Below are 144,179 nucleotides of genomic sequence, written 5' to 3' on the forward strand. Positions count from 1 at the left end.
TTTATTAAAAACAATTTTTTTTAATAGCAACCATTCACACCAAAGAAGACAATGCGTCTTTTATTCTATTTCATTTTGAAAATGTTTCTCTTCCCATTTACTCTGAAATGTCCTATTTTCTTGCTGAAAAAGGCAAGCTTTCTTCGAGGGTTGTTTTGGCATCGCGTTATGTTATGTGCAGCGGCAGATCCGATATTTTGGTTTAGGGCTCATGAAAATTTTCCGGGTTGAAATTACAAAAATACGTCATCAAACAGTTAGTCTTAATACACCTGCTGTTGTTGAGCGAACTCGTGTGCAAATATGCTTCTAAAAAATCATTTAATTTTTTAACCCTGAAGGGAACCTCTAAAAAGATGGTTAGGAGCCGCGGTTGAGAACCACTGATATAGGCTAAGCATTTTTTTCCAAGCATGAGGATAAGCATGATAAACAAAACGTTGACCACCAAGCAAAATAAAAAAGCTGCATCCTCATCTTATCATTGCCGACATAGCGAGCTCCCTAAGATACATCAAGTCAGCTATGCCGATAAGACTTCAGTTAGAGGCTTTTAATCTAATCTCAATAAATACCATAAACTTTTTTTAGTATTTAGGACAGATGACTTGAATTGGGCTTAAGTCATGGGTTGAAATTAAGTGTTTTCGTTTCAACAGTTTTTATTAAAATTAGGGTATTTATCGTAATTTTTTCACGTAAAACAATAACCTTACAACATGTGTGTTTTTTGTTTTTAGTTAAATTAATTCTCATAAGCGGACAAGTTTACCGATTGTAATAGTTTATCGTTTTATTAGTATAAAGAATTAGCCTACTAATTTAATTTGCTGTATTATTGGCTTGACTGGGACTTGACTTGGACTTGTGTTATTTCAAATGACTTATTTACAACACAGTCCTCTACTCTGCGCCTTCTGGTATAAAATAAACTCAACAACCTCAAGGTGCACGCAGTAGTCGGCAATACATAATGAATAATGATGCCCAACACTTTCATAGCTAATCGAAGCAACAGTACATTCATTGTCATTTTGGCACGTTTAAATATGCTTGAATAAAGATTTTCTTTTACAAATTTCTTATGGGAAAGATTTTACAGTATTGAACAACGAATATATTCTTTAAATATATTGTATTTAAACAACGAATACTGGTACTGGTATCATATTATATTTCTTTTTTCATCCCATTTAGTATCCATCTCGTTAGTGCGAAATGAGTGAATAATTTCTATAATTTTTACTAATTATCAAGACTAATTAGTGAGTTTTATTAGGATCCATATAGTTATTGGCCACATCTTTACCAAACTTAAAACGCAAAATGTTCAACGATATTAGGAGGGCGTTCCACTCTACAACAGTAACTATATACATTATACAAGCAAAGCGTGCTAAGGTAGTATAGTTTTCAATTTTTTGTTGCTGAGGACAGTTAGGCTACTTCCGCGGCAGTATATTAAAAGGGTTTTGCAAGTCTGACAAACTAAACTATATCCTTGTCAAAACTTTTTAAATTTAGGCACTTTGGTGCTGTTGTAAGCCCTAATTAGTAAAATGTTGTGATGAATTAACCATATTCATATATCATCTATGATACGCAATCGAATATAGGCACATTTGGATTTCGGATGTAAGTTTTAGCATCATACAACGAAGGAAGTACATACACGGAGACAAACGTTAATACACCTATATTGGAAAACTGCACAAAGGTACTGGGTAATCGTGGCCTTGATTTACGTTAAACATTCCTTTAACTTTTCGTGACGAACTCGTTGGAATAGATATCGCCATAAAGGGATGGTTGGGTGTAGGATAACCAGGAAACCAATTCTTATACAGAGGATCTCCATTGCTGTTAAATACCAACCCTGACTAAAACAACAAAAACAAATTGATTTCAAACTAACCGTGTTGTACACAATAAACGTGTTGAACGCTTTCTCGCCATCTATGTGAATATATTTCAATTAAATTCTAGTTGCATATTTGCGCACTAGTTTGACCAGGAATAGGACATTACTTAAGGTCACTTGTATTAGGACGTCAAGGTATGACGTCATCTCTAAACAACTTCTTTATGCCCCTAAACAAATGTCATAGATGTGTCCCCTATCTGGGGTAGATCCAAGGGGCCGCGTGGCAGTGGCCACTAAAACTGTATTTTTTACCTATTTTAACTCTTTTTTTAGAACCTATATTTGTTGCTAGAATGTCTTAACCCATTTTTATAAAATTGTTTTAGTCCTAAATTCGCCGTACGTCCAATCGCAACATCGAAAATAAAATTTTGGGCAACTTAAACAACATAACGGCGTTTATTGCTTTGCGCGAATCGATTACATCGTTATATAGCTTTTGTATTGAACGTAAAACTTGTCCAATCTAAAACTTTGAACCTAATGAACGAACTATGTTGTGTTTATAAGGTTACTTTTTATGACGCCGCGTTTAGATGTAACCTTGTGACGTCGCGTTATGACCTAACTTTGTGACGTCATATTTGAAAAAACTGTCAGGCCCCCTCCCCCAAACAAAATTACCAGATCCGCGCCTGAGCCCTGCTAATATATTTGTTACGAATAAGGGATTATGCGTATTGTGCTAAACTCCATTGAGACTGCGTTATTTCTGGCAGGGTATTTGTTAACCGTTGTAAGCAGATATTGAAAACTTACCGTTCGGTTGTAGGATGATGCTACCCACAGTTCAACGAAGTTAAAATTGTTATCGGTGTAACCATTCCAGACTCGCTGGACATACTTAAACACAATATCATAAAGAACTTTAGTATCGAGATCTGCGAGTCGAGCGCCACGGTCGCTGCACATTGCTACCGCCTCAGGTTTATTTGTTCCTGGCCCAGATGTGTAGAGAAGCTGGATACACCGACCCTCGTACGCTATTCCGTTGCATATTCTGTTCTCTAAATATAGAATAACAGTGATATATTTTACATTTAATTATTGATCGAACAGATTAAAAAAATGGCGTCGTGGAAGGTTGACTCATATTGCAAATTTTAAATAAGCAACTACACTAGTAATTTTTAGTCAAAAAAGTGTGTGTTTTATTTTTGAGAATTTCGATTTCGAGTTTGGTTCGGGAGTGTGGGGGGGGCATGATTTTTATTCAGAGATGACGTCATAAGTTTGCATTATAACGTGACATTGCAAAGTTACGATAAAACGTGATGTCAAAATAAATACCTTTAAAAGGGAGTTTCATACAAAGCTAATTACACAAGTAGGCCTATATGTCATAAATTCTTGCAATGCGAAGAAACGCCAAGTTACCAACTTATTTTTTGGTGCAATTGGACGCACGGCACCTTTGGTCTAAATCTAAAACGATTTTACGTTACTTAATTGGTATGCCAGATTACCGTGTATTTTGGAATTGATTCTTTGATCGACGGCGTTCCAATCAATTGATGCCCTTTCTCCTTTGGGTCCTGTCGGGCCAACAATGCCCATTGGACCTGATTTTCCTGGAGGCCCACGTGCACCCAAAACAGGGGTATGGGAACTCGACACGAAAACGTCACTTACCGCCTTACAAACGAAATATCCGCTTTGTTGAGATTTGGCATGTTTGCTGCAAATGCTTAAAACAACATAAACGCAGCCGATAAAGTAACCTGACTTCATTCTTGACAAGCGTTAACAAAACTGCATTACAAACGCTAATAACTCGTGAAAATTGTGGGTCATTTATACATTCGAGAAACTTGTCATTTTTCGTGATGATATTTTGGGCGTTTCGATAAGACAAAGAGCTATTATATTTCAAAGAGCGAGACTTGTTGTTTAAAGGATTGAATTTCGACAACATAATAGAACGCATCAGTTTGAACAATGAAAGCCAGTGTCATTTTCTATTTTTAGACCTTGTGCTAAGCTCGGGCTTATCTTTAAATACAATAACTCGCTATGCAGATTGTACAATGCACCAGTATGTGCTTCTCTGATAACCCAAATTATCTGTTATTTATTTTCGTGAAAACTGTTAAAGTAGGCCTTATTGCGATGAATTTAGAAATTCTGATTTTCGAGCTTAATTGTAGTGGAAATTACTGCTTATTTGTCTGGATTATGTCGTTGATCTTAATACTATGGTACTGTATATACGAAAAACTTGAATTCCACATGTTTCCACAACAAGAATAAGTTTGGCCAAGGCCGGCCACTACAATAAGTTTACCCATCACTGCTTTACAGCTTTAAACTCATTATTCTATTTTTGATATTTTATAAGCATTAGTTTTTTCACAAGCAAATCTGTTTGTAATTTTAAGAATTGTTATAATATCTTGACTATTTACTGGTTCTGATAAATTTCTCCGTATCGTTTTAAGCCGTGGGTTCGATTAAATTAAACAAACTTCATACTTAAAAATGTTCCTTTTAGCAAGTAATCAGACTTTCATAAAAACCCGTAAGACCTAATTTATAGTGAAACACTTCATATTTGGCTAAATGGTATATAAATTGATTTATGTTAAAATAGTTAATTTTTTTAAAAGTTTTATGTTAACCTAGCATGTGAACTACTTATGTAAGCTCGTGTCCTAAATAATCGACAATAGGCTACATCCTGTTAAAAGAAATCTGTTTTAGATCACTATTTAGCAAAATATTTATTAGGTTTCTTCTTTTTAGGCTTAATCGAGTAGGGCTATATGTCGCATTACGCCACATAGCAAGCTTTGCTACACCCAGAGCACTTTGAAGCGCAAACCTCCAGTAATTACTGTTTGCTTTTTGGCAGTTGCACACGTCTTTGCGAGCACGTGCCTGTGGATCTGTTATACGTCGTCACCTATCTTATCGCCTTTTACTCGCGCTTGTGGTATTACGTGTTTTTTAATTGTTTTCATTTATACTCCGACCTGATGAAGCACGGTTGTGCGAAAGCTTGTCGATAATTCAATACAATTTGTCTTTATACAGCAGGGGTGGGCAACCTTTTTAACATAAGGGCCAGTTAGGAAATGTAATGCTGACAGGAAGGCCGCACATCAAATGAACACTAATTCATTTTTTCAGTTTTTACTAGAAAAAATTATGAGCTACTAGGCTGTAACTTCCGCAGTTTTGTCAGTGCTGTCTACTTGTGGATTCGAAAATACCTTTTCCTACCATTCCATGACGCCTTTCTCGTACCGATCGGCTCAGTACAATCAAATTAACTGCCTTAATTCAAAACCAGCTGTTAAACATAACATCTTAGTCAAATACGCGTAGCAAAAATCTGTTACACCTTGACTGTACCAGACAAGTGTAACTGTAGTTATTTTCTAAACGTTGTTTGCCTTCCAAAATTGCTACCAAACAAACTTCATCATCCGTTGCTTGCCTTTATTGTTACACACAAAACAATTTGGTCCATAATGTAAACCACCAATTTGTTTTGACTTGACACGAAAAAGCGAATTATGAAAATGCGTCGTAAAAGCCTAACGAGATATATCAGTATGTTTAGTGACATATGCAAATGGAATGAACATATAAGGCACAACAATCTTTAGTGACAGCTTATGGCGTGATGTTATCACAAAAGGCATTTGTTGTTGTTCTTTCACGGGGCACTTCCAAGCATCGTTCCATCTGAAAAAATAAGTTTAAATTTGGTTATGTTCAGAACTTTAGATGGAGCAGGATCAGGCGCCCTTGTATAGGCTGGTTGTTTAAACTATAAAAAATCAAACAATTTTAGGTTAACATTACCAACTTTACATTGTTTTAAGCTAAACATCCAACTTGGTGTCAGCGCACAAAGAAGCTAAATAGTAAATATTGGGCAACTTTAGCCGACTACTGCACAGTAAAATAATATTGGCATTTTTCTCCACGAAGCAAGTTTTGAAGTCCCCATTGGTAAATTAAAATTACTTTTGTTTGCGCTTGTAAAAGTCCAAATGTAAACTTTTACAGCAAACGAATGCCTAAATGCAGAGAACAAATTAACACCTAAAACATTCGGACAGCCTTAATAAACCGAATTTTTGTTGTGGCGCAGATTTCGTCGATTTGGGCAAAACACGAGCAATGGCCGACCTATATAGTAATATGGTGTCATGCAAGAAATTTAAAGTATTAAATGACTTTACATATCTAAATTCGCACCTGTTGACAGTATGTTGAAGAGCTCGTCGCGTACCACTGGCACCTGGCTGTCCAAACCAAAAAAGTTGGTCGCCGTGATTACGCGATTGCTAGTTGCCCCAGCGATGGTCTGCCAAGGAAAGACAAAAAATGGAATTGGTTTAAAGATTTCTTAAATTTTGTCACTCCTCCTAGGAGTCAGCGTTTAGTTTGTTGAAAAAACAGGATCGCTTGGTTTCAATCAGTGGTTTTCAATCTAGGGTCCATGAGAAAGTTTAAAGGGTTATCGCACAACATCGACCAATATTTTACAGGCTAACATTAGGTTATATTAGACAAGAGAATAATTTTCGTATTGAATTTTTTTTTTAATTAATCTTTTGGCAGTTTGTGTACACATAGTTTGTTGAAAACCACTGTAAATAAAGATTCATCAACCTAAAACGCTAAACAATATGTTAACACAACACTTAAACGGCCAATGTGTAACATGATAACCCAAGAGCCATACAAGGTGTAACCACATACATGGCTTATTAGCTTGTTGTTAGTTTTTTACAAGTACATATATTCCTTTAGCGTCATTGCCAAATTGGACGCACCACAGAACTATTTTGTTTTATTGCCCTTTAACACAGTCGAGCCGTGTATTAACAGTTCCCGACAAAAATCCGATGCACTTTCGCAAAATAGTAATTTGCGTTTAACACAAAAGATTACAAGATATGAATTAGAACGCCTTAAATAAATTTAAAAACGATTTGCACCTGAAGTTCCACAAGACTGAACCCTCGAACTCCGATGGCGATAAAAGTTACTCCGTCACTTTTTGCGGCGTCCACGCTTGTCTTGAGCAGATTAGAGTCGCTCGATCTAAGTGGGACATCGTAGGGATTAAAATACGCGTAAAGTGTAACTTAGAAGACAGTACACCGAAAAGCCATCGCAGACTCGCCGAATCTGTCGATCTATGATGCAAGCAGGGCAGGTCAGAAAAGCAAATCGCCTGCAATCAGGTTCGAACTCACGACCTCCGGTCATACCTGGACCGTCGCTCTACCAACTGAGCTACACAGGCTCAGAGAGGAGCGAGTCGAGAAATTACCATACGCCAATGCTTGCTACACTTTGTTAGTACAAGCAAATTCACAATGAAGGGGATCAACAGTACCGTATCAATCAATGAAAGACACACACACGCATGTGTTTTAATAACAACTGTGATCTAGCCCCCTCGGAAGCTGCTTTTTGACCAATGATAACGACCTTGATAACGACCTAAGTATCATGGTAGTACACCATCATAGTTACATTTGTCTAACAATGCTAAACTCAGTATGCCGGCAATTTTTCAATCTCGGCAAAAGTTACAACCAAGCTGACGCAGTTTAAGGTGACTGGTTGAAAGCTTATTAGCTGTCTTAGAGCAGTGTTTCTTAACCCTTTTTTATCTCATGGCGCACCTGTAATTTTCTAAAATGTTGTACCGCACCTGGTAAGCGAAGCGAACGCGAAATATATTTGGTATATAAGGTACTTCACCTGATTGCTGGCAAAAGTTTATCACTTATATGCCTATAACAGTCGCATATTTTTAAAGCACTGTGGAATTATTGACCTTAGTCGAATGAGAAGGTGAATTTATAAAATTCATGTTTTATGAAACTTTATTTTATGAAAAATGTATATTTTTTTATTTTCCTCACGTACAATAATTCTACATTTTTTGTATTTATTTGAAGGATAACTTTTAAAAGAATTTCCAAATCTATAGATCCTAGGACTGCGTATATGATTTTGGGTAGCGCAATTTTTAAAGGTAGTCAAAAAACAAACAAGCAAAAATGATTTAAACAAAATATTCTGCAGGACAAACAAAAAACTTGCACAAGTGCAAAACAAACAAACAAAAAAAAACACTTACCTTCCATCGGTTATAACGATGATGACCTTGCGCGTGCAAGGATTGGTGTATCGGGATGACGAGGGTAGATCGACTTGAATCGCCTTCTGAATGGCACGCGCTGTATAAGTTGTGAACCCTTGGTGTGCGATGCTGTCGGCCGCGGCCTGAGTGAAAAACGGTGACGGGTGGTTGACATATGGAATGAAATCGACCTACCAATGCCTTCTGGTGTTTATTACGCTAACTCGTACTGGTGAATAAAGTAGGCCCTAGTAGGGGATAATATATAACTAGATGTGATTGAGCTTTGTGCTTAAAAGTATATCAAAATACAGTACATAGTAAAATATTTAACTATAATAGATAAGCAGAGAAAAGTCTGGTCCCATGTATCACACATCGACTGAACAAACTAAAATTAGACTACTTTTTCGCACACCGGCCCACATTAATACCCTTTAAATATAGTGTTACGTATGTTGGTTTTACACAATATGTTTTTTTACAGTTTTAAAACAACATTTTATGCAGCCTTTAAATATCTTGTTTAGTGTTTTTGTTGGAAGCAGAACAAATTTATTTATTCATTTCAGCTCATAAGAAATATCTTTTGACAACTCGCTATTGACTTACGTTAAACTGTTGTTGAGTCTTGTATTGTCCGAGTACAATTTCAGTTCTCAGGTACTTTTGATCCGTGATAGCCCTTCAAGCGATTTGTTTAAATAAATGTCAATTAGGATTTTGTACAGCTTATGATATAAGAAAGTAGCCTAAACCAAAAGTTTGTTTTTAAGAAGCAACGTTTAATATACGAGTTAATATTTTCCCAAAGACATTAATGGAAGTATAAAACAATCTCCTTTCATTTAAAGTCTGCTTGGTAATCGTTATATTCTCTTACTTTGTTTTAGAGTAATGCGAGTATTGGATCACTCCCACTTGGTTTTTGTTTAGGTCAATGTTATTCACGACCTTCTTCACAAAATCTAACATCTTTCGGAAGTCCGTGTGTCTAATCGATCCTGACCCATCCAGAAGGAACAAGAGATCCATGTTGTAGGTAAAACATCCTGAGAGAGTGAAAAATAGTGAAAATCTTAAAAGTAATTTTTAATGTTTTACTGTTTATCGAATTTGAAACTAACGTAATTAAAAACCCCTGTTGAAAGAGCTATTTAAATCTAATTTTACGCCAAGTATATATTGTAGCTTAGGTATATAGTCATGTTTCACTCTTCAGAAGTCATGCCAACGTAAATATTTCGGCAGCATTCATAATAAAACAACTCACCATTGGCATCAGTTGTGGAAGAAGGCAGTGTTGATGTCATAGCTGAAATAAAAGAGTATATTAAGTTTAACACACATAGTTATGACCTACTGTAATTATTATTTATGTAACGTTTCATCTCGATTAGCATAAAGACTCACGTGGTTTCGTAGGCATTCTTTCAATGGACGCCAGTGCTGCAAAACATATTTAGGTTTCTTACAATACTTTATCGAGAATTTAATTGATGACATTTTAGTTTAGGATGATTCATATTTTACAGTAATAATAAAAGCTTGGACACTTGTTTGGGCCATCAAAATTTAATCTGCTAGTAAAAATATACGTGGTGAAGCCAAATACAAGACAACGCAAACAAGAAATTGACACACGTTATCTACTCTACAGTATATACCGTACGAAATAGACCTATACAAAGATAACAGTGCAAGATCGACTACCACAAAAGAGTTTCCAGAAATTTAAACGGCAACAACGTTTCCAAAGTGCAGCAGCAAGCCGGCATCGACAATGAAGCCAGACGGGCTAAATATCATTACTAACCAAGGCATTTTGGAAGATCAGAATACCGTCGGAGGAGCTTTGGGATTGAGTCCATCATTCTTTGGAGTTGGTCGTAGATACCCGACAACATCGGCAGATTCTGCCCGAGCTTGGTAAAGTCACATACTCCGGTGTACATACGAATCATCACACTGATAAGGGAGTCGTACGAACTATCACACGGAAAAACGAGAGAATGTCATGTAAGGTATATAACATAGACCTATACCAAGAAAAGAAGAGAGAATTTCATGTAAGGCATACAACATACATTAATACAACTTTCAAATCCGCATTTTTTACAATGGTCTATAAATCCGCAAACAAGCATTCGTTCACATCCTCTCGTTACCCGCTCACACTTTTTATTTATTTTTCGAATAGCTAGAGTGCTTTATTGAAAAAGAAATCCCGTTGGTTATGCTTTACTCGTATTTTACATACCCACAAAACTGCTCAGCGCTGTTGGCGGTCAACATTGTTCTCATAAAGGTGACGGCCTCTTGCATTCCACCATTTAACTTGCGGATGTTGCAAATCGGATTCTCCTGGCCGGTCATTGCGCCAAGTCCTTGGGTTGCGTTGTCCAGCAGCTCGTCGATGAAGCTACTGTTGCTTCCCACACAGAAGGTTTCGAAGGTCGGGTTTGTGAGGCTGGTCATGTTCAAGATGGAATCCGACATCAACTGCACAAAACACAGCGTTAGAAATGGGCCAAGTGTTGCAATCCTCTAAAATAGGGCTAGCAAACTAAATATACATTATTCTATATCAGCGGTTTCCCAACTTTCTAAAATTTTTGCCCGGTGGACCCTTTGCAATTATTTTTATGTTTTGCGGCCGTCTATATATTAAAGTGCCAATTGACCCATGTTTCTTGTAGTACACTAGTGTAGTCACGAATTTTTCTAATGTAACAAGTTTGTAACTAATGCGGACGATTTTCTGATAGCAGGTAGTACAGCATAATAGATGCTTTTTGGTGTCACAAGGGGCATCATAAAACACGCTATATGATCGAATAATAAAGCATAACCAAATACAATAACAATGTTGAAATATAGACTCATGTTTAAAACATTTGCTAGAGCCTAATGTTGAAAATCTTAAAGACAAATTCTCATTGCGGACGCTCTGAAACTGCTGTATGGACCCCAGTTGGTCAGCGGACCCCAGTTTGGGAACCGCTGTTCTATATTGTACTCCAGCTTAGCCTAGGTACATACTTGAACATGTTTGATATTACGTTGACGCCTGCTACAAAATATACCTGTTCCACGATTGGAAGTTAGTATTGGAATTAGCTGGTTTCCAAGGGAGGGTGTGCCTAATTTAGGGGTTAGTAAACTGGGGGGTGTGAAGGGTTGAGAAGGGGGGCACGAAGAAGTCAATGAAAAATAATGTTTTCATTTAATTTATACAAAGTTTTGCTGACACGAATATTTTTTTAAGTATTTTTTAATTTGTGACTGACATACGTGATTTTAATTATATCACTTAATCTATTCATCTCAGTGATATTAATCTTGTTTTGCCGTTTCTTATGCTCAGTTACAGTCACCTGAATAGTGAATATGGCAGAATACTTACTATACACACTGTAGTACAGTGTTGTCAATGACATTACACCGGACCATCCTCACAAACTACATTTTTTCTACTTTCAGTGGATAAATGCACTTTCGTTCGCGTTTCGCTTAACTTTTTTCACATTTGGGTACGGTTTTCCTCGTTTAAAAGAAATTATTTTTAGCTTTAAGGGCCGAGCACACCTGGCATATAGGGATGTACGATAAATTGGGAAAAAGTTTCGTAATCCTATACGATACAAAATTATTAAAGTAAAGCAGCGTTACGAAGTTTGTAGTTACCTCCCGTTGTTAACTAATTATCTTTATTAAATGTACCTTTCAAGGTGGGAGCGCTACATTGGATCACAAAACATGGCTAAAGTTCTTATGTTATTTCAGTTTTGGATTAGCAGCGATACCACCCTGGTAGCGGACAGGTACAGATAGTATTACTTGGAATTATTTATGGACTTAGATCCGATATCATCGAATATCGCAAGTATAGGTGTTATAGATCATAATTTCATAATTACATTGTCAAACTAACGTTTTGTTAAATAAAACAATAGGGTGTTTTGACAGTTTTTTTATTTAAGCGCTTAGCACTGTCTATAGTGTCTATGCAAATATTTCCATTTATCTAAAACACTGATCATTATGGCTACCATACATATTTAATAGGAGGGCGCGAGCTTTGATAAATTGTGTCAAGGTGGACGCGGCCCAAAATATTTAGGAATCCCTGATCTACTGCGTCACGCACATTTTTAAATTGACCGTTTTTCCAATTTAAACCAAATAAACGCATTTCTTTCGATTAGTCTGGATTTAACATGCATATTGTTGGACGAGAACAATAGTTGTTTTTAATCTTAATGAAGTAACTCACTGCTGAGAAGAAAGTAACTCACGGCTGGTTACACAGTGTAAAAAGTTACTAACCTTTCCAACGCTTTCAAATCCTGGCGTACCCTCACCAATAGTAGGTTTATTGCCGGTCGAACAGCGATGGACAACCTCGCGTATACAATGTTGATAGTAATCCATGTTGGTTCTGCAAGGGCATTGTACACTAACAGGTTAAAACGTAAAACTTAAAATTCCGCTATCATAAACCGGCAGAAAAATAGATTTAAATTTGCTAATATTTACTAAGGTATGTCATCTGATATTTATAAACTAAAAATAAGATTTAATTAAATGACAGATGTACTCGTTAAGTACAAGCACTTAACACTTTGGTCGCCACGAATACCAATAGAAGCCGGTTAGTAAATAAGAGCTTTTACTATATTTTTTGTCTCACGTTAAATACTAATACCAAAACTGTTACTCTTTTGTCAAAGCAAGTTCATTGAACTGCGTCTTGTGTAAAGTAAAAACACGCAGCACACATACAACAAGATAAGAAATTAGGCCCGCTTAATAGAATGTTATCTCACCTGCATTCGCCGACATCGCTGTAGGGATAGTCGTTGAAGAAAAGTGTTGAACAAATCCAGCTCTTCTCGTAATACTCCCGGAAAGAACATCCGGGAAATAGAGGTACATCGTCCCTTGAAGTCTTATGTTTCGCTGCAACAAAATACTGGCAGTGTTTTTATGGACCCCATAATATTAAACATCGCCCTAAGATCTTTAAACTGTTTAATGTTACATGATTTTTTTACTTAAATGTTTACTGAAATAGAAAACAAATCAGATGGATTGATATGATTTTCGTGGCTACGGACAAGCAACTGCAACTTAACAATTAAATTACAACATCATACTTTATTTGGCTCCATGGCTTTATTCAACCATATAGACCTAATAAAAACTGGAGTGCATAACCTAAAATGGCGCAAGAGCCGCAATATGGAAGTACCTTTTTCGTGGGCCCAATACTAACGTAACCCAACAGCCTAAAAATTTAACTTCCAAAGAAGGTTCTACCACAATCTTATCTTATGATCATGCACAACAGAAAGTTTTTATTTATTTTACATCCTGGTAATAAACCGAATATGTTATTAGTCTACATGGTGGGCCAGAGCAGTTACAACCACCGGTTACAACACCAGACATTGACAAAAAGCGCTATGAAATGCTGACTGCCCTTGTCAGTAAAGATTTTTTAGGAAAGTCATACAGGCGGTTGTATATAGAAACTAGCCACCTAGTCAAGTAAAATACTTGTAAGTTAATAGTGTGTGACTTTCTGGTTGATTCTCACGACATTTTAATTCTTATTGTGCTAAAGTCGCAAAACCACTTTTGTCTACATTTTGCTGAAACGTTGTCAATAACAAAAACATTATACTTTTAGTGGTGAAAAAAATAATTATTTGAAAAACTGGTGTGCTCATAGTGGGGTTCACACCAGGTCCCTAATTTACGAAGTTGCGGTTCTGCATGGGGCGCATTACAAATGGCATGTTGTGCAGACCTGATCTATTTCTTGGAGAACGGAACGAAACTGAAATGTGATTAAAACGGTTAATTCAAACAATTTGTGTCATATGTACAAAATTGCACTAAACAATGTTTCGGGTGTATTAAATAAAAATGGTATTCTAAAAATGCTTTAACAGATAGACAAATTTAAAAAGAAGTTTACCAAAAAAACACACAAAAACGTCGAAAAAAATTTGCTTACATGTAAGAGTGGTCGTTAGGGTGGTTGCTGGGGTGGCTATTGGAGCACCTTCTCCTTCTGAACTCACTGGACGTTAAAATAAAAAATTAACTGGTTCTCAATTAATATTATTAAAAGTATAAGATATAATTATCAAAACTAAGATACATAGATATTTTAGATTTTTGAATCCCAAAACTAGGACGCAGCACAAAGTTTACAAAGAAAGTTATATTGTTTGTTCCAGGATGCAGCGAAGGACCGCAAGGTAGCCTACATCCAGTCAACTGCACCCTGCACTAAATAAATGAAATCTCGCGGTAAAAACACAATTTTAATAATTTAACTAAAATATCACCGACAGAAATTTTAAATGTGAATTTCTATTTCTATGTGACAATTACCATGTATACTGTCTACGATACGACATGTTACAGTATTCCAAATACATGAGATGATTCCGAATGCACAACAATTGGGAATAAATGCAGACAAAACAGAAAAAAGATCACAGCTGATTATCGTTTAGGCCTTACCGACATTGGAGTACTGGTTGTTGCAATAATTTCCCTGGCAACATCGCACTTTGCAATTGTCGAAATTCAGCGGAACCCCGATTTGAGAGCTGTCGAAAGTGTTTTGTAGCATTTCACATGTCATGATATAACACACTGAGGTGGGAACACAGAGACCAGTCCACGCACCACCTGTGAAGAAAGTTATTGACCTATAGATAACTGGCTTCAAGTTCATTTCAGGTGGGGATCAAGGATTTTAAAGGAAGGGCGTGGCAACTTTTTTGTTTGCGTTTATTTGGTTTAAATTTTAAATTAACAAAACGAAGGAGGATTTGTTGACGGTTGAAAAAAAAAAGATGTTTGTGCATTTCGCGATAAATTATGGACTTTGCCAAGATAATATTGACAAACAGATTGTAAGAATCAAAGACTCTACAGCTATATGGTTAACAAGAAATCAGGTGAAAGTTCATACAAAGCGTAAAAAAAATAACAAAGCGTTTACTTTGTTTAACTTTCAAAAACTTTTAAACTTTCGTTTACCTTGGTAAAATGTATTCAGTTAATATTCAAGATGTAATGGCCATATTTCCAAAGATGTTATAGATTCGCGCAAAAGACATTAATAGGCTGGCCGGAATAGCATTTCGGAAAGAGTCGATTCAGCTAGTTGATCTTAATGTTTAAGGCTTCCAAAGTACACACGATGATTTTAGGTTAACAAGTTCGTCACAAACCAGGAGTTGCCAGCCTGGAGTTAACTATACCAATTGACTAACCGGCCTTGGTGCGAAATGATGCCTCGAAGCATGCGTTGCCATCGGAACAGGGAGGTCCTCTAATAGGTGACCCAAATATGGCACTCTCCTCCAAAACAATAGAGTACCCAGTATAACAGCTCCTTTCTGAAATGCACATCAATCAACTTTTATCTCTATGTAGTTGTAGGTGCATAACGGTATAAGTAATGCTATTTTTAACTTTTTGCGTTTTCCTAGAAACCTCAAGCACGCTAATGTAAAGCTTGCATATTTTACAGTATCGCACATACGGGAATAAATATTGCAGTTCCCCTTTAATAAGCACTTTTGGAGGATACCGAAATTTAAAACCCCAATACAGTCATGATATATATTCTGAGTGTGACTATCATAACAATCCAATCAATGTATCGGATTATACCGATTACACCTCGATTGTCAGTTTAAAATACGTGTCGTAATAAGGGAGTGTAAATTAGAAAAAACGTTAAAATGATTAAGGATAGCTTAAAAAAGAAGTAACAACCTGTTGCTTATTTATAGAACTTGAGCGACACTAAGAATTTACAACAGTATAACCATTATTAAGATATACAAACCAATAATTTGTAACAAAATCGGCGTAATAAAAAATTAGACTGAAAAGCATTGAAATACTTTTGTAAAACTCCAAACAACGTACTTTAATATAATTCTAGCGCAAATAAAAATTTCAAAATTTTTATCTTAATTTATACAACGTAGTCTAAATTGATGGGTCGATTTTATAACTATTTATAATTATTTCGCTGTTTAAGACAAAATCATATGTAAATCTTTGGCTTATATTAAAAATTTCCTACCTGATGTAGGGTTGCCACCTACTCCAGGGGATTCCACTCCCACCTCTGTTGGACTCACCGCATCTGCAAAACAACAACAAACCGGTTTCCATACAGATTCAAATAAACCCTTGGTTTTCATAAACTGACCAGTGCTTTTTAAGAGTTCATTTGTCACTATATTCGATTTGAGCGGGAGTGTAACAAATGTGAATATAAAACATGTAACAAAAACGGATATCGCTTACGGTGGGCTCTGCAAAGTAGCAGAAATTAAACGAATTATACAATTTTGAAAAGTACTAATGTTGGGAACCTAAATCCCTTGTTTTTCCTAACCACAAATACAAGTTGCCATTCTAAATGGCTGGGAACAAATTTCACTGATCAAAACCAGCGATTCGTAAAATAACTTATATTTTCACAACAAATGTAAAAGTGTATAGAGTTTAAAAAAGGGCAATCATAAATATCAAACATATCTTAACGAACAATGAAAAACAACGTGTTCCATGCGTTACTGATGATTCTTCATGGGACAAGTGGTAGGAGCGGTTCTAATCTAACAAACAGCACACTTACCTAAATCCTCATAGCGATTGTTGCACATATCCTCATCGCAGCAGCGCACTTTGCAGCCTGTGAAGTTGAGGGGGGCCGAGGTCGGGGGTGTACTGAAGATGCTCGGCAGCGTATTACATGTCATTATCGAGCACGTCTCCTTTGGCATGCACTGCGCTGTCCAAGCGGGACCTGTGACGCAAATGGGAAACGGGACAGTAGTTTATAAACTTTAATTTTTTCGTTTTGCTTTACGGAAGTGCTGCCAATCTATCGTGTCACAATGAGAATAGACGCCGCAGAGAACGGACACCTGCTAAAGGCCTACGGGTATTAACTAACAGGGTTTCAAGCTATGTTCGTTAACAATATTTTACATACAAAATTTCCGATTAATTTTTCTAATGGTAACACTATATCTGAATGAGAAAACATGTGATATTTCCTGGTAATATGGACGGTATGACATGATTCAGAGACTTACATTATACCCTAATATTTAAACAGACTAACGTATTCTCATACAATCAATCACGAAACAATTTCTTTTAAACACTAAAACAGATCAACACATTTACAAAGCGTTTAGATCAGTGCTTTTCAACCTTCACAATTTCCATCCGCACTTTTTTATTTCGGAAAATTTCCATCCGCACGAAACAAGCTCAGTAAGTTTGCAACCTTTAGTTTTATTTGTTAAATAACAATGAAGGGGTTTGTGTATTAAAACCGTGAGTCTTAACCGATATAAAATAGAAAGCTTAAGCTGCAATGAACCACTGAGAGACTATATTACTGTACCTGTAACGCATAAGTGGGCGCACCAGCTTATTTGATAACTGTATTACACATAATAAAAAATAATAATATGCACCATTTTCATCCGCACGACGTTTGTTATTCGCATTACAATTGTTTTCATCCGCACAAGTGTGTACCATCCCACGGGTTGGAAAGCAATGGTTTAGATCATTCATACTTTCTTACATTAATTGATACAGGACGACGCTTTTCTGATTTAGCCAATACGTAACGAAATTTCGTACTAGGTTAAGAGTCAATTATGTTTTCCACGTAGTTCCAAATAACACAAACTTTTGTTATTATAAACTTTTGTTGACACAAGTTTTCATATATTTACCTGCATTTGTTGCAAATGAAGCTTCGAAGCAGCGTTCACCAACATTGCAAGGACCACCTGCGCTTCGAGAACCTTCTCTAAGGCCATCAGACCCGACGATGGCTTCAAAACCATTGTGGCAATACCTGGGTTCTTCCAGCGTAGTATTCATGGGTACTGCAAAATTTAAAAACATGTAATATTATGTTATGCATCTTTAAGGATGCATCATACTTTTCGACGAACTTAATAGGGTTTATAACGAAGATTTTGATATCAATTGTGTTGAGCGTGTTGTTCAAACATAGATGCAGGAGATGAATAAGCCGTCCAAAACTATACGCAGTTGTAAAACTTACCGATATTTTGAAACTGGTTGTTGCAGTAGTTGTCCTGGCAACATCGAAGCTTACAATTATCAAAGTTGAGCTCTACGTTGAACTGGGAACTGTCGAGCGTGCTTTGCAGAAGATCACAGGTCATAAAATTGCATATCGAGGCGGGAATGCAACTACCGACCCACGCATCACCTGAAGTACAAAATGCACCGGTATTTTAACGTGCTGTTAAATTTTAACGTGCTCACTCGCTAACTTCTTTCAATAATGTTAACAAGCTATTTTTTTAAACGATGTAACACCTGTGTCAAAATTGGTGTCAAATGCACGCCGCAAATGACGGCAATGATCCGGCAACTAAAACAGTCAAGCGTAACCTTATAGACGAACTTTTTGGAATATTCCACTTAGAACATAGTCCGCGGGTTTATTTATTGCATAACGCTGGGCTCAGGTAACAAGCAAAGTTAGTTGGATTTTTTCGCAAAATTAATTTTATTCGTTTAAAAATGTTTTTCCTTGAACAACCGACCTGCAGTGGTGGAAAATGAAGCCTCGAAGCATCGTTCGCCAGTGGAACAGGGTGGACTCCTATTAAAACCTCCTTCTATGGCGTTTTGTCCAACTGTGACGATTGTACCATTGTAGCACCGCAGACCCGAACCCGAACTTGAAATCGAACCACCTCCGTCAATGTAAGTCGCATTGGTCGGAATGGAATAATCTAAAACAGTGAGGCAACTTACTATGCTAAATGGGTTTCACAAATAAATGTCGTGCCGTTTGGTTAAACATTATTCCCAACAAACAAACTTGAAATGGTTTATTTTTTTAAAGTTCAGTATACTTTTCGGAAATGTGTTCATCAAAGGATAATAATGTTAACCTCTATAGACTTACTGTTTGCACTTTCGACCGACGACTGAGTTGATATCAACGTAGAATTTGAGGCTAAAGAATTTAACAACAATTTTGTTAAAAATGCAATGGTTGGTTAAGATCAATTGATAAGGATGGGTTCTGAAATTGTTTTGGAATGATTGAAATTCGTAAAATTTATTGAATGAATTAAGTATGGTTGTGACAAGCAGTCGGCAAAGTAAATGGTAAATCCTCGGTGAAATGTAGCTAAAATGTGTGTTCTAGCTATATTGCAAATTTTAAGATTTTGCATTTTCCTAATTTACAAATTTACCGGCTTTCTGCACCTAGGCCAGTATTATAATGTTGGTTTTAAAAAACGACGCTAGACAAGTAGGCGCCCAATTAAACAGAAGGCAAACTTACCGAGTTTCTTATAGCGGTCGTTGCACATGTCCGTATCGCAGCAGCGCACCTTGCAGTCGGCGAAGTTAAAGGGCGCTTGGCTGTAGACTCTCGACAACATATCGCATGTCATTATCGAACACGTGGACATTGGCATGCAGCTTGCAAACCAACCTGATCCAAGGAAAACGTATAGCAATGTTAATTAAAGTACAAAGCTTAGTAAACCCAAATTCGGTTTGTTTAGATGTTATAATGAGATAAATATATTTCACTTATAAAAGCATAATCAGTATCTAAAATATAACACAATATAAGTCCTAATAAAAACTTTAACCAGCTGTTCTAGGCAAGTGGTACTCTACGCAAGCCGCAACTGCTGCAACTAAATTACGACGCAGTCAGTAAAATGACGTAACAACTGATAACACAGCATTTTTTATCTGTGTTATCAGTTGAATTAGTTTAAAATTTGCCTAAATAAAAAAGTCATAAAAGGTTAAAAAATGCCTCACTATAACGTGTTTACGTAATAGATAGAAATCTTAAGTAAAATCTCCAGGTTACCTGGATTGTTGTTAAGCGATACTTCAAAACACTGTTCACCCAGGTTGCAAACTGTGGTGCCTTGAGAAGCTACACTGAGGCTGTCGACTCCGGGAATCACTGGAATATTCATGTGACAGGATCTTGGCTTCTCCACCGTGGTTTCGTTAATCGGCGTCGACAGTTCTAAGCAAGTAAACATTTCTGAATGGATTGTTTAACGCAGAATTTCAGAACGATTAGCCCAACTTTGGGCTTCCACATTTGTTATGGTCACCTAAAATTATACTTTATTCTATGTGACTTAATGAAAGTGGTTCATTTGTTTAACACAGTGGTTCCTAACCTTTTGTTGTCGCGACCCCTTTGCCATTTTGTAAAAACTTACGCGACCTCCATTTCGTTTTCCATTGATAGCAAACAAGAGTGAACGTGAATAAAAAACACGACTGGTTCACTAAAGCAAGACGGACACAGACTTTTACTCCTTACAATGCTATTTATTGTTTTTTTTTTGTTTCTTGTAAATTTTTTGTTCGACAAACAGTACACGGCGACACTCTGACAATCTGTTGCGACCCCCCTGTGGGTCGCTGCCTGGGCTGGGAACCACTGGTTTAACACTTGCATAAGCTTACAAAGTTTAAAGATCGCAAAGCGTTTATAATTGCAATAATTGTGAATAGTTGAGTGACAAAACATGTACTTCTTATACAGCCATACATAGCATTCTAAGATGTGAAATTCTGTTCGCTTTATTGTAGTGCCTTGGTATATCAAAATGTGACCCACAATTCCATGTATAGCGATGCATATCAAGCAGGCTGCCCAAGCAAACATGTACCTTGCTTGAATCGCAATGCAAACCCGCGCTTCGTAAGAGTAGAGTCGGAGGTGAACCTAAGATAGAGCGAATCTCCAGTCGAAACAATCATTCCAGTTGATTTCACCTCCTTAATAAACGTTCCGTCGTCTGGACTTGCGCCGTCGTAAGCCTACAATACACAGAACCGCCGCTAAATTGAGTAATGTTACTTTTTCGAAACGACAAAAGTAAATCAGAGTGAAAGAGACTCTAACTGCGAAGGTATATATATAAATACAGCTGTAAAACAAAAACATATTTCCTGTGCCGCTTGTAATATCAGCATAGTGCGCTGTTATGAGCAAGTCGTTTTTAAAAAGAATTAAAGTTCAGGTTATCAACTTAAAATTTAAATTATCAAAATTGGTGATCTTTTTCGATCCTGTGTCACATTTCGATTAACACACAATAAAAAATGCCACATTTTAAATAAAAAATTCAATAAAAATTTTTCCGTGTAAAAGTGGATGGAAAACTGAAATTACCAAAACAAATTTAAAATAACATGCAAATCTGACTCTTGCCAATTGCCTAAGTCAAAGTCAAGTTATTATTTTTTACCCAAAAGAAGAGGTAAATTGACGTCATATAAAAAACAATTAAGTGCATTTAGTGCAGTCTTTGCCCTTTTTAGTTGTTACAAGACCGGCGTTATGTTACGTTACGCAAACAGATATTATACGCTTTTTAAAAGGTTTACATTGTGTTAGAAGTAGGAAGGTATCGGATCGGAACCTGTATCGGATTCAAAGTGGTCGGTACTTAAACTCTTCTGGTATCGGTGCAAGCCTGCTATAATTATTGTAGGAATTTTGGCCATTATTTGTTAACAAACGCAGCGGTTCTACCATGAAATATAAATTCATCAAAAATTGAAGGTTAATAACTGGAGGTAACGGAGCTTGTAACGTAAAAAGGCAACCTAACGCTAAGGCTGATTTTGGTCCAATAATTAATCTTACCTATGAAAATGTTTTAATTTATGTAGTTGTCTTGTTTGTGCACAGCAATGACGTCATTTAATATCGGAACGCATCGCGATATTTTTATCCAAAATATCAGGTATCGCTATAGGCTTTAAATGCTAAGTCTGACATCTCTATTTTCTTATAAGGGGTATGCAGAACTTTTCCATCGCGAAACGCGACCGAACGCCTACGTAACCAAGGAGGCACCAACCGTGAGTTTGTCGCAGCATAATTCGAGATCGAGGCTATCGACCAAAATCTTGATGGTACCGATCGGGTAACGAGCCTTGATGAGCCAATCGCACTGAGCTTTGGTCGGGTAGTTCAAAGGATAGTTGGGACTGGTAAGATTCTGCCATTCGTCGATGGCAGTTGTTGTGAAGCCGCAACTATCCACCGGAACTTCGTATTCTATAGGCGACAATTATATTAGGTACACACGTTAAACGCATTAGGTGTAAAATAACGTCCAAATGCATACTGTTAGGATGAAAATAGCTTAACATCTAAACAAAAGGTATCTTGTGCATATACACTACAGGCATTTTTGCAAATCTTTGTAGGCCAATTTTGTTATAATTATTTTACATTTTAATAGGCTGCAAATTAAACCTTGGTGTAGCTAATTATTTTTGCAAAGGTGTTTATTAGTGATTACAGACTTGTAACAGAATTAACGTTAAATTATTTTTCGCGATGAAAAAACATGCACAAACCTGTGATAGCCTGCACGAATCCCGTGAAACCCTTTTTCTCAACACCCGAATCCGAAATGAAGTTTATAGTCAACTGCCCGTCGGTCGACCGATAAATCGTCTCCGTGTCATCCGACATAGTTTTTACGGTGGCGATCATTCGTTGGTCTACCCCGTCGTAAATCTAGATAACATGATACGGAGTTAAGTTGTTTTTTTTTCAATCAAACAATATCTCACATTTTGGTTTAGCACTTTGTTACGTAAGTAAGTGTGAATAAATCTACTTTCGCATACTTTTTTCGAACTGCAAAACGTGGGAAATAAATTACAGTAAACAAACATGGATGATAGGCCGTAGTCCAGTAGTTCTTAACCCTTTTTCTTTCGTGGCCCATTTACGTTGCAAAAAAATTCTGTGGCCCAATATATTTTTATGAAAGAAGAAACTGTAAAATAGGTTTTGAACAAAACACAGCAGAACTAATTTCAAAACAGATTATTTATTCGACCGTGCATTAATGAGACACTTGCGGCTGAACAATAACTTTACATTCCTTTTTAATTCCTCCTCAAGCCATTATTGTTGTAGAATTAAATACAGTGACACAAATGAAACTCAATCTAGTTTTTTTAAAGTAGTCTGTGGCCCTCCGCAAATGTTCTTATGGCCAACCAGTGAGCCGTGGCCTATACAACTAGATGGCGTATACATTAGGTGAAACGTGATTTAACTTGAAAATTTACCTTGAGGTAATCGCAGCACAATTCCAGGTCGATGCTGGTGAGGTTGAAAATGACTTGTTGGGGGTAGGGAGCGATCAAAGTCCAGCTACAGTTACTATCGGAGGGATAATTCGCGGGATACAATGGGGAGGACAGCACGACTGGATCACTTCCGATCTGATTATTGTAGCCGCAGGGAAGCGGTCCTGAACCTGGACGAAATATCAACAAGCTAATGCAGCACAGCTTCCTACGAACGTTTTGTTGGTGTGCCAAGCGGTTCACCTAACATTCTTTTTAATTCCTTTAAAATGCTCGAGGTATGGAAATATCCAAAGTCACCCCTTTGGTTGTATAGCAAATTATAGTTTTCACTTTATACCATTATTTGTATTCATTTATAGCTATATTTTTGCATTTTTTGAGACGGTTTGAGCCCTCGCAAGTATATTGTCAAATTCCTTTTCAAATGATTCATTTTAGATTATGCTAAACAGTTTAACAGGAAATATAAAATTCAATTCTGTATGAAAATTTACCAGGTGTTTCAGGTTTTGGAGAGAGAGTTGTAGTTGTGGTGGTAGAACTACTCGGTGGTGGGATAGGTTCTGAAAAAAGTTGTGATAGTCAACAGACGAAGTACTTTTTGTTTAAACGTTTAATTTGATTGTCGCTGGTCGGTAATATATTGTAGGATTAGGTAAAAATATGATTTGCCTTTTCCAAACGGTAATGAAGTTCTTGTATAACTTAACAACTATGGTCGTTTTTTACATATTTAAATCAAATGACTGCGGACTCTTAATTTTTTTTACTGGTCACCAAAGCTTTTTAGTACTCTTTAGAATGGATCCACGCAATTAAAAACAATTACCGAGATAAAAAGAGCCGTAGAAACCGCCATATTGTATTCCCAGGTCAGACTTAAATGTAAGTTCGACCATTATCTCTGGTATGTCGACTTGGGTTGGCCCAATGTCACCTTTAAGCCTTCGCAGTTCGTTGCCGTTGCTTGTAAACTAAAAAACAAAAAATAAATATTGATAAAATATATTGGCGTGATATCGCTGCTATACGGTAAAAGTCAATCAAAAGCTAAACACAATTTTTTTTTCTATGTTAAATTGAACTATAAATGCCAATATTTCGAAGAATATTCGATTTTTTTAGTGCTCCATGCGTCACGGATCTTTTTAATTTAAGTTTAACAATAAAATAAATTTATTTGCACTATGTTTGATTGAACTTCATTGTTTTATGACGTAAATTAGTGACGTCATTATAAAGGTTTTCATGTCCCCCCCCCCCCCCCAAAAAAAAAACAAATATCCTGCAGTCGCCCTTGTTGTTTTAGTGACCTTTAATAGCTCTTAACGTATTTGGGCCAAGACAAAAAAACGTTTGTCGGTGATGTCAGTCTTAAACAAACATAGGCAATTTTTTTAGAAACAAGGAAGACACGGCATCCCTGTTAAAACTTGGCCTTTTTTTATACTAAGTGTGCAGAAAAGTGCGGCAAACTAAATGACAAACGAGCTAATAAAGAATGTGTGCTGCGAGTGTAAACGAAACATAGGTAACCATGTGTTTAAAAATCAAAAATACAACGCACGGCCAAGTAGTCGCAGCACCGTTCCGTGTTGAACCTCGTGAAATTGAATCTTAGATTGAAGCCGGGGCGTCCCAATATCGTCCAAGCGCACTGAAACATTGACGGGTAATTTCCTGGGTAACCCGGCGATGTGATGGGGCGGGGAATAACCTCAGCCTGCGCGGTTTCCCCGCAAGACAACGGCGCTGAGAAACAATCATTACATTTTTAAATAAATGAGTAAGAACAGATATACCCATAAAAATGCCTCTGTTATACGGGGCTGTAAGGAAAAGAAACTATAACCAAAGGTGTTGAATCGGGTTAGGATTTACATTATTTCCAAATTTTATATTTTAAAAAAAAGTTTAAACCAAACACTAAACAAATTTATTTTTACCTCTAGGTGATGATGCTGTAGTTGTAGCAGCTGAAAACAAGCAAATCATTTTAACACATTCATTATAGCTTAAATACTAATAATTCCAATAGCAAATTTTTAGCGTAAGTTTTATTTGGTTAATATATCGCCTCTAACGATAGCTATTTGGTGGGGTTAAGATTTAACATTTTCACAAAAATTTAGAAATGTTTTCAAAACACGTTTAAAACCGAAAGTAAAAAAATAAAATTACCTCGAGGTGATGATGCTGTAGTAGCTAAAAACAAGAAAATGAGGTAAGCACGCCTAATTTTGCCAATTATGTCGCATAAAAATATCAAGTTACTATAAGTTTTATTTCAGTAATTTAAAAAAAATACAATGTACGAGAAAGACTAGTTAATGTTATTGCAAGAAACCCCCATTGATAATGGGGTAACACAAGTACAAGTACCACAGCGAACATGATGGGATTATTGGTGAATAATGAATCAAATCGGGTTTATGCCAATTGCCCTTTCAGAATAATAACTGGACGGCAAATAATATCCATAAATTAAAAAAGTTTGCCCTTATATTAACGGACCGCTTTTAAATAAATTACACATAAAGGCCTAGCCTCAAATCATCAAATAAACATTTAAGTAGTAAATATCGTATAAGCGAGAGGTTGCATATACAAAAATAAAGCAAAATGACAACTTATTTAGAAAATCACGGCTGTTATATCTCTATAGTCTTAAACCCTTGGTGGCAATCAAGTTTGCTACAATAGTATAACTGTGATCTTATCAGGCTTACCTTGTGATTTGGAGATGGAAGGATCTCTTTCTGCAAAATTAAGTGTTTATTGAAATTGTGCATATAACGAAATTCTTATCACAAGCTCTGTATGTCCAATACTTAAAAATCGTGATATTTTAGGTAAACATGTAAAACACGCATCGCGCTCATAAAAATGTATAAACATAATTAATTAATTATATAGTTTAGTTCAGTTAAAGTCTATATTAGGCAAACTTACCCAACTTAAAACTTCCAAAGAAACCTTTCTTCTGCAAACTTCCATCAGACTTAAAGTGCAATCGGATTTTAGTTAAGTTGGTTTGGAAAGTAGCTGGTGAGTGATCTCCCATAAAGCGCCTTACTTCTATTCCGTTTTGGTTTGTGAACTGTAATATATATTATTTTGTTAAATAAAACTTTCAACGATTACAAAAAAACAATAGTAGTATTACTGAAACAAAACTGATGACAGCAAAATGGCTTACGGATAAACGTAATTTACATCAATGAAATAAGTAGTTGAATAACAAAAAACGACCGTACCCTTAAATAATCACAGCACGCCTCTGTTTCAAATGTAGTAAAGTTGAAAACAATGGTGAAACCCTCTCTGCCCATTATTATCCACCGACAGTCCAAGGAGTTGGCGTATCTCTCCGGCCAATCGGGCGAGGAAAGTAATGTTGGCGTAAACGCGGCTTGTACAACGCTGTCACAAGCTGGCACTGATACATAGAAGAAAGGTAACTTAACATTGCCTTATTATTGATAACATCGCCTTATTAAGTTTGTTTTACTATTAATTTTTAACTAAGAGTGCTTAAAGAGTGGACAATGTTATAACTCGACAAAAACGGTCCAGGGATGTCCGATACTTTGAATGTCAGTCCGCAATTCATATACTACGTTTTTTGGAAAATAGTCAAATAATATTTTTTGATGACGTCATGACTGAGGCAAATTCTAAAAAATAAACCATGAGAAATTAATCTTTTTAGGTCCGATAATATAACGACATTCCCAGTTCAGCCTAATACTTCATTTAATTAACCATTGTTGAATACCTGTTGGTCCTACAGTGGTCGTCCTTGGAGCATCAGCTGAAAAACACGCAAATGAAAAAGGTGTTACCTAGAGTCGGTTGGATGTATCCAAAGACAGCATATTAAACTGTACAAAGTAATTCTAAAAATTTGCCGTGACACGTTTTTAAAAACAAACTTCGTGGCAGCAAATGAAAGTCGCCAAAGCTAAGATTACTTTATTGACAGTTGGACACCTTAAAGTTCTACCAACCTTTTGATTTCTATTTTTGATGTACACATAAGCAGCAATATTGCAAATGAAAAACATACTTTTATCGTGACACTTTTAGATAGCAAAACAGTTTTAAAGCAAGAAAAAAATTTCACAACATAAATAATATAATATTATAAGATGTATGTCTTCAGCACAAATCTGTACTACTTACAAATTGAGTAAGCAATTCGAAATCCACTTCTTTCCTCTGAACCGTCACTGACAAAGTTAAGCCGAACGTTAGACGATAAAGAGATATAGACTTTGTTTGTCACGCTATTTCCAGAAATCGCTCTTTGTTGTAGCCCATTATCGTAGATCTATACCGTAAAAAAGAGAATGATGACAGAGCGGCGTTCAGTGGTTTGCTACAAAAGGTAATGAATTTATTTCACGGTAATAAAAAATCGGAAAAACAGTTCTACCCAGTGTTGTAATAACTGAAGTAGTACTTAGTCACTCTTAAGTGTACTATAGTCACTGTTTTTAAATTTAGTCACTGTTTTTTTTAATTTGTTTAGTTTTGACTTGGACTTAAGTCATTGAGTCAAATTACTTTGGATAAGTGATTTATATTTTCATTTTACATTTCATGATAAAATTGATCTATTTATCTCAATTTTTGCACGTAAAATTATTGAGTGCAACATTTTAGTTGATTTATTGCTCATATCGAACAAGTTTAAACAATTTTAATGTTTTCTAGTTTTATTTTTTATATCAGTGATTTGACTTAGAGTTGACTTTCTCCAAGTATGACTTTACTGGGACGACTTGATTTGACAACTAACGACTTGGATTAGGACTTGACTTGTTTTTTAAAGACTTGTACTTAAGTTGATTCACAATAGACTTGACTGGGACTTAGGTCATTTCAAAATGACTCGTTTACAACACTGGTTTTAACACTAAAAAAAATGCCAAGGCTATTTTATTCGTTCTTCCACTCCTGAATCGCTTAATACCAAAACTGTATTAAAATCTGTGAAACAGAGCAGTATTTGATGAACGAAGCTTACATTTAAAAAGTCGCAGCAAGATTCTGTGTCGAAGGCGAGGATTTCGATTCTAATAGAGAGAACGTCTGAGGGCGCTCTTATGTCATAAGTGCAATCGGATCTTGGGTTGTAAAAGTGAGGATAATTGGGCGATTGAAGGTACTTCACAACATTTGCAGCCAGCAAAACTTTATTGCAGTCGTCGCCTGTAAAACGCAAAGCAAGTTTAATTGTGTCCTTATATTAGTCAATCGTCATAAGGTACACACCTTGGTTCACAAGTATTTACGACAATTAAGCCTTAAAAATACGAACTTCAATCATGCATATTAAACTTTGACATAAGAAACATATATTTAAATTATTTTGTATACTTGTCGTGGCACTTACTGGCAATTGGAGGCTCAGCGTTTGTAGTTACGTCGATATCTGCATCAGTTGAGAAAAAATGTTATGGGTAAGTCCAAAAAAACAAGATCAGCAAATAACAACCAAAAATTATTTTAAACAATGTTTAAATAGATTAATACTATAAGTATAATACCATACAATTTATACTTTGTTTTGACCCTGAATGTTTTAGTTATTTTATTTCGCCTATTTACAGTGGAATATTGTGGCATATGGACGAAGATACACTATTTGCTACAATATGTTAAATTATATATATATATATATATATGTTAAATTATATATATATATATATATGTTAAATAATTTCGCTTGCAAACAAAACAAGTAAATTGTACGCCGAATCCTTATTGGCACTGCTTACCAGCGGTGGTTGTGGGTTGTGGACTCATAGTGACATTGCCTTCTACGGCCTCGTTACTGACTGCAAAAAATGTATCTCCAATTAGTCGCTATAAAAGATAAACATGATAAGCCTATATCCCTGTAGAGTCGAACTTAATAATAAACCTGCTAAGCCTATACTTTTGGCTTAAAGTTTAAACATTGGATTTATTGGCGCTGCATTATAATCACCGCCTAACAACGGTCGTTGGAATTTGTGCACGACTATAGCAAACATTTTTTACATTTTCTTTTCAGCCTATGCCAACTTTCACCAAGTAGCTCAAAAACATATAATTTTTATATACATATAATAATTTGCTATATTTTATCTCCCTGTTGCGCACTTCTTGTTCGGAATCCAGTGATTAACCCTTTGGCTATTTTTGGCTGCAAAAAGAAACTTTTAGTGTCACGAACAATCCCTACAATATTGCTCAATCTTATTTAGTTTATCAACAATCCACTGAAATGGATCAATACATTTAGGCGATGATTTGTCGAAAATCTAGTTTAGAAGTGTTTGTTTTGTTTTAAGGTATGATGATTCTACTAACGTTATGTTAAACAGTCAAGACATAAAACGATTGGTACTATAGGCTGTGATATAGAGCACTGCTTAAGACTCTTGACAGCCACATCGACACATGGGCACAATACAATATGGTCGTACCTAAAGAAACATTATTTTGATGTAATATCTGATATTTTTGGATATCACATGGCGCCAGGATTAAACGGCAAAAACAAACATATTGTCATTTACTTCGTTTGACATTAAAATTATTGCTTAAGATGTCAGTTGGATAGGATAATACCTCGTATACATATACATATATAAATATTGGATCTTGCAAACAAAGTACAAAGTTCAAACCAGAATAAAACTTCATAGATTTCTTACTTAGGACAAAATACGCTGCAAAGCCACGGCCAGTTATAAACGTGTCCGTGGTGAAAGTTATGGTAAGATGACGATCCGTCGATATGAAAGTTAAATTGGAGGTTATTACGCCAGAGATTGTCGCCAAAAGCGGAAAGTTAGTACTGTGACCGTCGAATATCTGCAATAAAGAATATAATATGAAAGTTTAAAGATAAATTTTAGGAATATTTTGCAAATTGACATTAAAGTTTTCCATTATATGACAAAAAAATTGGTTTGTTATCGTGCTGGAACACTAAACAGAAAAACAAGTTTACAAATGTGTTTATTACGTTCTTTTGCGACTGATGCTTCTAATATTACTAATTTTAGTGTTGTATGTCATTACTCGCCTTTCTTTGTTTAATTGAAGTATGTTAAACAATTTAATACACAAAAATCTGAACTTCAGAAGTGATATGCTTTTGTGTTCGATCTCGAATACTTTTGTTACAGATAATAATTCATAAACTGAAAGAATACCCAAGACGGCGGAAGTGTGAAAGGCCTTCATAGGTAAGGGCCCACAAAGTCTTATTTAAAATCTAAGCTCCGACGGGCAAATATAACAAGCTGACTGTAAAATCGCCATTAGGTCACTTTACTACTAGTTATCTTCAAAAAAACATCCCCCAAATAAGACTTACTCGCAGCCGGTCGCAACAACTTTCCGAAGAACCGCTGTAAACTGTTAATTGAACTTGGTAGCCTCGCATGGAGCGAACTGTCCAACTACATCTGCGGTTCGAAGGGTAATTTAATGGGTAGCCTGGAGTAGTTAGACGACGAAGGTTGAACGATGCGTCGCTATTAAAGCCACAATCTGAAAAGCATATATAAATATTAAGTAGGAATAATTGATACCATATATGCAGATGGCAGATAGTGAAGATTAGTAGTGAATGTATGATTGTATGTGCTTGTACATTCGGTTTTACAAAAGCATTTTCCGAAAAAAAAAATTATTATAACTTTAAAACAACATTATTGTATATTTTAAATGACATAAAATTAGTCTTACCTGCAACCGCCGGGGTTTCAGTAGTGCTAGTAACATTTTCTGTTAAAAAAATCAAAAATGTTATTGTAAGATCAAGTGCTTTGAGGCACATTGTTTTAAAAACTTTTAAGGCCTCCCAAACATAATTAGGGAAACATAAACAACGGTCAGTTGCATCGTCAAACGGAGAATCTGACCATTGCAAAAGCTGTCTTTGTAACAGCAAGCAGTTTTTTATTGTTTTAAATTTCTGATTTAAATTACTATTTTTTTTTAAATAACTTACGTGTCGTCGCTGAGTTTACAACTTCCATTGAGGGTACTAAAAAAGAGAATAATAATAAAAAGAATAGCAAATGAAAGCCGTTGTATTTATTAAAATAATTTTTTAATCCATTTAATAATGCACGTTTAAAAGTTAATTATCTTTAGTAGTTATTTTCCTGTGTGTAGATTAAGGTACATTACGTGAAACTTTTTATATTTTAGGGTCTAGACTCTAGACTGTGACCGTATTTAACCTAACAACAGACACGCAATCACTTAAGTAGCACCGATCTTATTAAAATGAGACGGCACTAGTTTAGGACAGTAAACTCAATCTCTATGTCAGGCTAACAAAGCCGCATGAAACAAACGTTGCACCGAAGGCTTAACATATTAGTAGGCGAAAAAGACCAGTTTCATCATGTCATGCTCGGGTAATTATTATTTAACAAATTGGCAAACCGTGTTACCAGGGTTTTTTTAAGGTTTGGTTTGGGTGACAGCTAAGTAATTTTAAGAGACCACAAGTGTTTCATTTAAATACCAAAAAGTTGCAAGTCCAAAATTTGGGAAACCGCTGGAGAAATTTGGAAAATTTCCAAAAACACCTTAAAAAAACACTGCGTGTTACCCATATCGCCCCTGAATATAACATATAATGGTTGGAGCAACCTTATTTAAAGTAATACAGCGTCGTATTTTAAAAACGACATTGCGTCCAGATTTATAAATATCTTATCCTAAAATGGCAATAAACAAAACAGACTGTTTTCAAAGTTTTGTTTATGTGTATATCCCTATGCGTATTGCTTAAAAGCAGATATGGGATTCAACACCTCATTTAAAAGTAATATTTTGCTCACAAAGTCAAAAATTAGGCTTAGAATATAAAAAAGTTGAAAGTTGTCTTACTTAGGACGAAATACGCTGCAAACCCGGGGCCAGAGACAAATGTGTCCGTGGTGAAAGTTATTGTAAGATGACGATCCGTCGAAATAAATGTTCGATTGGAGTTTATTTCGCCAGATAGGGTTGCCAAAAGCGGAAAGTTAGTACTGTGACCGTCGAAGATCTGCGAAGAAGAAATAACCAGAACGATTTAAATGTCTTGCAGAAATCGAATAAGAATTTTTTTAAATAAGAGCGTAAAGCTCTGGTATTTAAGGTGGGATGTAGTTTAACAATAGTTTGAAACCATTTCCCTATATCAGACATTTTGCCGGTGTTAGGTTAATAAACTAGTTATCTTAAGGGAGAACTAAAATAAAACATCAAGGTTTAACAATATCGATACTTTTATTACTATTTTAAAGTAGGGTTGAGCATTTGACCAGTCAAATAATCGTCAAATAGGTCAAATATTGGTCAAATACTATACAGTATACATACTATCAAAATGCAATTGAAGTTGAAAATCAAACCTGATTTTAGCTTTAAATAAATATATGAACGTTTTGGCTCAAGTACAATGGTTTGTAAAACAAAACAATCATTTTTTGACTATCAATAATAACTTTTGCAAAACCATGCTCATTTTGCAAGCAATACTATAGCAGTATTGTAGCAATTTTACCATTACTATAACCACCAAGTTAAGCCAACACGCTGATTAACGAAATTTAACAACAAGTTAATGCATAAGTTAAAAATATTTTTACTCCTCGTCACAACTTTTTTCACTATCGGAATTTTCTAAATCATCCCCAGGGTCCTCTGGAGACAAGGGATTTGGTTCTTTTAAATTTTAAGTAGCGCAAGATTGTGGTATACCCTAACTAGTGTTTCCTTTTATGACAAACTCGATTTATCATATACATGCATTTATTCTAAACAAAATAAATCTACTTTGCTATTACATAAACTTTGTTATTACCACAGAACATGTGTTTGCATCAGGTAAACCCTACCATTTTATATTTGAATTCTTTAAAACAGTTACAATTAAGATTATTAAAAACGCAAATTACAAAACAACCCTTAAAATATTTACAACATTTGAATCCAATATGAGTATTTGACCGGTTAAATAAAGTGCGGTCAATTGACAGGCTTGCCAACCCTATTTTAAAGTGCTGTATTTTATTACTTGCTTTAACAAGTTGTTTAATTGTGTTAGCTTTGGAAATTGAGGCACATTTACGACATTAAATAAAAACCTGAAATTAATAATTTGGTACGTGCCAATACGATCCTATTTAAAACGAAAGCCTTAACAAGTCAATGTGGTAAGGTGGCTGTAGTGTATAGCCACTCAGTCACACCAAACTGGTTCTCAAAAAACACAATAATAGTTTTCAGACTTACTCGTAGCCGGTCGCAACAACTTTCCGAAGAACCATTGTAAACCGTTAATTGAACTTGGTAGCCTCGCATGGAGCGAACTGTCCAACTACATCTGCGGTTCGAGGGGTAATTTAATGGGTAGCCTGGAGTAGTTAGAAGACGAGGGTTGAACGATGCGTCCGTATTAAAGCCACAATGATCTACAAAAGGAGTAGTTGTATAATAGTTTGAAAATAAAATATTATTTTTGGGGAATAATAGTTTGAAAATAAAATTATATATAGATGCTGCGTATAGTAAAGTCTAGTTGTGCTGTTTTGTATATTTACGACATACTAATAACATTTTGTATTATAAAAAAAGTAGAAATAATTGAAAAAATGCAGTGTTCAGAAAACAAACCTATTTATTTTAATACAACATTCTTAATGTTTGTAATATTGGGAAGCTCGTCTTACCTAGAGCAGCCACTGGGGTTTCAGCAGTGTTAGTCACGCTATCTGTTGAATAAATGAAAAATGTTATTGTCAGATTAAGTTGTTTTTCATTTTGGGCGTGCACTTGTCTTTATAAAGTAATTTTCATGGCTGCCCCAAAATAAATAGCGAAACATAAACAAAGGTCAATTGATCTGACCACTGAAGCAGCTTTCTTTGTAAGGGCAAGCATAACTTTTATTAATCTGCTTATAATTAATATTAAAAAAAAAAAAACTTACCTGTGGACGTTGAGGTTACAACTTCACTCGGGCGTACTAAAAAAGAGGTAGTAAATTAAAGGATAGCAGTATGTTAACGGTCTTGTGTTTATAGAATTAAAGTTGTTTAGACAATTTTTTGTGCATTTTTTAACGCCACGAGGTTAGGTTAAAATATTTCGACCAGCCCCAAAAGCATGCATATTAGGATGTTTGCTGTTAAATTTCATTGGTATTATCCGTAACGACTAACCGTGTCCAGGCACAGTTCTCACTTATCGAGAAAGTTACATATAGTTGAGGTGCCGTATGTAGTAAAATGTAGATTAGCTAGAATTTTATATTTTTATGATATTTGTTTGAGTTTTGGCTTTAATTGTCGTACCAGCAGATATAATCGCATTGAATCCTTTTCGCTGTACCGATGTGTCAGTGAAAAAGATCATAGCTAGATTGTTAGAGGAAGAATAAAGAATGACCGGAGGCTTTTTATTGTCGGTTAATTCTCCCTTCAGTTGGGAGATTCGTCGGTGGCTTTCCTCACGGCGCTCTGGCGAGTTGTAAAGCTGTTGCAACAACACCGAGATTAATACATTAAAACCATTTTTTTCGTAACTAGCAGTAAGAAGTAAAGAAAAATTATTTTTTAAGAATCCAGTATAACAAAAGAAACAAATTGTTTGTAGACGTATCGTTTCCCAATTTTATTCATCAAAAATAGCTCATTTACGCAAATTTGTGGTACGTAGGTAAAGCTTAAGGCAGAAGAAACATGCGGAAATCGTATAAAATCTATTTGGGAACCACTGGTATAGATTATTATCAATGGCGTAACACAACGTATTCGTAAGTTTTTATCGTGATGAAAGCATGACGTAAAAGCGCTGTGTTGAAGTCAATAGTGTCTTTATCGTTTTTTAAACCAAATCTTACCCTCATCCCATCACAGCAGGCCTCAGTCTCAAAGGTTTGAAACTCGATCTTGATAGCGTAACCAGGTGAGGTGGTTGCAACAAGCCAACAGTCCAAGCTGTTGTCATAATTCGACGGAAAGTTGTTCGACGTCACGGTAACATCTATCCCAGGAGTGACAACCAAGTCGTCGTCGACGCAAACTGCATGACGAAAGTTATCAGTAAAGATCAGTAGTTCGTACACCCGAAAAAGGTAATTTAATAATTTATTGTGATAATATTAGCAAGGACACGAGATAGGTTGTCAAAACTTTTACCTGCCACGTCAATGCCAATTGTATCGTCAACGTAGCCCTATATGACAGTTAAAATAACTTAACTGATTTTTATCAGGTATAAAATATATTGAATACTTACATGTCGCTACAGTTTGCGGTTTGGTGCCGTTCGAGTGTAAATCTGTGAGAATGAAGATAAGGAACAAATAATCAAAGCCTGTCTGAAACAGTTGTTCGGACAACTTTAAAAATCTCGACATATTAGTCTCAATAGTTATAATTCTTTTAGTTCGTTGTTTATGCAATATCGGTTCGGTGACATAAAACACTAAACTTGAGAATTAATTTGAATAAATAATATAAAATACCAAGCCCAGATCAAGAAATTCATTGTTCGAGTTCTCAATTATTTTGTTTCACTTTAACAAAACTAACTTAAACAGTTTTGTGCAATATTCCGTGTGTAAATCAAATTAAATTAACATCAATAAAAGTAGTAAACGTTTACAGTAAAAATTAAAAGGCACCAAGGTAAAAAGCCATTTTAACGGTTTCCAGTCCACTCATTGCGTACAATTAACAAAGTTTAAAAATTTGTGCAAACTCGCGACTCTTTACAACACTCAAAGATGGATATAAGCTTTATTTGGCAAGGATCCTGCCCCGGCTATAACACTATATCGAATCAACCAACCGACTGCTGTGTAGCGAAGCGAGAAGCCGGCGTATTGCACTGAGGAATCGGAAGTAAATTCAAGTTTCAGGAGATTGCTCTCGATGTTATCATACCGGGGACGAGGTCCCGAAGTCGGTATCAAGAGAACGTTCGGATCACTGGAGCCATTAGCTGGTTTGTAAATCTGAACGTATACATAAACGGCATAAACACTGAGCAGTGATAAGATTTTCGGGAAGTGAATTGTCTGTGCCATTTAAAAATACCACGCGCTTATTATCGAATTTCAACTTTCAAAACGATAGCTTATCGACCTCCATTACTTTAAAGTCTAAAGGTTTACAACAAAGGGAAAAAGTGATTTTGTAGATCAATAATTTAAGAAAAGCAATCTACATAGTAAGACAAAATACCACCAGTAAATATTCAAAATAATATTTGTGCCTTCAAGAAGAAAAACAGTCATTTTCCGACGATATTGCTCGTTCACTTAAATAATGTAAGAAAATCACTTTGTGCAAATATCGATAGCGTGAAAGCTCCGTTATTTAACACATTTTTGCGTACGAACGAACCTTTAGTTTGTCGCAGCAACCTTCGAACGCGAAAGTGGTAAACACGATGTCAATCTGGTACCCGGATGGCGCCCGAATCCACCAGGTGCACTTGGCGTTGTTCGGGTATTGTCCCTCGGAAAACCCGGGTGACGTCAGCGTATTAGACGTTCCAGCAATGGCGGTAAGGTTGACAATTCCACAGACACCTGTTGTGACTAAAAAAATGTTATGCTTTTAATGAGTTTAGAACGTAATTTACGGTACTCTACAGTAGCACGGAGATTCCTCATATAGGAATTTGCATTGTGCTCCGAGTATTGTTCCAATTTCGTTCCGCGGAAACATAGTTTGTTTCAAAACTGCTAATTTTGTTCCGGGTTTAATATTCTGAACAAAATTGTTCCAAAATTTTGTGAGACGGAACGATATTTTTGTTAATGTTTGAAGCTATAAATAAACATATCACGGTTACCTGTCAAGACAAGAACTTCAAAACTTTTAAAATATCGTTTCTAAAAACATCGATATATATCTTTTATCTTTTGCTTAAGGAGTAATAATTAATTATCATGAAACCCTATTTAATCATCCTCAATTACCTGCATAAAAACGTTGCATATTTAGGAATTTAATTAAAATGCTGACATTAACCATTATCACAATGGAGGAAAACAATGTAAAATACGACCGTTCGTTGGCACTTACCCGACTCCACTGTTGTTACGTCGGGTGTTGTTACGTCGGGCGTTTTTGAATCCGTAGCGGACGTAACAGTGCTGTACGTCACAGCGTTTGTTGACGTCATCGAATTGCTCGCTCTGGCGTCGTTGCACAGGTTCGTTTGGCAACAGGACATGTCGCAGGTCAATAAAACTATACCTGGAATCGTGTTCACTAAGCTGCTGCAGTTTTGCTGCTCACAGGCTTGGCTGGGAACGCACATTCCAACTGCCATGTTCACGTCCAAATTATCTGCACGTAATAAATTGACGTGTGTAATAACTAACAAGCAACTGCTTACAAACAGTTTGTGCTCTAACAGCTGTATGAGCGGTTTAAGAAGTTGCGCTTACTAAATAACCATGGAATTACTATTACGTTTAGAGAAATATTATGCTCGTCATTTCATAATTCATTACACAACATATTAGTTTTACCTTGAAAATTTTGTGTAGATCCGAAATATTTTTATCTGCATTCTTAAACATTGGTCCTTCAGGAAAAACTCTTATTCAGTTGGAAAAAAATATCCTAGCTTTACTTCAAACATGCCACTTGGTGATTAATAAGTAAACGGGCAGATATAACTTACTGCTTTCTCCCATAGGAATCATTGCTGTTGCGGTCAGTAGCAAACAGCTTTGTCCCGTACAGTCCACTCTTGATGTTGTGTTTTGTATAGGTGTACCACTTTTGTCAGAGACTACCTGCATGCTCCAGCAACTCAAGCCACCTGAAAGCAATATATATTGAATTTAGAAAAACGATGGAAGGAATGACACACATAATTGATTTTTTAAAGAGGAAATATTATGCAATGTAAAAGTTACAAATTAAAGTAAATCTTGCGACATTTTCAAGTTCTCTTTTAAACGTGGATTTTTTACAAATTTTATCGTGATTAAAAAAAAACAAAAACACAATTGATGGAAAGACAAACAAATCATTTTATTTTTTCAGTGTTTTTTCTAGGGTCATTACATCAAAAAGCGCTGGCTTATTAAAAATCTTTGTAAATGGCCGTACTTTGTCTAATTCTAAATAGGATAATCAGGTGGCAATATATAAAGACGTGCCTGTGGATTTATTTGACTTTATTATTCTTATTGCCTTCTACTCGCCCTTGTGTTCTACATCTTGTGCATTTTACTTGCCTTCATTTCTACTTTGACGTGATGAAGCACGGTTGTGCGTAAGAATCAATCAATTTGTCTTATATGGCCACCTGATTACCAGGTTTATTAAAAGGAAATGGCTCTATACACTGTTGTTTTTTTAAGTTCATAGGCTCTATCTATACACCATAAACGTGTCCTCTGGTCAAAAAGTCGATACGGTAAATGTGATCCACTGTGCCTGTTCACATAGCCTTTGGAGGGTTAAACTTACCACCAGCTGTTGTGGCACTTTCAGGATTTGTTGAAGTTGCGTCTATTGGAGTAGTTTGCACAAATTCTTAAACAGTAAACAAACATAATATTCACTGTTACTATGAAAAAAATATATATGTAGCACATTGTTATTCGGAAAAAGTTGTTTACAAGTTTAGGCCTACCGAATTTCTCAAAGCTCATAAAGAGGACAAAAGTACAATACAAATGAAGTAGATTTTATAATCTTGTTTTGGATAATTATGCGCATATACAGCGAAATTTACAGACAAAAATAAATACAAAGCAGGCAATTTTATTTGGCAAATTCACACCCTAAATAGTTCGTGTTTTCTTTATTTTTTGAATTGGAAAAATGACTATATCTCATGCTGTTGCTGGAAGGTGGTTTGAATTCAATTTGGCGCCATGCCAAATAGTGACATAAAGACACGATTCTGTTAAAACAAGTAAGCAAGCGCAAAAAATATAAATTAGTTTAATTTCCAGTGTTGAAGGACTATTCGTTATTATATGATAAAAAAGGTAGTCGACGTATGCCATGGTAGCCCTGCTTAAATTAGGACAAGCATAATATACCTTTAAGATAATACAATTGCACATCTACGTGGCCTTTACGGGTTTGAACTTACCATCAACTCTTGTTGTAGTTTCAGGATTTGTTGCACTTTGGGGTATTGGAGTTGTATTTTGTGGCATTTCTGCAAAAGTGAACCAACGTATTACACCGTAACAATATCTATAATAATTTATCAATGCTATGTTGTGAAGTTTAGCAATTTTTCTGACCGAACAAATGTTACCTAAAAAATAAGATAATAATTTATTAGCAAGTGAGAAGAGGGGTTATGCACTATTGGCAATTCTCATTTTTTATATCGTTTGTCAACGCGAGTGTTTCTTATACTGAGGCCCGTGATGAAGTTATAAGGTGTAATAAAGTTTTTTTTTTTTTGAACTTTCCTTGGTATAAAATATATGAGGTATTTCCTAGTTATTCCAACATGTGACAAAGTTTCAGAACTATTTTAGCCTCAGGCGTACTAAAAACAAATTACTGATATAATAAAACTGGTATATAGTCTATTTAAGATTTGACAATATACATAACATCCCACAGGGTTATTCATACTAAAATAAGCCAAAAAAATATCAGTAGAAAGGTGTTGATACATTTGGCTCTTGAAGGGTTACACACGATATTTTTTTTATTATAAGTTTACATTTTTACATATACTTTCGAAACTATTCATCACCAAATATATTAAAATAAAATTATGAAAATAAATAAAATATTTGTTGATCACGTTAATCTTAATAATACTTAAACATTACCAGCTGATACAATTCCTGTGAAACCAGCTCTGGATACAGAAGAGTCGGAGGTGAATCGGATCGACAAGTAGTTGCGAATGGACCTCTTCACGAGACCGCCCTGTGCACTTCTAGAATTTTGGAGATCACCGCGCATCCTTTCGATTTGTTTATCACTATCTATTAGTGTAGCATTGGTGTCATAGAGCTGGAAAACAAAGTATGTTTTAACGGTAAGTTTTACAGCTAACAAAGCTTGTATGACGTAGTAACTCCTAAATAATCGATTAGAATTGATACCAATGCTGGAATTAGCAATCATGGTATGGTTTGGGTTTTGGGTATAGGCAAAAGGTAGTTTTTGGCCAATTCAGGTCTTACACCAGCGGGTTTTGGTCTTATACCGATTTAGACCTTATTCCCCTATGTTGATCTTATTCTAAACTGTGTTTTATTCCGATGGGGATGTTATGATAATTCCGGTCTTATTACTGGAGTTCAAGTTTTACATAGCCAAACAACAAAAACGCACCAAAGAGCAAGAAAGCTATTCTTAGTTGCAATAATTGGCGTAATAAATCAATTCTCCGAAGTTGCAAACCAAGCCCGACTCCGATAACTTAAGTCAAGTTTGACCACCGAGTTCAGAGTCCGGCTGCCACTATACCACCGGTAGTCCTAATAGATAAACTAAAATATGGTGGATTTACAGCACTTCGCTCACAGGGGTGTCATATCACTTGTCCATCCACAATATACTCACGTAAATTCCGTCGCAGCAACTCTCCGTGTTGAAAGAGCTGAAGTTAAGTTGAATCTGGTAACCAGTTGGTGCAGTAAAGATAATCCAACAATGCGAGTTGGATGCGTAATTCGAGGGATAGTTTTGAGATCTCAATACGACATCTTGGCTAGGAGTGATGTGCACTGTTTGTTGATCGCTTTCGCAAACTGAACGAATCGTGTATTATATTATGTAATTTAGTACATAAATACACAAAGTGGACAATAAAACATTACCGTAAACAGACATGTTATTATCGACCATGCTAGGTAAAATAGTCAGTACAAAAAATCAGTGTATTTTTAACCCTTCATTTTTTAAGGTATATGAGTTTTCTTCTTTATTTAAAGACAATTGCAGATACATTTCTGAAATAATAGAGTATTTAATATATTTTACGATTAAACTCAAATGTTTGGATTAGTAAAACTACATTTTTTTTCGAAATACAGATTACTGCAAAATCAAAACTTGTGGCCGTCGTGGTTACTGCAAATAAAAACAAAATAAAAGAATATTGTTATGCATGTTTAATTCAACTCGTTCTGTAATTTTGTTTTTTGTTTCAATAAGCGCACGTTTATCATTAGGAAACGTTTTTGTAATCTCATAAACCTACAAGACGAATAACAATGAGCCAAACTAAAAAGCGTTTCAAAAATATAGGTTTCATTAAAGCAGGGGTTCCCAACCTGTGAGCCATGGGCCCCTAGGGGTAAACCAGCAATTAAGACATTGTCAGGGTAAAAACAAGCTCAACCATCACATTAACTAAATATGTAATAACTAATTAATGTACTATGATGTTTATATCCTTTTATCATTATAACTGTCCGCTACTGTACATTCAAAATTTTGGAAAAATCAGGGGGCCATTGATTTGTCAAATTTTTCAAAGGGGGGCCATGGTGTAAAAAACGCTGGGAACCCCTGCATTAAATAAAGCGTCATAATGTAGCAAAGCTTAAAGCAAAAATAGTCTAGCCGTTATACTACGTGTAGTAGATAAGGGAAATTGGTCCTACTAGTCGGTTTCTATAGCGTTTGCTGGTTAAACTTACCATCAACTGTTGGTGTTGGTGTAGTGTCAGGATTCGGCAAAGTTGTGGTTATCGGAGTTTTTTCTACAAAAGTAAAGTATAATTTTCCACCTTAACTATGTACAGTAATCGAATCATGTATATAAGTAGATTATTTATATTTAGGAAAAAAATATGTAACCTTAAGCTATGCCTACCATATTTCCAAATAGCTCAAATGGACAAAAACTACAAAACAAATGGAGTTTTACTTTTAAAGAATTTTTTTTTATCTTTTTCGATAAGTAGACGCAATACGCATATACAGCAAAAAGACATGTAAACTAGTAAAATTTATTAGGCAGATTCACATCCTGAATACTTATGATTCGTTCAACCTTTTAATAGGGAGATAAATAGGCATAATGATACGATCTCAAGAAAAAATAAAAAATGATTAGAATCGATGCAACTCAACTTTGTCTCATGCCGAAGAGTCACATAAAAACATAACTCTGTTAAAACAAGAAACCCCAATTTAAAAAACAGGACATTACCACATTTTCCAGTATTCTGGGAGGACCATTACATTTTTAGAAAAAACGAACAAGTTCTGTGAAAAGAGGATGAATTGTATGAGTATATTAGACATTTTTGTCTCAATGTGCCCGTTTTTTCATAGTAATTAAAACCATGGGGTAAAAACGTTATACTACTGTGGTATTCGATCAGCACTGTCACACCCTCGTATCCGACATTTTCTGATTATAAGGGAACAAAGATTAATTATTGTTTGGGATGGGATATTTAGATTTACTGTTACGTCATAACGTGACGTGAGAGAACAAATAATCGTAAAAAAATTATTCGGTGAGTGAACTAGTGAACAACTATGCAGCCGAAATCTAAATTAATCACATAAAACGCCCTCTGGTGCCTTATATTTGCTTTAGCAAATCCGTCGCAATAAAATAAGCCTTGAAAGTAAACCAGAGTCTAATTAAATTTTTCTTGTAACAAAAAATCTATGAGGTTCTTTTAATTATCTAATTTTTGGCAAAATTACTACACTATGTAAAAATGCTTCAGAACCATTCGCCGCACCCTTATTTAAACTGCTATAGCAAAACAGGTACATTGTCTACCCGTGAATTTAGCGTGTAAGTAACAACCCAAGAGGTTATTCATACACTAAAAAAAAAAAATATTACAACTGCTCTTGTAAAGTTGTTTTGTTATGTTTTTGTTCAATATATTTTTAGGTATTGTCTTGTATTATGAAAAAATATAAATATATAAAACAACTTCTCTTGTAAAGATACACACCAAAGTTTTGAAAATAAATATCGAGTTTTTTAATGTATATAAATATTGACGTATGATTTCGAAACACCATTCACCACTGTATAGCTTTAAAAATAAAAATATCAATAAATATAAAGAAATATTGTAAATAATGTCAGCCCAAACAACACTTAAAATATTACCTGCCGATGCAATTCCTGTAAAACCACGTCTGGATACAGAAGAATCAGAGGTGAATCGGACCGCTAAATAGTTGTGAGGGGACCTTCTTATGAGACCATTCTCTGCACTTCCAGCGTTTTGGAGATCACCGCGCATCCTTTCGATTTGGTAATTGCTATCTATTAGTGTGGTATTGGTGTCATAGAGCTGAAAAACAAAGTATGTTTTTAAGGGTAAGTTTAACAGTTAACCAAGGTTGGTCGACGGGTTACATCAGGGGTTCTTAAACTGGGGTACATGGACCCCTTGGGGGTCCGTGAACTAATCTTAAGGGGTCCATAAAGGCCAAATTGAAATATTAGTGTATATTTTAGGAAGCAATCAATTTTTAAGAAAATAGATTAATTAAAAATAGGGTCCGCGGTAAAAAAAGTTTATGAACCCCTGGGTTAGATATTTAGTATGGGTTAAAATTATTATATAGATAGGGGTGGGTTAGGGGCAGTGGTGGGATTCAGCCGGTTCGCACCGGTTCTATAGAACCGTCTCACGAAATTTATGAGATCAGCAAACCGGTTAGCACTACTGGTTACTGTCAATGGATTTTTGCAACTTATTTCATATTGTTTTTTTGAGATCCAAGCGGCTTACTAGTTTTTTTTAAAATGTGCAATGGTCAAGGTTGCACATAACAGTCATACATTTTGTTAATTTTTATAATTGTAGTAATTTTCCTTTTGTGATAGGTTGTCTGAAAATTTAATTGTTGCCTCATAAGTACAAGTCATGAGACGACTGCTGTTGTTATGTGTGGCTGTTAGCAGTGATTTGATTCAGCCTGTTCGCAGTTTGCTACATTCGCTGGAAGCTAGTTGCATCTTGTTCTTGCAACTACTTTAATTATTTCCCGGAAAATATGACTTTTTGTAACGGAAGCGGCTTAAATATATAACTTTTGTGATGGAACCGGCTGACAAAAAATTTGAATCCCATCAGTGGTTAGGGGGTAGGCAAAATATTGTTCATTTGTTTTACTGACAATTAAGGTCCTATCCTGACGGGTTTAGGTTTTATTAGGTGTAAGAGCTGTTTTGATTTTATTTCGAAGGGTGTTTTTTTTTATTCCGACAATTGTGTTATTCGGCTAAATTTTCCGATTACATCGTGTCCAGAGTCAGGCTCCGACCCTGCATCCTTTAGTCCTACGTTCACTAAAACATGGTGGATATGCAGTAATTCACTCAAGTGACTTATCTACCAACAATATACGTGGTTGGAAAATATTCCACCTTATGCTATTCCACCTTTACAGTTTCGAGTCCCGAGTACGATTTCGATTTCCTAATCATGGTTTGAGCATGACGATTCCTTTTACTCAAAAAGAATTAAATTACTGTTCTTAGGTGACCTAAATAAACCTAAGTGACAAAGTCATTGGCCTAAAACATTGCAACACTGTACAGTGCCCTTAAAATACTCACGTAAATTCCGTCGCAGCAACTCTCCGTGTTATAATAGCTGAAGTTGAGTTGAATCTGGTAACCAGTTGGTGCAATAAAGATAACCCAACAAATCGAGTACGGTTTGTAATTCGAGGGGTAGTTTTGAGATGTAAAAGTGACGTCACGGCCAGGTGTGATGTGCACTGTTTTCTCGTCGCCTCCGCAAACTGAACGAATTGGGATTTATGAAAATTTCGATACACTAATTCAGTGGTCTCCAACCTATGGGCCGCGACCCAATGTAAGGTCGCCTAAACCTATTTTTGGATCTTCATCACTCACTAATTTCTTCAGTTTTAGTGATCCCTTTGCGCTTGTGGTTCAAACGAGCGTGATAAGTATAATGGAAATGTTCAAAAAAATTAAAAAGTCGTGTTTCGTGTGTTAATTTAAAACTTTTTATTCCGGTTCACATGTGTAGCCAAAACTATATATGTTGAGCGTAACATTTAATCATAGGTTTAAAAATAATACAGTTTAAAAATTACTTATCGGAAAACAAACTATGGTTCCATGTAAATGATGATTTCATTTTATATGACATATGGGGTCAGTTAGTAAAGAGGTAGGAGACCTCTGCACTAAGTGGACATTAAAACATTATCTCAAACAATTAGGTGTTATTATTGGTCATGCAAAATGGTCAAAATAAGGCAATTTAATTTTAAGGAATTTCGAGTTACAGACTTCGTACAAAGTCAATTACCAAAACATTTCTAAATTAATTAAGAAGTATATCATACTGTTTATGCTTGAGCACAAACGTTTGGATGTGTTAAACAGTAGAAACTTCCAACATGCATGTAACCAACATCAATACTTACATGAAACCGTTGTGTTTACTGCAACTAAAAAAATACAAATTATTGTTATGATTGTTTACTTCAACCTGGTATGTAATGTATTTTCTGGTAAGCTTTGTAAAAAACGAGCTTAAGTTATTTTGGGGATTTGTCTTGTATTCTTAAAAAATCACAAATCCAATTATAAACTAATAAACATCTTAAAATGTAGATTTCTACGAAGCGCCGCATTTGAGCAACGGATAATTGGGTGTGGGTAATTTTCAGCACATTTGTCCACGGGAACTTTTTAATTTGACAAACAATCATATCAATTTTGTCAAAAAAAAAATAAATTCAAAGGATCTGAGCTTTAATAGTTTATTGTTCTTGTTAGATATAGATATAAGACAGAATTGGCCCAATGTGTCCTTCACATATATCCTTAGTGAGGTTGAACTTACTTTCAGCTGTGGTTGAGGCTTCAGGATTCGGTGAAATTGTGGCCATTGGAGTGGTTACATTTTGTGTCATTTCTAAAAAATAAACAAACATATTCCATAGTAACAATACCTATATTTATATATATTAATCCAAAACTATGTTGGTAAGCTGCAATAGGTGAATAATTTTAAAGTTTTTCTTGTTGGTTGCATTTAGAAAGTGATATTTTATAAAAAATCAAAACTTGTGGCCGTCGTGGTTACTGCAAATAAAAACAAAATAAAAGAATATTGTTATGCATGTTTAATTCAACTCGTTCTGTAATTTTGTTTTTTGTTTCAATAAGCGCACGTTTATCATTAGGAAACGTTTTTGTAATCTCATAAACCTACAAGACGAATAACAATGAGCCAAACTAAAAAGCGTTTCAAAAATATAGGTTTCATTAAAGCAGGGGTTCCCAACCTGTGAGCCATGGGCCCCTAGGGGTAAACCAGCAATTAAGACATTGTCAGGGTAAAAACAAGCTCAACCATCACATTAACTAAATATGTAATAACTAATTAATGTACTATGATGTTTATATCCTTTTATCATTATAACTGTCCGCTACTGTACATTCAAAATTTTGGAAAAATCAGGGGGCCATTGATTTGTCAAATTTTTCAAAGGGGGGCCATGGTGTAAAAAACGCTGGGAACCCCTGCATTAAATAAAGCGTCATAATGTAGCAAAGCTTAAAGCAAAAATAGTCTAGCCGTTATACTACGTGTAGTAGATAAGGGAAATTGGTCCTACTAGTCGGTTTCTATAGCGTTTGCTGGTTAAACTTACCATCAACTGTTGGTGTTGGTGTAGTGTCAGGATTCGGCAAAGTTGTGGTTATCGGAGTTTTTTCTACAAAAGTAAAGTATAATTTTCCACCTTAACTATGTACAGTAATCGAATCATGTATATAAGTAGATTATTTATATTTAGGAAAAAAATATGTAACCTTAAGCTATGCCTACCATATTTCCAAATAGCTCAAATGGACAAAAACTACAAAACAAATGGAGTTTTACTTTTAAAGAATTTTTTTTTATCTTTTTCGATAAGTAGACGCAATACGCATATACAGCAAAAAGACATGTAAACTAGTAAAATTTATTAGGCAGATTCACATCCTGAATACTTATGATTCGTTCAACCTTTTAATAGGGAGATAAATAGGCATAATGATACGATCTCAAGAAAAAATAAAAAATGATTAGAATCGATGCAACTCAACTTTGTCTCATGCCGAAGAGTCACATAAAAACATAACTCTGTTAAAACAAGAAACCCCAATTTAAAAAACAGGACATTACCACATTTTCCAGTATTCTGGGAGGACCATTACATTTTTAGAAAAAACGAACAAGTTCTGTGAAAAGAGGATGAATTGTATGAGTATATTAGACATTTTTGTCTCAATGTGCCCGTTTTTTCATAGTAATTAAAACCATGGGGTAAAAACGTTATACTACTGTGGTATTCGATCAGCACTGTCACACCCTCGTATCCGACATTTTCTGATTATAAGGGAACAAAGATTAATTATTGTTTGGGATGGGATATTTAGATTTACTGTTACGTCATAACGTGACGTGAGAGAACAAATAATCGTAAAAAAATTATTCGGTGAGTGAACTAGTGAACAACTATGCAGCCGAAATCTAAATTAATCACATAAAACGCCCTCTGGTGCCTTATATTTGCTTTAGCAAATCCGTCGCAATAAAATAAGCCTTGAAAGTAAACCAGAGTCTAATTAAATTTTTCTTGTAACAAAAAATCTATGAGGTTCTTTTAATTATCTAATTTTTGGCAAAATTACTACACTATGTAAAAATGCTTCAGAACCATTCGCCGCACCCTTATTTAAACTGCTATAGCAAAACAGGTACATTGTCTACCCGTGAATTTAGCGTGTAAGTAACAACCCAAGAGGTTATTCATACACTAAAAAAAAAAAATATTACAACTGCTCTTGTAAAGTTGTTTTGTTATGTTTTTGTTCAATATATTTTTAGGTATTGTCTTGTATTATGAAAAAATATAAATATATAAAACAACTTCTCTTGTAAAGATACACACCAAAGTTTTGAAAATAAATATCGAGTTTTTTAATGTATATAAATATTGACGTATGATTTCGAAACACCATTCACCACTGTATAGCTTTAAAAATAAAAATATCAATAAATATAAAGAAATATTGTAAATAATGTCAGCCCAAACAACACTTAAAATATTACCTGCCGATGCAATTCCTGTAAAACCACGTCTGGATACAGAAGAATCAGAGGTGAATCGGACCGCTAAATAGTTGTGAGGGGACCTTCTTATGAGACCATTCTCTGCACTTCCAGCGTTTTGGAGATCACCGCGCATCCTTTCGATTTGGTAATTGCTATCTATTAGTGTGGTATTGGTGTCATAGAGCTGAAAAACAAAGTATGTTTTTAAGGGTAAGTTTAACAGTTAACCAAGGTTGGTCGACGGGTTACATCAGGGGTTCTTAAACTGGGGTACATGGACCCCTTGGGGGTCCGTGAACTAATCTTAAGGGGTCCATAAAGGCCAAATTGAAATATTAGTGTATATTTTAGGAAGCAATCAATTTTTAAGAAAATAGATTAATTAAAAATAGGGTCCGCGGTAAAAAAAGTTTATGAACCCCTGGGTTAGATATTTAGTATGGGTTAAAATTATTATATAGATAGGGGTGGGTTAGGGGCAGTGGTGGGATTCAGCCGGTTCGCACCGGTTCTATAGAACCGTCTCACGAAATTTATGAGATCAGCAAACCGGTTAGCACTACTGGTTACTGTCAATGGATTTTTGCAACTTATTTCATATTGTTTTTTTGAGATCCAAGCGGCTTACTAGTTTTTTTTAAAATGTGCAATGGTCAAGGTTGCACATAACAGTCATACATTTTGTTAATTTTTATAATTGTAGTAATTTTCCTTTTGTGATAGGTTGTCTGAAAATTTAATTGTTGCCTCATAAGTACAAGTCATGAGACGACTGCTGTTGTTATGTGTGGCTGTTAGCAGTGATTTGATTCAGCCTGTTCGCAGTTTGCTACATTCGCTGGAAGCTAGTTGCATCTTGTTCTTGCAACTACTTTAATTATTTCCCGGAAAATATGACTTTTTGTAACGGAAGCGGCTTAAATATATAACTTTTGTGATGGAACCGGCTGACAAAAAATTTGAATCCCATCAGTGGTTAGGGGGTAGGCAAAATATTGTTCATTTGTTTTACTGACAATTAAGGTCCTATCCTGACGGGTTTAGGTTTTATTAGGTGTAAGAGCTGTTTTGATTTTATTTCGAAGGGTGTTTTTTTTTATTCCGACAATTGTGTTATTCGGCTAAATTTTCCGATTACATCGTGTCCAGAGTCAGGCTCCGACCCTGCATCCTTTAGTCCTACGTTCACTAAAACATGGTGGATATGCAGTAATTCACTCAAGTGACTTATCTACCAACAATATACGTGGTTGGAAAATATTCCACCTTATGCTATTCCACCTTTACAGTTTCGAGTCCCGAGTACGATTTCGATTTCCTAATCATGGTTTGAGCATGACGATTCCTTTTACTCAAAAAGAATTAAATTACTGTTCTTAGGTGACCTAAATAAACCTAAGTGACAAAGTCATTGGCCTAAAACATTGCAACACTGTACAGTGCCCTTAAAATACTCACGTAAATTCCGTCGCAGCAACTCTCCGTGTTATAATAGCTGAAGTTGAGTTGAATCTGGTAACCAGTTGGTGCAATAAAGATAACCCAACAAATCGAGTACGGTTTGTAATTCGAGGGGTAGTTTTGAGATGTAAAAGTGACGTCACGGCCAGGTGTGATGTGCACTGTTTTCTCGTCGCCTCCGCAAACTGAACGAATTGGGATTTATGAAAATTTCGATACACTAATTCAGTGGTCTCCAACCTATGGGCCGCGACCCAATGTAAGGTCGCCTAAACCTATTTTTGGATCTTCATCACTCACTAATTTCTTCAGTTTTAGTGATCCCTTTGCGCTTGTGGTTCAAACGAGCGTGATAAGTATAATGGAAATGTTCAAAAAAATTAAAAAGTCGTGTTTCGTGTGTTAATTTAAAACTTTTTATTCCGGTTCACATGTGTAGCCAAAACTATATATGTTGAGCGTAACATTTAATCATAGGTTTAAAAATAATACAGTTTAAAAATTACTTATCGGAAAACAAACTATGGTTCCATGTAAATGATGATTTCATTTTATATGACATATGGGGTCAGTTAGTAAAGAGGTAGGAGACCTCTGCACTAAGTGGACATTAAAACATTATCTCAAACAATTAGGTGTTATTATTGGTCATGCAAAATGGTCAAAATAAGGCAATTTAATTTTAAGGAATTTCGAGTTACAGACTTCGTACAAAGTCAATTACCAAAACATTTCTAAATTAATTAAGAAGTATATCATACTGTTTATGCTTGAGCACAAACGTTTGGATGTGTTAAACAGTAGAAACTTCCAACATGCATGTAACCAACATCAATACTTACATGAAACCGTTGTGTTTACTGCAACTAAAAAAATACAAATTATTGTTATGATTGTTTACTTCAACCTGGTATGTAATGTATTTTCTGGTAAGCTTTGTAAAAAACGAGCTTAAGTTATTTTGGGGATTTGTCTTGTATTCTTAAAAAATCACAAATCCAATTATAAACTAATAAACATCTTAAAATGTAGATTTCTACGAAGCGCCGCATTTGAGCAACGGATAATTGGGTGTGGGTAATTTTCAGCACATTTGTCCACGGGAACTTTTTAATTTGACAAACAATCATATCAATTTTGTCAAAAAAAAAATAAATTCAAAGGATCTGAGCTTTAATAGTTTATTGTTCTTGTTAGATATAGATATAAGACAGAATTGGCCCAATGTGTCCTTCACATATATCCTTAGTGAGGTTGAACTTACTTTCAGCTGTGGTTGAGGCTTCAGGATTCGGTGAAATTGTGGCCATTGGAGTGGTTACATTTTGTGTCATTTCTAAAAAATAAACAAACATATTCCATAGTAACAATACCTATATTTATATATATTAATCCAAAACTATGTTGGTAAGCTGCAATAGGTGAATAATTTTAAAGTTTTTCTTGTTGGTTGCATTTAGAAAGTGATATTTTATAACTGAAATAAATAAATTGTGTAAATACCATCACAGAACTTAACGCAACGTATTTCTAAAACTATATACAAAATGCTTTTAAAGAGAGATTAAGCAAATTGGGCTATTTACAAAGGGTTAGCATAAATGTCTTCTACCGGAATGGGTATATAGGACAAAGGATAGTCCAGCTATTGTATGAGTAAAAATATGGCTTATGACCCAAAATCAGCGTACATATAAATGGGGTCCGTTACAAAGTTTATAAAGTTTTACTAATATGCGACTGTTAAAGTAAACCTATATAAGCCAGAGCACAGCATTTTCGTTTTAAACATAGCATTTTGGTGTAGAGACGTAGCCTATAGTGGAAATGTATCAGAATACTGATTTAAATGTTAAAGTAATTATTGTGTTAGGAATTTTTTAATTTTTCTGTATTTTAAGGAAACAAAAAAGGTCAAACAAATCAAAAAGTTTAAGGTCACTGTCTTAAACGATAACAGCTCCGCCTAAAAATATATTACAACTTAGCTTTGTATCAAATCGTATATACACTCTATACATTCTACAATGTGAACATAAAACATAAGAGTCGGCAACCTGTCGAGAGAACTGCGTTAAATCCTGTAAGAACAGTCGAGCCATCTGATCTGAACCTCATGGCCAACACGTTTCTATTTGAAGTTACCAGGGTTGATCCTCTTGAGCCTTTTAATTGTTCAATTAAGAGCTGATTAGACTCGTCCTTGCTTTCTGAATCATAGAGCTGAAATAGAGCGTGTTATAAGGTAAACGCAAAACTTTGGTAAAGCTTTGTTAATATTAAGGAACCGCAACCGTGGTAACTTATCTGTTATTTAGACTACACAACGTTCAGAAATATGATGCGGCTTACCTGAAGTGTGTCACAACATTGCTCCGTGTCGAAAGCTGTAAAATTGGCTGAGATGAGGTAACCGGGTGTGGTGCGAACCACTGTCCAGCAAAGTTGGTTATTGGCGTAGTTTTCAGGAAAGTTTGGCGACGTAATTGTTGCAAGAGTTCCCGGTTGAATCTGTAGGACATCTATCTCGCAAACTGGCAAAAAAGTCGAAATTTATTTCGGAGAATTGGGATCTGTTTTGAAATACCATTTTTGCATATAAGATACGTTTTAAAAATAAAAATCATTTGACGACTTAAGTCAGCTGGTTTAAAAAAAAAACGCAGTGATAAACGAGTATGAAGGCATTCGGTCTTACACCGTAGTTTCAGAGATGGGATTTATCACTAGCCAACTGTGAGGGTCCAATCGGTCCGACCGAACACTGATTTGACGCCAACTTATTGGTGAAAAACAACTATATAGGTAGGACGAAAATCCGCAGACAGCGTGCCAACATTTTCTGAGGGAGTAATTTCGTTCGGATGAGTGCTAATTGTTAGACATTTCCCTTAACCTGATACTTGACTCGTGTGATTTTAACATAAATAAGATGTGTTACTTTACTGTTACTCTCTCATGGCAAAATGTTTAAGGGTATTTCAAAAATTTGATACTCGCTAACCTATAGGATTGATTTGAATGAAAAATATGTTTTTTTTTTACAAAACCACTGTATAAGAATTAAGTTGATGGGGTTTACTAATAAACGTAAATTGCAAAAAACAAATAAATATCAAGGTTAAAGTCTTATTTAGGTTTTTCTAATGTTTAAATCAGCTAGATAACCTATACCTTTATACAGTACTTTATTACGTCAAAAAAGTAAATAACATTAAAACTTACTGTTGTACTTCTCTGCGAAAGATGTGGCTGGAACTGAAATAAAATAAAGGCAATTAGACAAAATAAAAATGTTAGAAATATAATGCTTTTTAGTTGAGACACGTGGATTTGTAGAAGATGCATTGGGTACTTTGTAAGGTTACACACCATTCTTGCAATCGTTCAAACGCGTTTAAATGTTTTTTTAACCATATAGTACGACAGAATTAAAAAAAATGTGAATCAAATTCAGCTTAGTAGTTGGTTATTGAGAATGCCCTTTCTTAACGTTAACGCTTTAAAGTATATACTTTAAAGATTACCAGCAGATGCTGTTCCTGCGAAACCAGCTCTGGATACAGAAGAGTCGGATTTGAAGTGGACCGCCAAATAGTTGTGAAGAGACCTTTTTATGAGACTGCTCTCTGCACTTCCAGAGTTTTGAAGATCACCGCGGATTACTTCGATTTGTCTATAACGATCTATTGCTGAAGTATTGGTGTCATAAAGCTGGACAACAAAAAGTTTGTTTTGTTAACGACTTTTATTGATCATTTTGTACACTTTATTTTACTATTACAGTTCACCAAGGTTGGATAATAATGTTCAGTTAGGATAATAATGTTCAGGGCAAAACGTTTTGTCAAAACAATATAACAGTCAATGATTCATTATCAAAACGAAAATATGAAGAGTGAAAAATGAAAAAAACACTTTGTTAGACATATCATATATATTATCTATTTTTAAAGGTCCTTCACAAACATTCAACTCGTTATATTTTTTGTGCACATTGCATCATTACTAACGGTAATGCCGTCGCAGCAACTCTCCGTGTTGAATGAGCTGAAGTTAAGTTGAATCTGGTAACCGGTCGGTGCCAAAAACACAACCCAACAACTTGATTTGGAATCGTAATTCGAGGGATAGTTGTTTGTTCGAATTGCGACGGCACTTTCGGGGGTGATGCTTACTGTTTGATCCTGTATTTCGCAAACTAGACAAATGTATTAGAATGGTAATTTTATGCAGCTGGGAAAAGAAGAAGCTTAACTGTCAATAACATCTATATGATGAAATGAAACTCTCTAGTAAGTTGTCTATATACTGACGAGTTGGCATACATGTGATGTAGGAACGAAGTATTTCAACCTTTTTATTTATGTAAAACATTTTATAATATATTTAGGTATAAATTTGTGATTTTAAACTTACATGTCACAGTAGAAGAACCTGCAGAAAAAATGTATAAATAACATTTAAAAACTATCACAATTGTTATGCCTTTAATTTATACAAGTTAATACGTTGCTAGCATATTGTTATTATTCGGTTTCAGGTTATAAGGCAATAATTTATCACAATGTTTTTACGTCTCCAAATCGCAAAATGTATGGTAGACATGCAGAACAAGATTTAAAACTCACTTTCTGGTGAAGTTGACTGCAGTTCTGAAAAACATATTAGGTAACATGAGTCTCTTTAATATTTTAATCACAGATTTACCCCTTTCGCTGCATAATATATCTAACTAATCGCAAAGACAAACAATAACATTTTTTATTTAGCGATGTCCATAGTAATATTTTCGGGAAAAAATCTCCTTTTGACAAGCAATTTCAAGACAATTGTATTCTGCAAATCCAGGTAGTTTCTTACCGATGAAATTGGCTGTAAAACCATTTCCATTTAAGGAACCATCCGAGTGAAAGTGCAAATAAAAGTGCCCAGATGTGGAAACAAACACGAGGTTGCTTCTTACTCTTCCTCCCACACTTTGCATAAGGTTATCTGCCCTGGAGCTGTCATAAACCTGTAGAAAATTGTTTTACATACCGATGTGAATAGTTGGAATGTCATTAGGGCTACAATTTAACAAATTCGTTGGAAAATTACTAATGTGCACTAAGTGTTCCGCGAAACGGATCACCAGCGCTAATGTCTGGCATCACGAGAATTGGCCTACACAACAAACTTGACAAATCAGGGCGGGGTTACTTCGGTTGTATCTCACTCTACGTAACATGAGATTGCTAGTTTATTTCATTTAGGTTAAACGAGTTACTTTTTAACGGGTTTCAATTCGTTGGTTGCCTATTAGACCGCCCTAATTGTTCAATTTTAGTTTGGAGGACCATCAGGGCGACACGAAATGGTTTCTTTGTGAACAAAATATATTCATCGCCATTATCTTTGGAAAAACTACACATGTGTCCTTTTTTATTCCATTAATTAAAATATGTAACTGATCGTCACGTAATATACGTAAATGTCAACAGGAGGAATATAGGCCAACCCGAAACGAATAGGTTATCAATATTTTCTACTAACGGCTAAGAGGGGTTATCATTGGACTAACTTCTGTCGTCGAGTTTAACCATTGTACTAATTTATAACACTTTGTTTAGTTGGAGTATTGAATATCTAGTATACTTGCAGAATACTCGACATGCTCCTACGGGGCAGTAATTTTTTTGGTTAACCCTGAAATGGGGATTGCAATCTGCATCCTTTTGTGTTCAAGTTTTCGCTCGATAAGCTTGCCTTATAAGACATTTTCCACATAAAATCAAAATAACACCACGACGAATTAAAGTACTCTTGTGTTTTAAAAATAGATTTCGTCGCCAAAAGTAAGTGTGCGGCGCTCTTTAGTGCTATACAAATAGAAAAATTAATGAACGTTAGCAATCTTACCTTCAAATAATCGCAGCAGGACTCTGTGTACAAATGCGTGATGGTAAACCTTATCTGAGACCCCTCAGGGGCGGTAAGTTCCCAATAACAGTCACTATTGCTGGGGTAAGGTCGTGATCCGCCGGGATAGTTGAGCGGCTGTGATGTGTTGGTTGCCGCAGCCCGGAATCCACACGGAGCTGAAACAGTTAACAGATACTAAACCGAAAAGAATGCAATATATTTGATATTTTTGTCAGGCTACATTATAAAAAAATTATAAACATATCAATCTTTACGAAAATGTCCGAAAGTGAAACAAGGGGACGCCGTTGACGCTATAGTATATGAAGTAAAATCACTGTTAAAACCATCTTTCTAGTAAAGCTAGTTTATTGTTGGTAACTCAAAGCAATCTAAGGACGCAACCAGGCAAGTGCTCCAGGGTCGATAAAATGTCCTTTGTCGTTCGGTGTATATTGGGCGTTTTTATGTTTATTTGTGGCATAAGAATACAGTAAATTGTGTTTTACGTTATTTATGTTGCGTATCATGATACGTGGGCTTACAAGAAACCAAAAACATGGGCTTACAAGAAACCAAAATAATTCTGGCATAGGTCACACTGTCGCCTAAATTATGTCCATTGATGTTTTGGACCGCCGTAATTTATGTGTACAAGTAGTCTAGCTGGCCGATGTTGCAAACCCCTGGTTTGAACCAAATTTTGAATTTCTAAAACAACTTACCAAGTTGGGTAGTTGTGACTTGTGGAATAGTTGAAGTTGTTGGTTGTGGGGTGGTCGTATTTTGCATCATTTCTACATTGAAAAAAAAAGAACATAAAGGGATTACTTGTTTATCGCATGTTGAGGTTCACAACCATATATAGCGATAGTTTATTTTTTTAAAGAAAACTGATTTATGTTGTTATACAACCTAAATTACTGCGAACTACATTACTGCAATGTGAGCATACATTTATATTGCAGATAAACTTTCGTTTAAACACACATCGTGATATTAAATATAAATAACAAAAATTAAGCATTTTCGAGATCGAATAAAGTTTAGACATTATAGCAATGTGATAATTTTTCATATAACCAAAATTGACAAGCTTGTTTTATAACAGTAATGAGAATATTTGATTCGTAATAAATACTGCTGTTGGGAAAACAAAATATTTTTAGGGGAATACCTAGAGTCTGTCTTCGTTTTGTTACATACATCAGTGTTTTTCAACCAATAGGTCGCCGTTTGATTTGCTTGGGTTGGGTTACCGACTACAGTAGTGCGCCTGGTTAACTAATTAGGATTAATTCTGAAGGAGCATGATTTTTCTCCAACACAAGAAAATTGCCGAAGCATAAAGACGTGGCTCGTATAAATTAATTTAAACTTATCTTTGCCAATGTCTTATGTTTGGTTCGATTACAAAAATTGAGTGGAGACAACTGGGTCGCCGTTATAGTTAATCCTCGCTGATATAGTAAAGTTTTAAGGTCAGCTCCAAAAACACTGCATTATAGATTCACTTAGCAATCTACACATGTTTGAAGCTTTTTTCATGAAGATATTCCAACTATGAGGTAATAATGCTATATGTCAAACGTGGCGATTACAATTGTAGGCTGTTAATCTTTGATCTTATTTGTCTGATTAGGTATCTTGACCGGGGACCCAGAAAAGGTATCAATCGACCCATGCTGTAAATAGGGTATATAGGGGCGCATAAAAGCGGATCTAATAGCAGCGGTCATCATAGGATCATTAAAAGCACTATATTAAAAGTTAATTATTGTAGTATTCAATACAAATATTTTCGAGAGTGGATACGAACAGCATGGGAAGTTCAATACATGCTGGCACAGTACGCAGTTACTATAACAGACTAGTTACCTGTCGACAAAACCGCGCTAAATCCCTTGTAATTTGTTGATCCGTCTGACTTGAACTTTATTGTCATCACATTTCTATTGGATCTTACAAGTTCCGCACCTCTGTTGCCTTTTAATTGCTCAATGAGTAGTGGATTAGGATCATTCTTTGTATCCGTATCAAAAATCTAATACAAAAAATATTTGGACAATCAATAGAGATATCGATAAATAAACCGATCCGATATATTGATGGAAGCTGTACTTTTCAACATTGATAAGGGGGCAGTTGCTATTTGTTTCGCAAATCGTTTCACCTTGACAAACACAATTAGTTTTCTGCGGCGGTTATATCGCCTATATAGCTACTAACGAGCTATTTAGGCAAATGCTCGACTGTAAAGGTTACTTTCTCCCTATAGATGGCATATTACACTTATTTTATTTGCAAAAAAAATCCCTGTACTACGTTTCAACCATTTTGACACAAATACAAGTCAAAGACAATAAGCGGTAGGCTTTCAAATTGCATGCTGGGTTCTTAAAATATAACCAAAACAGTTAGCTCACTTGCAATGTGTCGCAACAGCTTTCGGTATAAAAAGCACTGAAATTGACCGATATGAGATAGCCAGGTTCGGTACGAACAGACATCCAACAAATGAGGTTATTGTCGTAATTCCGAGGATAATTTGGTGACGTCATTCGGGCTTCACTTCCTGGACTAAGCTCTACGGTTCCTCCACGGCAAACTGCAAGAAAAGCGAATTAAAAATAAACATATATTGCTGAGGAGTGCGAGAAGTTGTACAACAAAGCGCTCTTTCATATTATTTTAAATAAATGACTCATATCGGCGATATTAACTGAACCCCAATAGATTATTAACTGTTTTTAGGTTATTTCGCCGAGCCATACCTGAAGCTGAACTAAATAGGAAGAGTCAAAAAACTAATTATTGCTTGAAACTTACGGCTGTTTTGTAGTGTTACTACATCTTGTGATAAATGTCTTAACTCATTTTATTAACACGAAAAGCGCAAAAGCATTTTGTACTTACTGTTAAAATCCTCCGTAAAGTTTGGTGCCCGAACTGTAAAATAAATGGATAAATTAAAGCTGTAACACATCGAAAATTGAATATGACACAAAAGAAAGCAAGTAATATGAAGATAAAGTAAACAGAAATATTCTAGAATACTAAAAAAAAAACTTTTACATAAATTACTGTTTATAAAAGAAACATTTCGACGGTATGTAAGTTAATTATAGGCCTTTAAAAAGAATTTAATCTATAACTTACTAACCAGCAGAATGTATAACAAACTAACCAGCAGATACGATTCCAGTAAAGCCACGTCTGGAGACGCCACGGTCAGAAACAAAGCGCACCGATAAGTAATTGTAGGTTGATCTCCGCAGTAAACCGCCTCTTCCAGTGCCTTGAAGGTCACCACGAAGCGATGTAACTTGCTTGTTTGGTTCCCGAATTGTCAGGTTGGAGTCGTACATCTGATAACAAAAGTCAATTTGTTAAATATTCAAGACGGATTTTACGAAAACAAACATTTAAAATAGAAGAGTGTGTTTCTTTTTGGCTCTTTCAGTGTATATGTAGGAATCCGTATTGTTAGCACTGCCACAAGATTGCGTAAAGCCGTGAGTGTTTACTATAAAGCGTAATGATAGTCTTTTTAAATAAAGTCTAACCCAGACTGAACTATTTTTGCCTACCAGTTATCTATCTTCTTGTTGGTTAGGTTTGTTTTAGCACAGTGCAGTTATGGTTGGGCTTATTGATGTCCCATAAAATCGAATCAGAACCCATACCCGACATTCCAAGTGCTAGTGTGGGTACTGGATAATTCGAGCTAAGTAATTGTTTAACAGTTGAAATTACGGCCCAATAACCTAACAATATCAATTATTTAATTATTGTTTTCTTGTTGACCATAACACTGACGTGATTTGGTCACGGTTCGCCCTATATTTTGCTCATAGTATTTGATATCGTATTAGAAATAAAAAGTCAAGTAGCGGACATTCCAAGAATGTGGCTAACAAGTTATCATTTACGGACCCATGAAAGTTCTTTTTTCTATTAGGAAATAGATTGCCTGTTGGAAACACCTCTGCGCTATTTGTTAAACAAGGTTTGCAAAACTATAGCTTATAAATTCACAACGTTGTACAATAGGTGCAAAACTATAGCCAGAAGAGCTATACTGCTATAGTTCTACACCCAGCCACACGTACCTGTCGGAACCACACTTTGTTAATGCAGTTTATAGAGTGTGGAAAAATCCAGGGACACAAGAAAGATCCGTGCAAGTTAGAGGTGGCATGACGAATGATATAAACTAATGAGTATGCCGTTAAATTGCATAATTGTGTGTAAAAAGTGACTTGTTGACATTTCGATACGATTTAAACGCCAATGAGCCCCTGATACTATACTTACGGTAATTCCGTCGCAGCAACTCTCCGTGTTAAAGTAGCTGAAGTTGAGTTGGATCTGGTAACCTGTCGGTGCCGTAAACACAATCCAGCAATCCGAACTATGGCCGTAATCTCCTGGATAGTATTGCGATCGCAAAATCACGTCATCACCAGGAGTGACATTAAACCGCTGATCTCCTCTTAGGCAAACTGGAAGTAGAGTAACGCGAAATCATGGGATACATTTTGATGCTAACCTAAGAAATAGCATACGCCACGCGAAATGATGAAAATATTAAAACCAGTTTGTTTGAACCAATCGTTCTCAAACAATTGTAATAATATACCCACTATTCCGAGTTCCAAATCGGTTAAGTGGAGCTTATGGGTCATGTGCAAGTTTATGAAGGGCGAAGTTTATAAAAGCGTGGAAGGTGATATTAAGGCTTCATTACCCTTTTGGTGACGATTGTACTAACGTTATTAAAGTTGGTTTTCCAAATTAGTACCAAATTAACATTGGAAAAATATTTGATTTTGTATTTTCAATCTTTCCCAACATGGCCTATGTAAAAATAATATAACAAATTTATTGATAAAAACTTGCTGTAATCAAGGACAACAAAGTAGTTATCAAACACGAAATACTTTTTGAGGGATGTATGTTCATGGTCAAACTAAATAAGAAAATATAAAGTAAAAAACTTACATGTGGCCGTAGTTCGAACTGCAAAAATAAAATAGTCATTAAAACCCAATATAAGCACAAAAAATGGAAAATACAATTTTTTATGTTGGCTACTAACATCTTTTTTAAGATTAGTCAAAAATAATTGTGTTTTTTTTTTGTAAGCAAATTTATGTCGCCCAAAAGTTATTTGAAAAACTAAACAATTAACATCTTAATGGACTAACCTTTTTCGTCAGTAGTTGGCTTTACTTCTGAAAAAATATATATTGTGTTATATGTTGGACTTGTAGTAGAAAATCAAAATGTGTTTTATTCAGCCCAGGTTTCAGGCTTTTAGTATTGCAGTGTATTTAGTATAATTAAATCAAATTGACATTATACAGTTCCATATTCACTATAATTTATGGTAAAAAACTTCATCCAGTGTTGGTCCAGCTGTATTCTTCATTTCAATAAACGCGCCTTTTTACTATAGGACTACATCGGTGGTTCTTAACCGGGGGCGCCAAGCAATTCTTGGGGGGCGCGAGCTCTACTTCAACATATAACTTTTTGTAGTGAGTTTAATGGTTGGAAGCTGAAGAAATAGTTTAGGGTTTTGCAATTTGCGAGCTGCGCTACTAATTTCTTACAGTTTCTTGAAATTTACGCTATATACGTGCTACTTTCTAGATCCGATTTGGTCTTTGTTTAGTTAGAACAACATGGTGTTAGTTGTAAGTTGTGAACATGGGTTAGACACTTGGGTGAGTTGCGCACATGCGATTAAAGTTGTGCAACCCACTTCTACACCTTTACAAATACTATTTTTGCCAACTTGCCAAATATTTTCGCATTTTTAGATTTTTTTTCTGTTTTGTTGAAAGCCTACCATTGCATGTTTTCTGTCTATTAGAAATACGCGCATATCATCGAACGTAAAACGGTCATTTTCAAATTAGTATGAATAACTTATAGACAAACGGTAAAAAGTTATCCCCTTTATCCAACAACTTTTATACATATTTTAGTGATAACCATTTTTTTTGCTAAATTTATAAATTTTTTTTGGCAATATTACTGTTGTATTGTGTGTCGTTTCACCTTTTAAAACAAAAATTATGCAATGGTTAATCTTTGCGCTTCGGGCGAAATTACTACATTGTTTTAATACAGCCTTACAACTGTGAAGTCAATGCCCCCACAACATTTTTGTCAAAATCATCTTGAAATACTTCGGGTGCCAATGTGAAAAAACTTCTGAATTACAGTTTAGTCAATTCAGCCAAATAAACTCAAATTCTTTTTTGCTTCGCGCAACCAACAGTACATTTTAGTATTTTTATGTTGTCTCACTGGTATGTAATTAAAAAAATACCGAATTGCATTTCGTAGGGTGGCGCAAGGCATAGGAGAATGACCAAAGGAAGGAACGGTAAAAAAACAGGCAAGAACCACTGATATACACTATAAAAAATCCAGATATATCGCAATAAGACATTTATCTAATTTTTGCTGTTTCTTAATTTACATATTAACACGACATGACAAATAGATCAATAATCTTACAAACGAAAGCTGAAACAAATAAACAAAATTGTGACTTTGCAGTTCTCAGTTATCACCTATAAAATTCCCGGTAAAACCGTCCTTGTTTACACTGCTATCCGAGTAGAAATGGAGGTAAAGGCTCCCAGTTGTCGATTGATAAACATGATTTCTTGTTGGCGTGCCTCTTACTTTTTCAAGAAGGTTAGTTGCAGTGGAGCTGTCGTAAATCTATTTGACAAAACAAAATTTTCCAAAAACTAACGAAGCAGCAAATAAATCAACACAACAAAGCGATAAAAGTGCATTATGTGGTGTAACCATTTTTCTGCGTATATGCGCCCTCTTGAATCGCTTTAAAAAGTGACGGGTTTACTGTGTTGGTTACAACACAAAGTTGGAATACTTCAAGGAAACCGTAAAGGCCAGTTATTTACTTTTCACAGTTAACTATTATGTGGCTAAATGGTGTCCATCCGAGGTCTCTATGTTAAGAACTGTGCCAGAAAATAATTATGGAACTTGCCCGCGTAAATATAAACTTAAACGTATAATTCAGAAAAACTATTTAACCAAAGTTATATAAGCCTAGTTTGTATATGAATTGTTATTATTCTACAAAACATTCTCTCTATTTGAACCAAACCTACGTTTAAATAGTCGCAACAGGACTCAGTGTGCGCCTGTGTTAGGGTAAAACGAATCTGAGATCCTTCCGGAGCTGTAAGCATCCAATAGCAATTGCTATTGCTGGGGTAAGGTCGTGACCAGCCGGGATAGTTAAGCGGCTGCGATGTGTTAGTTGCCGTAGCCCGGAATCCGCACGGAGCTAAAACATGGTGTTCAACAGCAAAGCAATGATTTAAAATACTTACAAATAAAATAAGCAACTTCGTAAAACAAACCAAATACACAACCAAAAAATAACATTTGGTGTATTGCGTTTCTCCGTCTGCTGAAACCCAGATTTTAGTTGTTTAAAAGCACTAGATGCATACAAAATAGCTCGTGTTTAAACTTCCAAACATAAGGGGAACAAGCCTCACAAGCAAGTGTTTACGGTCCAAGCCATTTATATAGGTGTCCACAATGGAATCCAAATAAACCACTTTGACATAAAACTCATTGGTTTACGCCCACAGCAAACCAACAGAAGCTTCTTGATATAACACACTAATTGTGTATATACAAGGCAGGGCACATTGCTATGCATTGCACATTGTTATGCATGTTTACAACGTTTTGTTTATTATGCTACAACTCCAAATGGCAAACCTTGGTATGTAAAAATCCAGGACGTTTTTCAAATTTGCTAATAGATCGCCTTAAACCAGAGGTCGTCCAGCTGGATGAGTTTGGTTTAGAACGCATTTAATTTTAGTACACTTACCAAGTTGCTCTGAAGTGACCCCGGGAAAGGTTGAAGATTCCGTACTTGAAATGCTTTCTATATTGCGAACAAGAACATATAAACCATTACTTTAGACGAAGAAAGCTAAAATTGCTGAACAAACCCAAACCTCTTTCAGCCAATATCGTAAAACTCTTATTAAAAACTTTTACCATTATATAGAGATGACACACCAAACTCTATATCAGTGGTACAGCAGAGGCGGAACAATATATTTTATGGTTTAACTAAAAATGTATTTTGAAAATGTATCGCGCTCATTAACTCGATCTGAACCAAGCAATGTCATCAGGGTGGTATCCAAAAATCCAAAAAGGGGGGGGTGGGTGCTTCGAATTTTCAACGTAGGAAATTCCCCTATTTTTCGTCTGACGTCAATTAATTACGCCGTCATAAAATAGTGATTTGTAATGACGTCATTAATAGGAAAAAAGTAAACAGAAATCGCAATAAACGTCAAGCAAAAGCGACTTTTAGATGCTAATCAAACACGTGCGTCGACACTCTTGCCAGGCGCCAGTTGCGAACCCAATAAGTGTGCAATCGTTAACTTCAGGCAAAAAACTAAATTTTAATTGGGTCCCACACTAACCCCCCTGGATACGCCACCGAATGTCATGTGGCATGTTTTAAGATACGAGTTTTGCTTTTTCGGTAGGACTTACCAGGTTGAGCTGTAGTTATCTCAGTAGTTGTAGTTTGTGCTGGGGTGCTTGTATTTGACATCCTTTCTGCATTACGGACAAGAACAGACAAACCACATTAATTTTTGTCAACAAATAACCGCTGCTGTTAGAAGTTAAATTCAATATGCTATACGTACTTATGTGACAGCGCCTAAGAATCACAATTATCAAACTTGCACAGAGACTATAATAATTGTGTATTAAATATTTAGAACACATCTTGGTGGTTTCTTACATTTTGTTTAACCACGCAAAACCTGGGCGACGTTCGAAATGCTGCTGGATTTATTAAGTGAACCTGGTAAAAGTGTTAACGCACACACGTCGCACAGTTTCGAGGCAAATTTAAACTGTTCAGAGCATTAGCCCAAACAGTCAAACACCTTAGTCTTTTAACAAACATAACTACACATATAGACCTTGCAACAAAGCAGGGTTGGGCTTAAGCACTCGCCCGGAGCGATTTGCACTCGCATTGACACAAATCGCCCGCTCGCCAATGCGAGTGCAAATCGCTCCGGGCGAGTGCTGATTAACACCCACTCGCCCGACTGGCGAGTGGCTCAGACGAGAAATTTAATCAGTTGGTGTAGAACTTGCGTTAAGCGCCAATATTATGCGAACCATTACTTGAGCCAATTATTTCCTTAAACACCAAGGCGAAAATACATTCAACACTACACAAATAATAAGGTTAATGGAGGTCACGAAGGAAATTATAAGCAATTGCTGCAGTTCTTGGCAACAATAAGTGCGAATGCAAATGTCTTATATAATTTGTAAGCAGTGTTTTTTAAGATGTTTTGATGGACCGAAACGGTCCACTGAACACTACACGGTATTTAAAAACACTGCCTACTTGTGTAACTACAGCCGAGAATTAGCAATTACAGTGTGTAAGAATGTTGTTGCGATCTCTTAAGTTCATAGCGGTCAACCAAGCCAAAGCTTAAAAAATAACTGACTGTCTGTAAACATTTTATATGGCAATTATGTTAAGATATGAATCAAAACTATTGCGGACGCCCTTGGAAATCTGTAACGACCCTCTATAGGGCGTCGTGCAGCACAGAACCTCTGGTGCATGTGGTTGTTGTGCGAAAGAATGGTTTAGTTCGGTGAAACAAACGCCTTTTAAGCACAGAAAAAACACAATACAAAAAAACGAGAGCGATGTTGCTTTTAAAAAAAATGGAAAACAGGCAGGCTACTAAATTGTCAGTGCTATTTTTTTCACATAGATTGTGACAAATATTTCGGATAAAAAACGTTCTTAAGCGTAACCTGCTTTGTGAGTCCTTAATTTGTTCAACCAGGCATGGAAATAAACGACCAGGCTTTTATAAAACTAATGTTTACGTTTAAAAACCATAAGAAAGGTTAACGATACCCCAAGAAATGACCGCGCTATGACGTAAATGGGCAGACTGCGTGCCAACAAATTTGGCGAGTGTTATTTAGTCCGGGCGCGTGCTGATTGATAGCCGCTCGCCCGCCTGGCGAGTGTAAATTTTAGCTTAGGAACAACCCTGCAAAGCCTACCTAAAACTAAGAATCTAGTATCGTTTACGTAAAGAACTAAATATGCGATGGTTCTGTCATAAACTCAGCAATCGAAAACTCGAAAGTTTAATCTTGACAGAGGCTCTTAAGAATCGGACACAAATGAGCTTTTTAAAGTATGCTGTCGATGAAAGTGTTTTTTATTTGCTGCACAAATTGAAACGAAAAAAATATTTAACCCATGTAACGATATTAATAAATGATCGAAACAAACCAATATTATCATGGTATGTTTTAACATAAACATTATCAAGTAAACTTGATGCCGCAACTTGAATTGTTTTATTGGTTCACGTTCTTTTGTTATTAGTAAACAGTTGCGAATGACGTATGTACAACAGATGCCTTCGATTTTTTAATTGATGCATCATCAAGTTTTTTCAAAAATAATTATGACACAAGTTTGCCTCAATACAATATGTTCATGTGGTAGGTCCTTTGAGGCGTTGGCAACGCTGGAAATTGTTCTAGTTTCGGAGGTTATACACTCGCTTATTAATAAACCTTATAGTACTTATAGTATTATAGTACTTGATCGGGATTGCGTAAAGCCGGTTCAACGGACCATCGTGACTCGCATATTATTTTTATCGCAATTCAACTGATTGGCAGGGGGGTAAGATTTCGACTGGATGCGCTTTTTGCTGACAGACAATGCGAAACGGATGTCCTACGTTTCTCTAATTACAATCATGGCACCAGGAAATAAATATGGTAGAAGGTCATAACTTATACCAAGACAACTTTAGAATAATACTTTGCAAATATAACCAGTCTAAAGTAAAAGTTTTATGCGAAATATTTGTTTGTTAAAACTTGGAAATGCTCTATTTAGCCTTGGCAATGCCGGGTATTTCGTTTTAAAAAGGATAAACAGAAAACAATGTTGAATTTTACGGTTATATGTTAAAACTTAACAACAGGCTAATCACCTGTAGACAGAATCGCGTTGAATCCCTTTAGACTTCCCGATCCATCTGACTTGAACTTCATTGTCAGCACATTTCTGTTCGATTTTACCAGACTCGCTCTTCTGCCACCCTTTAATTGCTCTATTAGCAGAGGATTTGGATCGTTCTTGGTCGCCGCATCGAAAATCTAATATTGAATATCGATTATTATGAGATGCAACGAACGATGCCGATTTGATAGCAATGTAAGTTATGCTTTTAAACCATAATAGGCCAAAATTTCCCAAGCATTTATTTTGCTTGGCTTCGTAAAACAATAAGTTCTAGAAACTTATAAGTTTACATTTAAACAATAATTTCACTTTGGGTCACTTAAAATTATAACTACAAACCAGAATTGAAATGTGTCTCTTTTTTTAAAGGCTAAACGAAATAGAGTATACTTTAAGACTGACTGCATGCAGCTATGAGTAGAAACCTATTTTTGGCTTACCTGTAACGTGTCGCAACACTCCTCTGTAAGAAAGTCAGTGAAATTTACCGAGATACGATAACCAGGTTTGGTGCGAAATGAAATCCAACAATTGAGGCTATCGTCGTAGTGAAGAGGATAATTTGGCGACCTCATTAGGAATACGTTTCCCGGAATGAGCTCTATTGTTCCTCCACGACAAACTGCATGAAATTTATTGGTTTACTGGGGCCTACGGTCTCGTGTCTACAAGTAGTTCAGTGGTTCTTAACTATATAGTTTCATGTGGTTTCTTAAGGGGGCGCCAGACAATTCTCACTGAAAACTGCTCTAACTTTATGTGTAGTATGGTTACGTGTTACGCTTGTTGTTAATTCTCCCTTCATGCTTTACAATAAAGTTGCACGCATCTGTAGTTTGGTTTAATTTTCCGAATTACAAGGTTTTGAGCTACATATTTTTGAAGTTCTAAGTGTATTAGCTCTTTTAGATTATATTTGCCGCTTTCACGACCGATTTGTGCTGCGCTTGGTCAGAACAAATGAGTTACAGTTGACGGGGATCTAAGTTGCTCATAGGGGTTGTTCACCAGGTCATGGCTCTCAAGAAAACTACATTTTTGCAACTTAAAAAATGTCAACATTTTTCGCGAATCTTCCGTTTCACAGTTTTGTTTTGTTCTAATTTGCATCCTTATCTTAAGGTTAAGAACTGCTGCATAGTTCATGCAAGTTGCATGGCGAAAGAAAAAAAAATCCCTATTGCAGCGCCGCTTGGTATTAGGCCTGTTTATTTTTTTATTTACGGCTTTAAAATATGACAGCATATACTTACTGTTGAATACTTCCATGAAGTCTTTCGTCTTAGGAACTGCAAAATAAAATTTAATTAGGATATCCTTTATCAACTAATTAGATGTACATAAGATGTATTTTATTCTACTGTAATGTAATTGGTAGTTGTACACTAGCATAACCTTCAAAAATGTGAATGGTAGTTTTCCTCATTTTATTTGACAATGTGTGCATTATGTGTATAAATGTTATTCCAATCGCGTGTAGTTTTAGTATACAATTGGTTAATACCAACCAGCAGATACGATTCCAGTAAATCCACGGTTGGAAACACCATAGTTTGAGAAGAAGCGAATAGACAAGTAATTGTGAGTGGACCTCCTTAAAACACCGGCTCCTTCAATGCTGGTAAGGTCACCCCGTACCAATTCCATCAACTTATTTTGGTCCCTAACTGTCCGGTTGGAATCGTAAAGCTAAAACAAAAATTGAAAAATTGTTTACGTTAGTAATAGGAAATCAAGTTTCAATTAGTAATAAAAAGTAATTTACCAAAAATTTAAACAGTTGATTTATCGATTTTAGTGCTGCCTTAATTAGGTTGGCAAGACTAGCTATATATTGCAACGATGCTTATACTATTTAACAAGGTGCTTCAGCAATATAGGAAAATAAAGAAGCGAGCGGGGTCAAATAATTAAAGAAATCTGGACCTAAAACCTACTAATAAGGCAGAGATTGAATGTCTTTGTTACATTTTTAAAATAACAAACTGACTTATACGTTGGTACACACCGTAAATATGTTGCCACAGAGACATACTTTGTAATGTTGGTTAAAAAGAAATTGTCGGTGTGTTAACTAAACTGTAAAAATATAAGCCGAGTGACGGTTCGGCGTGTTTGTCATAGGGTTTTGCCTAACTTAAAAAGAACATTTGCAATGTATACGACAAACTATTTCGCTGTCAGTAAACACCAAAAGCAAGCCTAAAATTGTTTCATTTAAAAAAAAGAGAGATTCGTGTGCGGGTGTCATTAAAGTATGGGTGTCAAGTGTCAACGTTCGTAAACTGTCTAAAAGGTTTTCAAATTAAAGATTTTGGTCTGAAAAAGCATTTCGGACAGGTTTATTGCGATACATAATTTAAGACAAGGGTGGGGAATCTTCATAACGTTTAATATATATGATGCTGTGTAATACACTTTTAACAGAACTTTGACGCGGGACGCAGGTTTATCAATCCAGTCTTTAGCATATGGCGATTTTATTACGAGCTAAACTTGCTCTTCATCATATCACAAAATAATAGAAACATGTTTTATGGCACGAATAAATATTGGGTATTTTTTTAAATTTACTTCAACCATCCGCCACTAAAATCATACTTACGGCGATTCCATCGCAACAGGTTTCCGTGTTAAAGTAGCTGAAGTTGAGTTGAATCTGGTAACCGGTTGGTGCCATAAACACAATCCAGCAATCCGAACCATATTCGTGATTCGTCGGATAGTTTTGCGATCGCAAAATGAGATCACGACCAGGAGTGACATTAAATCGCTGTTCCTCTCTTAGACAAACTGAAGTAAATTTTAATTAAGTGTCATATTTCTTCACAAATTCACGTCGCTGCTTACAGAGCCAGGAAAATTGATTAATCCACCCTATAGTTAAATAAACAATCGAGTAGAAACTGTTATATACCAGACATGTATATTGTATATACTTATAGGCAGCTTCTGGGCCGCTATGTCAAATCTATATGATTACGGCAACATTTTTGTTTCGTAGTCTCTTTGTAATACTGGATTCTGCGCATTGCGCTATTTTGTATTTGGTGTTTTTCTTTTGCGTGATTTACGTGTCATAAGCAGGGACAAAATAGACATTTTAAATACCACACGTACAAAGATGATTTTGCATGTTTTGTCAAGTGTTAAATCATGTTATTCGCGGTTACAATATTCACCAGTCCATAACAATGTTGAAGGTGCGTTTTTTTCTAATTGCAATTTGATGTCTTTGTTACCATAAAAAATGTTAACATTGGTAATGCCAGTTTTTTTAACTTTGTGCGCTATTATTAGTAACAGTTTCTTAATGAAGGCCATTTCCCATAAAACTTTTTTACAGTTTTATACACAGAGGACTTTTTGATGCATCTATAAATTAATTAGGCAGTATTTCGCAGTTGGGTAGCATTTGTTGTGGTTCAGGGCTTAACTAGTAAATTATGTATTTTTTTTAAATCGCAGAACGATCAGTTTAGAGTCCCACAAAGTTGATGTTGGTGTTTAAAGCATTTTTCTAGAAGATCTGGGATTGTAATGTCATGATCACAATTTTTAACAACTCGCAACATTAACCCTAAATGAAAAATAAAATAACAACTTACAGGTGACCGCTGTTGGATCTGCAGATAAAAAAACAATGATCATTAAGCTAAATATTAGTTTTTATTACCACTATGCATTTTAAATTTTCTTCTTACAAACCTATTTAGATTGAATGATAACATTCAATTGCTGTTTTAGGCAACTTTATATTAAATTAAAATATGTTGCAATTTTCACATTACAGCTTATTTAACTCACCTTCTTGTGGAGTAGTTGGTTTAACTTCTGCAGAAAATAAATACTAGGTTAAATGAAAGCCTTATAATTGCACAGCATTTTATTTAGCATTGGATTCTTGTAGCGCATTTAAGTAAAATTGATTGGTATCAAAATTTTATAATTTCTATTTTCGTTAAAAGTGTGGGAACTAAAACAAGCAGTTGATTAAGATCCCAAACTTCGTTTAAACAATAACGTTTTTTTAAATACATTTTAAAAGGTGAAAACACGCTTCAGCGATATTAGTATACCGAAAGCCATTGCAGACTCTTCACCGAAACTGTCGATCAATGATGCAAGCAGGTCAGCCTAGTTGCTTTTCTAGTCTGCCCTGCTTGCTTCATTGATCGACAGATTCGGTGAAGTTTCTGCAATGGTATCGGTATACTAATGATATGTAAGCCGTAATCGTTGGTCAAAAAGCAGCTTCAGAAGGGCTAGATTTCAGTTGTAAACACACGTATGTGTGTAATGTTTCATTCAGCGATATTACTGACAAAAGCATTTTTTAAATATATAAATCCAAACACGAGCGATTTCGACATTTCTTACCTATAAAACTTCCAATAAAACCGTCACTGTTCTCATAGGTGTCTGAGTGAAAATGCAGGTAAAGGCTTCCATTGGTCGACTGGTAAACGCGATTTCCCATCGGTGTTCCAGCAATTCGTTCAAGAAAGTTTGTGGCAGTGGAACTGTCGTAAATCTAATTCGAAAAACAGGATTAATAAATCATTAGCACGATAAGAACAAAACAATGCAAAAAAACTGCAAGACGTTCTGCATTTCTATCGTCGTGTTGATATTTTGTTAAGTGCTTCGTGGTCCCAAAAAATTGTCTCGCGGACCCCACTTTGAGAACCATGCCTTAACAGCTGATTCGCGTAATTATCAAAATAAAATTTGTCTAAAAAATCTATAGTTCATTGCAATATAGTATTGTTCAACAAAGCATTTGATTACTTTCTTCGTTTCTTCGCGTTGAAAAGTTTGCGTGCGCGTGTTCGCTAAGATATGAAATAGATGAAGTTTTGTTTTGGACTCCAATGTAACCGTGGAACATGGATAAAATCTGTCCTAAGCCTGCGTTGTTCGCCTTTGAGTCTGTTGTATAAAAGTGACCAATTGAATACATAGTTTGCTTGCTAAATTGAGACGCGTGGCGTGGCATAACTTTATACCGATCCAAATCAATGTCTTGTCAAACTCACCACAGTGATGTTAAATGTTAAATGGTTAAAAAGATTTTAAATGTAGAATCACTTGAAACGACATGTATAGGCTCTACGTTGATTTTAATTCAGAATCAGAAGCGCCGTGAACATACTGTGCGGTAAACAATGAAGTGCGTTTGGCACGGTGTGCACATGTAGCTCGACATAAAGAGGCATATTCTTATGGGAGTTTTCCGTTTGGCTTTTCATTGATTTTCAATTTGGTTTGCTAAATATCATTGTCCTTTGATTTCTTGGAGCTAATCTACCAGTCCCTTTACCCACTATGTTAAATTTTGCCTTTCTTCGCTTATTCTCTTTTAACGAGCATGAGGAATAACAGAACTACTTCTGTAAACTATATATGATTTACTCTGTGGATCTAGTATATAAGTTATGTTAATTAAAGACAAAACAGCAGACTAAATATTAAGCGTAGCACATTTTTTACAAATAAGCTAAATATTGTACCAGTATAGCTCGCGTTCACCGGTTAAAAACTACTGACTAAAGGTTAGCCATTCTACTATAGTTCCCCAACAAGAACATCCAAAAAAGCCTATACCAAATCTAATTTGGATTTCCATAATCCTAAACACATAATTTGTTATGTTCAAGCGAAACCTACTTTTAAATAATCGCAGCAGTAATCGGTGGACGCCTGTGCGATGGTTAAACGAATCTGCGAGCCTTCTGGGGCCGTAAGTAACCAGTAGCAATCACTCTTGCTGGGGTAAGGTTGTGACCAGCCGGGATAGTTGAGCGACTGCGATGTGTTGGTTGCCATAGCTCGAAATCCACACGGAGCTAAAAATTAAGTGATTTGTATCAAAGTTGGGTTCATTAGTATAATGCAGGTTAGATTAGTTACACCTAACCTAATTGTAAAATACTCAGTTCAAGTGGTTTATTAGGTTTCAAATTAAAATGAATATAGAATAAAAACATTATTTTTTTTCTTTAAACTTAATCGAGATAAAAATTGTAAAAAATACAAGATTTCAACAACAAACAAACAATAAAATGCAAAATAAATGAAGAAGGTAGCCCATTAAAAAATAATACAAACTACGCATATTCTTACAAACTCAGCAAAACGCTTTCTGTAGGGTCAGTTAATTAATCAGCTGATTACTGAAATATGGATGCATTTTAAATTGAGGGGGGGGGGGCGATGTGCTACAAAATTTATTGTAACAAACGAAGACGTATCATATTAATTCAGAACAATAGGCTATTAATTAAAGAGTCATGATATTACAGATAGATTTCAAAGTATAAATCTCTAAGAATTCAACAGCGGTTACAGATAAACACTTAAAATTTGTTCACCAATTGGTTGTGTGGTTGTCAATTCAGGAATCGGTGAAGTTGTAGCTTAGAAAGGACAATATTTATTGAAAAGCCTTGTTTCATTACTTTTTAGCTACACGTTTGTGTAATTTTATATCAGTAAAAGATGAATATAATTTTTTGCTCACCAGTTTGTTGTGTGGTTGTGACTTCAGGGACTGGTGAAGTTGTAGCTTCTGGAGTAGTCGAATTTTGCATTATTTCTACATACAAGACAAGAGCATGAAAATGAGAACCACCTAATTAACCGAAATACCCAGGTAACAAATTGCGTAATATAATATATATATAGGATTTTTTTTAATTTTTTCTCGCAAATTTACAAGCCTTGGAAACGGTTGAAGACCCAGCCACACGTTTGTCGTCGTTGTGTCTACCTAATTCTCAATTATTTCAACTATATCATTTATTCTTAGTTTTCTTGATTTCCTTTTATAACTTTCGATTAAACAATGTTGTCTGACAAATATCCGAAACTAGGGATGTACGATATTTCGTATTTTAATCCGATGCTAATAACGCGATTTCTAATGCTTTGATTATTATGCTTAAATAAACAAAATCGGTGTAATAGAAAGGTCAAAGGTAAAGTTTTCCAAGTTTGGAGTCAAGAGATTGGAAAACTGCGAATCGTCGACATGTTTCTGTTTGAATAGCGCTCCCAAATGAACTCTCGCCAACGTTTGTGCATTAACCCTACTAAATTAACAGATTGCTTGTTTTGTTGTTTCGCCCAAGTCGGTTTATTGAAAATAAGATGGCCACCAATATTTTGACGGAAAATAAATTTGATCGAAAACTGGCTAAAGAGAACACGATGGTCGACCTGAAACACGCATCATACGAATTTCCATTGGGAATGTGTGACATAGCAGCGGTTCTCAACCAGTGGGCCGTGGCTCACCGGTGGGACATGGAAGCTTTTTAGGTGGGCCACAGACAAATTTAAAAAAGCTAGATTTATTAAAGGATTTAGTTTCATTTGTGGCACTATACCTAGTTTTACAGGAATAATGGCTTGGAATGTAAATGAAACGTAAATTTATTGTTCAGAAGCAAGTATCTCACTAATGCACGTTTGAATAAATAATAATCTGTTTTGACATATGCTCCGCTTTTTTTGTTCAAACCTTTTTTATAGTTTTTTCTTTCATAAAAAATTTGTTGGGCCACGAAAGAAAAAAGGTTGAGAACCACTGCTCTATAGGCTACTATATTTTGAATCTCTAATGAAATACAATTAATGCTCGTCAACTTTTGTTCACTCAGTGTGTATTTATAAAGCCACCTGTTGACAGTACAGCGCTGAATCCAGAAAAAGTGTTCGATCCGTCCGACCAAAACCTCAACGCTAATACGTTTCTTTTGGAGTTGATTACAACAGGTTCCCTGTTGCCTTTTAATTGCTCGATTAAAAGCTGATTGGCTACAGATTTTCTCGTGGAATCGTATATCTGAAGAGTAGTATTAATTGTTAGATTTAAATGTTAGAGAAAGCGGTATGACAAACTGAAAGTGTTTTGAGAGGGTTGAGTAAAAAAGGGATCCGAAAAACACATAATATAAATCATCATTTTTCGAAAATAAAGCTTAAAAAGCATTGTTTTGCATTTTTTTAAACGAAATCAGTATGTAAAAACAGAGGTTGCCTGGGGTATAATATATTTAATAACATACTCTAAAATCGTGGAAAATGAGCTGCGGGCCAGAATAAATTGCATGGCGTACCGATCCAGCCCGCGGCCATAGTTTGCCCAGGTATGGTGTTGGGCATAGTTACACTCGATGAGTTCCATAAACAAACTGGCCGATTTATAATTATGTTTGCTAAAATTAATAAAGCAAAACCAAAGATTGTAGGTTTGTTCCAAATGGGAATTAGGAAGCAAGACAAATCCATACAGAATCATAACTACATTGTATTACTTGCGAGCCTACCTGCATGCTGTCGCAACATGACTCTGTAACAAAAGCTGTGAAATTGACGGAGATCAGGAAACCGGGTGTTGTACGAACAATTGTCCAGCAAACCAGATTGCTGTCGTAATTTCGAGGATAGTTGGGTGAGGTAATAGTGACTTGATTTCCCGGTTCAAGGTCAATGGTGTCATCCAAACAAACTGAACAAAAGTTTAAAAACATGATTTGTAACCAGGTGTGACTTGTACTATTGGAATATACCAAAACGGTCAAGGTATTATTCGTTGTGAAGTTTAGTCGTTGCCAATGATAAACGGCAAACAAACGCTTTTCCGTAAAAGAAAAAAATAAATATTTTTGAGTTACACTAGCACTTGTTTTCATACAGGATTTTGTTTATTTTTTAGATTTCGGTATTACTTCCTGAAGATTTAAAAAATGCTTGTAAAGTAAGTTACGTAAACGAAAGCAATGAAAAACTTACTGTTAAATTCGGTGGATGGAGTTGCCGGAACTAAAAGAAAAATAAAACAGTAAAAAATCAAGTATTCGATAGTATTTAGAGTAATACGTTCGATTAAATTATTTATTTAACAAAAAATTAAAAATCCGATTTAATTATTAAGATATCAAACTTCAACAGTGAAAAATACAAAATATTTTTATGTTAGAAACTACCAGCGGAGATAATTCCGGTAAATCCACGTTTCACGGTGGAACGGTCGGAGGTAAAGAGAAGCGACAAGTAGTTGTGACGTGATCTTTGGACCATGCCGCTCCCGGTACTTTCACTGTCTTGAAGATCGCCACGGAGATGCTGTAACAGTTTATCTTCGTTTCTTTGTGCGGCGGTCGTGTCGTAAAGCTGAAAAAGCAAAATCCTTATGTTAGCCTAACTCAGTGGTTCTCAACCTTTTATGGTTTGCGGCACCCCTCGGCAATATTAAGAGATTGCGGCACCCCTACAAGATTTTTCGTGGGTAAATCAATAAAACGTCACAATTAACGGAACTGGAACAACAAACGTCAACTCTGCACAACGTAGAAAGTTTTAATTGGATTTATTTCACACTAATCTTACACAAAAAGTTGTAGGAGTTGAGCAAAATTCAGATTAAAGATTATCAAATACCTTTTGTCAACCTTGGGCATTAGAATTGGCACACCGATTGAGAACCACTGGCCTAACTGTTATAAATATAAACTGTTATAAATGACCAAACTTTTTTCAACTGATCTGCGTTATTGCAAATCTTGAACTCAATTTTACAGATATAAATAAAAGCATGGAATTGTCCTCATGTTAGACTTACGTATAGTCCGTCGCAGCAGGACTCCGTTGCAAAATAGCTGAAGTTGAGTTGAATTTGGTAACCGACCGGCGCGGTCAACAAGATCCAGCATCTCTCCAAACTACCGTAATCCTGGGGGTAGTTGGAGGATTGCAAAGTAACGTCATTCCCGGGAGTAATGGCAACACTATCAACCCCGCAAACTGAAAGCAATTACAGGTGGTAAACGAAGATACCTTTAACTTGAAAATAAAATTCCGTTGTCAGTTTAAAATAAAGTTTTATTGTTTTGTAATTTACAGCGCTTTAGAACGCCCGTAGAGAACGTCTCTAGTTTAACTCAAAAATTAGGAAATTTAACTATATCGATAAATATAAGCAGTAATAAATTTAAAGCGCAATTAATTTGTCTCTTCTTACACAATAACACAGATAGTACACCACATTATATATACATATATAGAGCAGATAAGAAAACTATAACTAGGAAAGAATAAAACGTGCTTATACACGGTATATTACAAACATATTAAAAAACACTTACAAGTGGCTGTCGCACCTGTTGATAAAAATAACAAGTATTTAAAATCTTATATATATTAATTAAAAACCTTTTCAGTCATAAGTGCATAATGCGGGTATGAGTAATTTAATACGGGAATTCTTAAAATGAAGTTTAAGGCAAATAAACCACATAGTTTTGTTGGCTTTGAAGCTGGGTCGTTTAACCGTTTTTAGTGATCATTCAATGCGTACAAGTCAAAATGTTCAATTATTTGTTAGCAGCTTTGGCCAGTCTAGAATTGACAGACATCACCGTGGCCGGAAATGTTATTGTTGATTATTATAACATGATTAGATGATTGGTAACCAAACTAAGGTGAAACCAAAAAAAAGTTTTGAGAACCAATTACAAATTTACCATTGTTGCATCAGTATTGGTAGCCATCTGAAGCGACACTAAAGTCAGACGTGAAACCACCAAAGTTTTGTTACAATAAAATAATGACATTGGGAATTACTTTTATTAACTCACCAGTTGGTTGTGTGGTTGTAACTTCGGGAACCGACGAAGTTGCTACTGGAGTGGTTGTGTTTTGCATCACATCTATATAGACAACAATGACGTAAAAAACACGTATACTACTTTAAACTATCGTGTGTTGGCAACTTATAGGATCGACTTGTAACATTTTCCTTTATCAAACACGAGATATTATATTATCTGGTCAGGCCAAAATTGATGTTGAACAGTCGCAGGGTAATTCTTTATGAAACGCGAAAAACTTGGCAAATATTACAAAAACTTTAACCTGACATCAAATTAAACTATTTAAAATAATCACGGGTTATTACCGTTATTTGGTAAAGTGGCAAAAAACAGAAAAACAATTTTCGTTAAATTTTGTTTTAAGTAGACTTAACTATGGTATGCATACTTGACTTAACTATGGTATGCATACTTTTCCATTATGCAAAAAAGTCAACAATTTTAACACGCATTAAAAAATAGCCACCTGCCGACAGAACAGCGCTGAATCCAGAGTAAACGTTTGATCTGTCGGACCGGAACCTCATTGCTAACACGTTCCTATTGGATCTTATCAGGCGAGGTCCTCTGATGCCTTTCAATTCCACGATGAGCAGTTTATTAGGTTCGTTTTTGTGCGCGGAATCGTACACCTGAAACGGCACGCGGCAATTGTTGCATGCGAAACACGTTGTCCCGGATAAAACCAAATGACAGATATCGGGTAACAAGAATAACAAAAAAAGAAGAAAGAATTCGTTTATTCGTTTATGAGAAAAGATTCTTAAATTAATGGATTTGGTGCAATATTTTAGTATAACTAACCTGTAGGGCGTCACAACATGACTCTGTAAGAAAAGCTGTGAAATTGACCGATATCTGGTAACCTGGTGTGGTGCGAACAACCATCCAGCAATCGAGATTGCTGTCGTAATTTCGAGGATAGTTCGGTGATGTAAGTGTGACTTCTTTTCCCGGTTCAAGCTCGATAGTGTCGTCCAAACAAACTGGACGAGAGAGTTTAGGTTTTTTCTCGTTGAAACGAAACCTTTATTTATATCCAAGTATCCAAGTTACCTCCCCTTTATAATCCATCAACTTTATAAAAGGCCCAATTTACAAAAGAAATCGTACGTTATTTTTTAAATGATAAGTAATAAGTGGTAAAGTGGTATAAACAGTAAGGTATCCCATTGGAAGTATTTACAACACGAGTTGAATTTGTACTTATTTTTGTACTTCTTTTTATTGGCTTCCCATAGGGTGAAAGTAAAAACTTAGGAGACAAGAAAACAAGAGATGTAAACTCACAAGTAAGATCGGTGATTGGAGTTGCCGCAACTGAAACAAAGGTATATATATCTTTAGTCAAATACTGTTTTTGCGAATTTACTTACTGAAAAGATTGCAGGATTTTAAAGTATTTAGTATAAGCGCTAGAAATTTGCTTCGCAGCAAATAGACCTATATGTTAACACCAACCAGCGGATAAGATCCCGGTAAATCCACGTTTCGTGACAGAACTGTCTGAGCTGAAAAGAAGCGACCAATAGTTGTGACGTGATCTCTTGACGAGGCCGCTGTCGGAGCTTTGATTGTTTTGAAGTTCGCCTCGAAGCGTCTCTATAAGCTGGAGACTGTTTTTGCTGGCGACGTTGGAATCATAAAGCTGAAACGAAATAATTATTTACTTACACGTTTGATAAAAACAATTAACTTGACGCTTAAAATTGAACAGATCTTCGTCTAAACCAGAGTTCTTATATATTTTTAGCTTGTACCCTTTGAGCTTTCATGAAACTTTCTCGTACCCTGTGTCTATAATCGTCGACAGAAATAAATAAAATTGTAATAACACAAATTAAACGCAGTGTAATTATAACTTACGTGTTGAACGCCTGCATTCAAAAAAGTCTTGTAAGTTCAACAATATTTACAACACACAAACATTCAGTCAATAATAAAGGCATTTTTGTTGTTGCTTTTCGTAAATTACGCATTCTTTACACATATGCCTAAATACAGCATAATTTCACACTGCATGTCGTAACCCCTAGTTTGGTGCTTCATACCCCAAGGGGTGCATGTACCCCTGGTTAAAACCACCTGGTCTACATTCTACTGCGTATTTACGCTTCTATAATGCCTTCAATATTTCAACTTTAACCTAAGCCACAAAAATCGTAACGATGCTCTACATATGTTTTCTTCGTGATAAAACTATTGTTATTAAAATTACATCCAATCCGTCGCAGCAGCCTTCCGTGTTAAAGTAGCTGAGGTCGAGTTGAATCTGGTAACCGACCGGCGCGGTCAACACGATCCAGCAACTCTCCGACGAACCATAATTGAGGGGAAAGTTGGGAGATTGTAAAGTCACGTTGCGTTGCGGCGTTATTCCAACTCTTTCAATCTGGCAAACTGAAGGCAAATCGTGGGTGATAAAATTACGTCACTGAAAAGTTAAAATAAATAAAATAAAATAACATAACACAACAAAAACCTTCCATTCAACTGAACAATTCTGGTTTTAAAAAGAGACACTTTTAATTAATTCAATTAGAAAATAATCGGTATTAAAAAATGATGTATTGGTCTAAATAAAAAGTAAGTGTTATCTTTATTATCCAAAAAATTATAAAAAAAACGCCCAAATAAACGGTGAATAACATACGTATATTCTTTACATTTGTGGTATCAATAATAATATGTATGAACTTACATGTGGCGGACGTAACTGTTAATAAAAAATAATATATAAATTAGTAAAATTAAAGAAATAAAATTACCCTTCTACTTTATAAAATTTTATTAAAAAAAATTTATATTAAAATTTATATTTCATATTTACTTTATATTAAAGAATTTTTTTCTACTAATTTCAAAGTTGTTTATGGTATCAAATAGTTTTTGTACGTTAAGTGAAAAAAGATTACAAATGTTTAAATTATAGTTCGCAACATGCATTAGTCAACAAACTCACCTTTCAAAGTCGTATTCGAATTTATTTCTAGAAAATATTATTTAAAATGTTTTAAAAAATTTGATGCGTTTAAAACACAGAAGCCAAGAGACAAACTTTGAATGAAATTTATGTATCTTTGTTTGCCAACTGTATGCTATTGTTGCTGTCAGAAGCCTTGGCCGTTACAATATACCCCAAGTCGGACGATTGCGATAATCATAAATGCTTTCTTTTATTGTTAAAATTGCGAGCGTCATGTGGTAAACGGCGTTCTTAACTACAACAAAAAATGAAAATACCATAAATTATAATTTACAAATAAGGCAATGTAATTTTGACCTGTGTTAAAACTTTACTGTATCCCACATGACAACAATTTAGGGACCGAATCGACATGACAACAATTAATACCAGCGACAAACTCTGTAAAGGTTGTTTTCGAACAAAACAAAACTATCAATCAAAAATATCTCACCGATAAATTTTCCCTTGAAACCTTTCTTAGTAACTGAACCATCTGAATGAAAGTGAAGGTAAAGTCGTCCACCAGACGATTGGAATCTCCGTGTACTACTTATTGTTCCCGCGAGTTTTGTAATAAGGTTCTCCGCCTCGAAACTGTCGTAAATCTATTTCAACAAAAATACAATTCTGACAGCTCAGAGAAACGGAGGTAAAAGCAATATGTTTGGGCTTATTGGGTAAAGCTTGTAGAAAGACGTTGACGAAACAATTTTACAAGTCACACTTGGGTTAAAGCTGTGTGAGCGTTTCAAATAAACCTTTATGAAATTAATTTTTCCTATAAAGCGAGGAAATTCTACGGATAAAAAAATATATTGCTACTAGGAAAAGTCGTGTACTTTTAAGAGTAGCACTTTCACTAAACAATTAATCCTGAAAATTAAATCGGATTGCAGCACCTGGAGAAAAATGGTATGAAGTTTACCACCAAATGTAAAATTAATATAACAGTAAAGATTGAATGTTGAAAAAAGATAGTATGTTGACAAAAAGTTGATGAAGTATTAACCAAAAATAATTTAGTTAGTATTCAAGTTATTAGAGTTTAAACCAGAGCTCCAAATCGGGTGCCGTTTCTTTAAGATTAAAGGCCTTCTATGTTGGGTACCAAAAAGGTTTAGAACCACTAGAGAGGCAAAGTAGAAACAGTTGGTTTGGCAACTGAATATTTATAAATCAAGCATCTTAGTAGAAAGAAAATTGGTTTGTTCGATAGAATACTTCTACCTTTAAATAGTCGCAGCATGACTCAGTATCGAACTCATCAATTAAAAAGCGAACTTGAGAGCCCTCTGGTGCAACAAGCTCCCAGTAACAATCACTGTTACTAGGGTAATATCCTGAACCTTCTGGAAAACTGAGCGGCTGCAAAGTGTTGGTGGCGTTAGCCCGGAATCCACAAGAACCTGAAATAATACGCTCAAATTCGTCAAATATCCAATTACTAAGCTTATCGAATATCATGATAAAGCTATAAGATGTACTTCATATTTTGCATGCTTGAAAGAAAAATGCCAAAACTGAATCCAGCTGCTTTTATTCTTACCTTTTGTCGTGGCTGCAAAACAAAACAAACAAAATATATTAACAAACACTAAAAATGGAAAATAGAAACAGACAAAAACACATCTTGGATTATATTGAAATATTTATTTCACAGATTTTACCAAGAATATAAATCAGGTAATCCAACCGTTTGACCTAACCAGTTTAGGCTCGGTGAGAGTTTAAGAATTTTTTTTCAAAATCCAGTATAGTTCAGGTTTCGGTTCGGATCAATTTAAAAGTTAACGGTTCGACCAAAGTTATATTCAAAACTGGCGCAAAGTTCCGGTTCAGGTTCAATACAAATATCGTAAACTAAAAAATGCTGACAGACTACCCACGCCTATTCTAGGTCATAAAAGTTAAAATTTAAAGGCTGTAAAATTCTAAAAGAGGCAGTTACTTATAAAAACGCTGAACATTAAAAATGCGCCGTTATTTTAAAAAAAGTAAATATTTTGCTTCCGCTTTTTGACCAGTTCGAGTTCGATTAAGGTTTAAGGGACCCAAAAATATTAGGTTCACTTCCAGTTAGATACCTTAATTTTTTTATACGTTCGGGTTTGGCGTAAAATTAGCAAAAGCCGTATAAAACTCCAGTTCGGGTTCGGTTCGACTCCCTGATATTAACACCCATACTTTTGTAACAAAAAACAAGACATCAAAATATCTTTTTTATAACTTTATATCCATTAATGCAGACAGTTTAAAGGGTGTAAAGCTCACTTGTCGGAATTGGTGTGGTAGTGGAGGCAGTTGTGGACGTTGGCTCCGGACCATAAGCTGGATAATAAAGTGAGAGTTAAATCGAACGAATGCCGATATCATAAGGTAGATTAAGTTTTTACCTATAAACGTTGCATTGAAGCCGGCATAGGAACCGGAAAAGTCGGAATAAAAACGAAGACGAAGGTGACCTTGGGTGGATACGATTGTCATATTGTGAATCTCACCAGCTAAACGCGCGATATCCGATGACGACACGTTGGAATCAAACTGCAAAATGCGCCAAATGGTTTTAGTTAACACGCAGCTCTGGTGTAGTTTTATTCCTCACCGCAGGCAAAAGTATTATGTTTTGAATTTAGACTACATCTTACTGAAACGCGAGTATATTGTTTGCTCAACTGAATATGGTAATTTTATAACTACTTTAATTTAGTAAATCAATTTCAATGTTCGGGATCTAGAAAAAGCCATTTTTAAGATTATTTTCTTGACATTAGTAAAGGATAACAGTATTAGTAAAGGATATCTGACTTGTTTTTCTGGTATTACATTGTAGAATTAAGTCATTATTACAACCTTATGCTAGAATAGTGTTGCTTACGTGCATACCCTTGGACTTATTACTGTAATTGATATGTATTATTGTTTCATATTGGGAATCTCCAATAATGCTCAAAATGTGGGGTATCGGTATAGGAATAAAATGTCAAGTATTAGACGTCCCTATTTCATACCAGTAGATAGTCGCAACATGATTCCATTTGCAGATAAGGAACAAAAACGCGAACTTGCTTTCCAGGGGGAGCGCTGATCACCCATTCACAGTTAAAGCTGACTGGGTAATTGTTCGGATAGCCTGGTGAAGTTATCACCTGTGGCTGTTCAGTAGCCACTTTGTCAAATCCGCACGTGGCTAAAACGTAACGAGAAATAAGATTTTTATATACGAAAAAATAACTTTTTATTGTAAGGAATTGGAGAAGCCAAGATTCGAAAAGTATTAGGTTAAATGTCAAGTTAACATGCAAAATTTAATACAATTTTAATACACAACTTACATGTCGTTGTTGCTGCAAATAAAAACAAAAATATTTAGTTCATAAAAATCTTTACAACTCTATATTGCCTAGCCTATATTGTTATTTATCTTAAATCTCAAATGTTTCTCAAATTTTGAAAACGTTTCTCCGAATTTAAAATCCACCGAAAACTATTTTAAATTTATGTTGTATTTTGTCTTTTTATAACACATCGTTGATTTCGTTTGCTTAAGTTACCAATTATTGCAGGATTCCACAAAGGTACTATAACTGTATAATAAAGTCAAAATATTTTTCGCCCGATTTGGCGAAAGCGAATTTCAATTTAATATCAACCCTGAATCCCTGATACGTAACAACATGTTTGGTTAAATGTTGAATTAAATTTGATAGGAGTTAGGACAATATAGCGTTTGTGCAACGGTTATGGTATTTTTAATCGTCGGTACAACGCCAGTAGTCCAAGTGGAAGCGACATGGTAGGCTATTAAAACGTAAAAGGTAAAAATCGTATTCAACCTGGAAAATGCCAGTTTTTTCGCCTAACGTGTATAAAAACTTGCACAAGCGTGTGCAAAGAGTAAAACCTATTGTATCCTTTTTGTGAGCAACTTTTTATGTGTACAGTACAGCTATATGTGGTTAACCAAGTAAGAAATTCGACTTTTGGTTTAAGGCCGGATGGCTTCCCCTGCATTAGTTTATCTCAATTAATTTTCATAGCTAAAAATACATTTTTTAAAGTATTCTTTTACAAATGGATTGTCCAATAAAAAATATACAAACTCACTTGATGCAGGTGTGGTTGTAGATGGTGGCGCAACAAACGCTAGAATATGCAAAAAAAATTCTTTGACATAGTTTCATTTATGATCACCATATGACATACTAATCACTTAAAACAAATTTGTGGGTTTCTATTGTCGTTCACACGACCGGTTGAGTTGTGCCAAATATTGGGTGAGTAAGCAGAACTTTTCTTACCACTGTATGATGCATTAAATCCCGACCTAACAATTGAAGCGTCCGAGTGAAAAAGAAGTCTTATGTAGCCAATGGTGGATTCAACTGTTCGGTCAAATACGGTGCCTTTCAGTGTGATGATCGGGATTGAGGATGCATTGGAATCAATCTAAATTAAAAACAAAACAAAAGTTGAAAACTAGAAAACAACTCATCCACGGCGGTTTGCGAATGTTTCTAACTGTGTGTGTCGAGGTTAACATTTTTTTCCAAATAACACTTACAAATGGCGGCTACTATCGCTATAAAACGATATTCTATGGTTTACCAGTATTTGCATATAACATGGTTAAATGCACATTATACAGATATAGAATGTGAACTTTCGCTTGAGCAAGTAATTGCTCCCAAATAAATATCAAGTGAGGTTCGGCTTTTAAGGCCCAAATCAAAATTTTATAATGAACAATTTGACATACTGTATGTATAGGGATTTGATTACCAGAATATTGTTAAGTCAAATTATTACAAGAATTATATACGAACCTGCAAGTAGTCGCAGCATTCTTCCGTATTCAAAGAATGTACAACAAGGCGAACTTGCATTCCGGGCGGGGCCGTGATTATTGCTTCGCAATCCAAGTTGCTTGGGTATGCACTCGGGAACCCAGGGGAGTTGATCACCTTAGGTTCGCTTGATGCAACCGCTTCAATTTGGCACTCAGGATTAGGGTTCTCATCTTTATAAAAAATAAATTGATTTTACTAGATATAAATAAAATGTAGTTTTAACGGGCAGTGAACGTGTATTTAAACAAATTTGGTTTGCATTCAGGCGGTTTTATTCATAAATAAATTACTTTTTATTTGCTTTGTACAGAGGATTTTGTTTTACTTTTAACCACCTACACTTCTTTTGCGGGCCGACTAACTTTTTTACCTAACATTTTGTTTGTTATACTTCCTTTGAAAAACTGCTTGCAATAAGTTGTTTGTAGCATTAAAATAAATAAATCACACACAAAACAGCAAATGCACAGTGTAATATATGTAGAGTAGACTTTATTCGAAAGTTATACATATACTTCTACGTTCCATAGGAAATATGCAAACTTAAAACTTTACACTTTTCGAAACAGAATAATTTTTTGCGTGTGCAAACAGTTTGCAGCTTAAAACAAAACTTACTTGTAGGCGCTGTAGTAGTTTGGATCGGTGGCGAATCAACGGCTGCAAAGCATAAAAATAAATGTTTGTAAGAAGTCCGCAAATGGAAAATTCGAATAGGTGCCATAATAAAATGCAAAATCGTAAAAAAAATGTGTTATCATGTTTTATAAAAAAACTCTGTTGCAATAACAACTTGAAGTTAAGGTCTATTTTAAACTGCATATGAGGAGTAGCTATAATTGGCATCCAATTTTAAAACAGTGTACCACATTGTTAGCATTTGTTTTATAAAGAGCAATGTCCAAAATCAATGAACTATTAAAAAGACGCTGGTTAAGCCAATTAACTAATAATGCCCGTGGATGCTCTACATGTAAACAGCACGTGTATTAATCTTGGAAATAGGTTACCAGACATCCATAAAGTCGCAAACGTTCTGGGCAGCAATTATCGTAATAAGCTTTTACTCACCAAAATACCGGGCCGTGAAACCTTGTTTAGTGACGGAGGAATCAGAAATAAATGAAAGATACAGGAAGCCACTTGTAGACTGGATAGTTCGATTCATGATATTACCCTGAAAGCGACCGACCGAATACGCTATCGACGAAGAACTACTGTCGAACACCTAATAAACAAATACACAAGGCTACATGTCTTTTTAACTTAAAACGCAAACAATTGTCGCCCTGGTGTGTTGTTTCACATTTTCCGAGGCCGTGGTACAATGTTTCGTATTTAAGTTAAAATACGAGAATAAAATGCTTACATATTGTATTATACCCACACATTTGTTAAATTGTAGTAATTAAAATATAAAAAATGCTCACAATTATGATACACTTCGGCGCAAAACCAATAAAAGGCTGGAGCAATCGTATTTTAATTATATATATAAAAGAGAAACCAATGTTGCACCCATTGCAAGCCAACAGTTGGAAGCAAATATAGTTTGTTAAAATATATTTACCCTAAGTGGATTGGCCCCGAAAAAGCTCGCAAGTAATGTGACTTTTATATATTGTAGATTGGGAATTTAGAATTATTTCGAAGTAGCACAGGAAAACGCGTGTTACATGCAGCAAAGTACTGATAAGTGTGATCAATCATGTTGCCTAATAAGCATAAACGAGATTATCACGTCGGTTATTCGTAAACACACCAAGATTGTGTTTTTCTCCAAAGTTTAGAGCTTTGCCACACGTCGCTATAAATCAAACCAGACACACATCATTCAACGATCATAAAATTATATTACTACGGTTAGTTTTAGCACTGCTTTTAGCATGCTGTTGTTAGGTGTTGTTTGATTTATTTTGTTAGTTTTGTTGCCCTTCGAGTCTGACACGATCAATTAAATAAAAGTTAGTGAAATTTCTATCGCTGGGTGTACATCACTCTAATATTATACAATTTCATTACTAAGGTTGGTGTTAGCATAACTTTTAGCATGATGTTGTTAGGTGTTTTTGTTTTATCTTGTTAGTTTTGTTCCCTTTAAGTCCGACACGATCAAATAAATCAAAGTAAGTAAAATTTCTTTCGTTGGGTGCAGTGCATGTTTAGAAAACCATATTCGAAGGCGTGCCAAAAAAGTTAGCGGTACACTGATGTAGAAAAATAAATCTATCTTCCTCAATTAACGTCATCCGATTTTATGTTCGACATAGTCAAAAAGCTCTAGAACAAAAACGTTTTTCTGTTCCATTAGTTTTATCGAAAACTATTTGTCCTGATTTCCGACCTCTAAATAGTCGCAGCATGATTCCGTGTTTAAACGGTCGATCACCAGGCGAACTTGCATCCCAGGTGGAGCAATCAGCCTCCAAAAGCATGAAGATTCGGAAGGATAGTTGTTGGGATACCCGAGAGAAGTAATCGGGTTGGGATTCAGGGATGCTGAAACATCTTGACCGCAAGATGGTGCTATAGTGAAAAAAAATTAATGTTGTAAGTACGTAAACATGATCTTCAAAAAAAAAGTAAACATGGTCTTCTTAATGACACCGGCGGCAGTGCAGGTTTGCCTTGGAAAAGCATATATCGAAACATGTACAAATCAACAATCGAAAACAAACTAACAAGCTTCCCAGATTAAGTTTAACTTGGGCGCAATTATCACAATTGATTCCCTTTATTTGAGTGCACCACGACGAATCGTGCAAAACATTTGTAAAGTGTGTCCTTTTATGTGCAAGGTATGTCATTTATCGATGGAAATATGCCGAAAGTTCCCCCAATATGTTACGCTTTTTCGCAATGTTATCCTCCGTTCGAACTTCTGAGAAATATTCGGCTATAAAAAGAAGTATGGCGATACACAAAAGTAAATGGTCGTTACCGGCCTAAAAGCTTTCTTATTGTAATTTGTTTTTCTTGTGCCCTTTTCGTCATTTCATTCATTAATAATAGTGGCGATATTGTAGTTGATGAGATTTATCTGAGGAGCGGTTATTGTTAGTATACCCCGCCCGGTTCGCACAGCTTTCGCGGCAATATTTAATCGGTTATCGAAAAAAAAATAACCGAAAAGAAAATAATTCTTTAAAAGAACAGAAAAAAAGTCTCATTTTAAACAAAAACAACAAAAAACATGCTATAATTTCACAATTTTTCGCCTAAAAATTAGTTATCAACTTTTGTTTTTTGCGGAATTAAAAAAAAAAAATTGAAAAACATTAAGATTAGAAACTTTTTATACCCGTTGTATTGTACAAGCATTCTTTTAAAGCAGGCCTGCACAACGTACAGCATGCGGCCCGCGATTTTTCGGCAAAATGTTTATATTTTAAATAAATGCGGACCTTGTTTTTCACTGCGTGAAGTGACTGTTGGCGTACAATAGTTTAGTTAAAGATCAATTCAGGGGTTGGCAAACTTTTTACGCAAAGACGCATTTTTTTTTAGTAGTTCAACAAAGAGTCGCCGAGAGGAGAGTTGATTAGCGTGTGTATAATTTTTACGTGGATTAGTCGGTTTTGGTGGCTTTTGAAAACCATGGTCACCAAAAGAGGAAGGGGGGCACCAGAAGAGAGTAATTCAAGACAGAGATCCCCTAAGCTACATTTTGGCCAACTTTACTCTGTAAATACAATTTTTTTTATCTTTTTTGGTTTGTTTTTACTATGTTTTGTACGTGCAATTTCTATAAAATCAGACCACAAATTCCGTTATTCGAGCAATGCGAATTTATTTTGTGTGCTTAATACGCCACCTTTTGAAGTCTAAAGTTTTGCCAGTAAATAACAATTAAACGCATTTTTAGCAGTTCGCGCAAATATAGATATTTTTCGCTCGAGAACAACAGGTGTTTTTAAGAATAGTTGTTTAATGACATCATGTTATGACGTCGCTTTGTACCGTCTTTTAAAAAATGTCAATTAACTTCAGTATGAGGCCTTTGTAACTTATCTGTTTGTTGCGGTGCTTCACATTTTGAGTTGTGTAAGCCTGTTCTAAACAATTCGACGCTTATAAAAATCCAGAAACAATAGTAATGTTTCAGCAAAAAAGATCATAATGTCGTCCATCATTAAGTTGAACAACATAAAATATTCCATACTGATAACTAAAATATCAACTTGCATAAAAATTGCTAATATATTCATTCTGAAAAGTACCAGTACCACCCGACTCAAACTTACATGTTACGACTGTACTTGGCTGCGACGTTGTTGTAACTAAACAATAAAAGAGTTCGTAAAATTATAGTTAACAGTAAAAATTAGCAATGTTTTTATTATCTTTGTTAGTTTTGGTTTTGAATTCCTAGGTTTTGGTCGTATTACAAATAGAGCAATCTTCTGTAATAAGAATGGATTGTTTTTTCAATTCATTTATACCTGAACGATTTTTTTAAAATATATATTTGAAGAAACGTATACACAGCTGGAAACACCATAGCCAAGATATTAGGATTAAACTGCAGTCAATCAGTGCTTTATGACGCTGCCACGGATGTTATTTCAAATATAGAGTTTTGTGAAAACAAAAATTACCCCAATGGGAAACATATACCTACGGCCGGGAAACTATGTTTTACGCAACCTTTAACAAAATATTAACATGAAAAACTTACCTCTCGTCGATGCTGAAAAACAAAAACAAGAGTAATTTTATTATAAGACAAAACCATTTTGGCCTTTTATATTTTCGAATGACGTGTTTCCACGCCAAATAACGTTAACAGAAAAAGCTTAATACACGTGCAATCGTACATGCGTTTATGAATTGGTCGGTAGCACTAAAACAAAAAATATCGAAAACCTTCTATTTACGTTTTGCAGAAAAGAAAGTTCAAGACGTTATTGCCTGTGTTACTACTATTTAAAATTTAAATTATACATTCAAGGGATTTTGAACGAGTTAAAGTAGCAGTTTTGCGATTCCGCATCTTTGTAAATTTTATTTTCATGAGAAACTGTTAAATGTAATTCAAAACTATTTTAAATTTTAAAACTATATCTTCAATGCAATATTAAAATACCCGTTTCATGTAATAACAGAACAAAAATTTGCAGCTTAAATAGATAGCTGAAACGAAGGATACGAAGCTACACGACTTAAAGAGTTACCTACCAATAGCTGTAAAATTGAGTTGGAAGGCGCCGTAAGAAAATGGCGAATCGCTGGTGAAGTTCAAAACTATGGCATTTACTCGACTGATGATTTGAGTACCAGGTGATAAAGACCCAGAAAGTACTTCCCTTGCTCCTTCACTTGCGTCACCAATAGGGTGCACCTGTGTATAAAGATAACAATGGGCAATAAACTAAAGTGACGAGGGGTCAACAACTTACATATGCGTTCATTCGTGTACATATGTGAGAAGCTGTGAATATGTTATGTAATTTGTTGTTTCATAAACTTGTTTCAAAACCAGCCCTTTACTGAAGAGGGATTTTCCATGGATCTTTAAAAGAGCAAATATTTAAGCACACTTGGGTCGTTTGCTGGATATTTTATTATTAATCGCATTAGTTATTGCTTTGTTCAGTTCAGTGCATCATTGTAATGCCCAATTCTTTCATGTAGGACAGAATATTTATCATGGAAAGGCCGGAGGCTAATGGTTGCTTAAAAATACAGGATTATGTACTTAAATTAAAGAATGGCAGATGAGCAGCGTCGTGGCCCACACAAACTCTAAGCTTTACATGCAACAAGACTCCACAAAATTCAACGAACAATATTTTGCTCTTTGTGCGAATCGATTGCAATGTTTAGTGCAACTATTACGTTTTACTAAAACTAAATTTACTAATTTGCTCACCATTATTAACTAACAAAATGCTTCTTTACAGACTTTCAAGACGAATACACGACGAGCATGTATAGCAGTAATTTTACAGCGTTAGGCCCTAATGTTGTAAAGCAGCGTTTAAAACTTATCAACGCCCGAGCTACATCGGACGTATTTAAACAACCACCTATGACTTTAGGAAGTAAATAGTGAGGTCAATGGTTACTAATTAGTTGAAATAAATAGAAAAGAAGAGGTTTGTAAACTTAACATCAGTGGCCTGAATAGCGGATAAAGAGTTACATCGGGATGGCGACTAGATTTAGCATGAATTTCTAATACCATGTAATCGTTTTAACAATAAAATAGACAGTTTTCCGTTTTTAAATCGTAAATACAAAAATTATTGCGTTCACGTTAAATTATAAGTTCCATATTTTTCATATAGATCAGTTCTCTAATTTGTCGTTTGTCAAAGCCCTGGAAATCCATTTTGTATTTCGCCAAACCATAGTCCAAAAAATGCACAATTGGCACCATGCAACATAAGCGTGTCATCAGCAAATCGGAAACGATTCGTTTAATTGCTGGTCGAACCAGGGCACGTAACTAGCCGGCGTAAGGAAGCAATAGTAACTGAATTACAATTAGCCGCAAACCGATTGCACAAAGCAACGGACAAGGGGAATTTTGAAAGGACATTGTCGAAAGCTTGCACTTACTTATAAAACGTAAGCGTGACTCACAGAAGCCGAATTGGTGGGATGTGCAAAGCTTGCAAATGCTCCGCAAACCTGGACGGTGGGAATTTTGCAAGGACATTGTCGAAAGCTTGCACTTATTTATAAAACGTAAGCGTGACTCACAGAAGCCGAAATGGTGAGATGTGCAAAGCTTGCAAATGCTTCGCAAACCTGGACGTTATGCCGTAAAGAAAAAAAGCTTTAGTTTAAAGCAAATCGCTGTGCAAAGCTGCATAGAGGGGAATATTAAATTAACACAAGTTCTGGGTTTAAATCTTTTTAAAGAAATATCGACTATTTTGTAGCATTACCAAGACTCTGTGGCTTTAACAAGTAAAAAGGTGCAGTGAACATAAGTATTATCAGAAACCGGTCTAAGTCAAAAGGAATTGGAATTACGCAAGTTGTTCGACCATAGGTTTAACCCAGTGGTTCTTAACCTTTATTTTTTTTCTCCCCCCTTTGATAATTTTCCTATGCCTTGCGCCCCCCTACGAAAATCAACTCGGCGTTTTCAATTAAATTTCACTGAAACAACTTGAAAATAGTGAATTTGATGATGGTCGTGCGAAGCGCTAAAAAATCGAGTTTTATTAGTTGAATTGGCGCTAAACTGTAATTTAAGGAGGCTTTTCGCATTGGGCACACACCAAATTGCTCGTGCTATACACATTGATTTTTATCGAGCTGATTTTGACAAACGTGTTGTGAGGGCATTTACTCCACAGTTGAAAGGCTGTGATGTCGAGCGCAAATAAAAATGTCAAGCGCAAAAATTAAACACTGCGCTATCGTGTTTCGCGGAGCGCGAACATTTTTTGCAGTTTTAACGTTAAACTTGGCAAAACAGAGTTTGTACAGCGCTTCTACAACCCAAACGAAACCATTGGATTATTCGAATCATTGCAAAAAATTAAATATTAACTAAGAGCTTGCGGCCCGCTAAGAATTGCATGGGGGAGCGCCCGCCCGGTTAAGAACCGCTGGTTTAACCTATGTCACATTTAAGAATATTATTTTAAAAATGATCAATTTCCAAATTCTATCAATTGTTATGTACGCATTTAAAAACATTTTATTATAGTTCCGGTCGCTGTCCATAATATTATGCCAGAAATAATTACTTTTCAACAACCAATTAAAAAAAAAATTATTTGCCAATAAATATATATAATATATAAATTGTGCTCGATACCCAGGAAATGTAAATTATCTCGAGTATTAATTGTGGTGTTTTTCATTGTTCTAGTTCAGTGGTTCCCAAACTGTGGGCCATGGCCCAGTACTAGGCCACCAAGACATTTCCAATGGGCCACAGAGCCATTTAAACTGATTCTACTGTTTTGTTATAATGTGGATATTATGCGCTTTGTTTAAATAAAAATAGTTTTTTAGCAACAAAGGTCGTTGTATCCTAACAAAGGGTTTTAGCTAATGTGTTGGAGATAGCAGATCTTGTAAATATGAAGTCCAGGCAGCGTAACCGTCTTGAGGTTGAGCAAAATATGCACTGTGCTCTGTCATCAGCAGAGCTAAGAATTCCGAATCTTGTAGCCAAATTTCAGGAGCATGTATTTCATAAAAAATAAATTGATAGAAACCATTTCGCCTGTTTTTGAGTTGAATTTACATAGAAAATGTTTGTGTCTAAATTTAGAGCACGTGGAGACCCACGAATCGCTATTAAATGGACATTTGGGCCACGGACATTTTTAGGACCACTTACCACTACACGGCCACAGCACTTTTCGGTTCGAAACGACTCTACAGTAAGCTGAATCACGTGAGAAGGAGGCGCAAAGATGGTCCACCTGCATGCTACCCTGGTAGAGTAATTACGTGGCCAGTGGGGTGACGTCAGTGATTGCGTCACGCCGACCATGGCATCTCGTCTAAGGGGGCCACATCCGTCATCAGCCGTATAGACACTGGCTACCGTAGGCTCTTCCCCTGATCCCATTGTTTCTAGGATAAGAAAAACGACATGATTTAGAATTGTGAGTTGGACAGCCCTTCATAAGGTTCAGTGAACACTGAAATGCTTCATATTGGAATGAGGTAATGTAGCCGAAATGACTTTCCGCGAAATGAAACTTATCCGTTAATGAAGTTTGAGTTGTTAAACTGGGCACTTCTTAGGTTTGCATCAGACAAATCACGTCCCTGACGATCATTTTGGTTTGCAAAAAACTAGATCGATTCCAACACAGAAACTGCGCCGTTATGGTGTGGGATAAATAAATGTACTTCTTAAGATAGTTTCGATATAAGTAAGGCATGCGGTAGACGTACACAAATATCGTTATCAGCTTACCGACAAAAGCACCGGACGACTCTTTAACTTGTCCAGTCGTGAAATCAACAACGGCTGTGGAAAGTTGCGACATGACGGTGGTCATTTTAGCTACGGTTGTACTGCTGGTTGTATCGGAAGCGGTTGTACTGCTGGTCGTTGAGGCAGCAGTGCTGGGCGTGGTTATTTCATGGATACTTGCGGTTGTCGAAGCCTCTCCTAACCTGGATCCGTCGTTACACAAATCGGTGTAACAGCAGGACATCAAGCATTTCTCCAATGTCATGGACTGGCTGATAGAGCCCATTGAGCCAGACGACTTAAGTCTGTCGCAAGTCATCCCATCACAGGAGGCGGTCGGAATGCACATGCCCATCTTCATCGAGCCGCGGGCAGCTGGTAAATGCCAAACAATTATCTTAATAAGTCTGGTAAAGTATTCTTCTAATTTTTATTCTTCTATATTAATACTATTTTTTTCATATTTGTTGTCAACTAACGGGCAGACAAGTTCGAGTTTCTAAATTGGCAATAAAAACCGCCGTAACGCCTCCTTTATTTTTTTTTTTCGAACAGTAACATTTTTATATCATGTGAAAGCTGGTAAAACCAATGGAACGTCGTTTCAATATAAACCAAATGAGCATCAGTATCAGGTCGATAGTTGTTTTGCCTTGTTAAGGGGCGTCGGGATTGCTATAGTCATTTAAAAGATGTGGCGTCACAAATAAGTAAGATTAATAAAACTGCTGTTATCGGATGAAAGGCCAGTCTATTAAACTCCTTGAACGTGTGAAACGTGCAGCTATTAGTTCGGGAGTATCGATTATATCACATTTTTGATTCGTTTTTAGGCGACAACCCATTTAACATTGGAATTTAAAATCTACTTGCAAAAATTACGGGTCACGATATTTACATAACTTTTTTTTGAATTTTCACCAGCCCTACACAGTCCCGTCCTCGTATCCATGGACAATCTACGACTACAATGGTGCCTCGCTATTAGTGATAAAGACGTGTTCCGAATGGTGAGGCTGGAATCTAAACAACGTTTCCAGATGACTTTAGATATTGATAGAAGACTTTTATGGTTCAAGAGTAGACATGTCGTGTTCATAACTGGGGGCTTAGGCCCTAAGCTTAACAAGATAGGCATTCAGATAGACATGCAATTTATTTTGTTTTGCGGTTATGGACAGATTGTTGATTTTGAAGCAGAGTTAACTCTTAGAGACTTACCTATAGAGCCGAGAGAGGTGATTGTGTCCGATACCATTTGAAGGCAACTTGAATCGCCAAGGCAGTTCACTTGAGTTTTATTGTCCACGGCAACCATTCCAAACACCTCAACTCGCATAATCTGGTAGCACTGAAGTGCTGCCAAAAAGTAACATTTTTTATTGGCCCTAAAAGCATTATTGGCTTCCACTAGTTTTTGTTCAAGTCTAAGCTATTAGACCAAGGCCTTGCGGAACTTTATTTTTTTATTTTTTATTTATTTAGCTTCATCAAGACCCACCCTAGCAAGTTATCTGGAATTTCAGAATACAAACAGTATTTGGCTTATTTAACTACTCGCAATAATAACAGACAAAGGGGTATTCTAAACCATTGTTGCCTAATACCACAATTTGTTTAACCTATGTGTGGTAATTTGTTGAAACTAAACGATAAAAGTGACTATTAAGTCCCAGATAACTGCTTTTAAATGGTTAATTGTTACCCACAAAAATGTTGTTCCGCAAGTAAAGCGTTGGGAAGGTCTAAAATACACAACTACATATTATCACAGCACGATTATTTCGCTAATATTAACTGTTTCTAAGGAGCCTTGAAAGAAAAGAGCAAATTTTGTGCAATGACATCTTTTAAAATACGGAGTTCCTTATGTTCAAAAACGGTATGTTGTTATAAAAGTGTTTTTTATGTAACACAACATAAGAGGTATTCTTTCTAAATAACTGTTACGTGAACGTTTTAGTAAATAAAAGCAATATTTTAGCGACAATGCAATGTTCTTACCATCGGTTGGCAAGAGAAACCATGATGCCGCCACAAGCAGGCAGCACACACTTCGTAACTTCATATCGAATTGTCAGTATCCTATTTAAAAACTAGTAAAAGAAAGAAAAATAATTTTAGAAGTAAAGTATCTTGACCCTGGCTGCAAGTTTAACAACCGCCCAATATTCGTCTCGTATAATGAACAACTGCGCTGAAGTGCAGTATATACAGTTTGAATAACTTCGTCTAGAAAACAACAGGTGTAGAGCTAAGCGAGCAATCATTGTTGTGTCGGACCTTAAAATTTCAATTTTACAGTAAACTTTCGGCGTTTTTCTCGTGTCCCCCAAAACGCTACTACAACAAAGAAAAAAGGCAATAGGGTATTTTACAGCCTTCAGGGCTTTCATACTAAGAAAGGATCGTCCAAAAACCGCGTGGGCGTATCACGAACCAGAAAAAAACTTGTAAATTGTTTTCACTTTTGTTGATAATGGGTACTCTTATTCCTTGCGACGTGGGTTAAAATGAACTTAGTTAAAATAATGCGCTTAGACTTAAGTTTTATTTGCTGCCGAAATGGGAAAAAAGGCAATACGATAGCAGCAACTGTATTTTTAACTGGTTTGTAGATTAGCGTGTCCGCTGTGTAACACCCGGCGTGTTTCAATGCTTTTAATCTCAAATAACAGACGAATTGCTCAGTGATCAATGCTCACCATATGCAAGTCGACCAATTTTCAAATTATTTAGTTATATTTGTGCTACTGATAAACGTTGGCAAATATTAAGGTAATATTTTGGCCCGTTATTCCCAGATTGGTTATACATACGAACTAGCAAAAAAATCAACAATGAATTGCATACATTGGATTGCTCAACATGACAAAACATGATTAATAACCACGATTGGAGTCCATCGCACGGAAGCGAAACTCTTGCACTTTGCTGCTTAGCACGGCATCTTGCTAGCTGCGCGAGGAACAGGAAAAGTCAAAAGGTGAGGTGGAAAATTGCTTTTCAGAATAAAGCATATGTCATTTGCTGCAGCTTGCGTTTGTAGGGCGCCGTTTTTCTTTCATTTCCTGTCTTCGAAAAGTCACGCGTGATACGGCGGAATTTCGACAGGTTTCGTGCCAAAAGCGCAGAAGGGAAAGATTTGTTAATACGTAGTATTGCACAACGTTGAAACAAAAATTGCCGGCATAAGCTGCTACTTAAATCAGCGTCTGTAACCACGTGAATGGATAGAAAGATCCGCCCAGGGGATACATCGGGATTTTAGACTTGGTTAATTTGGCGACAGAAGTTGCCTCTGTTTTAATTCGATGGCCTTACCACATCTTTTACTGAAATGTCACAGACACTAACGCAGTAAACACACGCCCACGTGCACATGTGGCTCTACCTTAAATTATACTTGTTCGACATTCGACGTATTCTAAAAGTGCTGGTCATTTAGCCTTAGGCCAATTTCGCTTTGAGCAATGCATTGTCAGTTAAAGTTCAATTGAGGTGCAAACTCATTTCAAAACCGGTTGTTGTCGGCATATATTGCCTATAAAAGTGGATAAAGTAGCACGATGGATAACATTTCGTCAACCATCCGCCTTACGGCCTAATCAATTTGGGCGGGATAAGCGGTGGGGACATAGAAGTAAGGAGTAAAATTGTGCTATTGCAATTTCGTATAAAAGCGTTTTTTTGTCTCTGTAATATGTTGAGAAATAACTTCCTTGTTTTAGGTTTCACACTTTTTTCCGGGGACCTTACCAATATTAAAAACAGCACAAGCGTTAAATACAAATATTGACATTTTCAATTCCATTTGTTATGTTCTATAGTACTTTCGCTTTAATATTAATTACTGTACAACAATAGCAAACCTGGGAAGTTTTCACAAGCGTTGTAAAGTAGTTGATACGTTTGACATGTAATACTTTTAACTCACATTTCAACAAGGGCACATCTAACTTATTGTCACGCTAGTTGACTTGCCCAGGCATGCTAACGCCGCTCGTATAACTAAAATCCTTTAAAAAACCTATTATTTACACGCAAACTAGATTGACTTGGACTCCTCTCGTTGGTACATACTAGGGCGAACCCCTGCTGTCTTGCTTTCCCTCGCAAAATCTGTCTCTGGAGACTTGCAAAGTTCGAAGCGATTATCGCCCACGACATAAAACTCTTATCCTCACGGCAGACGCAAAATGCAGAGACAAAGCACAAGAGTTGCATTGTAGTTAAGCTACCGGCACTTTTGACTTTAATTGTGGACTGATCCTCGCTAACAACAACAATAAGACGGGTCGCCGGTTTAAAGTTCGCTTCGCCCTGCAGCCAACGCTCTTCGGCGCCAAATCAGCGCCTTTGATGGCAGAAACTTGGCCAGAAAATGGCTGCAGGTTGCCGGTCGTCAACAAACGTGGCCCGGTTTTCGTGCGCGCGCGTGAAGCGTTGATTGCCTTTCCGATAAACAAACACACGTGTAGAAACAATGTCCAACGAAAATAGTTGCGTAAACCAAAAAAAAGAGATGGGTCGGTATAAGATGAAACATGTAAAAGCGGGTTTATGTTTGTAACACAAAGCTATTCAGATTGCGGTTTAAACAATAAAATAACTGATAAAACCCAACAAATCACGTAGTTTGAACAGACCAGCATAAACCATTGGCTTCAAACTGACATGCCGCGGCATCGCGAAGTCTAATTCTCAAGGGTTCCAAGAGTTATCGTGGTTTCTTTGGGATTTAAAGTTTCATAAGTTTAATGGTGAAAATAACGGCCAAATAGACGTTAAAAGCGACATGCTTTATTTTCAAACGTTTCGCCAAATTCTCATGCCATTATCAGTGATATGAAGGCCACATCGGTTGCACCCGTTTATACACACTTTGGTCGCACCAAGGAATGATAAGAATGATAAAAAAGTGCGAAACAAGCGTCGCAAAAAGATAGATAAAACGGTGCGCAGCAAAAACGAGGAGCGAGTTGTAAGCCACCTGCGCGTGTGCGTCTGACGAAACAGGTGCAGATCAACTGCGACATACAATACAATAATAAGCAAAGAAAAAAAGACACAATAGTAGGACAGTATGTCACATAAAAAATATGCAATAAGTTAATTAAGTATTGAACAAATACAGAGGAACCGACTTAGAATCAACGTTTAATTCCGGTTTATAGCGTTGAATAGAAATTGATTCCAATAACATTAGTCGATAGCGGTCCCTTGCTGTTCCAAGCACTTCCGGATCATTAAAGTCCACTACATGGTCTTTGTTGGCCTGAAGGTGTTGACACACCTCGGACGTTTCGCCTCGTTGGTGCTCATAAACTCGTGTTCCAAGGTTTCGCCTGGTTTCCCCAATGTAGGTTTTTCCACACGAACATTTCAGTCTGTAAACAACCGAAGATCGGTTGAGCAATCCCTGCATGTCTTTGCGCACAAACGCCTTCAAAAGCTTCTGTGTTCGGTGGAAAAGACGTACACGGACCTTCCCGTCTGTGACTTTAAGGATAAAACTGAAGAGTTCTTTCTGTATGCGATGGTTGATGTCGCCAAGGTATGGCAGTCTGATACAACTAAATTTGGTGCTGGAATCCAAATCTATAGACTTAGTTACATGGAGGTAGCGTCTGTTTATCACCGACCTAATACACCTGGATACGAACTTGGCCGGATACCCAAGTAGAAAGCCTTTGATGCGCATAAATTCCCTGTGCATTTTATTATAGTTACCCTCAATCCTGTATGCTCTATTTAGCAGCGAACAGGCAAGGTCGACTTTGTGTTGAAATGGTACAAAACTGGCCCATTTTGCATAAAGGCCTGTACACGTCGGCTTTCGGTATGCGGTTGTGGAGAAGTGGCCGCCTGAGCGATCTACCAACACATCCAGAAAGGGAATCCTTAGTTCTTGTTCAACTTCATTTTTGAATTTAATATTTCTGTGAATGTTGTTCATGTTGTTAAAAATATGTCGATTGAGTTTGGGTCGGAAAAGGTTGCGAAAATATCGTCGACATAGCGGCAAAGTACTTTCGGTCGATGCTGTTCCGGTGTTGCGTTGAGAGCTTTGTCAACCACATGGTTCATGATGACGTCTGCACATAACGGAGCAATTGGTGAACCCATCGCTACGCCATCAATCTGTTTGTACATTTGATTGTTGAACTGAAAGATGGTTGTTGAGGCAGTCCAAAGCAGTAGCTTCTTTAACCGACGACGGTTCAAACCACTTATGATTTTGGTTTCATCACAGAATATGGCGAAGTAGCTCAATGGTGAAGTTAACAGGTATGTTGGTAAAAATACTGTTTGCATCGAATGTGACCATTACAACATTGTTGAATGGGCTTTACTTGATCCTTGAAATAAACTCAAAAGAATCTTTTACTGTGGAGACATGTTCGCGCACTGATACTAGAATACGCGAAAGCCATTTAGCACAATCAATTGAAGCTGCCTGCCGAGCAGTGTTCCCTCTAAGAAAATTTCCTACTGCGCAAATATTTTTTGTAGTGCGCAAGAATATTTTTGTAGTGCGCAAGAATATATAAGGCTGCGTTGGCAGGGGCCCGCGACCGATCAATGTTTTTTTGTACTGTGCCGAGGCGTAAAAATTTTAAAGATGACGTCACGAAACACATATTCATAATTAATAAATTTGCATGTGCAACTGCAATCGAATTAAATATGTTCAAGGATACTGCAACAAAGCTATCGCGCGAAAAAAGAACCGATTATTTGGATTTAATTGACAAAATGTCCAATTAAAAAAAAATAGGATGCGTGATGCCTTTAGCGCACAATCAAGAATCACGAACTATTCGCTCATTTGAATTTGATAAGATGATTTTGTCAATTTGTGAGAGCCTTTATTGACCCCACAGCTGTATCTGCACAGAAGTCATGTAAAAACTGCAATTGTGTTAAAAATTTACGTCCACAAAAAATGCATTTCGGTTTCATAATCCCGAATATCGTCAAACACTCCACTGCTTTGTTCGGCACTGTTCTAAACTCATTTTTTTCTTTAAGCTTGATTTTCCTGAGTAGACATTTAATTCTACGCGAGATAAGAAAAACATACACAACATGGATAATGAAAACCAATTAGACAAGGTAATTTATTACGTCACAATCGTCAATGCGGTTTTGATTTGATACTTGCTTTTAGCTACAAACATCAAGAAAAAATGGCCAATGCGCAGTGTTGTAAACAAGTCATTTCAAATTGACTTAAGTCCCAGTCAAGTCATTTGTAAAACAACTTAAGTCCAAGTCAAGTGTTTTTTAATAAATAACAAGTCAAGTCCCAGTCCAAGTCATCAGTTGCGCAAGTCAAGTCATAATTAGAGCAAGTCAACTTCAAGTTATGTCCTTGTTAAAAAATAAAATTTTAAACTATTAAAATTTTTTAATTTCTATGATTATGAGCAATAACTGAACTAAAAAATAAGAAAAAATGCAACATATAGCAAGCAATTTATTTTATGTGCTAAAATTTGGATAAATAGCTCAATTTTATAAAAAATATACTTGAAAAAAAACGCTTCATTTTAACCCAAGTCATTTGTCCAAATGACTTAAGTCAAGTCAAGTCATTTGTCCGAAAGACTTAAGTCAAGTAAAGTCATTTTTCCCAAATGACTTAAGTCAAGTCAAGTCGTTTGAAAACAGTGACTTAAGTGCACTTAAGTCAAGTCATTGACTTAAGTCATTACAACACTGCCAATGCGAAATGCTCAAACTGTTGTGACAAAAAAGTAAAGAGATTTTAGTTTTAATTTGAGAATGATGTAAGTGCGCAAATTTTTGCGCAAATTGTCTGATTTTGCTGCGCCGAGTCAAGGATGGGTCGAAGTGGTACATTCTCTTTACGGATCTTGGGCAAGCAATAGAGTGTAGGTGTTCTGGCCGCCGTAGGTCGCATTTGGAGATAGTCATCTTCAGTAAGGGCACCTTTGGTTTTAAGGTAGCGCAGGCAATTTTGAAGTTTTGTCAGGTTGCTTGCGTTATCGTCCTTACTGCAATTAACGAATTCGCTGCCATCACTTAAAATGTCATTCATTTTGTTGACATATGCCGTGCGACCTAGAACAACCACGCCATTATCTTTATCGGGTTTCGTAATGATGATGTTTTGGTTGGTCGCTAGATTCCGAACACTGTTAAGCTCTTCTGGTGAGAGTGCAGCTGTGTGCTTTTTGCGTTGAATAAAGAAGGTTGAGACATATCAACTGTAGAGGTTCATTAACTTTTGCTTTAGTTGCACACATTGAAAGTGCGACAGGACTTGACGTAGGTCGTGATATAGATGTTCGAATTCGACTTGGATGTATAGTTGATGTTGATTTTGGTTGGAAAGTGTGCACAGTCAAGACCTTTGTTAAGAAGGCTGAGATCATATTGAGTGAGCGTGGTGTCCGATAGATTGCAAACTATATGCGGTTCGTTGCCTGTGGATTGTATGCCAATGCGTTCAAGTTTTTTATTCATGCGTTTTTCGACTCGTTGTTCGCCACTGAGCCTACTTTCACGCAGGAAGCGTCTTACGTAGAATGATGAAAGAAAACCAATGTCCTGGAGCAGTTCAGGCAAGCTTTCGTTGTATAACTGCTGACACGATCGTTGTTCCTTCTTGTGTGTAGATAACTCCCGGTTCAACAGTCGTTTTCTGAATTCAATAACGGTTATTTGCAAACGTCATCATGAACCATGTGGTTGACAAAGCTCTCAACGCAACACCGGAACAGCATCGACCGAAAGTACTTTGCCGCTATGTCGACGATATTTTCGCAACCTTTTCCGACCCAAACTCAATCGACATATTTTTAATAACATGAACAACATTCACAGAAACATCAAATTCAAAAATGAAGTTGAACAAGAACTAAGGATTCCCTTTCTGGATGTGTTGATAGATCGCTCAGGCGGCCACTTCTCCACCACCACATACCGAAAGCCGACGTGTACAGGCCTTTATGCGAAATGGGCCAGTTTTGTACCATTTCAACACAAAGTCGACCTTGCCTGTTCGCTGCTAAATAGAGCATACATGATTGAGGGTAACTATAATAACATGCACAGGGAATTTATGCGCATCAAAGGCTTTCTACTTGGGTATCCGGCCAAGTTCGTATCCAGGTGTATTAGGTCGGTGTTAAACAGACGCTACCTCCATGTAACTAAGTCTATAGATTTGGATTCCAGTACCAAATTTAGTTGTATCAGACTGCCATACCTTGGCGACATCAACCATCGCATACAGAAAGAACTCTTCAGTTTTATCCAGCCACAGACGGAAAGGTCCGTGTACGTCTTTTCCACCAAACACAGAAGCTTTTGAAGGCGTTTGTGCGCAAAGACATGCAGGGATTGCTCAACCGATCTTCGACTTTAATAACCCGGAAATGCTTGGAACAGCAAGGGACCGCTATCGACTAATGTTATTGGAATCAATTTCTATTCAACGCTATAAACCGGAATTAAACGTTGATTCTAAGTCGGTTCCTCTGTATTTGTTCAATACTTAATTAACTTATTGTGTATTTTTGATGTGACGTACTGTCCTACTATTGTGTCTTTGTTTCTTTGCTTGTTATTCTATTGTATGTCGCAGTTGATCTGCACCTGTTTCGTCAGACGCACACGCGCAGGTGGCTTACACCTCGCTCCTCGTTTTTGCTGCGCACCTTTTTATCTATCTTTTTGCGACGCTTGTTTCGCACTTTATTATCATTCTTATCATTCCTTGGTGCGACCAAAGTGTGTATAAACGGGTGCAACCGATGTGGCCTTCATATCACTGATGATGGCATGAGAATTTGGCGAAACGTTTGAAAATAAAGCATGTCGCTTTTAACGTCTATTTGGGCCGTTATTTTCACCATTAAACTTATGAACAGATCCGTATATAGTGTTTTAAAGTTTTATATTTTCGTAAGCTTCTTGATATTTATTTGTTTGCGATAGGTGTGCAATAAAACAATCTCCTGTATTGTTCACAGGTGATGTGTGTTGGTCCTATTTTGTTGATAGTGACAATACATACAGTAAACCACTTTGCTCAACTTCTATTCATTATCAGGAGCGAATCCAAGGGGGTGCACGAGACCACTTTTTCTAAACTATAGTTTTTGATAACTTTAACTATACCTGGGTGTATTTATTTTTTTCGCACAAATCTTGTTCGCTTTCACAGTGTATTTTTCCCATTTCAAGAAATTATTTCCAGCCTAAAGTGTACTTAATAAAAGTAACAATATTTTTTTACTAAAACTAAACAAACAAATTTTTGCGCGAACTTAATTTCACAATGAAATACGTACTTTTAACTGCTCCGAATATTGGGTTCGTTCAAGCGTTTATCCACCTCTCTTTAAAAAAGACATCCTCACAAACAGAAATTTAAATATCACCTAACCTGTAATTCTTGCAGCACTTCGCGGTAGGCGAATAACAGTGCATTTGTGTAGCGATACCACTTCTTAAAGCCTTGTAGGTTTTTCGCAGAACAGGCACCTAAGAATTGTCTTCAGAGTTCCATTAGTTTTTTTCATTACCCGCTACACTTAGGATAGCACTGAGTTTGTCAAATTACGTGTTTTCAACCGCCCTTGTACTTCCATCATGCTTTATGATATAAACTAAGTCGCTTAAAATCTTATTTAGTATTCCGAGGCGCCTGTAAAAATCAACTTAAGCGTCTTCCACCGATTCGGTTGTAGTCACTTTCATTACACAAACTTCTGTTAGCGAGTTGCTCAGCAAGACAGATTATGTATAAAAATGGTGACCGTTCTCGCTCCTATATGAATGAGGCCAATAAGACCAACAACCACGCGATTAAAGGGTTTTCAACCAGAGGCATATTTCCAATCGGTACATTTGGCAAATTGTTTATAATCACTGTTTCTATGAAACTGCTTGACGCCATTCTTGGAGCCGGGCCAATGGAAATTTTTACAGTCGTCATTTTAATGTTTATGTTTTCCCCGATCAGAGCATCGTGACCGAGCTCCATAAATTTCCGCTGCACGCTGCTTGGTACAACCATAGCGCTCCAATCTATCTGTCACCATTGACTTTGAAATATTAATCTTTGTATACGGCAGCCCCCTGTCTATTCCAAACTTAGTTACATCTTCACGTTTAAACCTTTCTTCGTCTCTCTTAGGGTTTGCAGATGTGATGTTTTGAAACAGCTCGAGTCAACCATGTAAAGAACAACTGTACACAACTTGGTCCTTTTAATCATACCAGAGTCCAACAGCTTAACAAAACCATTGTGTTCTATAATCCGACAAAAGTTCACAAATTTTGCAGCGCCCACCACTTAAGGTATCAACCACGTGGTACCAGTCTTTTACACACAGGTGGCTGCCAAACCTTTTTTGAATGTTTCTTAAATATAAAAAGCCTTAATTCGAATGAATGAGGTGACTGTCAAACTTACAGTACCGGTATGCGCAGTTTTCTGGCAGTGCCACAAACGGTTACTCGCCGCCTATTGAAGTTGACCGACACGCTCCTCCACTTTGTTTAACTGGTCAAGCACTTATTTAAATTACGGGAATCGTCTTGCTTCGCACTGCCCCTCGTCTAATACACAAGTTTTAAGTCAGAATTGATCAGATTGTGGTAAATTCCCGCTAACCGAAACAGATATATTATTTCCGTGTACAATGATGAAATTATCCACCACCGTTGCTTGCGCGTCCACCTATTTCATGCGACCGCTCGCGCAAATAAACTGAAAGTTTCTTTAGGACACCATTTTGAAACTGGGTATATTAACTCTTTTTGCAAGTAATTTGTTAAGCGCACTATAAATTGTGAAGGGCTTTTATCGAACTGATGTTCCTCAGCAAGGAATTTTGAGCAATAAACCTTCTCTTTGGGTTCATTCATTTAACAATATCTGCTCCAAAGCGTTATAGTAAATCACGTAAGTATCTGATTATAATTTAAATTTAATCGAAAACACGCGTCAGGCGCTCTATCAACAAACTACTTTTCGCCCATACTAGCAGCAAATCGTTCATTCCTTACTTATCTCAGTAAGCATAGCTGTCTGATTCCTTTTCATTGGCAAACCATGGTAACTTTATATCATTATCCTGACTTAATTAGCTGCCACATCCTTAGCATTGTTCACCTCGGCTAGTTGCAAGTCAAACGTTTTCATTTCTATTAAGAATCCACGTCCCGGCTGAGGCTCGTTTAATTCATTTTCCTCAAGCTGTTTGCTTGCAATTTTCGGTTCCTGGATTTGCTTGGCCTTAGCAGTTAAGTCACACTTAATGTATTGCTATGCAATCACCAACTTCAAGGCTCATAATAACTACAGGCGTAAACTTTAGAATGACCTGCTTAGCAGCGATCATGCCACTTTTAGGGTAGTATGACGTATTACAAATGTTCGTCGTAAACAACAAGGGGGAAATAAAATTTCTTGTATATGACACCACAAGTTAACGTAGCATCGCTTCAAGTAAAATGAAAGTAATGTTCTCGAAATAACTGATGGTGTGTTTATGCAACTGACGCCAAGTTCATTGCGAGGAGCGCAAACAAAAATTGCAAGTTCTCACGAAACGCAAAAAAGTATAGCATACATTGCATGTATATTTTTTCATTACTTTGAAAAGTGGATATAACTATTACTTACGATGCAATGGCCATATTGCAAAACAGTATATAATATTGCATTAACTAGGTAATTTCGCAGAAAACGCATTTTGCAAAGAGTCTGAGTTCACACAGCGCTAAGGTGTGGACACATAGAAAATGTTAAAATACAACACGTCGCCGTTAGGCTACAAATATATCTCCTTTTAATCATACCAGAGTCCAACAGCTTAACAAAACCATTGTGTTCTATAATCCGACAAAAGTTCACAAATTTTGCAGCGCCCACCACTTAAGGTATCAACCACGTGGTACCAGTCTTTTACACACAGGTGGCTGCCAAACCTTTTTTGAATGTTTCTTAAATATAAAAAGCCTTAATTCGAATGAATGAGGTGACTGTCAAACTTACAGTACCGGTATGCGCAGTTTTCTGGCAGTGCCACAAACGGTTACTCGCCGCCTATTGAAGTTGACCGACACGCTCCTTCACTTTGTTTAACTGGTCAAGCACTTATTTAAATTACGGGAATCGTCTTGCTTCGCACTGCCCCTCGTCTAATACACAAGTTTTAAGTCAGAATTGATCAGATTGTGGTAAATTCCCGCTAACCGAAACAGATATATTATTTCCGTGTACAATGATGAACTTATCCACCACCGTTGCTTGCGCGTCCACCTATTTCATGCGACCGCTCGCGCAAATAAACTGAAAGTTTCTTTAGGACACCATTTTGAAACTGGGTATATTAACTCTTTTTGCAAGTAATTTGTTAAGCGCACTATAAATTGTGAAGGGCTTTTATCGAACTGATGTTCCTCAGCAAGGAATTTCGAGCAATAAACCTTCTCTTTGGGGTCATTCATTTAACAATATCTGCTCCAAAGCGTTATAGTAAATCACGTAAGTATCTGATTATAATTTAAATTTAATCGAAAACACGCGTCAGGCGCTCTATCACAACAAACTACTTTTCGCCTAAACTAGCAGCAAATCGTTCATTCCTTACTTATCTCAGTAAGCATAGCTGTCTGATTCCTTTTCATTGGCAAACCATGGTAACTTTATATCATTATCCTGACTTAATTAGCTGCCACATCCTTAGCATTGTTCACCTCGGCTAGTTGCAAGTCAAACGTTTTCATTTCTATTAAGAATCCACGTCCCGGCTGAGGCTCGTTTAATTCATTTTCCTCAAGCTGTTTGCTTGCAATTTTCGGTTCCTGGATTTGCTTGGCCTTAGCAGTTAAGTCACACTTGTCTTCCCATTCCCCGTCGCACTTGAAATTGTGCAATCATCAACTTTAAGGCTCATAATAACTACAGGCGTAAACTTTAGAATTACCTGCTTAGCAGCGATCATGCCACTTTTAGGGTAGTATGACGTATTACAAATGTTCGTCGTAAACAACAAGGGGGAACTAAAATTTCGTGTAAATGACACCACAAGTTAACGTAGCATCGCTTCAAGTAAAATGAAAGTAATGTTCTCGAAATAACTGATGGTGTGTTTATGCAACTGACGCCAAGTTCATTGCGATGAGCGCAAACAAAAATTGCAAGTTCTCACGAAACGCAAAAAAGTATAGCATACTTTGCATGTATATTTTTTCATTACTTTGAAAAGTGACTATATAACTATTACTTACGATGCAAAGGCCATATTGCAAAACAGTATATAATATTGCATTAACTAGGTAATTTCGCAGAAAACGCATTTTGTAAAGAGTCTGAGTTCACACAGCGCTAAGGTGTGGACACATAGAAAATGTTAAAATACAACACGTCGCCGTTAGGCTACAAATATATCCTTGAAATGTGTAAAACACATAATGTATCGATAAAAAAATGTTTTCGTCACGAACGTGAGACAAGCGAAGCCGTTAACCAAACGGATATGATTAAAGTTGAAATTGAACGTTGGCACAAGACGCCAGTTAGCAACGAATTAAAAGTTAACCTCATTTCATCAGCTGTATAACGACAAAGCATATTCAACTATTTGCAGGATAGACACTAACTTATTTAAAAACAGAAGGTAATACTTAAGCAAACCAAACCAAACAACTTCGCCATTTTGGAGTCGTACGATAAATCTAAATTTAGGCTAAATAGTCTGCAATTGCGGTGCCGGTTTTCATGAGACTGGTGAAAGTATCTAGGAGAATAACAATTACCACGCTATATACCGCAAGCTACTAACAGTTTTTAATATTTTAATTAAATGTCTTCTTTTCAACACAGTAGCCCTATACACCTAGACTAAATTTTACAACCTAATAGTCGAACTACCTAATTGACTTTTACAGGGATAATTTAAAAGTCAAGGCAGGTTGTTCTAATGTGTAGTCATCGTACACGACTAATGTACCAGCATGGTATAACATTAAAATAATTGCATTTAACAGACAAAAGTAAGTTTGGTCAAATTATTTTTTAACAACATACTCCAGTAGGGTACAAAGGCTTTTGCAAATATTTTAATAAGAGCAGTAAATGTAAAATATATTAAAGCATGAACTTTAAATAAGTAATATTGACGCCAATTATAATAACTCTGCCTCTCGTATGTTAAAATACAATCATAAACACACATCTTTAAAATCTATATAAATATTAACCTGTTTGTAATTTGTTTAAGAGACCCCCTTGCACGCAACCGAATTGTTGACCTTGTATCTGGTGTATTCGGCGCATTCGTAAATGTGGTGTTGCCAAACCCACGAAGCCTATTGTATTAAAAACAACATAGAAATATTTCAGATGAAAAATATATAATTCGTCATTTTATATATCAATCTCGCAAGGGGTATATAAAAACGATGATATGCCCATTCGCCGTTTATAAAACGGAATTCGAATTTTTCTTGTTTGTTAGTCGCACTTTGGAAAAAATCTTACTAGGAAAATAATTTTCGTGTTCGTTTAAATGAAAAAGAGGTGCCACTGGTTTAACCAGTAGGCTATAGCTAAAATAGATCGAAAGCATTTATTGAGGCAACTATAAGCGCTAGTCATCATTAAACAGCACTTACTAACGGGTATAATATTAATCTGAAAATGTTAGTATGTTGGGACAATTTAGGCTGAATATAGTTTTTTAACATAATCCTAGTGTGAGGCAGCACAACTAGGGTAACTTACCTGGTTGGTTCCAAATTACCTTACAAATTTGCTAAATTTTATTGCTTTATCTTTTACTGTAATGGAACAATAACACTTTCGGTAAACTTTGCTCATTCGGTTTAGAAACAGACAATCACTTAATTAATTTGCCGAAAACGTAACAACAAAAATCGTAAACTTATAGTTATGCAAACTTGTAGCCGTATGTGACCAAGAAGCAGCAAGCAGAATAAATACCACTGCAAGCTATGTCATTGTTGGCCTGAATTTTAATTTAAAGCTACATTGTCATGAACTACTTACGGCACTTGCTTTTGTGCTCAAAAGGCTTTATCAAAGAGGGATTAACATACTAAAATAGAAATAGTGTTCGAAAGTCTTTTGCGTTTACGCGGTTAAAGTTGCTAAAAAACATAGTTTGCCAACTGCACAAACAAGGCAAACTTTCTAACAAACTGGTAAAATTTGTCGTGGACCAACAGATAAGGTCCGCTTCTAGTCTAGATAGAGTACCTTCCTTGTAACGTTGAGTTGTTTCGTTGGCACTTTTTAATTCAAAATGTTACAAATTTGAAAGGTCTTTTCTCTCGGCAGTTACAATTACCGATTAAACTTTACAATTGTAACAGGTTCTAAAAAGTCAACTGCTAGATCTCGTTTGTTTAAGTTCTATAACTTCTCAACTTGGGCCATTTAGCATGATCAAATAATTGAGATACTTGTTCACTGCTGTTTTTGCATTGTCTTGCACAAACTGCGAACGTAAGGACACTAAGGCAAGACATTGCTACCCATATCTGTAAAGCTGTATTTGCACTTTAACCGACGGCCGTCATACAGTAATTTACTGAGACACTTTAATGGACCATAAAAGAGTTCACTGTTCAGCCCTGACTCCGATAGTGGGACGATACAGTCCAGCGCGATAATCAAAAACGATTTTTGAACGGCAGTAAATCGCTCGCCATCAAGTTAATTGCTGGAGGCTCTCGACGGGTTATTGTCATTTTGGTTACCGTTCATATTGAGGTTGGAATAGATTCTTTGGAACTTGAAAAAGGTATTTCGAAAGAAAATCAATATTAAAAGTCTTCTATATGGTCATCTATATAAAAGGGATCTATATAGGTTTGAAATTTTCGTAGCAAGAATTTAATACCTGGAACAAATCATTGCATTTGTCTAGCCATATCAAGTTTCATATTTAAAGCATTCCATGTTGGCGAAATATTTATCAATAACTGCTTTAATGTCACAATTCACAAAGCATTGTAAAAGGTTGACAATAATCCCCCAACCAATACATGTATTGTACACAAAGTTCATGCAGCAAATCAACGAATAACCGAATGAACTAATGATATAAAACGCAAACATAGGCTACATGCCTTAGATTTTGGAATTGTTTTTCAAAACTATACCTAGCATTATCCGGTGAAGAACGACTTTTTAATAATATCGCACATTCATACAATTTATTTTTATTTTAACCTAAGCGAATTGCTTGTTGTTGTAATGTAAACACCAAATGAATATTTAAAGTGCAGTTGATTTAGTAGTGGAGTTCATCGTTGCAATAGAATTTGTGACGTGAGAATGTCTTCTGAATGCTATCGAGGATAATCGTTTTCTAGACTTTAAAACACAGGTTCTCAACTTCTTAAAAACCACCTGTGGCAAGCTGCTGTAAATCAACGGATTCAGGGAGCTGTTGATTGGCAAAAGAAGAATGGCAGAAATGGCGTAAGACATGGGCGATAAAATAGCACCACCCATGCTGAGAAACGTCATGATACAGATTGGAAGCCAGCAGCACAAATCAGTAGCGATTAGTAGCGTGACTTTACGCTGCATCGCTTTAGTTTGCTTGCTTTTCTTTGTGAGGGATTTAGCCTCTTGCACAATTTCACTTCGCCGCTGTGAGATCCAGTAAATTGCCCCGTATGCGCACGCAATATACAACAATGCGACGAAGTTGAACGTGATAATAACTGACGACATGGCATTAACACTGTCACTGGCTTCGATGCGATATAGCCTTGGAATGCACACGCTACTGCTACTGTAATAACCATAGGAATTGACAGAAGTTGGTACTGACGAGCCAAATTTGCCAAGGTAGCTTGTCAAATCAAACCAGTTGGAATTCCACAAGTCGATTTTGGGTTGTGACTTGTTGGTGATGACGGAAAGCCGCCCGGCAAAAGTTTGTAACTCCGTCAACACTACAGTATCAGTAGGAAAATAGGGACTTGGGCGAATCTGAATTTTCGATACCATTGAACTGGACAGAGCTGGTATAAAAGGAAGGACTGACACAGCGAAGGAAACAAGCCACATGGTAACAATCCACATAACGGCAATTCTCAGCCGAAAATTTCGCGATGACATCGGGTTAAAGACGCTGAACAATCGGTAAGATGTAATGCATACTAGCGTAAGAACGGAAGTCTCGGAAGAGAGAACTGTCAAAACACCAATAATATCACATAGATTACTTGATCTCCAAGCTTTGTCGCGAATGCAGTACTCACCGCTAAACTGAACCGCTTTAATGCCAATTATCAACAAGGCGACGCCCATGATAAAATCCGAAACGGCGAGGTTCAGGATTAGGACACGGTTTATCAAACCCAATCGCTGACGGTTCTGCGCAGTTGTACGTTTGCGCAGATACACGCAGGTTTGAACGAAAACCGCCAGGTTTCCCAGCAAAGCGAGGACAGCCATAAACCAAACTAGGATCTCCAGTGCGCGCAACTTTATCATTTGGGTGTTGGAAGCCAGGGCATCGTTTTGCAAATACTCGGGAGGACATTCGTCTGAACCATCCTGACAATCTACGACTCCGTCTTGAACCTTGTCACGTGGCACGAACAGTGGCTTCTTATCCGTGCAGTAAAAGTGCGTGCTTTTGGAGCAGTTTAGCTCGTCCTTCCAGTCATCGCAGTCCGGTTTAAGATTGCACAATTTCTCTTTAGGAATGGCGGTTTTAGTTTTCACTGCAAATGCAACACTGGGGTAAGTATATTGACATGTCAATTAAACAATATAAACAAAATATGTTATTGATACTCAAAGGTTATTTTTATGTTTTGTTATTAACTTCTCTACATTTAAGCTTTTCGTAGATTTACAAATATAGGTCACTTTTTTACTTATTGTTCTAGCCTATACCCTATTATAACTGCCTTTCCTAAATAAATATAGAAAATATAACTATTTTGCGTGAATTGTCACATTACAGTTTACCTCCAAACACGGTCTGAACTGGGCCTGCTTGACATTGGAATAGGTTACTGCAGTTCGTCTCATCAAATCCTTCATTGCACTCCACCACCCCGTTGCATATGTTGGATCCAAATATAAAATCAAATCTACCGGAGCATTTTCTTGATCTCAGATGGTATGTAAGTCCAACATCGAAAAGAGTATGTAAGTCCAACATCGAAAGATATTCTGGTGGTATGGGGGTCTGAAAAATAAATTATCTACGACTTAAGTATACGTTATTTGGATTTAGCCATTATTCACACGGGTAGGGTCGTAATTACTAAGGTCTCAACGTGTTTGGCCGTTCACCTCGTAAAGTTTGTATAAAACTGTCTTTATTCTTGTGTATGACATAAGTAAACTAACAGAATATCTTTGCTTACTCTGTGGCGCTTTATCATGGATTTTGACTTTGAACCTTCTGTCGGCGTCACTGGTCCTTACTTTTATAAGTGTTTCTTTATCGCGAATTCTATTTTTTTAAAACGTAGTTTAGTCATGAGGTGACCACGCGGTTTTACTGCGAAAAGATGGCCGTGGCTGACAAGCCTGCTTGCATAAACACGTGCCCTGACAGTTCTATTTGCTAAGTTCAAGGTAATTAAGAGCTATTCATAACAAGATTTCCGGTGCAACTAATTGTTATCTCACTGTGTCTAGGTATAATACTACGGTATAATTAATATTCAAATAAAGAAAATTTGCTCTAATTAAAATAAATTGAAAGTAGATATTAATTAATATTCCTTCTATCCAAAAAACATAACCCGTTATTTTGCCTGTTTTAACTGCGGAAACACAAAAGTAGTACGCGCTTTGTACGATTTAGACTAGAGTTATGTTTTTCGTATATTTTCTTACACGTTTATCGAATCGGTTTACACTTACATCTTACATGCATCAGCGTCTCATTGCAACCTCGGTCTTAAAGATAAAACTTTAACCAAATAAACGAAATGTTGTGTTTTCAGTGTTACTTCTGTATGGCGTTACGTTTAGATATAACTTTGTGACGTGACGCTTTGACGTAATTTTGTGACATTGTTTTCATCTCTGAACAAATGTCATGGCAAAAAACAGAAAATCTTGGATATTCATAGATCTAGCTATGTAAAGGTTGGGGACTAGGTTACAACTTTCGATGTATTTTATGCGAACGGATCGTTCCCGTCCTAAATCCAATCCGAAATAGGTAAATATAATGAAGCGAAGCAATTTCACCCATCCTAATAAACTTCGCTATATGATTTCGTTACGTTTTATTTCTCTTTTTTAAATATAACTTTAACTGTAGAGATTTTTTTTATTTTTTTTATATTGGAGGGCATCACAAGTTATTGTAAAAATTAGAAAAAAGTCAGCATTTTGGAAAACACAGATATAAGGCATACGTGGTTCAAAGAAAAATTATAGCGGTTTTAGAAAACCTTATGCAAAATGTAAAATGCTATACGTACAGTTGTTATTGGAATCTGGTCGCAAACAGCAGGTTTCTCGGAACAATTTGCCCGGTCGCTGCACTCGTCTTCAAACAATGCACATTCCACTTTTCCATCACACCTTGTTTCGACGAAAAACAGAATTAGTCAAGAAGTCTAGGAAAACCATGCAATGAAATGTCTTCTTATTTGTAGCAATCTCAGCATGCGTGAATCCGGTTTGGAGGACGTGGCCCAAAACTTTATTTTTTTTAAGTGCAAACATTTTCGCACTTTGCGCGAATGTGCAATGTGTTTATGAAATGTTTTATTTATTTTTGTTAAAATCGTTTTTGCTAACGGCGTGGTGCGTCTCATCGCTATAAACGTATTGCCTTTACGCAAATAAATAACACCTCTGTAATGTTTTTTGTGTTGGAGTAACACCTCTATAGTGTTCAACCTAGAACTTACAAAATAAACCAACTGTGTGGTGTTCTTCACGTTACTGTTTTAGGATGTAACGTTTCAATAATTTTGTTACGTCACGTTATGACGTAACGTTGTAACGTCATAGTTGTGTGTTTTAAAGAAAGACGAGCCAACGCAACCTGTAAATGATTTGCCTCAGCGTCTAAGCTTCCGGTTCTTACAAAGCGTATCCATTTAGAACAGGGGTCGACAACCTTTTTCTAGTCACGGGCCAAAACCAAACCCAAAATGATCTAGTTTAACATATAGTATCCAAACGTAAACAAACCGGAGGAGCAAAGATCATTATCAAAATTTACGCAGTTAAAATAGTAAAAAAGTATTTGAAATGGACTCATGTCTATAGTTTGGCAAAGAGGTGGCGGGCCGGATGAATTCCATTGGCGGGCCGGTTGCCGACCCCTGATTTCGAACGTGTAAAACGATATCTTTTTCGTTGTTTTTTACAATATGAAGACATTATATTACTGGGTCGTGTTTAGACACGAACTAAAATTAATTCGCTTATTTCAATGAGTTCGTTGTATAAAACAAAAACTGGGTTACAACTTAAGCGGTGTATGTTTTTGTAACCGTTCTGCCGCGCGCCTACACGGCCAATTTGAAAGCTTTTCGACCATTCCATTTATTAACTTATATTGTAAAAAATGCGAAAATCTTAATAAGCATATTATAGAAATGTATGTTTAAACTTAATTAAACATTTTCGCTTGTATTTATTCTAACGCCATAAATAAAGTTTTAAAAGCATTACCCTAACTTAAAACATAGCTCCGTTATCCTAATGGTCCAATGTCAGATGGTAACGAACTACGGTAATACAATGGAACCGAAATTTTATAGCAGAGGATATTCAAAGCGGTAGATTGCAAATTTTGTCTTTGGTTTGTTATCATTAAATTTGGGTTAGGATTTCTAGTAACCTAATATGGTGGAACATATTTTTTAGTATTACAGAATAAACAGTTAGTTTTGCTTGTGTTGACAAAGTTCCTGTCAGAAACAAACAGTTGAACGCATTATCAAAAAAATAAAAATAAGTGGGTGCGTCACAGAGACCAGCAAAGTTTTCCAAAGAGATGCAAAAGAAAACAGAAGAATCACTGCTTTACAATAGTGTCTGTGTAACGTTAAGGTGTCTTACCGTTTAGCGTTGATTGGCAATATAGCGTCCACCAGCGAACTGTCTAGAATTGATTTGGCAATATCGGAAAAATTCTTGGGAATGACATCACACAGAAAGTCAGATGCCAGCGTAGTATTGGTTGTGAGAATATCCCCTCCGCAGCTTCTCTCGTCAACCTTTGAAATCGAACAGTCGACAATTCCATCGCAAACCTGCTTTCTAGAGATACAGGCTCCAGTTTGCGGACACTCAATCTCTCCTTGCATGCATTTCGGGCAAACGGCTGGAGTCGGCGTTTCGCCGTAGCAAACTTGGTCACAAAGGTCGCGCGAGCGATTGGCGGAAAGCTGGTCACGTGAGCAGAGACACTCGTCGCTAAGGTCTGGGCAGTCGAACACGCCGTCGCAAACTTGACGCATGGCGATCGTCATGTTGGATTGCAAGCATTTCGCGCAGTTAAAACTTCCGTTGCTGGAAAAAAGCAGGAAAAAGTCATTCGGGGTAATATGGTGCATCAAATCAAATCTTCATGGAGTCTGTTAAAACAATTGCTTCTACAAACATTAGTAGGATTATAATTTAATTGCTATTACTTTTTAGGCTTATTGTTCACTATTAGGTCGTTTGATAGGTCCGATGTACTTCATATTACTTATCCAGTCTTCAACATATTATACCTTCGTAATGTTTAGGTCTAGGACAGTGATCGCGAACCACTGTCCCGCGGGTCACTTTGTGACCCACCACAGAACTGCACTTTAACAAATCGGTGCAGAAAAGCAGACAACTAAAAGGATTTTGTTTATCGCTGTTAAACGCATCGGGTGGTGATCCTTTAAGGGAAACTATAAGACTAAACGTTCTAAAAATCCTGGTTAAACCAATAAACCATGCTGAAAAGCTTTCTGCTGACCTCTTGTAATCCCATAAAAAATGCTGCAGCATTTGTTAACTATTTAGCTTCTTAATAATTGTGGGATTTTAAATATGGAAGTGATGGAAAAACCTTGAATTACCAACCCAGACAATAATACTCAAAACGACGCAGCAGAGTTTCGCATAAAATTAGAAATTAATTAAATGTATGGCCCACTTGTGCATTTTGTTCAAAGGATTAAAGTCGTGTTGTGACCCGCGCGATGAAAGGGTTCGCCATCCCTGGTCTAGGAGATGCCGTAAGGCACATTGTATGTTGTAATACATTTCACATTGATTTATAATTGGTTCAGACAAGGATGAACATAGATAAGATGCAACGTAACTAACATTTATTTGTTAACATTAAGTTTGTCACTTGGAATTTTAGCGCATCGCAAGAGAATAACAGGATCAGGGTTATAATATCCCACTAGCCGACCAATTTGCATGTTTTTGCGGTTACTTTTCCGTTGCAAGGTAAATTGGCACAATCAATATTAAATCATCGGTTAAAAACGCGACTTGGACAAATTTACACGAATAAGCAAAGCATAATAGATTATAGTGATTATGTGACTATGTGTTCACATCGCTTATTTCACAATAATTACTTTCCACTTAACAGCACCGGGACAGACAGTCGTCCTTAAGTATGTAATTCCAAATTTAAGGAAACGGTAAATACGCTATTAAGCTTATGTAACACCGGGTATTTCGTCTAGTATTTAACTAATTGGATAGAGGCCTGTGAGATAAGAAAATATTTAATATGGTGAATAAACAATTTGTTAATTTAGAATAACGCACTAACGCAGTGCACATATAAAGAAATGTTAAACAAATAAAGAAATGTCTTTTTTACTTTATATCTTTCTTCATTTAAGACGTTTAGCATAGGTAGACAGCAACGTATTTTAACATTTGGTAAAGTCATGGCATGAAATCATAGAATAATAAAAAATGCTTTATTTATTTCGTTAATCTAAAAATATTTATGTGCTTCTATAATCTCTGAAGTCTCGCAAATGTATAAATGGCAAAATGTTATTTGAATGGAGATAAGTTATAAGTCAAATGCCGTTAAAAACAGTAAACTGCTACAAAAACTGTTGGTATAAAACACTTAACGGTTCCCTAACAAAAGTGACTTGTCCTATACAACTTTTACTTTTCAGTGTAAAAAATGTTCGTTTTAAGCTATTGAAATCACCTCACTTAAATTCATATCATAACAGCTTTTCTTACGTGTAACAAAGATCGGAATCGTCGTTGCACATGGCATAATTGTCCAGTAGGGACCACTGAGGCAACACGCAATAGTTGACATTCTCTGTGATGCCGAACACTGACTTGTAACACTTAAACCCAGGTAAGTTGCGGAAATCGTCAGCCCGACCCGGACAGTCCTGGTACTCATCGCACGAGTACGTACGAAACACGCACGTTTTCGGATCCGTTTGACAGCGAAACATCCGCGGATCTGGACAGCTTTCGATCTCATCACTGCAATCGCCGCAGTGATCCATTCCATCACATAGTAGGTACCTTTTGCAATATTGCCGTTTTAACTATTCGAAGAGTAGACACAATCAGCTAAACATGACGATATACTTCACAGAAAATTAATCAGTATTAGTGAATATAGAATGGTATGTTTGTAGCAATCACTTAAACTCATGATTACAACCAGTAATCATGTTTTTTTATTGAAAAAGACTAAGTGGGTTATGTACTTGCCGAGTGACAAATATTGCAGGGCACTCCACTTTCGCGTTCTCATTTGAAGAATTAATTTGGTAAAACCTGAAGGCTACCAAATTTACACCCTATTTTTACTAGAGCACGCGTATAGCCTACTGGCCTTGCTCGAAATGTTTTTCGGGCAATCAGAAATATTACTTTCAAGATGCCAATTTTAATATACCAACCTGGGGATGCAGCGTTTTTTGTTGTGGCAGTGGAATTCTCCTTCCACGCACGTCTCGTTGTTAAGTGGCGCCACTTCATCGCTTCCATCCTTGCAGTTTGTCATCTTGTTCCCCCTCCACGACCGCGGGATGCAGCGTCCTCCATTTGCGCATCGAAACTCGCGACTCGGATCGCACTGGAGGCTTCGCAGCTCGTCGGATCCGTCCGTACAGTCGCGGTATCCGTCCACGACCCGGTATCTTGCGATGCAGCGCTGATCAGCCTCACACCTGAACTCTGTGGCGTTATTGCAGGTTGAGAGTGTCAACGCTTCGTCTCGTCCGTTGGCGCAGTCCTTCACTCCATCTGCTACCCACTCCCTTGGAATACACTGAAGGCTGCTGTTGTTGTTATTGTTTACTAGACTGGAGTTGTTTATCGAGAGGCAGGAAAATTCTGATGGAAGGCAAAATGGTAAGCTTTGCTTCTCGTCGCTGTCATCAATAATCAGCTTCCCGTCGCAGTTCCGCACTACGTTCATTACCATCCAGCGTGGGATGCATATCTTGCTCAAAGCGCACGCGAACTCTGTCGTAAAAAGCTGTTTTTAGGTATATTTTAACTTGAAATGAGTTGTTTTCAGATTAAACAGTATTTGTCATTTACAAAATGCTTTTAGCGCAAATACTTAGTCGAATATTTTGGACTATATGTTATGACTTAAGTTAGTAACAACAATTATATGCACATGTCACTGATTTTAAAAGAATGGATTTTATATTTCGGAAAAATGAATGGGCTTGGACTTACGTCTATTGGGGTGATTTCAGAAATTGTCTTAAAATATTTTTCGAAACATTTTAGGTTAATAAAAAATCACTTGGCCTGGGACTTGACTTACCATTTTCCCTATTTACTTTACTTAAGTAATTGTGAATAACCTCAGCAGTTATATTAGGTATTATACTAAATTTGAGGTATATTTAAACAGTTTGATCTTCAATTACTGCCAAATATATTTAATGACAGTACAAAGACAAACAATTGGCACTTTATTTTTGTAGCATGTGAAAAATATGCGAATACCTCGTTTCGGATAATGTTCTTTATCACGTTGTAAATCCTTACTTGTATTATTTAAATTACATGCGTAGTGGGTATTTAGTTTTAGTTTTCTACAACTTACCGTTTTCTCGACAAGGCAGCACCAAACTTTCGTTTCCCCTGCAGCTCCTCTCAGTGTTGATCAGATATCTTGGGGTACATTTTAACGAGAAGCGGCAGCGAAATTCGTCGTCCGTACAGTTTAGGGGCGCTAAAGGACATACACGTGGTTGGTTGGTATTGTTCAATATTTACGATAAATTGTAAAAAAAAGTAAGCGAATTTAAATTGATAACGTTTGTTGTTAGGTCCTTTTTTAGCACGGGTATAGACCTTCAGTTTTAAAATATCTAGAAAAGAGTCCGTATAGCTTTTTATATTACGGTGAGTGTCGTCGCTGTCATCTCTGCAGTTCCACTCGTAATTTCGAACCATTTCCCTGTCGATGCAGCCACCACTTGTTAAGCAACGGAAGTATCCATCTTCGGGTCGACAAAGCCTCTTCGAAGGATAGTTGTTACCTTTACAATATTTTTAGTTCGTTGAGTGGATTTCAACTAACAATAAGGTTATTTGGCAACTTTTCGCGAATCTAAAAATGAAAAAAGATGAAGCGGAGCATAGTGAGCTTAGCAGTTTAATTTTGTACCATAAACGTACACGTAAATTTAGTCTCACTGTAATTCTTCTACCTGGTGTAGTTCCAAATTTGGTTGGTTGCGAAAAGTTTGCCATACGGTTATTTGTATAACAACCTTGCTTAAAAAATATAAAAAAAGTAAAAGATAAAACATTGCACTTTAAACCCAGAGGGCCAGATAGGTAGTAATGGTTTGCATTATACGAGTATTCAATGAGCAGAATTCAAAATATTCCGGCGAGGATTAAAAATCAAAATTCAATGGTAGCCTAAATGAATTTATTAAAGAAATCGAAAACGGGTAAACAACTTGAAACCCCCTGAAGGGTTTGTTCATTCGTCATAGGTATCCAGAACTTTTCATAAAGGGCTAATGCTGCTAATGCGTGTTGAAATAACAAATTTTAGATCTTATTTCTCGGTATTACTGCCTTGATGGCTTTGTTATGTCATTCATAATCTTAATTTCATGTATATTAGATTATTCTTCTTAAGATATTGTTACTTTGCGGGTATTGCTGTGTATTCCCTTTGCGAATATAGCATTTTAGATCATATGAAGTTTCAATAAAAATCTCGATTGCAATTATCTGCATTTTTCAGAAACATTGTTAATAACTGAAATTCCGCCTTTTAAACTAAAAGTCATCTTAATTAAAAATAATGAAAGACGGGTGCCCCAAGTAGCGGTTCCAGGAGAGGAAGTCAAGTAACAAGTCTGTATTTTTTGTCTATTTTAACTACGTAAATGCAAAAGATTCTCAACGAAAATATTATTTATTTTTGAAGTGTTCAAGACCATATTTTTACAAAAATAGATTTCGCCTAAAGGTGCCGTGCGTCTAACCGCACAATCCAAAATAAAAGTTCTGTCAATATAAACGATATATAAGGACTTTTTTTTTGCAGATAACATCTTTGTAAACGCACTGAGGTACCGGTACTCTTCTTTTAGGACAGGGGTTCTTAAAGTGGGGTCCATGGACCCCTTGGGGGTCCGTAAATATCCCCTTGGGGGTCCGTAAAAATAGTTTTAGGGGGTCCATGAAAGCCTGCTTGAAATATTAGTGTAAATTTTAAAAGTAATCATTTTTTCAAAGAAAGCAGTAACTAAACGGTTTTGCACTGACTGTATTTAGACTTCATTTCACTTTCACATTTTTTAGGCCGCAATCAACAGATTTATGAAGTTCATTTGTATTGTGACGTCAATTTATGACGTCATTTTTTGAAAAATTTTGCCTATGGTGGTCCACGCGACGTCAAAAAAAATTTTAGGGGTCCGCGGTAAAAAAAGTTTAAGAACCCCTCTTTTAGGAGGTTGCTTCTCTATGGCGTCACGTTTAGATGTTACGTTGGAACAGCACGCTATGTTGTAACTTTGTGACGTAATTTCTATTTTTAATGACTCTTTCAAAAACCTGTATCCTACGATTGGGTAGCCCCATAGTATAGTTGCACCGGTGCATTTTTCCTGGCATGTTATGAAAAACAGCAGTTGGCTTTAAGCCTCAATGAGAAAACAGTGTGGGATTAAGTGTCTTTTCGTCTTTAAAATCACAGGTTTTGGGGGTAAACTACGTTCGGTAAATAGATATTTTATGTAATTTGCTGTTGTTCGCATTCCTCAGCATATAAACAGCGATTGCGTTTAACTTGCGTATGTTATTTGATTCATATTGCGCCCAAAGGTTTTCGGTCGACCCTATAGGCCTACTTCCCTAAACTCTAAATTTCAATTAAATGTTACTACATTCAGTCTTATTGCACCATATTGAATCCTGGTGACTAATTTGGGTGATTTCATGTCACCTTTCTCGTCATGGAATTACCAAAGAAGTTCGGTTTCTATTTGTTTGACTCTGTTATGTTGTTTAGTGCGCAAAAACGGAAAAGCAGTTTAGTTTCAACCTAAAAAATTATATGTCTCGTGTTGAAGCATTTTACGTTTTAAACATTATGTATTTAAGACAATTCATGAGTTTAGAATTAGCTTTGGTAAACCTACGTAACTTTTTTTTACTAGCTTTCACGAAAGCCCACAATGGAAACAACGCATTGCTATATGGAGTTCTGTATTAGTGTCTTGGCATCGTCAGTCACTTGTTTTGGCGTTTTATTTAACGCAAATAAGTATTTTTTTAGGAGGGGGGTAGGGGATTATGTGCAAAACTCTTTGATATTTTTGACATACCAAAATAACAAAAAGCTAAACAAAAAGCCAAAACAAACGTAGCATATTGTCTTAATAGGAAATGGGGAAATTGTAAATAACTACCACAAAAAGCACAGCAAATATCGCTCGATACATTTGTCAAAATCAGATAAACACAACCATCTGAAGAAAAATCCAAGTTCAAGCTGAACCTAATGTGATAAACCATATCATATAGCTACAATAAAGACATAATTAAAAAAAAAGTTGTTGGGTGTATTTTACAATGAATTTTTTATAAGTTTTTAGTTTTATAAGCGATTTTTGTGACGTTTTTTTTCGCAAACGATTTTGACTGACATAACGTGTCAATGTAGCAAAATTTGTACTTTTTTGGCCAAGTGGAAAATAATCGCCCTACTATACTGACTATTGAACGCCTAAAGAATGGATTTGATTTGTCAGCATTTCAGTTAAGAAAACTCTTAGCATATCGGTGGTAAAAGTTATTTGAGAGCCTTTAATACGAAAACCTGTGTTAATTCACAATAAACTACAGTAAACGATTTTCATTTACGAGATTCAGGAAATTGTTCGTAGCCTTTAGAAATGGTTCTAAGCCGTCAAATATGCCTTATTGCTCTACCAAAGAGGAATGATTTTTAGTTTTACTTAGGAATTACGGCAAACTGATGACTGAATATATAAACAGTATAAACACGCATGGCGTCATAATGGCTTCTAAAACTGAGTATTTTTTACAAGGCTTTTTCGGAGTTTTTGGCACAAAAAAAAATGAAACTCCAAATGCTTTTGGAAGATTTGGGTCTTTTTTGCCTTTTTGCTACTTTGTGGTGCATCCAACTATCATAACAAAGCGTAACACCAGTGTTAAGAACATAATATACAAAAGCCAAGCAGTTTACTTTAATTGAAACCACACTTACCCATTTGTAAAACACAGTTTAGCACCACCAAAGTCGAAACCACCGATAACCGCATTTCTTTCTTCGTATTCTTTTGGAATAAATCAAAGTTTTACTGTAGGCTAAATTATCTAAAATGATACGCACTGTTTTCTTTCTGAGCAAGCCTTTATTTTATTCATAATCACAGTATGCTACATCCTAAATGTTTATTGTCCCGGAGACTTCTGCAATATTTCCCTCAGCAAAAACTAACCATCAATTTACCGAAAAGACTGCACTTTAAAAACAAAGTTGCCCAATGTGTGAAATGGTAGGCTCTAGCAAGTAGGTTGGTATATGAGTCACATCCGAGCCTGCAAACGTGAACTAAGTCGTTCTAAAACGAAAATAGCAAAAGGATAAATAGCTACAACATGCATGTACACAGCGGATGTTGAAAAGCTCTAAATCGACGTAGTAAACTGTTTACGCAATAACATGTCCTTAGTCACGACTCTAAAGTTAAGAAAAGAAAGCCATGACCAGTAATGAAGTGCTATTTCGTATTTCGCTTCTTGTAAACCAGTGCTTGTCAACCTTTTTCGGAATGGTACACCCTTTTTAGGTTTACTCAAAACCTGTACACGCCAGTCCACGCAATACACCAAATCTGTAGTAAGCCCAATCGGAAAATGGATAAGCAAGGTTGCAAGTATAGGAAATCCGTAAGATATCTTTATACAAACACAACATTTTGTCAGTCATTTAGTGCGAGCGTTTCTGATGTTGAATTTTTTCAGTCAGTTGTGCGAACCGAGGCAGTAGCCTTGTTTCGAGTGCTCCTGTCATAAGCAGATAAACATCCTTGATATAATTTCTTTTTTGGTTTCAATTTCAACAACAGCAGAAAATCTTTGCTCGCAAAGGTATGTCGTTGGCATGCGAACAAGGATTGAAATCGCTTTTTCACTAAGATTTCGGTATTTATGAATGTTGAGAAGCGATACCCAAAATTCCATCCGATCTGTTAGAAATTAGTGCAGTTCTAAGCATTAAGGCCTGTGACTACAACTCGGGCATCCAAGGGCAGAAAAGTTTGACTTTTAGACATTGAGGTCGTGGTAATGCACTAATTGTACATTTGGGTAAACTCCCGGCATAGATAAATTTAAAATAATCGGTGAAAGTTCACAAAAGATAAAAAATGTGAGATAGAATTAATAATACTTGACCTACCTGAATAAGTTAAACGCTATCCTGAATCCTACCTCAAATAATTTATGTTAATTTAATAATTATTTGAACGCTGAGGAAATAGCCTAAACTCTGGGGGCAGAAGATAACTTCTCGTCCAAGGCCGCGTAACCAAAATATGTGGTCCGCCCGCGGTGTGCTTTGGTTTTTGATCCGCACCACAAACATTCAGTTGCAGGCTTTTGAAATTGCTTTATGGCATCGTTCCAACCATAATTTGCTCTAGTGTGTCACAAATTTTAATTCCAATATTCTTAAGTTACCGGTACTATTTTGTGCTAGCAAACCTTAAACGTGTACAGCAAAAACTGCAGATGCTTACTTTAACATCGTTTAAGTCGTGTATGTCGATTGGCACAAAGTCACGTCAAAACAACAGGGTACTGCAGGTCAAACTGGTCGCACGATAATATAATATAATAGGAATATCACCTATATAATAATAGGAATATTACATCATATATAATAGGAATAATACCTCACAATGGTCAGTGACAGGCGGCAAAATAACGCAACTGCTATCAGATAGCTATAGTCATCGGCCTATTGTCATGCGTTATCTGGTACACCCCTGTACACCCCATCAAAGTGGTACACCCTTTAAAAATTGTGGTACACCCTGGGGAGTACGATACACCCGGTTGAAAAGCACTGTTGTAAACTATCATTCCACAGAAATATCTTTATATTGCTCAAAATTGTTGTTGAACGCAGGTAGAACACATATCCAAACGGAAACGAATGAAACAAAAATTACAGGCTACTTAGTGCTTATATTAAATGTTTCATTTTGCGGAATTGTTTGTGGACGCATGTAGTCTAAAATACTATCTTATTCCATATCTGTTTGGATCTGTCCTGCAGACATAAACACCTGTCCACATTTACAGTTACTATGTAGTTCTACGAAAGTAAGCGCCTTGTTTGGCACTATTAAAACGGTAATATTTTTCCAGTTTGTTTTGTTCTTGATCAATAACGCCATTAAAAATATGTTCGTAAAATCGACGTTCGTCGTGTTACCATCTATAATACTAAAGAAAAGATAACGGCATGGTTCATGCAAATCGCTTTCGGTGAAAAAGTTCGCCAAACTGGTTCCCCCCTGGACAACTTTCATAGGGTTGAACTAATTATACAAATATAATAACCTTAAGTAGGGTGAGCAAAAGTTGCTCAATCCCGCCACTTGGTAACGGTGGAATTAGAATCACTTTTGGAAGAACATTGCCTGCGAACTAACTTCCAGTCGTAAAACTTAATAGGCCTATGTTTGAAATAATTTATTTTGCTTCTAACAAAATTTATTAAAATCTGCAAGTTTTATGAAAAGTTTTCGTTTCATTTTTTAAATTGGAATTATAGCCGCTTGTGTTTGTGCTACTATGGGTTTCTTGGAGTTACACGGATGAACCTTACAACATTACAAATATGATTTATAAAAACATAGTTCGTCTGGTACTTGCCTTTGGTGTATGAACAACTGCACGATCTTTTATTTTTGATCAAATGCTTAAAAAGTTAAACTTAGTCATTTTGCTTTGAGTGCTATTGCATCTCTTCATATCATCGAAGGTATAAGGACCTATTTAATTACAATTTTGCTTATTTCTAGATAAACGATAAAAGTTATCCACCGTTCAAACTTTTCTTTATCCATATTTTATATATGATAACAGGCTAGCTGCTAGCAACAGGGGGACTCAAACTTTTTTGCGCGAATCTATAATGTTTTTACAATATTGCCGTTGTATTGTGTTTCGTCACATCTTTTGAAACACAATACAGGAATGTTTAATTTTTAAGCTTGACATTTTTATTTGCTTTCGACATCACAGACTTTCAACTGTGGATTAAATGCACCTACTGTTACGCCCCGCCGCGACTTGTGTACTGGGGGTGACACCTAACCCTAAACAGCTGTCCGGCAGGATGCAACCGCGTGAATTCTTATTGGTTGGCGAAGGTTTCTGGTCAGATATGCTACCTGTCAAAACCACAACTAAAATACCAATTAAAAGTATATTGTTACAAAGTGAATTAAAACGTAATCAAAAAGCATTAATGAACGTATATTGTTTTCAAAGTTAGTGTGTGACAGACAGCCACCGCGTATTACGGCGACTGTCCGCTTAAGACTGCGCCAAAGACTCCGCGAAAAGTGCGCGAAAAAACACTAAGACACGGCATAAAAAGCGAGAAAGTTACACGTCATATTTGGCCATGAAAGAATGGCAGACACTTTGCAAACATAGCTAGGCACTCTTTCAACTTTACGGCTGGCTGTTCTAAGGCCAATTTGCGGCGACGGTAAGGCGTGTTTATCACCGCCCGCAGGACTGTTTATAGATTGAGAGAATAAAGGTTAAATGACAGGCTAGAACATGGCGAACTGAAGCAGGAAAACTTAGGAATTTTACACACAACAATACGGAAAACTTTACATCATCAAATATGATATTATGTAACTGAATAAAATGTTTGGCAAACGAAAGCTGTAACACGTATACTAAAACCCTATATTATCATTTCATAAAATAACTTAATATTAATATGAACTCTAAGATTTGGCTTATGACAATTACTTAATTTAGGTGTTTTATGTGTAAGTGAACACGTAACACCTACAACACGTTTGTCAATATCAGCTCGATAAAAATCAATGTGTCGAGCACGACCAATTTGTTGTGTGCCCAGTGCGAGAAGCCTCCTGGATTTACAGTTTATCGCCAATTCAACCAATTAAACTCAGTTTATTTCGCGCTTCGCGTGACCAGCAATACCCTTCACTATTTTCAACTTACCTCAGTGATATTTAATTGAAAATGCCCAATTGCTTTTCGTGGGGGGCACAAGGCATAGGAAAAAATTGTACAATTAATCACCCCAAACTGACTGAATTAACGAAATTCTCTTAATTCCGTTCTCTTACTTCCAATCGGCAAAACAACTTTACCATTTGAGAGAACGAGAAGTTTACCATTTGCTGCAAAAATTAAACTCAGATTTTGGAATTGTTTTCCTATACCTATAATAGTATACGGTGGAGATCGTCTTCTTTTCAGTAATATCTCACCCATTCAATATTCGAATTTTTTTTGTTGCAGCAGAAACATCAAATAAATATTTAAAGTGCAGTTGATTTAGTAGTGGAGTTCATCGTTGCAATAGAATTTGTAACGTGAGAATGTCTTCTGAATTCCATCAAGGACAATCGCTTTCTAGACTTTAAAACACAGGTTCTCAACTTCTTAAAAACCACCTTCGGCAAGCTGCTGTAAATCAACGGATTCAGGGAGCTGTTGATTGGCAAAAGGAGAATAGCAGATATGGCGTAAGACATGGGCGATAAAATAGCACCACCCATGCTGAGAAATGTCATGATGCAGATTGGAAGCCAGCAGCACAAGTCAGTAGCGATTAATAGCGTGACTTTACGCTGCATCACTTTAGTTTGCTTGTTTTTCTTTGTGAAGGCTTTGGCCCCTTGCGCAATTCCTTTACGTCGTTGTGAGATCCAATAAATTGCCCCGTATGCGCACGCAATATACAGCAATGCGACGAAATTGAACGTGATAATAACTGACGACATGACATTAACGCTGTCACTGTTTTCGATGCGATACAGCCTTGGAATGCACACGCTACTGCTACTGTAATAACCATAGGAGCTGACAAAAGTTGGTACTGACGGGCCAAATTCGCCGAGGTAGCTTGTCAAATCTAACCAATTGGAATTCCACAAGTCAGTTTTGGGTTGCGACTTGTTGCTGATTACGGAAAAGCGCCCAGCAAAAGTTTGTAATTCCGACAATACTATCGTGTCATTAGCAAAATAGGGACTTGGGCGAATCTGAATTTTCCATACCATTAAACTGGACAGAGCTGGTATAATAGGAAGGATTGACATAGCGACGGAAACAAGCCATATGGTAGTAATCCACATAACGGCAATTCTCAGCCGAACATTTCGCGATGTAATCGGGTTAAAGACGCTGAACAATCGGTAAGATGTAATGCATACTAGCGTAAGAACGGAAGTCTCGGAAGAGAGAACTGTCAAAACACCAATGATATCACATAAATTGCTTGATCTCCAAGCTTTGTCGCGAATGCTGTACTCACCGCTAAACTGAACCGCCTTAATGCCAATTATCAACAAGGCAATGCCCATGATAAAATCCGAAACGGCGAGGTTCAGGATTAGGACACGGTTTATCAAACCCAATCGCTGGCGGTTCTGTGCAGTTGTACGTTTGCGCAGAGAGACGCAGGTTTGAACGAAAACCGCCAGGTTTCCCAGCAAAGCGAGGACAGCCATAAACCAAACAAGGATCTCCAGTGCGCGCCACTTTATCATTTGGGTGTTGGAAGCCAGGGCATCGTGTTGTGAACACTCGGGAGGACATTCGTCTGAACCATTCAGACAATCTACGACTCCGTCTTGAACCTTGTCACGTGAGATGAACAGTGGCTTCTTATCCGTGCAGTAAAAGTGCGTGCTTTTAGGGCAGTTTAGCTCGTCCTTCCAGTCATCGCAGTCCGGTTTAAGATTGCACAATTTCTCTTTAGGAATGGCGGTTTTAGTTTTCACTGCAAATGCAACACTGGGGTAAGTATATTGACATGTCAATTAAACAATATAAACAAAATATGTTATTGATACTCAAAGGTTATTTTTATGTTTTGTTATTAACTTCTCTACATTTAAGCTTTTCGTAGATTTACAAATATAGGTCACTTTTTTACTTATTGTTCTAGCCTATACCCTATTATAACTGCCTTTCCTAAATAAATATAGAAAATATAACTATTTTGCGTGAATTGTCACATTACAGTTTACCTCCAAACACGGCCTGAACTGGGCCTGCTTGACATTGGAATAGGTTACTGCAGTTCATCTCATCAAATCCTTCATTGCACTCCACCACCCCGTTGCATATGTTGGATCCAAATATAAAATCAAGTATACCGGAGCATTTTCTTGATCTCAGATGGAATGCAAAGTCAAACATCGGGATAAATCCTACTGGTATGATGGTCTACAAAACAAATTAGCTACGACTTAAGTACGTAATTGGGGCCTGGCCAATATTCAGATGGGTCGGGTCGTATTCGATTAAGCTCTCAACGTGTCTGGGCATTTACCTTGTAGAGTTTGTATAAAACTGTATTTATCCTTGTGAAAGACATTATTAAACTAAAATAATTGTCATAGAGTTCCACCACCATATTAATTTAGTGCGTTTGTTGCGTTATGAGTATATTGCCATGCAGCATGCACGACTTGTACACGCGTTTCTCGCCTAGCTATTTCGCTAGCGTCCCTAACGGGGGAGTAATTATTAGTTTACGTTGGAATGGTGATTGCATTCTGCGCCCTATATAACCGTAACCGTGCGTGTTATTCGTTCTTTCATTCTGCTTTACCTCTACGCCTATGAGCAGCGTCTTAAGCTACCAAGGTCCTAGTTGAAACAAGAGTATACCGGTAACATGATCACGGACGTTCAACTAGCTGTGTTTGCGAACATGCTTGGAGTATCACTGTTTTTGTTGGTTGTTGCATGTCATTATGTTGCAGTCAATAAACCAAAATCGAAATCTGACTAAATCAAGTTCCCCAACATGTACATATTTCCATGAAACTTTTGTAGAAAAATTTTCTGCGATTGCAAAAATTTGCTGCGATTGCAAGACTTTCTTTGATGTCGAATTTATTCATGAATGCTTTTTTGAATTGCCTATGCCAAAATAATGGCATATAACCTTGAAGACCAGTCTTGTGCAATAAAATCGTATCACAATAAAAAAAAAAAAAAAAGCAACAAGCCTTTTACGAATACAACAGACGAATTAAATATGATCGCGGAACGACTGAACGGAAAACCGCTGTCGAACTACGTAGATCCTCACTGTGGAGAAGGTTATGGAACTGGTGCAGAAGCAACTACAGCAACAACCGCTACAACTGCAGCAAAACCAACAGCAACAGCAGCAGCTGCAGAACCTTCAGCAAAGCCAGATTGAAGCATAAGAGCGCCGCCACGCCGAACAAATGGAAGTTATGATGGCGCTTATGAAGGAGAAGCCATCGAGCGTCTCATGTCGAGTACTGCAGCTGCAACAGCCACGCCTTCAAAGCATTTGACGCGACGACGGAGCTTTGGGATGATTATTACTTTAGCACCTTCGCTGAAGCGCACGCTGTGCCCGAGGATAGAAAAGCGCAAGTCTTTAGAACGATACTTGTAGATTGTTGCTGCCTGGTCTGATAACGCTTTTCCATCTCGCTGCTCAAAGTTCACTGGCCAAGCAAATCAACGACCTTACATCCGATGAGATATTTGCCTTTATGAAGGAGCAGTTCGACCCAAAACGCTTCGTGATTCATGAACGTTTCAAATTCTGGAACGACATGCAACGCAAGCCGGGTGAATCCATTCAACAGTTGGCTGCGCGGATCCGTCAAGACGCCAGCACTTGCGATTTCTTTACAATCGAGGATCCATTGTCGAGTCGCTTCGCACACGTTTCATTTGCTCGGTCAATAACGAAGCAGTGCTTAAAGCCCTTTTTAAAATTCGATGCGACGAACTACCCTTTTTCCGTGCTGAACAAGTCGCTATACAAATCGAGAATGCCGCCAAGGTAGCTAAAGAAACACAGTTTACGGAACAAAACCGAGGCCTGTAGTGAACAAGGTGCGCGAATTTCGTAGACTAAGGCAAGACACAAAATAAGATGTGGTAAAGTGGGTCATATTAACCCTGAATGCCGTTTCAAGGACACTGTTTGCAATTTCTGCAAGCACACCGGTCACATGCAATCGGTTTGCCGTAAAAAAGCAGATGGCCTCTTTGCAAATCAAGTGGGTCGGTTTTTTCGGGTACCAAGGTTAGAGATTCCTATCTTGATCAATTCCAAAACGCGTCCCTAAGGCGCAGTAATTATTGGTTTACGTTGGAATTACACTTATGTAAAGCTATAGACCATATAGACCATATAGACCATAGCTTTACATAAGTGTTTTTTTGTCGTGAATTTTATTTAAAAAACGTAGTTTCGTCATGAAGTGACCACGCAGTTTTACTGCGAAAGCATGACCGTGACCACCAAGACTGCCTGCATTACCACGCGCCCGACAGATTTATTTAAGGCCAAGATAATTAAAAGCTATTTATAACAAGATTTTCGGCGCAACTAAGTGCTGTCACACTGTATCTAGACCCAAAACTACGATATAATTAATATTTAAATGAAGAAAATTTGCTTTAATTAAAATATAATGAAAGTAAATATTAATTATTCCCCCCACCCAAAATAATAACCCGTTATTTTCCCTGTTTTATCTGCGGAAACTCAAAAGTACGCGCTTTGCACGATTTAGAGCTATGTTTCTAGAGTGTTTTCTTACACGTTTATCGAATCGGTTTGAAGCATAGCGTCTCATCGCAACCTCGATAAGTAACATCTTAAACCTAAAGCTTCCTAGTGTTACTTCTGTATGGCGTTGCGTTTAGATGTAACTTTGTGACATGACGCTTTGACGTAATTTTGTGACATTGTTTTCATCTCTGAACAATTGTCATGATAAAAAACAGAAAATCCTGGATATTCATAGATCTAGCTATGTAAAGGTTGGGGACTAGGTTACAACTTTCGATGTATTTTATGCGAACGGATCGTTTGCCGTCCTAAATCCAATCCGAAATAGGTAAATAGAATGAAGCGAAGCAATTTCACCCATCCTAATAAACTTCGCTATATGATTTCGTTACGTTTTATTTCTCGTTTTTAAATATAACTTTAACTGTAGAGATTTTTTTTATTTTTTTTTATATTGGAGGGCATCACGAGTTATTGTAAAAATTAGAAAAAAGTCAGCATTTTGGAAAACACAGATATAAGGCATACGTGGTTCAAAGAAAAATTATAGCGGTTTTAGAAAACCTTATGCAAAATGTAAAATGCTATACGTACAGTTGTTATTGGAATCTGGTCGCAGACAGCAGGTTTCTCGGAACAATTTGCCCGGTCGCTGCACTCGTCTTCAAACAATGCACATTCCACTTTTCCATCACACCTTGTTTCGACGAAAAACATAATTAGTCAAGTTGCCTAGGAAAACCATGCAATGAAATGCCATTTGTTTTGTACCAATTCCTGCAGGCGTGAATCCAGGATGAAGGACGTGGCCCGAAACTTTATTTATTCTTTTTTAAACTAAATCAGGGGTTCCCAACTTGTGGGCCATGAGTCTTTTTTAAGCGGGCCATGAGTCTTTTTTAAGCGGGCCATGAAAAAATTAAAAAAATATATATTTTTAATTTATCATCTCTAAGTCTACTCCGTTCTAACTACCGGTTACTGCACAAACCATTCTTTTTTAATTAAAAATGATGTTTCTTATTTTAGCATATGGTTGAAAGAAATAGGGGGGCCATTACTTGCTCAAAATTTTTAAAGGGGGCCACCGTATAAAAAAGGTTAGGAATCCCTGAACTAAATACACGCAAACATTATCGCACTTTGCGCGAATCTGCAATATGTTTGTTAAATGTTTTATCCATTTTGAAAAATTTTTTTTTTTGTGACGTTACGTTATGACGTCACGTTGTAACGTCATAGTTCTGTGTTTTATAAAATGACGTTTATCTGATATTACGCGAACCAACGCCACCCGTAATTTATTTGCGGCAGCGCCTAAGCTTCCGGTTCTTGAAAAGCGCATCCATTTAAAACGTGTGAAGCCATATGTAATAAGTTGTTTCTTACATTGTAAAGACGCTGTATTACCGGGTCGTGTTTACTACATAAACAGAAACAGGATTACAATTTAAGCGGTGTATGTTTTTGTAACCGTTTCATCTGCAGGCCAAACATAAGTTTCCAGACTTTTCGACCCTTACATTTATTAATTATATTGTAGAAGAAAGACGAAAATCTTAATTAACATAGTATAAAAATATATAGGCCTAAACTTACGTAAACCTTTTCGCCTTAATACTAATGCCATTAACAAAGTTTAGCAATCATTATCCTAATTAAAAAACATTGCTCCGTAATGGTCTAATGCTCGGTCGTGACCAATGGTCTAATGCTAGATGGTGACGAACTACCGTAATATAATGGCACTAAAACTTTATGGCAGAGGGTATTCAACACGGCGGATTAAAAATATTGTCTTCGGTTTGTTATCAATACATTTTTGTTAGGATGTCTAATGATATAACCGTAGCTTATGTTAAAATATATTTTTGCCATTTCGTTCCTCATTTATTATTTGTTTTAATAGAGTTTAAATATTGTTGCTTAGACCTTTGAAATGGCGTTTAATGATTACTGATCAAATCGCAATACGTGACTGGGATAGAACACGTTTATCATGCTAATGGAGATTGTTGCAAAATACTTTTTTTAGTGTTTGTTTTACTAAAAAAATATAATTTAGTATGTGTTTAGTGTGTGTTTTTATTTAAAAAAATATATATAATTAGAAGCGCAAAACCTAAAAAAATGATGTAAAAACAATATAAAATTGCTCAACAACTACCGGTTTGTTACGTTCATCAATCCAATTTGAATGTAATGGCCTCTTTTAGTTTTATCAAGCAATTTAAACATCTGTAATCTAGAACTGCCCAGCAATTTATTACTTTAGTTATGCACACACTAACGCGCTTGACTTAGTGCAGGATGACATAAATGCGGCCACCGTACAAGCTGGTGGTCACAGGCATATATATACAGAACTGCATCAAAAAAATCTACCACGGTGTAATATTTTTTAGAACCAGACACTCAGCCAATTAACTCCTGCTGTGTAAAATTAAAAAAAGCAATAACTGTTATCTAGCCCTTCACTCTATTTGAATGTATACAGAATATGCAGTTAGTATTGCTTGTCTTTGACAAAGTTCTTCTTAAAAACAAACAATTCAACGAATTAACAAAAAGAAAAGGGGTGCGTCACAAGATCGACCCGCAAACTTTTCCGAAGGGATGCAAAGGAAAACAAAGGAATCACTGCTTTACATAACAAATATTGCTCCTATACATATAGTCTGTTTTACTTAAAGGTGTCTTACCGTTTAGCATTGATTGGCAATATAACGCCCATATATGAGCTGAACAAAATTTTGGCATTGGAAAAGCCATCACACAGAAAGTCATATGCCAGCTTAGGTTTGGTTGTGACAATATCCCATCCGCAGTTTCTCTCGTCAACTTTTGAAATCGAACAGTCGACGACCCCATCGCAAACCTGCTTTCTAGAGATACAGGCTCCCGTTTGCGGACACTTAATCTCTCTTTCCACGCATTTCGCGCAAACAGTCGAAGTCGACGTTTCGCCGTAGCAAACTTGGTCACAAAGGTCGCGCGAGCGATTGGCGGAAAGCTGGTCACGTGAGCAGAGACACTCGTCGCTAAGGTCTGGGCAGTCGAACACGCCGTCGCAAACTTGACGCTTGGCGATCGTCATGTTGGATTGCAAGCATTTCGCGCAGTTAAAAATTCCGTTGCTGGAAAAAAGCAGGAAAAAGTCGTTCGGGGTAATATGGTGCATCAAATCAAATCTTCATGGAGTCTGTTAAAACAATTGCTTCTACAATATTAGTAAGATTAGAATTCAATTGCTATTACTTTTAGGCTTATTGTTCACTATAAGGTCTTTTGATAGGTCCGATGTACTTCATATTACTTATCCAGTCTTCAACATATTATAGCTTCGTAAAGTTTAGGTCTATTCTAGAAGATGCCGTAAGCCATATTGTATGTTGTAATGCATTTTACATTGATTTTTATTTGGTTCAGACAAGGACGTAAATCAGATGCAAGTATCTAACATATATTTGTCGACATTAATTCTGTCACTTTGAATTTTAGCGCATCGAAGGAAAAACAATAGGACCAGGGTTATAATGTCCCACTAGCTGGCTAATTGTCCCTTTTTTGCGGTTAATTTCTCGTTGCAAGGTAAATTGGCACAATCAATATTAAATCATCGGTTAAAAACGCGACTTGGACAAATTTACACGAATAAGCAAAGCATAATAGATTATAGTGATTATGTGACTATGTGTTCACATCGCTTATTGTCACAATAATTACTTTCCACTTTACAGCACCGGGACAGGCAGTCGTCCCAAAGTATGTAATTCCAAGTTTAAGGAAACGGTAAATACTCTATTAGGCCTATGTAACACCGGGTATTTTGTCTAGTATTTAACTAATTGGATAGAGGCCCGTGAGATAAAAAAAATTAATGTGGTAAAAGTATAGGGGACGTCTTATAATTATTTGTTGTTATTATTCAAAACTAAGTTTTATAACCATCAACTTAATGACGTGACCCAAACTCATTCCTGTCACCATAAAACATTGACCGCGTAAAGTAACATGAAGATGTTATTTCCTTACGTTAACACCCCTCTGCTAAACGATTCATGGCCATGCAACGTGTACAAAAGCCGTTGGCATGAAGCCAAACGGGACTTAACGAAACTGATCTTAACTTAACCAAACGAACTCAACTGAACTGAATGCAATTGGACAATGGCTTAATTCACTCAACTAGAATAATGTAACGGACAGAAGGTATTATGTTGGACCGTTAGTTCTGTGCCATGGACCTTAAGCTATTTTTGTAAGTTGATTGCCAATCTGATGTAATTCAATAACTCAGATACGTTTAATCCATTACTGTGGCTAAGCTGTTGGAACACGAAACCTTCAACCTCAATTTTTGCAAATGGAGGGGTGTCAATATCAGCGTTCACTCGCATCAGTCTCTAAACTAATATCAGTTTAGTCCTGCAAAAGCACAATGTTCAAATAACAAAATATTTTTTGGATGGAGATCAAGTATTAAGTCAAGTGCCGGTAAAAACAGTAAACTGCTACAAAAACTGTTGGTATAAAATATTTAACTGTTCCCTACTTAAAGTGGTTTGTCTTATACCACGTTTACTTTTCAGCGTAAAAAGTGTTCTTTTTAAGGTTTTAACATCACCTTAAATTCATATCATCATAGATTTTCTTACGTGTAACAAAGATCCGAATCGTCGTTGCACATGGCATAATTGTCCAATAGCGACCACTGAGGCAACACGCAATAGTTGACATTCTTGGTGATGCCGAACACTGACTTGTAACACTTAAACCCAGGTAAGTTGCGGAAATCGTCAGCCCGACCCGGACAGTCCTGGTACTCATCGCACGAGTACGTACGAAACACGCACGTTTTCGGATCCGTTTGACAACGAAACATCCGCGGCTCTAGACAGCTTTCGATCTCATCACTGCAATCGCCGCAGTGATCCATTCCATCGCATAGTAGGTACCTTTTGCAATATTGCCTTTTTAACTATACGAAATGCGACACAATCTGCTAACATATATATATATATATATATATATATATATATAAGTACCGCTGTACTTCACGAAATGTTAACTATTATTAGTTAACGTTGATTTGTACAACAAGACTTATAATACTTTGCTTTAAAGAGTTTATTGAAAACAACTATTTGTTTTCACTTATTAAAGAATTATAGCATCATACCTGTTATTAAATTCAACCCAAAATTACAACCTCGTTACACGACATATCACGAAATTTTAATATTCCTATTAGGCCAAATAATGTGAAAAAAGGATTAAATACAATTAAACAAACCGGCAACCAAGCCTTTATGATTTAACCTCGGAATGCAGCGTTTTTTGTTGTGGCAGTGGAACTCTCCTTCGACGCACGTCTCGTTGCTAGGTGGCGCCAGTTCATCGCTTCCATCCTTGCAGTTTGTCATCTTGTTCCCCCTCCACGAGCGCGGGATGCAGCGTCCTCCATTTGTGCATCGAAACTCGCGACTCGGATCGCACTGGAGGCTTCGCAGCTCGTCGGATCCGTCCGTACAGTCGCGGTATCCGTCCACGACCCGGTACCTTGCGATGCAGCGCTGATCAGCCTCACACCTAAACTCTGTGGCGTTATTGCAGGTTGAGAGTATCAACGCTTCGTCTCGTCCGTTGGCGCAGTCCTTCACTCCATCTGCAACCCACTCCCTTGGAATACACTGAAGACTGCTGCTGTTGTTATTGTTTACTAGACTGTTGTTGCTTGTCGAGAGGCAGGAAAATTCTGATGGAAGGCAGAATGGCAAGCTTTGCTTCTCGTCGCTGTCGTCTTTAATCAGCATCCCGTCGCAGTTCCGCACTCCGTTCATTACCATCCAGCGTGGGATGCATATCTTGCTCAAAGTGCACGCGAACTCTGTCATAAAACGCTGTTTTTATATATATTTTAAGTTCATATGAGTTGTGTTTAGATTGAACAGTATCTATGATTTATAAAATGCTTTGACCGCAAATACTTAACTTTGTCGAATCTTTTGGACTACATGTTCTGTCTTATACAATTACACAATTTACAAAAAGTCTGTGCTGTTAGTTTCTCACCTGTTAATGTTCCTAATTTACCATTGCCCTCATTGCATTATTTAGGTTTAGGCCTTAATTACAATGTTGTTATAATAAGTTTAATAACCAGAATTGTTTGCACTTAAGTCACTTATTTTAAATGAATTGATTGATCTTTCAGAAAAATGAATTGACTTGGACTTGAGCCAATTGGGTTGATTTCAGAAATAATTTTTATAAAATTTGGTTTGTTTTTCACTCCCATTTCTTCTGTGAAACTGCGGGTTTGCGATATGTTATGTTTTTAATGTTTTCTATCAAAGTATCGCCCGTGGTTGGACAAGTTTACCAATTTTAGTATAGTTAACGTTTTAGTTTGATAAAAATACATTTTGACTACTTACTATTTTTGCTAATGACTTAACCCAGGGGTCGGCAACCCCTGGCACGCGTGTCGTAACTGTGTTGTATTTAATATTATTTTTTGTGGGCATACTTGTTGTTTACCAACCGTTCGTATTACGTCGCAATGCCCTAAATTTGGCGTAAGATTTACTACGTTAAAGCAGGGCATTCTAAATCAGTGGTTCTCAACCGCCGGTCCGCGTCAACTTTTCTGCCGGTCCGCCAAATGTATTACAAATTTATATCTCAATTGCAAAAGCAAGATGTTTAAGGCGGCTTGTCCATCAAATTTAGAACTTAGCCAGTTCCGTAATTTGCAGCATTGTGATGTAACATAGAGTTAACGGTCTACTTTGGACTTCATCTTACGTCACAATACTGCAAGTGTTGTGCCCAACTATTTAAAAGTAGGCTACAACTCGTTTCAATCCTAAACTTTAGGGTTGAGAACCACTGTTCTACATTAAAAGTAAGCACGTGTGTTTTTGTGCGACTGAGAAACCAACAAAAAGCTAAACTGATAGTTAAACACTTCTAGGTATCGGCTTAAAAGCATCGAAGTATATTTCAAAAAAGATACGTAAATTAGATGTCAGATCACAGCAGGGCTGCTGAGTCGCACTCGGGAGTCGAAGAAGACCAGGTAAATCTACCCGATTCCTACGTGTCCGCATGAGCAGTACCAAATTTCGAAACTGATATGGCAGCAAACTGTAAATGGTTAAGGTGGAATAGCATATGCTCGTGGCATATTTTCCATGACCCTATGAGTGGATTGCGGAATATCCACCCACCTTAATTTAGTTACGTAAATTGGTGAAATACAAAGGCTGAGTCGGACTCGGGGCGTGATGAAATCTGATATTTGTCCGGAGTCGGACTCGGGTTGGGTTTAACCGACTCCACAGCCCTGATTGCCAGTGCGAAACCAAACATAGAAAAATGTTGGGCACGCGAGTTGTTAATATTTTGACATTATACATAAACTGGCACACTGCGTACGAAAGGTTGCCGACCCCTGACTTAACCTATTGTGAATAACATCAGCAGTTCTGTTGGGTTTTGCATAAATTTGAGGTATATTTAAGCAGTTTTATCTTCTATTACTGCAAAACATTTTTAATGACGATACAGATACAAACAGTGCAACATTTTATTTTTCGTTGCATGTGAAAAATATGCGAATGCCCCATTTCGGATAATGTTCTTTATCGGGTTGTAAAAGCTAACTTGTTCTATTTAAGTTGCATTCGTATAGGTTGTTTAGTTTTCTACTATACTTACCGTTTTCTCGACAAGGCAGCAACAAACTTTCGTTTACCCTGCAACTCCGTTCAGTGTTGATCAGATATCTTGGGGTACATTTCAACGAGATGCGGCAGCGAAATTCGTCGTCCGTACAGTTCAGGGCGGCTAAAGGACATATACGTTGATGATTGATATTGTTTAACTAATAAAACCTTTGTCGCTTGGATACGACACATTTACGCTAATTTAAAAAAGGCTAGTGAATTTAAATTTATAACGTTTGTCCTGGGGTATCTTTTTTAAGCTAGGGTACACCTGCAGTTTTGAAATATCTAGAAAATAGGCTGTATATATAGATTTTCATCTTACGGTGAGTGTCGTCGCTGCCATTTCTACAGTCGTAAGCGTATTTTCGAACCATTTCCCTGTCGATGCAGCCAACACCACGTGTTAAGCAACGAAAGTATCCATCTTCGGGTCGACAAAGCGTCTTCGAAGGATAGTTGTTACCTTAATACAATATTAAGCTATTTAAGTTCGTCTCTAAACTAAAAACAAGGGTATTTTGCAAATTTTCGCGAAGCTAAAAATTCAAAAATAATAAACGGAGCTTAGCAAGCTGAGTAGTATAAATTTGTTTGCCGTCTATCGGCAACACGTTAATAAAGGCTTTTGAATACAGTACACCCGGCAATACAATTAACAACTTGGGTGGCTCTAAAAAAACATATACACATGAACAGTCACCTGCAGTAATTGATTTGACTAAAAGTAGCTGGAAGTAGCTTATGTGAAAACGGACACTTTGTGGACAGAAATGATCTGATGACCAAGCCCTATAATGCAAGTTGCAATTTCAAGTGATGGTTAACCACATGCTCCCCACCATAATCGTACACGTAAATTTAGTCACAGCGTAATTCTTCTACCTTATAGTTCCACATTTGGTAGTATAATATACCAAAATTGATTAGTTTTCGTTCTTTTGTTGTTTTATGATGAAGATACACAGAATTTTAAGATTTGCCTGTAGGTAACTGATAGCAGTGTTGCTATTAAGTTTAGTTATTTTGTAGTAGGACGAATATAAAGCACTAATTATTTTTGCAAAATTGTCAGTTCTTATTGAGGTACAAAACTTTGGGATGGTTGCGAAAAAGTTTGCCACACGGTTATTTGTATAATAACCTTGTTTAAGAAATACAAGAAAAGTAAAAGATAAAACATTGCACATTAAACCAAGAGGGGAAACATTTGCACTTTAAACCCAGAGGGCCAGATAGGTAGTAATGGTTTGCATTATACGAGTATTCAATGAGCAGAATTCAAAATATTCCGGCGAGGATTAAAAATCAAACTTCAATGGTAGCCTAAATGAATGCCTAGCACTTTCCATAAAGGGCTAATTCTGCTAATGCGTGTTGGAATAACAAATTTTAGATCTTATTTCTCGGTATTACTGCGTTTATGGCTTTGTTATGTCATTCATAATCTTACTTCCATGTTGATTAGATTATTCTGCTTAAGATATTGTTACTTTGCGCGTGTTGTTGTGTATTCCCTTTGCGATTATAGCATTTTAGACCATATAAGGTTTCAACAAAAATTTCGATTGCAATTATCTGCATTTTTCAGAAACATTGTTAATAACAGAAATTCCGCTTTTTGAGCTAAAAGTCATCTTAATTAAAAATAATGAAACACGGGTGCCCCAAGAAGCGGTTCCAGGAGAGGAAGTCAAGTAACAAATCTGTATTTTTGTCTATTTTAACTATACGTTAATGCAAAAGATGCTCAACGAGAATATTATTTATTTTTGTATTGTACCATACCATATTTTTAGAAAAATCGTTTTAGCCTAAAAAGTTAATTAATAATTGTGTTATTAAAGTTTTAGAACAACTGTGAATCAGGCTGGTATCGGATAGTGTTTCACTTGAAGACGTGTTTAATTACATTTGAAAAGGCAGTAAAGTGTTGGCGCAAAGCGCAAGTTTTTAGTTTTGTAAGCGATTATTGTGACGCTTTTTTCGAAACGATTTTGAATGACCCAACGTGTAACTGTAAATGTAGCAAAATTTGAACTTTTCGGCCAAGTGTAAAAATAATCGCCCTACTAATGAATAATGAACGCCTAAAGAATGGATCTGATTTGTCAGCATTTCAGTTAAGAAAACTCTTGTTATTGAGAGCCTTATCAATTTAAAAACCTATTAATTCACAGTAAACTACTAAATGGTTGATGAGAGATTCAATGTGCGTATATAAAAATGTTGGTATCCTTTGGAAATGGTTCTAAGCCGGTACATATGACTTACTGCTTTTCCAGAGGAATGATTTTCAGTTTTACCTATAGCAATATAAACACGTATGGCGTCATAATAACGGCTAAAACAAAATATTTTTTATGAGGCCTCTTTAGAGTTTTTGTCAGTCTACGGGTAACAAAAAGGGAAACAGCAAATGCTTTTGGAAGATTTAGCTCTTTTTCGCCTTTTGCAATAACTACCATAACAAAGCGTAACACCAGTGTTAAGAACAGAATATACAAAGGCTAAGCAGTTTACAAATGTTGATTGAAACCACACTTACCCATTTGTAAAACACAGTTCAGTACCACCAAAGTCGAAACGACCGATAACCGCATTTCTCTTTTTGTATACTTTTCAAATAAATCAAAGTTTTACCGTAGGCAATTTATCTAAAATGATACGCACTGTTTTATTTTTGAACAAACCTTTATTTTATTCATGATTACAGTACGCTACAACCTAAATGTTCATTGTCGCCGGAGACTGCTGCAATATTTCCACTAAACAAAAACTAACCGTCAAGTTACCGACAAGACTGCACGGACTTAAAAAACAAAGTTGCCTGATATGTGAAATGGTAGGCTATCTAGCAAGCAGGTTGGTATATGAGTCACATCTGAGCCTTCAAACGTGAACCAAGTCGTTCTAAACCAAAAAAAAAACAAAGGATAAATATCTACCACATGCATGTACACAGCGGATGTTGAAAAGCTCGATATCGACCCAGTAAACTGTTTACGAAAGCAATAACGTGCTCTTAGTCACGACTCTCAAGTTAAGGAACGAAAGCCACAACATATGATGAAACGCCATTCCCTATTTCGCATCTTGTAAACTATCACTCCACGGAAATATCTTTATATTGCTCAAAACTTTTGTTGGACGCACGTAGAACACATATCCAAACGGAAACGAATGAATCATAAATTAAAGGCTGCTTATATTAAATGTTTCATTTTGCGGAATTGTTAGTGGACGCATGTAGTCTAAAATACTATCTTATTCCATATCTGTTGGATCTGCCCTGACAGACATAAACACCTGTCAACATTTACAGTTACTATGATCTCCAAAAGTAAGCGCCTTCTTTGGCACTATTAAAAGCGTAATATTTTTCCAGTTCGATTGGTCCTTGATCTATAAGGCAATTAAAAATACGTTCGTAAAAACGATATTCGTCGCGTCACCATCTATACCAGTGGTTCCCAAACTGTGGGCCATGGCCCAATACTAGGCCAGCAATTTTCAATGGGCCACAGAGCCATTTGAACAGGTTCGTCTGTTTTGTTATACTGTAGATCAGGGGTCGGCAACCTTTTGTATGCAGTGTGTCAGTTTATGAATAATGTCAAAATATTTACAACTCGCGTGCCAAACATTTTCATAGGCAGCTTATTTTCGCGGTTCCCTAGGTAGTATGGCCTATTTTCGCCAAAATAAGACATATTTTTAAGCTTTGTAGTGGTGTACGAGCTTATGGCGCCATATAATGAATATTTCAAAATAATTGTAAAATTCGTTTCGCGCACTCGCGCAAAGCGGCGTTTTTACAAATTTGCAGAAACGGCTTAAGTGACCGTA

At 36.3% G+C, this 144,179-nt stretch overlaps 8 protein-coding genes, 1 long non-coding RNA gene and 2 pseudogenes across 9 annotated transcripts in view; 1 reads left to right on the forward strand and 10 right to left on the reverse strand.

Annotated features, from left to right (window-relative positions):
- Nucleotides 1-5,363: 5,363 nt before the first annotated feature.
- On the reverse strand, nt 5,364-10,021 carry LOC146133200 (collagen alpha-1(XXI) chain-like). The gene is made up of 9 exons (XM_083397983.1): nt 9,856-10,021; nt 9,453-9,488; nt 9,313-9,354; nt 8,923-9,091; nt 8,652-8,724; nt 8,037-8,182; nt 6,880-6,985; nt 6,134-6,242; nt 5,364-5,614 (listed from the first exon to the last, which is right to left on the reverse strand). The coding sequence occupies exons 1-9, from the start codon at nt 10,001-10,003 to the stop codon at nt 5,586-5,588; spliced, it is 858 nt and encodes a 285-aa protein (XP_083254109.1). The 5' UTR covers nt 10,004-10,021; the 3' UTR covers nt 5,364-5,585.
- A 259-nt stretch (nt 10,022-10,280) lies between these two features.
- On the reverse strand, nt 10,281-15,463 carry LOC146133201 (uncharacterized). The gene is made up of 6 exons (XM_083397674.1): nt 15,341-15,463; nt 14,580-14,750; nt 14,065-14,130; nt 12,869-13,001; nt 12,369-12,480; nt 10,281-10,541 (listed from the first exon to the last, which is right to left on the reverse strand). Exons 2-6 carry the CDS (start codon nt 14,701-14,703, stop codon nt 10,281-10,283), a joined length of 696 nt encoding a protein of 231 aa, XP_083253800.1. The 5' UTR covers nt 14,704-14,750; nt 15,341-15,463.
- Nucleotides 15,464-16,144: 681 nt separating this feature from the next.
- LOC146133202 (cubilin-like) lies at nt 16,145-31,116 on the reverse strand. The gene is made up of 27 exons (XM_083397675.1): nt 31,026-31,116; nt 30,652-30,827; nt 29,984-30,143; nt 29,060-29,119; nt 28,675-28,713; nt 28,306-28,490; nt 27,459-27,606; nt 27,052-27,087; nt 26,531-26,712; nt 26,226-26,373; nt 26,003-26,032; nt 25,220-25,249; nt 24,841-25,025; nt 24,103-24,247; nt 23,768-23,836; nt 23,250-23,440; nt 22,524-22,686; nt 22,019-22,218; nt 20,819-20,969; nt 19,996-20,160; nt 19,450-19,602; nt 19,063-19,113; nt 18,695-18,886; nt 18,184-18,354; nt 17,846-18,001; nt 16,726-16,896; nt 16,145-16,227 (listed from the first exon to the last, which is right to left on the reverse strand). The coding sequence occupies exons 1-27, from the start codon at nt 31,114-31,116 to the stop codon at nt 16,145-16,147; spliced, it is 3,531 nt and encodes a 1,176-aa protein (XP_083253801.1).
- Nucleotides 31,117-31,231: 115 nt separating this feature from the next.
- On the reverse strand, nt 31,232-37,294 carry LOC146133203 (zinc metalloproteinase nas-39-like). The gene is made up of 11 exons (XM_083397676.1): nt 37,276-37,294; nt 36,695-36,891; nt 36,138-36,303; nt 35,583-35,624; nt 35,185-35,366; nt 34,637-34,817; nt 34,273-34,308; nt 34,013-34,054; nt 33,576-33,754; nt 32,184-32,343; nt 31,232-31,326 (listed from the first exon to the last, which is right to left on the reverse strand). Exons 1-11 carry the CDS (start codon nt 37,292-37,294, stop codon nt 31,268-31,270), a joined length of 1,263 nt encoding a protein of 420 aa, XP_083253802.1. The 3' UTR covers nt 31,232-31,267.
- A 93-nt stretch (nt 37,295-37,387) lies between these two features.
- LOC146133204 (uncharacterized) lies at nt 37,388-39,047 on the reverse strand. Its single transcript, XR_014501701.1, has 3 exons — nt 38,786-39,047; nt 37,989-38,129; nt 37,388-37,648 (listed from the first exon to the last, which is right to left on the reverse strand). It is a non-coding gene; the product is annotated as an uncharacterized LOC146133204 (long non-coding RNA).
- Nucleotides 39,048-39,390: 343 nt separating this feature from the next.
- On the reverse strand, nt 39,391-68,170 carry LOC146133205 (CUB and sushi domain-containing protein 1-like). Its single transcript, XM_083397677.1, has 34 exons — nt 68,137-68,170; nt 67,324-67,505; nt 66,852-67,017; nt 64,336-64,401; nt 60,957-60,983; nt 60,751-60,768; nt 60,064-60,251; nt 58,934-59,114; nt 58,663-58,695; nt 58,173-58,354; nt 57,625-57,790; nt 56,472-56,543; nt 55,744-55,922; nt 54,706-54,859; nt 54,474-54,497; nt 54,262-54,279; nt 53,856-54,043; nt 53,370-53,556; nt 53,068-53,100; nt 52,195-52,376; nt 51,900-52,065; nt 51,107-51,178; nt 50,685-50,708; nt 49,840-50,027; nt 48,379-48,565; nt 46,934-46,996; nt 46,120-46,191; nt 45,698-45,721; nt 44,853-45,040; nt 43,392-43,578; nt 41,947-42,009; nt 40,865-41,052; nt 40,123-40,309; nt 39,391-39,488 (listed from the first exon to the last, which is right to left on the reverse strand). Exons 1-34 carry the CDS (start codon nt 68,150-68,152, stop codon nt 39,391-39,393), a joined length of 3,969 nt encoding a protein of 1,322 aa, XP_083253803.1. The 5' UTR covers nt 68,153-68,170.
- A 210-nt stretch (nt 68,171-68,380) lies between these two features.
- On the reverse strand, nt 68,381-96,350 carry LOC146133206 (cubilin-like). Its single transcript, XM_083397678.1, has 38 exons — nt 96,260-96,350; nt 95,477-95,614; nt 94,256-94,630; nt 93,668-93,906; nt 90,535-90,697; nt 90,035-90,046; nt 87,701-87,882; nt 86,428-86,584; nt 85,975-86,016; nt 85,333-85,526; nt 84,808-84,955; nt 84,614-84,652; nt 83,518-83,696; nt 82,903-83,050; nt 82,781-82,837; nt 82,056-82,067; nt 81,737-81,915; nt 80,961-81,114; nt 80,504-80,530; nt 80,243-80,257; nt 79,760-79,941; nt 79,003-79,189; nt 78,832-78,861; nt 78,346-78,527; nt 78,008-78,173; nt 77,527-77,598; nt 76,512-76,693; nt 75,877-76,063; nt 75,683-75,712; nt 75,217-75,398; nt 74,567-74,732; nt 73,407-73,481; nt 72,554-72,732; nt 71,264-71,417; nt 70,691-70,717; nt 70,492-70,509; nt 69,489-69,676; nt 68,381-68,572 (listed from the first exon to the last, which is right to left on the reverse strand). The coding sequence occupies exons 1-38, from the start codon at nt 96,321-96,323 to the stop codon at nt 68,381-68,383; spliced, it is 4,923 nt and encodes a 1,640-aa protein (XP_083253804.1). The 5' UTR covers nt 96,324-96,350.
- A 3,021-nt stretch (nt 96,351-99,371) lies between these two features.
- On the reverse strand, nt 99,372-100,363 carry LOC146133207 (uncharacterized; annotated as a pseudogene).
- Nucleotides 100,364-102,951: 2,588 nt separating this feature from the next.
- On the forward strand, nt 102,952-103,788 carry LOC146133208 (uncharacterized; annotated as a pseudogene).
- A 7,760-nt stretch (nt 103,789-111,548) lies between these two features.
- LOC146133209 (uncharacterized) lies at nt 111,549-123,997 on the reverse strand. The gene is made up of 9 exons (XM_083397679.1): nt 123,994-123,997; nt 120,635-120,772; nt 120,334-120,462; nt 119,168-119,735; nt 118,485-118,784; nt 116,340-116,792; nt 114,743-114,845; nt 113,265-113,487; nt 111,549-113,014 (listed from the first exon to the last, which is right to left on the reverse strand). Exons 1-9 carry the CDS (start codon nt 123,995-123,997, stop codon nt 111,549-111,551), a joined length of 3,384 nt encoding a protein of 1,127 aa, XP_083253805.1.
- Nucleotides 123,998-128,335: 4,338 nt separating this feature from the next.
- The window catches only part of LOC146133210 (uncharacterized), a 20,862-nt gene continuing 5,018 nt past the window's right edge, over nt 128,336-144,179 (reverse strand). The window contains exons 3-10 of the mRNA XM_083397680.1: nt 140,656-140,776; nt 140,323-140,451; nt 137,920-138,487; nt 137,256-137,555; nt 135,300-135,734; nt 133,192-133,294; nt 130,052-130,250; nt 128,336-129,801 (exon numbers count right to left, since the gene is read on the reverse strand). Of these exons, the coding sequence (XP_083253806.1) occupies nt 128,336-129,801; nt 130,052-130,250; nt 133,192-133,294; nt 135,300-135,734; nt 137,256-137,555; nt 137,920-138,487; nt 140,323-140,451; nt 140,656-140,776 (3,321 nt within the window). The remainder of the gene's footprint in view (nt 129,802-130,051; nt 130,251-133,191; nt 133,295-135,299; nt 135,735-137,255; nt 137,556-137,919; nt 138,488-140,322; nt 140,452-140,655; nt 140,777-144,179) is intronic.

This window comes from Ascidiella aspersa, chromosome 9, assembly GCF_963924565.1.
Source record: "Ascidiella aspersa chromosome 9, kaAscAspe10.2, whole genome shotgun sequence".
Classification (NCBI taxonomy): domain Eukaryota; kingdom Metazoa; phylum Chordata; class Ascidiacea; order Phlebobranchia; family Ascidiidae; genus Ascidiella; species Ascidiella aspersa.

Coding starts and splice junctions, on each gene's coding strand:
- LOC146133209 (XM_083397679.1), bottom strand. Junction 119,736..120,333: donor GCTGCCTTGTCGAGAAAACG/GTAAGTTGTAGA, acceptor TTTTTACGACAG/AGTTCGCGTGCGCTTTGAGC. Junction 113,488..114,742: donor ACCAGATTCCAATAACAACT/GTACGTATAGCA, acceptor TTTATTTTTCAG/ACCCCCATACCACCAGAATA.
- LOC146133203 (XM_083397676.1), bottom strand. Junction 34,309..34,636: donor CAATGCGATTATATCTGCTG/GTACGACAATTA, acceptor CCTCTTTTTTAG/TACGCCCGAGTGAAGTTGTA. Junction 32,344..33,575: donor GTTGTTGCGACCGGCTACGA/GTAAGTCTGAAA, acceptor TCTTCTTCGCAG/ATCTTCGACGGTCACAGTAC.
- LOC146133205 (XM_083397677.1), bottom strand. Junction 67,018..67,323: donor AGTGTTGCGACACGTTACAG/GTAAGCCAAAAA, acceptor ATTCAATATTAG/ATTTTCGATGCGGCGACCAA. Junction 41,053..41,946: donor ACCAACACCAACAGTTGATG/GTAAGTTTAACC, acceptor CGATTCGTTCAG/TTTGCGAAAGCGATCAACAA.
- LOC146133202 (XM_083397675.1), bottom strand. CDS start 31,116: ATGTGCCTCAAAGCACTTGATCTTACAATAACATTTTTGATTTTTTTA. Junction 25,026..25,219: donor TACAGCATCATCACCTAGAG/GTAAAAATAAAT, acceptor ATTGTTTCTCAG/CGCCGTTGTCTTGCGGGGAA. Junction 22,687..23,249: donor TGTGCTGCGATTACCTCAAG/GTAAATTTTCAA, acceptor CATGTTATCTAG/ATTTACGACGGGGTAGACCA.
- LOC146133200 (XM_083397983.1), bottom strand. CDS start 10,003: ATGATTCGTATGTACACCGGAGTATGTGACTTTACCAAGCTCGGGCAG. Junction 9,355..9,452: donor AAGAATGCCTACGAAACCAC/GTGAGTCTTTAT, acceptor CTTTTATTTCAG/CTATGACATCAACACTGCCT. Junction 6,986..8,036: donor ATCGTTATAACCGATGGAAG/GTAAGTGTTTTT, acceptor TGTCCCACTTAG/ATCGAGCGACTCTAATCTGC.
- LOC146133206 (XM_083397678.1), bottom strand. CDS start 96,323: ATGAAGTTACGAAGTGTGTGCTGCCTGCTTGTGGCGGCATCATGGTTT. Junction 86,017..86,427: donor TTTCACGGCCCGGTATTTTG/GTGAGTAAAAGC, acceptor TATGCTTTGCAG/CCGTTGATTCGCCACCGATC. Junction 78,174..78,345: donor CATGTTGTGACGCCCTACAG/GTTAGTTATACT, acceptor GTGCCGTTTCAG/GTGTACGATTCCGCGCACAA.
- LOC146133201 (XM_083397674.1), bottom strand. CDS start 14,703: ATGACATGTGAAATGCTACAAAACACTTTCGACAGCTCTCAAATCGGG. Junction 14,131..14,579: donor CAACCAGTACTCCAATGTCG/GTAAGGCCTAAA, acceptor TTTAACGTCCAG/TGAGTTCAGAAGGAGAAGGT. Junction 12,481..12,868: donor AGCGATGTCGGCGAATGCAG/GTGAGATAACAT, acceptor ATGCCCTTGCAG/AACCAACATGGATTACTATC.